This window comes from Calypte anna, chromosome 22 (genome assembly GCF_003957555.1).
Source record: "Calypte anna isolate BGI_N300 chromosome 22, bCalAnn1_v1.p, whole genome shotgun sequence".
NCBI classification, from domain to species: domain Eukaryota; kingdom Metazoa; phylum Chordata; class Aves; order Apodiformes; family Trochilidae; genus Calypte; species Calypte anna.
The window spans coordinates 5092791-5198135 of record NC_044267.1 but is presented as its reverse complement, the minus strand read 5'-3'; the positions used below and the strand labels follow the sequence as shown (position 1 = coordinate 5198135).

At 53.5% G+C, this 105345-nt stretch overlaps 7 protein-coding genes and 1 long non-coding RNA gene across 11 annotated transcripts; 2 read left to right on the top strand and 6 right to left on the bottom strand.

Annotated features, from left to right (window-relative positions):
- Positions 1–15430: 15430 nt before the first annotated feature.
- TET3 (tet methylcytosine dioxygenase 3) lies at positions 15431–40838 on the bottom strand. Its single transcript, XM_030464110.1, is given in 11 exon segments — positions 15431–17279; positions 18079–18415; positions 19462–19599; positions 19699–19788; positions 20201–20351; positions 20480–20688; positions 21044–21137; positions 21646–21736; positions 24751–25148; positions 25150–26954; positions 40639–40838. Coding segments are annotated over 10 exon segments (4983 nt in total). The 5' UTR covers positions 26910–26954; positions 40639–40838; the 3' UTR covers positions 15431–15564.
- Positions 40839–45813: 4975 nt separating this feature from the next.
- On the bottom strand, positions 45814–49842 carry DGUOK (deoxyguanosine kinase). The gene is made up of 7 exons (XM_030464070.1): positions 49766–49842; positions 49395–49507; positions 49133–49314; positions 48051–48198; positions 47039–47154; positions 46827–46926; positions 45814–46324 (listed from the first exon to the last, which is right to left on the bottom strand). The coding sequence occupies exons 1-7, from the start codon at positions 49812–49814 to the stop codon at positions 46262–46264; spliced, it is 771 nt and encodes a 256-aa protein (XP_030319930.1). The 5' UTR covers positions 49815–49842; the 3' UTR covers positions 45814–46261.
- Positions 49843–50564: 722 nt separating this feature from the next.
- Positions 50565–53937, bottom strand: LOC103534745 (actin gamma 2, smooth muscle). Its single transcript, XM_008500731.2, has 9 exons — positions 53874–53937; positions 52959–53126; positions 52581–52709; positions 52384–52494; positions 51816–51900; positions 51554–51715; positions 51259–51450; positions 50848–51029; positions 50565–50725 (listed from the first exon to the last, which is right to left on the bottom strand). Exons 2-9 carry the CDS (start codon positions 53082–53084, stop codon positions 50582–50584), a joined length of 1131 nt encoding a protein of 376 aa, XP_008498953.1. The 5' UTR covers positions 53085–53126; positions 53874–53937; the 3' UTR covers positions 50565–50581.
- A 2336-nt stretch (positions 53938–56273) lies between these two features.
- Positions 56274–72868, bottom strand: STAMBP (STAM binding protein). 4 transcript variants are annotated; one of them, XM_030464085.1, is made up of 10 exons: positions 72706–72868; positions 70805–71045; positions 64979–65054; positions 63711–63806; positions 62690–63059; positions 61857–61981; positions 60510–60605; positions 58221–58333; positions 57843–57942; positions 56274–57425 (listed from the first exon to the last, which is right to left on the bottom strand). In XM_030464085.1, the coding sequence occupies exons 1-10, from the start codon at positions 72851–72853 to the stop codon at positions 57369–57371; spliced, it is 1422 nt and encodes a 473-aa protein (XP_030319945.1). In that variant the 5' UTR covers positions 72854–72868; the 3' UTR covers positions 56274–57368. The 4 variants fall into 4 exon arrangements, with proteins under 4 accessions (XP_030319945.1, XP_030319947.1, XP_008498952.2 ...); XM_030464087.1 differs by having other exon boundaries at positions 60510–60647; positions 62831–63059; XM_008500730.2 differs by having other exon boundaries at positions 56280–57425; positions 60510–60647.
- A 323-nt stretch (positions 72869–73191) lies between these two features.
- DUSP11 (dual specificity phosphatase 11) lies at positions 73192–79222 on the bottom strand. Its single transcript, XM_030464088.1, has 9 exons — positions 79140–79222; positions 78824–78899; positions 77914–78045; positions 77240–77363; positions 76668–76728; positions 75727–75773; positions 75178–75253; positions 74797–74928; positions 73192–73850 (listed from the first exon to the last, which is right to left on the bottom strand). The coding sequence occupies exons 1-9, from the start codon at positions 79169–79171 to the stop codon at positions 73568–73570; spliced, it is 963 nt and encodes a 320-aa protein (XP_030319948.1). The 5' UTR covers positions 79172–79222; the 3' UTR covers positions 73192–73567.
- Positions 79223–81259: 2037 nt separating this feature from the next.
- On the top strand, positions 81260–89010 carry PROM2 (prominin 2). The gene is made up of 23 exons (XM_030464106.1): positions 81260–81647; positions 82013–82062; positions 82157–82359; positions 82459–82579; positions 82777–82840; positions 82926–83015; positions 83122–83321; positions 83401–83475; positions 83563–83626; positions 83743–83902; positions 84029–84181; positions 84539–84662; positions 85569–85660; positions 85746–85830; positions 85955–86101; positions 86550–86621; positions 86696–86788; positions 86887–86940; positions 87330–87410; positions 87657–87725; positions 87866–87955; positions 88144–88250; positions 88338–89010. Exons 1-23 carry the CDS (start codon positions 81431–81433, stop codon positions 88399–88401), a joined length of 2475 nt encoding a protein of 824 aa, XP_030319966.1. The 5' UTR covers positions 81260–81430; the 3' UTR covers positions 88402–89010.
- Positions 89011–93046: 4036 nt separating this feature from the next.
- On the bottom strand, positions 93047–95115 carry LOC115599551. Its single transcript, XR_003988492.1, has 4 exons — positions 95039–95115; positions 94654–94948; positions 93384–93535; positions 93047–93285 (listed from the first exon to the last, which is right to left on the bottom strand). It is a non-coding gene; the product is annotated as an uncharacterized LOC115599551 (long non-coding RNA).
- Positions 95116–98619: 3504 nt separating this feature from the next.
- PRNP (prion protein) lies at positions 98620–104869 on the top strand. Its single transcript, XM_008500738.2, has 2 exons — positions 98620–98669; positions 102016–104869. The coding sequence occupies exon 2, from the start codon at positions 102018–102020 to the stop codon at positions 102813–102815; it is 798 nt and encodes a 265-aa protein (XP_008498960.2). The 5' UTR covers positions 98620–98669; positions 102016–102017; the 3' UTR covers positions 102816–104869.
- Positions 104870–105345: the final 476 nt, after the last annotated feature.

Sequence of the window (105345 nt, the reverse complement as noted above, 5' to 3'; positions counted from 1 at the left end):
AAAGGCACATGCTGAGCTAGTGCCTCTAACAACAGGCAGCCCACTGTCATGTCCACCTCCTGCTCCTTTATCTCAGCCGCTCACCCATCTGCCTGCCATCTCTTTGAGGTGCCAAAAGTAGGTTTGGAGGACACCCGGAAAACAGAAAAAAAAAGGGGATGCCAATGCCTTCAACAGCAATAAACAACTGAGAAATAACTGCTCCATCTGCACGCCAGCCTTTGCTCGCCTTGCCAGACCACCTCCGGAACAGATATTCTACTTAGTTGGCTGCTCTCACCTTCAAAAGGACAAACAAACCATAATGTGGTCAGGTAGCCAAGAGAGGGATCTTCCTTCCAACACCAAACGCTGACTAACCTTTGGATGGCGCTCTTCTCTCCTCCTGCTCTTTCATGTACATCCTTGTCACATGGGATCTGAAAAACGGATGACACAAGTCACTGGATTACTATTCAACAGCGCTGGACTAGTCCTTTAGGCTCTTCCAAAAAACCCTGACCCTACAACTCTGGGAAGAGTAGCTCCAAGACAAACAGACCAATTCAAGACACAGCCCTGCAAATCATGAGACTTGATCTCAAGAGAACACCAAGCAAAAAGAATATCTCTGGGATCCAAGACTGTTGGGCAAGAAGACCTACAGCAATGCAGCTGTGAAGCAAGGGGCTGAAGCAACAAATGCCCACCAACCCAGGCTTCAAGTCCTAAGGATGCAGAGAACAAGTGCTACGCTGCAAAAATCCATGACCAGAGATGCTGATTAAGGATGGAAAAGTGTTTCAGAATACCACCATCAGAAACTTCCCAGATGCAAGAATAATCTATGTGTTTAACTTGTCATGAAAGAAAAAGATGCTGCTGACTAGCACTGTGCTGATGAGAAAAGACCTTCCAGGGATAATGCCCAATATGCGGGACTTGCTCTGTGAGGACAAAGAGGACATTGAAGGATGAAGAAGCTATAAAACACTCAAGACAGACAACACAAAGTACACACCACCACACAAACATCGGAGCTGCCCTGCCTAGGCCAAACCAATGCTATAAACTCATCTGCCCCCTTCACCTACCAAAGCATACTGCTCCCGACAGCCCTCTCCCCGGTACTAACTTCAAAACCACTCCCTGTCATTCCCAGCTTTGTCCCTTCTGCCCATCCCCAGTCCCGCAACTTATATTTGATGGTAGGGGTCTTAAGCCCTGCTCCTCAAGGAAACACAAAACCATCCACAGGGATACTCCTGCTGCCACAAATTTCCTGTTCATCATCTGCTGTAAAAGAAAAAACACAAACAAACCAACCACATCATCATACATAATAATTGTCACCAGAAATTCCAACATGAGCCAGCACCAACCATAATGTGGTCAGGTAGCCAAGAGAGGGACCTTCACTCCAACACCTAACACTGACTAACCTTTGGATGGTGCTCGTCTCCTCCTGCTCTTTCATGTACATTCTTGTCACATGGGATCTGAAAAATAGTGAAACACAAGTCACTGGAACACTGCTCAACAGTGCTGGACTAGTCCTTTAGGGCTCTACAAAAAAAACCCTGAACCTTCAACTCTGGGAAGAGCAGCTCCAAGCCAAATACTCAGACCAACTCCAGACACAGCCCTGCAAATCATGAGACTTGATCTCAAGAGAACACCAAGCAAAAAGAGTATCTCTGGGATCCAAGACTGTTGGGCAAGAAGACCTACAGCAATGCAGCTGTGAAGCAAGGGGCTGAAGCAACAAATGCCCACCAACCCAGGCTTCAAGTCCTAAGGATGCAGAGAACAAGTGCTACGCTGCAAAAATCCATGACCAGAGATGCTGATTAAGGATGGAAAAGTGTTTCAGAATACCACCATCAAGAAACTTCCCAGATGCAAGAATAATCCATGTGTTTAACTTGTCATGAAAGAAAAAGATGCTGCTGACTAGCACTGTGCTGATGAGAGAAGTACTAGTACTGATGAGATAATGGGGATAATGCCCAAGATGAGGGACTTGCTCTGTGAGGACAAAGAGGACATCGAGCGATGAGGAAGTTATAAAACACTCAAGACAGACAACACAAAGTAAACACCACCACACACAAAGGCTGGAGCTGCCCTGCCCACACCAAACCAATGCTGTAAACTCATCTGCCCCCTTCACCTGACCAAAGCAAGCTGCTCCCAGACAGCCCTCCCCCCGATTCTAACTTCAAAACCACTCCCTGCCATTCCCAGCTTTGTCCCTTCTGCCTATCCCCAGTCCCTCCACTTATCTTTGGTGGTAAGGGTCCAAAGCCATGGTCATCAAGGAAAGACAAAACCATCCACAGGGATGTTCCTCCAGCCACAAGTTTCCTGTTCATCATCTGCCGAAAAAGAAAAAAACAAACAAAAAACCCCACATCACCGCACATAATAATTGTCACCAGAAATTCCAACGTGAGCTAGCACCAATCTCTTAGAGAAGACCCAGCTTCTCAAGAGTCCTGTGAGGTCTCACCCACCTGCTCATCACAGAATTAGGCACTGCAGGACTCATCAATGAAGGGCACCTAAAATACACAAAACCACTCTTTGGCTTGAAAGAAGTCACTACCTACATGAACCTCCTAAATTACCACCCCAGCTTACCTCCAACACTCAGCTCCAAAGGTGGCAAAAAAACAAACCAAAACAATCAGAAAACACATCATCTGGATGAGCCAGCCCGCAACCATCTCACCTTCTCCGACTGCTCCTCAACACATGGCTTTGTGTGGCACCTGCAAAAGTCAAAGGGAAAGCCACATGCTGAGGTATGGCCTCAAACAACAGGCAGCCCACTGTGATATCTATCTCCCACTTGCTCCTTTACCTTGGCCCCTTGCCCATCTGCCTGCCAGCCTTGTGGGGTGCCAAAATGAGGTTCAGAGGGCACCCGGAAAACACAAAAAACAGGAGGTGCCAATGCCTTCCATGGCAATATAACACCTGAGAAATAACTGCTCCTGCAGCCCACCAACCTTCGCTCTATGGAATGCTGCTCAAGACATGGACAATTCCACTAAGACTCTTCCAAGGACCTTTGAGTCTACAATGTGGGCAGGGCAGCTCCAAACCAAACTCTCAATGCTGAGGCCAACCCAATACACAATGCTGGAAACCACAAGACTCGACCTCAAGAGGAAACTCTCAGGAAGATGAATGATTTCAGGATCCAAGACAGCTGGGCTGGAAGACAAAAAGGGATGCAACAGTGACACATGGAGGCTCCATTGTGGCCCCAAGAGTGTTGAAGGACACTGCCTTTTAAAAGAAGCTACTTTCTAAGCTTAGATCACAGGTAAATGAGAAGCCTGGATTCAAGACCTAAGGACACAGGGAACAAGTCCCAGTTTAAGAAAATCCATAATTAGAGTTGCTGCCACAGTTAGGAAGAACATGTCAGAAGACAACCTTTGAGAAAGCTACAATACACAAAACTGTTCCATGTTGTGAATCTGTTGTGCAAGACAATGCATCACTGAATGTGTTGATAAGATGTTTCAGAGCCTAGGGATAGTACCCAAGGTGCAAGACCTGCTCTGTGAGCAGAACGAGGACATCAAGGCCGTAGAAATCTCTAAAGCAGCAAAGACAGCAGAAACTACATACCAACACACACAGAGGCTGGAGCTGCCCTGCCCATGTTTGCATGGTGTTGGAATCTAATCTGGTCCCTTCACCTGACCAAAGGGGGCTGTTCCTGGACAGCCCTCTCACCTACACTACCTTCCAAACCCCTCCCTGCAATTCTCAACTTTCCCCCTCCCTGCCCAGCCCTTCCCCACACCTGGTTCCACTTATTTTTCAGAGGGCTGGGCACCTAAAGCCATGGGCAACAAAGAAAGCCACATCAGTGGGCTAGGATGTTCCTGTAGCCACAGGGTTGCTGTCCGTCATCTGACATGAAAAAATTCCAACCAACAGTACCACCAGCAAGTCCCATACCAGTAACACTAACCTCTTTTAGAATGCTGAGCTCTTCTAAAGAGCCCCTGGGTGTTCCACTTACCCTCTCATTCCAGAGTTGAACACTGCAGGCGTTACCACTTGGGGACCCAAAAAATACCAAGACAAAGCAGACAACCACTGGACCAGCCAAAAGCCCCCAGCCCTCCTCCTCTCACCTGGTAGAGCTCCAAGCACAACACAGCTCCTGAGCAGACTGAGCCCCTCACTAGAGGTGGAGGCTTATATACCCTGGGCCCTTCCCCACAGTCCCTTGGGAAAGCCCCCTCATCAACCTGACTGGCCACACCTGGGCTACCCCAGCCCCAGCTGGAGCCCTTCAGAGAACATCATCCCCTGCTCCTGCCACAGCTGGGAGCTCTGTCCCCAGGGACTGCCAACACCATCCAGGACACTCTGAAGGCAGGAAAAGATTAATTAACACTCAGAAATCCCAGCAGTGAGTTGGGAACAAGGCTCAGAGCCTGAACTGTGCCACAGAAAGGGAGAAAAGAGAAAAGCAGAATAAAGTAGAAAGTTGCAGGGTAGATGGGGTGGTGGGAAGAAACCTGGGGGGCTGGAAATAATGGCAAGGCCACACTCATGGGGGAGGAAGAGAAGACAGGGCCACAATGACAAGAAAGGGGCAGGGAAAGGGTCTATGCCACAGTCAGTGCTGCCAATGAGCAGCACACCAGCCACTGCCAAACTCTTCAACACCCAGCTCCTCAAATCCTCCATGGTGGATGTCTCATCTGCTCATTCCAGAATCGGATGATGTAACCATGATTTCTTGAGGCACATAGGATATAGGAAAGACACAAAACGCCCGTTGTGTTCATGAGAAGTCACCCGCCCCCTGACCCTCCTTGGCTACATTCCAGCTCACCCCAAATGCCCCTCCAGTTCCAACAGGGCCTGCACAGCACCTAAAAACCCAAATGGTAAATGCTGCACTGAGTTGCCCTTGGCACGAACCTGGCTGAATAACACCGCATCTGCTCAGCCCACTTGTGGGCACGATGCTTCACCATCCTGGTGCAGAGGGGTGAAAGAGGAGAAAGTGGTGTTGGTAAGAAACTCACTCCTGACTGCACAGACTGTTGATGCTTCTGGATCCCTCAACTTCCAAAAGTATAGGGAAGTTATCAAGGGCTGAAAGAGTTCTAAGCAATGACAACAGAAACTACTTCAGACCCCACAGAAACGCTGGAGCTCCCCTGCCCATGTTAGCAACCAAGTCCCACACTAACTTCCGAACCCTTCCCTGCAATTCCCAACCTTGGCCCCCCAACTTTCCCCACACCTGGTTCCACTTATTTTTCAGAAATAAAGTATCTGAAGCCATGGTCACCAAGGAAAGGCACAGCAGTAGGTGAGGAGGCTTCTATTCAGAACCTGTGAAAAGAAGAAAAAAACAAGAAACAAAAAAATCCAGAATAGTAAAACAAATTATAACTCCAAACCATCCCACACAACACTCCCAAAAGGAGAAAATGGTTTGGGTAAAAAACTTCCTTCTGACTGCCCAGACTGCTGACCTGGAGGCTCTTGCAGAATGCTGCTGCCTCTGGAACCCTCAGCTTCAAAAACAGCAACACAAAGAGCTCAGCTGCTGCAGGAACAACAGAGACCTGAGCCCAGCACAGCCCCAGAGCAGAATGAGCCCCCAGGGCAGAGGTGGGGTGCTTATGTACCCCCAAGCACACCCCCACCCTTACCTCCCAAACCCACCTAGGTGTCAAGAGTCCAGGAGCAAGGGGACCCCTTATTCCACTGAGCTTCTCATTCCAGAGTTGAACACAGCAGCCACGATCACCTGGGGAACCAGAAAAAAAACACCCAGAGAGATTAAAAAAACACAGCAATAGCCCCCTAACCCTCCTTCTCTCACCCAGGAGAGCTCCAAGCAGAAAACAGTCCAAAATCAAAGTGAACCCCTGGGCAGAGTTAGACACTTAAATACCCTGAGCCCCACCACCTGCCCTTCCCAAAAACTCCTGGGAAAGCCCTCTCATCCACCTGAGTGGCCACACCTGGGCTATCCCATCCACATCTGGGAGCCAATCAGAGATAATCAGAGAGCATCATCTCATCCACAGCTGGGAGCCTGTCAGAGAATATCAACCCCTGCCCCTTGCCAGAGTGTGGAGCTCTACAAAAATTGCAGAGTGACCACTGAAAACTTTTGCTGGCCCTAACCCTCACATGGAACCCTACCCACAGCACCACCAAAAATTGGGCTACAGGTTTGCGTTTTACCAAAAACCTCGAATATCACCCCCTGTTGGCCACTCTCCCACTGTTGCTCAATAGGGCTCCCAAAACTCAGAATGAATGAGAATGGCAAAAAAAATGCAAAGAGTGACCACTGGAAACTTTTGCTGGCCCTAACCCTCACATGGTACCCCAACCACAGCACCACCAACAATCGGGCTACGGGTTTGCATTTTACCAAAAACCTTGAATATACCAGCCCTCGGCAGCCACTCTCCACTGTTGCTCAATAGGGCCCCCAAAACTCCGAACTTCACCTCTGGGAGACAACAGTGACATCAGCCACGTGTCACTGTCACTCTGCAGCAGCCTGGAGTGGTTGAAAGCTGCCAGCTGCCTGCTCCAGAACTGCACTGAGAGGATGGGACCAGACTGCATCCCTCACCTGCTCCGAGTTTCCAATGCTGCACAACTGGTTTCTGCTCCTGGAGACCAGGTTCCCTCTGATCCCAGCACCGCAGCCCAGCTGGAACCCAGCCCCGAGTGGTTCAGCTCATTTTTTGGAAGTGCTTGGTTTGGCTGAGGTGCACTCAAGCCCTAAAGCTCCCCTTGGCAGCAGCCTTGATTTGGGACGAGGAAAAGAAGTGCCCATCCCCTTTCCCTGTCTGGCAAGACAATAATAATAAAGTTTCAATAAAGTTTTTCCTTCCAGCTCTTCTTCTTCCCCCATTCCCATACAGCTGCCCAAATTGCAAACCTAGAACTTAGGGGAAAAATTCAGGTACTCTGGGAGGTACAAACTGGCTGGAGCACTCATGGAGCACCTTTATTGAATGCTGAGTGCACAAACACCATCCCGGCAGCAGGCAGCAGCTCCTTAACCAGGCAGCAGCAGCATCCAGGGCAGTGAGAACACCGCGGGAGACCCGAGGACACCCCCACCGCCCCCCCCTCGCCCCAAAGCCTCGTGAGGAGATCTCCAGCCAACAGTCTGGGGTGGGGGGAGCTGTGGGTGGGACACACGACCCCGGGGCAGGCGGGGGAAATGGAGCGGTTCTGGTTCTGAGATGACAGAATCCCAGAGGGTCAGGGGTTGGAAGGGACCTCTGGAGACGATGGAGCCCAACCCCCTGCAAGAGCAAGACCAAGTCTAGGGCAGGGCTCAGAAATGCATCCAGATGGGGATCAAAAGTCTCCAGAGGAGACCCCAGAACCAATGTGGGCAGCCTGTGCCAGGGCTCCCTCACCTTCACAGTCACCTCCTCTGCTCCATCTTGAATCCAATGCCCCTCATCCTGTCCCAGGGCACACATGAGGTTGTCCCACACCTGACAAGGTTGTCCCTTCCCTCCTGACACCCACCCTCAGGTGTTTCATAGAATCATAGAATCATCAGATCCCCCCTCCATCTTCTCCTCTCCAGACTCAGCAGTCCCAGGGCCTCTCAGCAGCTGTTCCGGTCGCTCCATCATCCTCTGTTGGACTTTCTCATAATTCAATTCCCTCTCCCCCTTGAACTGGGGGGTCCAGAACTGGGTGCAGTGCTCAAGGTGGATCTCAACCCGACCTTTGGAGGTTGGAGGATAAAAAATCCTGAGCTCTGGCATGCAGCCAGCAAGGCCACGAGTGTTCACCCCACGGGAGGGCTCCTGTACCATCACCATTCACCCATTGGGGCGGTACCCTTGGTACCGGTACCAGAACCCAAAGCCAGGACTGCCACAGCATGGGGAGAGCAGCGGTGCTGTGGGTGGGACACAGGGCCCAAGGCAGGAGCCAGAGGGTGACATCCGGAACCATCTCAATCCACGGGTACCCAATGCGCACAGCACCACATGTCCCCGCAGCAGGGATGAAGCTCACCCAGAGCTGCACCCCCCGTGCATCTGACACCCACGCCCCTAGGCAGGGATCAACCAGACCCCCTCGTCCCACTCCACACACACAACACGTGGCCACCCCTCCATTCCACAGCCAGGATCCCTGAGAGGGCCCCCTCCAACTGCCCTCCCAAACCCAAGGATCCATCCTGACCCCCCCAGAGGGCCCCTTCTAACTGCCCCCCCATTCTCAAATCCAGCGTCCCATCCTGTCTCCCCCCCTCCCAGAGGACCCCATCCCCCCAAACCCGAAGACCCCACCCTGAGTCCCCCCCTCAAACCCAGGATCCCTGCCTGACACCACCCCTCACAAGAGGGCCCATCCTGACCAACCCAGGGCCCCATCCTGACCCTCTCCCCTCAAACCCAGCACCCCATCCTTCCTCTTCTTCTCCCCATTCCCAAGTATCCAGGACCACCTCCTGCCCCCCATTTCTACAAAGAAAATCCCCCAAAATTCCAGGGTCCCATCCTGTCCTCTGATCCCATCCCATTCCCAGGGCCCCATCCTTTCCACCCCCATCCTCAATTTCCAGCTCCACCCCCCATCCCTCCCCAGCAGGAAAGACAAAGGCAGGGACTGTCTGGTTGAGTGCAAAAAATAAATATAAAATTTATTAAAACACCCACAATATTTTAAAGATATCGGGAATAATACATTTCGTGGCCCGGCTGGCCACGCGTAACTTAGAATAAAATACAAATTAAAAAGAAAAAACCAAAACAAATAAAAAACAAAACAACAAAAAACCAAACAAAAACCAACAATGAAACAAACAGGGGAAGGGAAGAAAAAAAAGAAAAAGAAAAAAAAAGGAAAAAAAAACAAACTAGGGAAGTAATTTGGGGGGTGGGGGAAAGGTCGAAACTTGCAATTTTTAGGCATACTAAAAAATAAATTTACCAAAAAACACTGAGAAGGGGGAAAGTATAAAGGGTGTTAAGGGAAAAAAACCAAACACAAAAACAACACAAAGAGGGGGCAAAAGGGAAAAAAAAAGGGAGGGAAATTATACAAAATAAAATTATCAGCATAAATTTACTGTCCTAGAAGTATCTACAGTTTAATACACATTAATCCTATTGCCTTGAGACAGGTGGGAAAAGAAAAAGAATTCTACCGGTCCTCGATCCCCCCCAAAAACAAAAAAAACAGGAAAAAAAAAAAACCAAAAGAACAACAAACAAACAAACAAAAAAAAAAAAAAACAAAAAACAAAAAACAAAAAACCAAACTTCATTTCAAGTAACCACTGCCCCGAGCCGACCAAGAAAAAAAAATCTTCAAGTGTTGAATTTTTAGGAGCCACCGAGACCCCCACACCCATCCCACCTCCCCTCTTCAGTGAGCCCAAAAAAAGGTTTCAAGAGCAGAAATTTAAAAGAAAATGCAACAATTAAATAATAAAAATACCAAAAAATCATCTCCCCCCTCCCCCCGGCTTTCAAATGAATTTCTGAATCCCAAATGATGATTTTGGGGAAGAAAAAAAAAATATTGGGTTTTATTGTTTCAATTTGTGATGTGACAAAGCCACCAGAGGGAAAATAAAAAATCATTTCATAATTCATCCTGGGATTCAAAACTGAGGCTGAAATGAGGGTGGTTTGGTCAAATCCCTGAAGGATGGGGGGTGGGGGAATAAAATAAGGAAAAACCTCGGAGAAAGAGGAAGAAGGGGAAAGGGGGGGGAGGAGGAGCCCCCCCCGCTGCAAAAGGATCCCTGATTTCGGCACAATTCGCCCCAGTTTTGCTTGCCTGCACGGTGCGGGGGGGCGGGGAAGAGGGGAGTTGGGGTTCTGGGGGGGTCTGAGGGGGTTTGAGGTATTTGCCTTGGTTGAGGGGCGCAGGGGAAGCTGCTGCCCCGGCGGGATGGGAAAGGGGAAAAGTAGCACCAATAAACCCCAAAAAGTGGAGAAACTGAACAAAAAAAGAGGGGGGGAAGAAAAAAGATGGGAGGAGTGGGAGAATGCATGGGAGGAGGGTGGGGGCACCAGGGTGTGCTGGGGGGTGGGGTGCATGTGGGGGGTGCAGGTGGCTGTGCACCCCGCTATGGCTGTGTGGTGGAGCATGGTGGTGGATAACCATGGTGGAGAACTGTGGTGGAGCACCGTGGAGAAGAACCATGGGGGAGCACCATGGAGCACCAGAGTGGAACACCATGGAGAACAACGGTGTAGCACCTAGATGAAGAACCATGGTGTTGCACCACGGTGGAGAACTGTGGTCGAGAGCCATGGTGGAGTACCACAATGTAGCACCATGGTGGCTGCACAGTGCTCAGGAACCACAGCTCTGCCCAGCCCAGTGTCCCTCCATGGGGGGCAAGCACCATGCCCCAGCACCATGTCACCTGTGGAGCAGCCCCCAGCACCATGTCCAAGCACCATGTCCATGCACAGTCCCCGAGCACCACATCCAAGCACCAAGTCTGAGCACCACAATTGTGCCCAGTACCCTCACACCATCTCCACACCCCACACCCTTGCACCACGCTGAGCACCCTGCCCATGCACCATGTCCAAGCACTCCCTTCCTGCACCCTGGCTGAGCACCATGGCCACAATCTGTGTCCAAGCACCACATTCACACATCATGACCATGTCCCAAGTCCGTGGTGTGTGGCCAAGCACTGTGCCTGAGCACCATGGCCACACGCCACAGCCAAGCACCATGATCCCACCCCCTGGCTGAGCACCACATCCATACATCGTGTCTGAGCACCATGTTCACATACTGCAGCTGAGCACCGTGACCATGGAGCATGGCCAAGCACCGTGCCTGAGAACCACGTGCAGGCACCACGTCCATGAACCGTGGTTGAGCACCGTGCTGAAGAACCATGATGCATGGCTGAGCACTGTGCCCAAGCACCACAGCCAAGCACCATGGCCAAGCACCTCAGGCGAGCACCTGTTGAGCACTGTGGCCAAGCACCATGTCCACACCCCCTGACCAAGCACCGTGTCCACACACCATGCCCAAGCACCACGTCCATGATGTGTGACTGACCACCATGCCCAAGCACCATGTCCACACACCATGTCCAAGCACTGTGGTCGAGCACAATGCCCACGGTGCGTGGCTGAGGACCATGCCCATGCACCACACCCACGATGTGTGGCCCAGCACCATCCCCACACACCATGTCTGAGCACCACATCTGAGCACCATGTCTGAGCACCATGTCCATGATGTGTGCCCAGGCACCATGTCCAATCACCGTGGTCAAGCACCACCGGGGGGTTTCCACACACCGATTGAGCACCGTGTCCAAGCACCATGTCCACGATGCATGGACATCACCACAGCTGAGCACCACTCCAAGCACCATGTCCATGACATGTGGATAAGCACCACAGCTGAGTACTACCTCCAAGCATGACATCCACGATGCATAAACAAGCACCAAAAGCTGAACACCACCTCCAAGCACCACATCCATGACATGTGGACAAGCACTGCAGCTGAGCACCATCTTCTAGTATCACATCCACAATGTGTGGACAAGCACCATAACTGAGCACTATCTCCAAGCACCACACCCACAATGTGTGAACAAGAACATCAGGAGACCACCATCTCCAAACACCACATCCATGATGTGGAGACGAGCACCACAGTTGAGCACCACCTCCAAGCACTGCATCCATGATGTGTGGATGAGTACCACAGCTGAGCACCACATCTATGCCTGGCTTGGCTCTCTGGCCATCACCCCGGGGAGGAATAGCTCTACCACCAAGTCCAGTTGGAGTTGGACAGCTCCACCAACAGCCCTGATTTCAAAGTTTGCATAAACCCAACAGGCTCCCGGCACGCTTCCAACTGTCGCTCTGGAAAAGTCAACTTCCTTCTCAAGGGCATTGCTTTTTGATTAATTTTATATATATATATATATATATTTGTTTGTTTTCTTGGTTCCCTAGTTTCTTATATACACGAGTAGCACCTCAGCGAGATGGAATCAGGCAGAAGCGTGATACAGTTTCTGTTAAAACCCCATAGCACCGTTTGGATGAAGAGATTTCAATTCATAAAAATACGCCTTGGAGAGCCCACAAAGCATCATCCAGTATCAAAAAGGAAAACAACAACAAAATAAATCAGCAATTGAGGCACCTCAGGGATTCTGGTTTCCTTCTCCTTCCCATGCCTCAGCCCCAGAGCATCAAGACGGGGGGCGGGGGGAGGGGCGGAGAACCCCAAAAATTCATCCCCTGATCCCTGCCAGAAAAACCAAAGTGGGGTGGCTGCAGGGTTCTTACTGCCAGCATTGTTCAAGCACCACAGTGGCCACCACCTGCTGCCAAATGAAGGTCCTCACCCCCCAGTCCATTAAAAACATTCCCCTTTAACGCCACCACCTCCCCAGTTTTGTCAGGGGGGGAAAAGGGTGAAAAAAAAGGAAAAGATTTTGCTTGGAAAAAGAAAACCAAACCATCCTCTCGGCGGCAGCAGCAGCAACGAGGGGTGAGGAGCTGTGCATAGATTTTGAGTCTTCCTGCGAGTCTGAAGCATGCGAATTTTTTTTATCCAATGAGTGAGATTTTTGAGGTAGGTTAAGACGTTCTGTAGTGTAAAAAGAAAAAAACGTGAGACTGCAGCAGTTCTCGCTCCCCAGGCACGCCGCGCCACCACCTCCCCCACGACGAACCCCTTGGAACCGACACCGGAATCGACGCTGGAACCTATGCCTGACCCCTTCCCTGCACTCAAAACCAACCAAGCTCTGAGGAAGCAGGACTTGGGGTACACCCAACCTTCTCCAAACACTTCTACTCCCCACACTCAGCCCAGCCACGCCAAGGCAACACCACCACCACCGGAACACCAAGCCCAAGGGTGAAGCCAACCGGGACCGGCACCTGAATCCAGCCCCGGAGTCCAAATCTGGTACTGGGACCTGAATCTGGTACCGAGACCTGAATCTGGCACCAGCACACAAATCTGCTTCCAGCACCTGAACCTGATTCCAGCACCTGAATCTGGTGCTGGGACCTGAATCTGGTCCCAGCACCCAAATCTTTTTCCAGCACCCAAATCCGGTTCCAGCACCCAAATCTGATTCCAGCGCCTGAATCTGGTTCCAGTACCCAAATCCGGCCCTGCTGAATGCCCCTGATCCACCGGGTCCTTTTTTCTCCCTCTGAACCCCACCAACGTTGCCCTATACTGCCTTTCCCTTGACTCTGCCAATCCTGATGTGCTGTTGGGTTACTTTAGAAGGAAAGCGGTTAAGAGCTTGTTGAGTTTCCTTGTCAAACACACGCGGACTTTACAGATCATGGTTTTTAAAAACAAAACAACAAAAAGTAAAGAAAGAAAAAAACAAAAGAAAAAACAAAAGAAAAAACAAACAAAAAAATTAATTATGAAGGACGGACAAAGCATGTTAAATATTCTGCCAGTATTTACAGTTCTCCCATAATAACTTTGTTTCAAACATACGGCTTTCAAGTTGCTGGGGAGGGTGGGAAGGAAAGAAGGGAGTTGGTTATTTTTTTTTTCTGGTTTTTTTTGTTTGTTCGTTTTTTTAAGTTTCGTTTTTTTAAATCTAGGTGAAAGTGCTTTTAAAAAAAATTCTTTCCCTATTTACAGGTTTAAAATCAAGACCACGTTAACGTTCAGGCTGGTTTTTTTTAACCGAGCTCCTGCTGAGCTGTGCCAGTGCACGAGGGAGAAGGGTGACAGTAAACACAGGGTGAGTCCTGCACGGGGACGGCGTCGGCTCTGGCTCTCCAAAAGGCACCTCAAAGTGCAAAAGCAATGATCCCAGGGAGGGGGGGAACATGCCAGGGGCACACGGATTGGGCCCCACCACCCTCCCGGAGAGCCCGTCCATCGTCCATCCATTCATCCATCTATCATCCATCCATCCATCCATCCATCCATCATCCATCCATCAATTCATCCATCCCACCCAGCATGGCGTCAGGTGGGAAATCTCGATTGAGATTATTCGAGAAGCACCAGGTGGCTGTTGTTGGGGGTGGGTTTTTTGTTGGGGTTTTTTTGGGTTGGGTTTTTTTTTTTTGTTGGTTTTGTGTTTGTTTTTTTTTTTTTTTTTTTTTTTTTGCGGGAAGAACAGCGATTCCATAGGAAGGAGGGATGGCACCCGGGGGAGAGAAAAAGCACCGAGCTCCGGCGGCGCTTGCCGGCTCACCAGCACCAGCGGGGAAGGCGGACTGGACCAGACCAGACCAGTGGGGTTTTTGATCAGCCAAGTCTTGGGATTTGCTCTTCCCAAAGCCAATCACACGGACAAAGTCCCCCGGAGACGGAAAGCACCAGACTTTAGCAACAGTGATGGTACAGAGAGCAACACCAGCTATTCACAGTTTGGGGTTTTTTTGGGGTTGGGTTTTTTTTTCCTTTTTTTTTTTCCTTTTTTTTTTTTTGTAGATATATTTTCTTCTTTTTTTTTTCTTTCTGTTTTTGTCCTGTCAGCTCCTTGCCAAATGCCACCATTGCCATCGCTCTCCCTGAGGCCACCACCAAAGCAGCCCCCCCAGGTCCAAGCCTGAGCGTGGCACCAGGCAGTGACAATCCCCAGCCCGGACGTGTCCTGAGGTCTCCAGCGCCGAGGAAGATGCCAGCTCACTCCGTCCCGGCAGAGTCAATTCCACCAGCGGTGAGGAGCCGAATGAAGACACACCGTCCCGGGATGTCCTGTCACTGTAAGAAAGGACTCCTTGAGTTGCAAAATAGGTATTTTTAGGTCCTTAGGAAAAAAAAATTATCAGATGTTCAGCGTGTCAATCTGACAGTAAAGCACCCGATCCCTCCTCCCTCCATGCCTGGGAGCTGGAGGGAGTCACCTCTTGCCTTGAAGCTGGTTTGGTGGTTTTTTTTTTCTTTTCCTTTCTGTTTAGGGTTGTTGGCTGCTTTTTTTTCAAGGTTGGCTTCTCTCTCAAAGATCGGCTTCATCGTTGTCGTAAAAAATAAAATAAAATAAAATCCAATAAATAGGCTTTTTTTCTTTTTTTTGAGTGGAATTAAAAACCTCTCCTTCGCCGAAGGACATTAGACACTCCTCTGTCCATTTGCGAGGTGCGTGAGGCTAGATTTAAAAAACACAGAGATATAAATAGATTACCCAAAAGCATCAAACAGCATCATTCCTCTATTTCATTTGGTTGGTTGGTTGGTTTTCATAAAGTTTCGCTTTCTTTGCCAACTCCTCACCAAGCACAGCTCTCCAACGGCGTGCACCCGCACTGGCACCGCTCTTTTCCTAGAGCATTGGGTTTGCTTTCTGTGGGTTGGGTTTGTTGGTGGTTTAATTTTTTTGTTTTGGCTTGTTGTTTGGTTTTTGTTTTTTTGTCATTGCTGTGTTTTGCTTCATTGTTTCTTTTGTTTCTTCTGTCTTTTTCTGTTTTATCCGTTTCTATTTTGTTTTTTTCTTCTCCCCCACTCCTGAGGAGAAAGCACCACGAAGCAACACAAGGGTTGCAGCGCTGCCGAGGGTTGAGGTAAGCAGGGGCCACGGTGGTCACCTCTGTCTCAGATCCAGCGGCTGTAGGGACCCGTCACCTTGGTGTAGGCGTAGGAGGACACAGTGATGGCCGAGTTGGTGGGGATGGCCACCGCCTGCCGCGTGGGGACTGAGTCTCTCCTCTCCTTGCTGGGCGCTTCGGTGGCCAATGCGCCGCCCCACTTGCGTTTCTTGGCGAAGGCTTTGGCATCAGGGGGGAGACCCAGGCGTGCTGCCTCCTCTTGCCGGGCTCGAGCCCGCTCCGCCAACTGCTTCATCTTGGCCTCCCACAGCGCCAGGCCGTGGTTGGGCTGGTTCAAGTTCTTGTGTTGGTAAAAGACCAGGGAGATGCGGGTGGGGTGGCAGCGGTTGGGTTTCTTCAGCGGGGTGGTGGCGTGGAGCTCACGGCGGGCACACTCAATGAGGATGGAGCCATGGGCTGGTGCCACAGCCACCCCGCCGATGTTCTCATCCAGGAAGTTGTGTTCACTGTCTGACCACTCCTCCTCTTCCTCTTCTTCTTCCTCCTCCTCCTCCTCTTCCTCCTTCACCGCCTTCTCTGGCAAATCTTCCTCCAGGCCGAAGGGGTCCCACGGCTTCTCCTGCTGCGGTCCCACTGCCCCTTTCTCACCCACCGCTGCTTCCCACGGCTTCTCTGGCAACCCTGGGCTGGGCGCCGGCGTTCTCTCCTCCGCCTTTACCGAGCCCCATGGCTCCTCAGAGAAGCCAGGCAGCCCCGTCAGGGCCGAGCCAAAGCCCAGCGGCCCCATCAGGCTGGAGGTACCTGTGCCAGCCAGCGCCGTCTCCCCCAGCTTGCAGGGGCTCCATGGTTTGGGAAGCAAGCCCATGCCACGCGCTGGCGCCTCTCCCCCTAGGGAGCTGGGCCACTGCTTTTCTGGAGGTGGCAAGCGCGCAGCGGCATCAAAGGCGCTCGGCTTCTCCCTCCCCCCCGAGCTCGGCACCAAGGAGCTCCACGAGCCCTCCACCGTGCTAGTCCTCTCTGGAGAAGCCAGGCCCCGGGATGCTTTGAAGGGGCTCCACCTCTGCTCCAGCCCCACGCCACGTGCCGGGACGGCCGGCAGGGCTAAACCAGTGCCGTGCATGGCCACCACAGCGGGAAGAGGCTCAATGGTGGGTGGTGGGTCTGGAGGTTCCTGCTTGATGGGTCGGTTGGTGAAACAGTTCTGTGCAAACGGCGTTGCCTCTTCCGAGCCCACGCTAGTCCTGTGCGCCCCAGCTGCCGCTTTCTGCTGGCTGGCGTAGCGGTTGGCCCGCTCGTAGGTACGCTGGTGATGGTTTTTGCTGCGGACACCGTGTGGGATGGGCTCGGGGAAATTGGTGTTGCCGTAGGTGTGGTTGAGGTTCTCCTGCAAGGCCGGGACGTCGGGTTTCTTTTCGTAACTGTTGCTGACCCAGCTGCTCCCGCTCCGCTCGGTGGCCCCGTAGTTGAGGAACTGGGAGGGGAACACGTGGTTGCTGGAAAAACCGTAATAGCCAAAGGAGGGAAGCGCGAACTTGGAGTGAAACCCGTTCACAGAAGGCAGATTGGGCTGTGCATAGTAGGAATGGTAAGAGTAAACACTGTTCATGCTGTAGGGGTCGGAGGGCCGGCAGCTCCCCAGCACCGAGTAGCTCTCCACCACCGCGTTGCCGTTGTACTTGAAGGCGTTGTAATGGCTCTGGGGTTCCACCTTGAGGGAAGGTTTCAGTGGCTGCGGGGGCAGCCCGCTTTTCAATGCCATACCTGTGGGCACAGCACACACACAGCCCCCGTCAACTGAGAGCCCTGGAAGCCACCCGTGGCAAGTGAGGAGCCCAAGAACTCCACCAGAGTCCAAACTGCCATGGTGGTGGGTTCACTGGCCAAGCATGGGGGACAGTGTCACCCAGTATCACCTGCACTGCACCCACGCTCCAGAGTGTGGAGAGAGGTCCCCACCATGCCACAGTATGGGGGAAACCCCAGTGCTATAGAACTCATGGAATCCCAGAACCCCAAACTGGGTTGGGTTGGAAGAGAACTTAAAATCATCCAGTCCCAATCCCCTGCCATGGGCAAGGACACCTCCCACCAGCCCAGGGTGCTCCAAGCTCCATCCAACCTGGGGCCTTCAACACCACCAGGGATGGGGCAGCCACAACTTTGGTCAATCTGAGACAGGGGCTCAGCACCCTCACACCAAAGAATTTCTTCCTCATGTCCAATCTCAATCTCCCCTCTGTCAATTCAAACCCTTCTCCCTCATCCCATACCTCCAGGCCCTTTTCCAAGGTCCCTCCCCAGCTTTCCTGGAAACTCTTCAGGCACTGGAAGGTGCTCCAAGGTCTTCCCATTGCAGTCTTCTCTTCTCCAGCCTGAACAACCCCAACTCTCTCAGGCTGGGTGAGAAGGTGCTTTAAGGTCTCCAAATACCACCCTCCACCCCAACATGCTGCAAACTCAACACCACCAGCCCCCAGAAAAGCCCCAAACACATCCCTGTCCCTTTACACACTTTTCAGATGGCTCAGGGTGGGCAGGAACTCAGCTCTGCCCCCATTACCTGGGTTTTGTTGGAGCGTAGGAAGCTCGAGTGCTTCCTGCTTGATTTTCTCTGGTGTCATCAGCTTCTCTTTCTGCAGCTTCTTCCTCTCTGCAGCAGCTTTCCTGGCTTCCAGCTGCCGCTGCCGGCAGGACTTGGCGGGCTCGGGCAGCTTGCGGACCTCTCTGGGGAAAGATGTGAGCACCTGGATGGCCCCACTGCCCACCTTGGCGTTTTGGTTCTCCTCGCTGCCAAACTCATCTGTGCTGGACATCTTGTAGAGGGGGAGGACATGGAGCTGCTCATCCTCAGGGATCTTCCCCACTACGCGATTGTCTTCCTTGGTCAGTGTGCAGACCTGGAGGAGCACAGGGGGGTATCAGCGGGATGCTGCTGGATGTGGCCCATGGGAGATGGGGGAAAAACCTCCTCCTTGTTAACATCCACGGATGTGATGCCACCCTAGCCTGGCAATCTCCTCAGATGGCATTCAGAAACCTCCTGCAAGGTTTGGGTAGGATAAAAAGAAGTGCATGGCCTCTGTTAGCACCATGCTGGGGAAGCTTCAGCACCCCATGGACCTGACCAGTTCCTTCTGAGGTGTGCAAACACTGAGGACCAGCCACTGGAGTCATGCAGGTAGGGTACAGGTTGGGGCTGACCTGCTGGAGAGCAGCTTTGCAGGAAAAGACCTGAGAGTCCTGGTGGACACCAGGATGTCCCTGAGCCACCAAGGGGCACTGGTGGCCAAGAAGGCCAATGGCATCTTGGGGTGCAACAAGAAAAGCATGGCCAGAAGGTCAAGGGAGGTTCTCCCCCTCTGCTCTGCCCTGGTGAGGCCCCAGCTGGAGAACTGTGTCCAGTTCTGGGCTCCCCAGGGGACAGGGAGCTGCTGGGGAGGGGACAGCAAAGGGGACAGGGACATCCCTGCTGTGAGGAAAGGCTGAGGGACTTTGGGCTGTTTGGTCTGGAGAAGAGGAGCCTGAGGGGGGATCTCACCAAGGGGGGTGTCAGAAGGAGGGGGCACAGTCTAATGTCAGTGGTGCCCAGTGACAGGACAAGAGGTCACGGGCACAAACTGGACCCTGGGCAGCTCCACTTCAACCTGAGGAGGAACTTGTTGCCTTTGAGGGTGGCAGAGCACTGGGCCAGGCTGCCCAGAGAGGTGGTGGAGTCTCCATCTCTGGAGACATACCCAACCCCCCTGGAGTCCCTCCCATGCCACCTGCTCTGGGTGCCTCTGCCCTCGCAGGGGGCTTGGACGGGATGATCTCCAGAGGTTCTTTCCAACTCAGCACTCTGCAGTTCTGTGACAACTGAGGACAGTGAGACCCAGTGCCTCCAAAGGACCCTCCCAAAAGAGGGCAGGAGCCTCCTGAAATGCCTGTCCAGTTGCCTGCTTACCACAGTGCAGCCGTTGTAGAGGTTGTGCTGATCTTTGTGAGCATGAGCACAGAAGTCCATGCACGCTGTCACTCCTGAGAACGGCCTCCCCTCCTTCAAGCCCAGACGGCAGTCGATCGCTACGTCCTCGTTGGTAACCTGAGGAGGAAAAGGATTCAGTTATCCCAAATCTCCTCCATGCTGCCCACACCCCACATTTGTTTCTCGTCCCACAGGGGACAAGCAGGTGGATGATACCTGGTTTTGGTAGGCTTGTGGTGCCAGCCTCTTGTAAAGTGGAGCAACCTCAGTGGCCAAGTCCTGAAAGCTTTTCCGGAGTAGCTCTTCCTGCAGGAGGGAAGAGGAAGGTGTCACCCAGCTGGGAGACAACTGAGAGCAGAGCTCCCAACCTTTCCCAGGATGTCCCTCACGGCACAAAGCCCATGGCTAAAATTCCTATTGAGGTTTTGGCTATTCAGTCCCAACTTCCAGGGTCTGTTGTGCTTTTGCTTGCTCAGCTCATGATCCCTCTTTCATCTTCCCTGGTGTTTCCAGAGAAAAACCAATTATGCCACCCCATACTGCTACTTGCTGTCACACTAAAAGTCCTGCCTTTTGAGACACTTCCATGTCTTTCTTTCTTCCATCCCCCTAATTAATCAAAAATCCCTCAAGAAATTCCATTTCCAGGCTTTTCCTCTGCAAAACCTGGAAGCTAACGAGGCAAAAGAAGATCCAGACCTGCAGCTGTGTGACCCACCTCTTTGGGATTGTCCCCCACCAGCCTGAACTTGCGAGGAGTTTTGCTCCGGGCATATTTGCAGCCATTGAAGTACATACTCCAGGAGCAGCCGAAGGAGAAGGAGGCGCCGCAGGTGTTGGGGTCTTTGCCTTGGCATGCACAGGTCCGGCTGTGGGAGGGACACAGCACAGAGGTGTCAACCACCAGAGGGGTGACAGCAGCCCTAAAAATTGGAGAGAGGGGGAGAGGGAAACCCCCCACACCCCCTTTTCCCACCCTCCATCCTCATGGACTTACTCATCATTCAAGCCGCAGCGGCGGCTGGTGGGGTTGCCGTACTTGGTGAGGGTGTCAGTGAGCTCCTGGTAGAGTGTGTCACCAAGTGTGCGGGGGATTCCCTCCCAGGCCAGGATCAGGATGATGATGACAGCATTCTGGCAGTGGTGGCCAGCCCGATGCCTCACCAGGCACAGCAGCTTCTCCTCTTGGTTGTGTCTTCGGATCACCTGGAAAAAAAAAAAGAGGCCAAGTGGCACCAACACTGGCAATGGGATGGGAGGAGAAGCCCCCCAAAATGGGTTCTGAATCTCTGGGGGAATTTGAGGGGGCTGCCATGGTGGCACCCACCCCCATGGGCTTCGCGGTGCTGCAGGAGGACGTGCCCAGCCCCAGGGCCATGGAGTTCCTCTGGGAGCAGCCGCTGCTCTTGCTCCCTTCTCACCAGCCAGAGATGGAGGATCCCACCCCTGCCCACTGTGGCCACTGCTGGCAGGGGACCTCCTTGTCCCTAGGCAAGGAGGGGACAGGCAGCAGCAGCAGTGTTACCCCAGGGAGGGCTCTGAAGGGGGAGCAGGCACTCACCCACTTGGCTATGGGGCAGCCCCGGGAGCTCTTCCCCTCCTTCCCGGTGTAGATGACCTTCTCGATACGGATGGCCTTGCCCTTCTCACCATACCTGCCAGGGGACAGGTGTCAGCCCCCCTTATCCCCACATATTGCCAATCATCCCCATGAGACCCCACTTGCCCTCAGGTGACCCCTCATGGGCTCCCACTCCCACTCCCTGCACCCCACTTGTCCTCATGGGATCCCTCAGAGGTCCCTGTGAGCCCTCATCGACCCTCACTCACCCTCACAGGACCCCACTCACCCTCATGGGACCCCTCATAGGTCCCCACTTGCCTTCACATGACCCCACTTGCCCTCCCACTCACCCTCACAGGGCATCACTTGTCCTCATGGGACCCCTCACAGACCCTTGTTTGCCCTCACAGACCCTTGTTTGCCCTCTCTAGACCCCAAGTGCCCTCACAAGTTCCTGCTTGCCCTCACAGGACCCCATTCACCTTGATGGGACCCCTCAGACCCCCTACTGTCCTCACAGTACCCCCCTGCCCCCCCACAGATCCCCTAACCCCCTCCTAACCCCTCCTGCATCCCAGCCAGGCAGTGCAGGCCCTTACCTCTCCTCCATGAGCTCCCTGATGGACGCCACGGTGGGCCCCGAGCCCAGGTGGGTGTAGTAGGGACCCTCATCCTTCTCCACGATTTGCTCTGCGGAGACACAGAGATTTGGGGCCTCGCAGGAGGCCCAAAACCCCCTCAGATTCCCTCAAGCCCACCACCCAAAATCAAAGCTTGCAGAAGGGTAGAAGGATAAGGGAAGAGGAGCTGTAATTAAGGCTTCATTAAGCAGCCCAGTGGCTCCTCTTGTTTTCTGCTCCCAGTACTCAAACATGAGGGAAGAAGCGGATGGGTCCTCTAACCCATACCCTTCAGGGACCCAGAAATCCCCAAAAAGGGGCATGAAACCCCCCCCCCTCCCAAAGTGCTGCAGCCCTTCCAAGCATCCCAGCAGACACAGCATATCCCTCCTGGCATGGAGACTTCTGATGAGTTTTGTCAAGGAGAAGCAATGAGCAGCAGTGGGTGATGGGGCACCCAGACCACCCCCTGACCCCCTGCTCCCATGCCAGGCACCCAACTGGCCCTGCTCACCAGGCTTGGCCTGGGTGGATGGTGCCACAACCATCCCATAGTGATTCTGGGGCTGGGAGCTACAGCTGTGGGATGGTCTGGGGGACTGGGGAATGGTCCTGGGATGTCCTGAGATACCTGAGCCCATGCAAGGAAGGGTGCTGGGCTACAGGAGAAGGGTGCTGGGCTACAGGAGAAGGATGCTGGGCTACAGAAGGATGTTGGGCTACAGGAGAAGGGTGCTGGGCTACAGGAGAAGGATGGCAGGCTACAGGAGAAGGGTGCTGGACTACAGGAGAAGGATGTTGGGCTACAGGAGAATGATGCTGGGCTACACCTCCTCAGGTACCAAGCTCCCACTCACACTTCATTGCTTTTTGTCCTTGAGAAAAACAGAAATAGGTGGTGAGGGGGCAGCCAATCCCTAAACCATCCCAGAAAACCCAACACAACCTGAAGCTTTTCCTGGAGGGAATCTCCAAGGTGAGCTCCAGCTTCATTCACTGCGTGCTGTTTGGGCTAATTATTGCCACCATTAACAAGCAAATAAAGAAATAACCCTTAGCCCTGCTACTGAAGTGCAGCTTAGGCTCACCCAAGGGCACCTCTGCCAATGGTGCCAGGGCTCAGTTTCCCAGCTGGATGCCCCAAATCCTCTCCCTGCTTCTCCCAGGAGGACAGCAAAGCTCTCCTCACCATTTGGAGGGAAAAATCCATGTTCCAGCTCTTGGATGGAGTTGGACTGCAGAGTCCAGGGTGGGAAATTTGCTGCCAAGTCTAAGAAATGCCAACAGATCATTGAATCATAGAACTGTCAGGGCTGAAAGGGACCTTAAAGCTCATCCAGTTCCAACCCCTCTGCCATGGGCAGGGACACCTCCCACCAGGTCAGGTTGCTCAGAGCCCCATCCATCCTGGTCTTAAAAACTTCCAGGGATGGGGCTTCCACCACCTCTCTGGGCAACCTGTGCCAATGTTTCACCACCCTCATGGGGAAGAACTTCTTCCTAACTTCCAATCTAAATCTCTCCTCCTCTAATTTGAATCCATCCCCTTATGTTCTATCCCTAACTGGCATCCTAAAAAGTCCCTCCTCAGCTTTCTTGTAGCCCCCTGCAGATACTGGAAGGCCACAATAAGGTCTTCTTGGAGCCTTCTCCTCTCCAGACTGAAGAACCCCAACTCTCTCAGTGTCTTCACAGGAGAGGTGCTCCAGCCCTCTGATCATCCTCGTGGCCCTTCTCTGGACACACTCCAGCACATGCATGTCTTTCTTATAATAAGAATGCCAGCAAAGACACAAAAAACACCCCCAAATCTAAGAGACTGGTGGCTTTTTGATGCGTCCCAGTGGGATCAGCCACTGAACAGCCCAACAGCAAGTAAGGCTCCAGGTGTAAGCATGAATCAGAAGTTTGCGTTACTCTGAGTAACCCAAACTAGCTAACTTAGCTAAAAATAGCCAGGTAACCAGGTAAACTGGGTGTTAGACAGACTTTGGCACAGCCAGGTCAGCATCAGTGACAGGGTTCACCATTCAACCATAAAATTAAAGAGAGGAGAAGTGTGGGCTCCACCGGTGCCACAGCATCATGCTGGTATTTATCCAGCTCCAGTCCCACCCTTGTAAAACAGAACCAATCACTGTTGGAAAACACCTTTAAGATCACCAAGCCCAGCTGTCAACACCTCCTCCTGAATAAAATATATGTATCAGTATCTGTATCACCCACCAGAGCACATCCACAAGTCCCTCATCTACATGGTTTTTAAATCCCTCCAGAAATGGAGACTCCACCACCTCCCTGGGCAGCCTCTTCCAACACCTGACTGATCTCTCAGTGAAGAAATCCTTCCTCATCCCTAGTCTAAACTTCCCCTGGTGCAACTTCAGGCCATTTCCTCTGGTCCTATCATTGTTTACTTGAGAAGAGCCCAGCCACCACCTCCCTACAACCTCCTTTCAGGGAGCTGTAGAGAGCAGTAAGGTCTCCTTTTCTTCAAAGTAAACATTCTGGACCCCTCCTCACAGGACTTGTTCTTCAGAGGCTTCTCCAGCTTGGCTCATAGAATGGGTTGGAAGGGACCTTAAAGCTCACCCATGTGCAGGGACACCTCCCACAGCCCAGGCTGCTCAAAGCCCCATCCAGCCTGGGGCCTCCAACACTGCCAGGGATGGGGCAGCCACAGTTTCCTCGGGCACCTCGGGCCTCACCACCCTCACAGGAAAGAATTTTTTCCTAATGTCCAACCTCAATCTCCCCTCTTCAAGTTTTAAACCATTTCCACTCGTCCTCTCACTACACACCGGTGTCCAAAGCCCTCCCCCAGCTTTCTTGTGGGCCACCTTGGTTGCTCCAGCATCACGTTGTCCTTCTTACAGAAAGGGGCTCAGAACTGAACACAGCACTTGAGTTGAGGCCTCACCAGTGCTCAGTGGCACCATCACTTCACTCCTTCTGCTGGCCACACCATTTCTTACACAAGCCAGGATGACGGTGGCCTTCCTGGCCAAAAAAAAACCCAAAACCAAACCATCTCCTACAAAAGCCACCCCGGTGACCCAGCCCGTGGCACAGTTGCTCACTCACCCACACAGTCGCAGGTGGGGAACTCAGCTTGTGCCCGCTTAGCCGGGGTGTCCAGGAGGCTCTTGGTTGGTGTGTCCAGGTACTTCAGTGGTGACTCCAAGAAGCCACTGAGTGTGGGTGTCAGTGGCACCTCGTCCTTGGTGGGTGTCCCCTCGGCGTCATCTGCCTCCGGGTTTTGGCTTTCTTCAGAGTAAAAGCACGTGGTGGACACCACGGTGATAGCACCAGAAGACTCGATTTTGATCTGTTTCGGGGAGCGGGCGGTGAAAGGGAGGTCTGAAAGCTGCCCCTTCCCTGGGGAGAATGAAAAGCTTTTGGGTCCGGCTTGGGGAGCAATGCTGGATGCTGGGAGGGTGGCGGCGGTGGTCGTGGTGGGTGGGGGCACTTGCGGGGCTGGTGTTGCCCCCCCCCGGTAGCTCAGCAGCCCCAGAGGCAAGCGGGGTGGGGGCCTCGGGGGGCTGCAAGTTGAAATTCTCCCCGAATTCTGCTTCGAACTGCCGGATGAGTTCTTCCAGCTTATCATCCACCACGATGGGGGTGGCTGGCGTTGGAGCAGCTGGGATTTCCTCTGAGCCCACCGGCACCGGGTGAATTTGGGGGCCCCCCCCGGGGGCACCCCTTTCCTGAGAGTCGGGAGCCGGGGGGACACCATCGAGGGGGTTCTGGGGTGGCGGTGGCAGGGGGTGAGCAGTGGGCAGGGGCAGTGCCAGGGGCTGGAGTGGACAGGCAGATGGCGGTTCCATTTGCATCTCTTCAGCTGGGGGCTCGGCAGGTGCCCGGAACCCCTCCAGGCTGATCTGCCAGAGGGGCAGGAAGAGGGGCTGCGAGTCCTTCTGCTTCGCTTTCTTGATTTGCACTTGTTTACGGAGAGGTCTGGCCGGGGGGGGCTTTTCGAGCGGCGTTTTCTTCTTCTTCTCTTTGGCCTGCTTTTCAAAGGGCTTGGGGGGCACGGCCAGGGTGCTGGGAGCCCACCAGCTGCTTGGCCGATCTGGGGGTGCTGCTGCTGCTGCCAGGCTTTGCTCAAGGAAGAGGCTGCGTTTGTGGTGGAGATGCTGCTGCAGGACCAGCTGCGTCTTCTTGTGCAAGTCGGGATCCGGCGTTGCCGATGGCAAGCAGGGGCCACCCGGAGCATCCTTCCTGGGGGGCTCCATTTTGGGTGCTGTCACTTTGCTGGCTGTCGCTTCGGGTCTCTTGAAGGCTGCCTTGATGTAGTCGTCAGCGTTCCCCAGGAGCTGTTCCAGCTCTGCCATGGGGTCTCCAGCCCCCACCGCTCCCTCTGCCTCCAGCCCCCATGCTGCTGTGAAACCCCCCCGGGGAGGTGCCGGACCAAAAAACGGCTCTGGCACCGCTCCAGCTTCTGGTGGATAACGGGGTTCATCTCGTTGCCATGCAGCCACCGGGGGGGCAATGGGGCCAGAGCCAAAGGGGGTGGCAGGGGGTGGTGGCAGGGGTGGAGGTGGGGTCTGGCCATCACTAGCAGGCTGAGGGAGAGCGGCCGAGAGCTGCGTCAGGGCTTCGATGGCTATGGCGGTCTGCAGGCTGATGTTCTTCTCCTTGGCGATGGTCAACGCACTTTGGGAAAAGGGAAGGCCGTCGGGTGGGCACGGGTCGACGGCCTCAGGCACCGGCTGGGGGTCGATAGCACCTTCCTGGGGGGGTGGTGGGGGGTTGGTGGCGGCAGCACGGGGCCGCGGCGATGCCAGCTCTTCACCCAGAGCTGTCTTGATCTTCTGCTCCAGCCATTCCAGGTAGTCAGGGCACTCGGGGCCATCGCAGTTGCAGTTGGGAGGTTTCACACCATGCTTGGCCAAAGCCAGGGCAGCTTTGAGGGCGTGCAGGTCCTCACCCCGGGGCACGCCATCCACCAACCCACCCCGGCTCATCTCCGAGTTGAACTTTTCATACAGCAGTGATGGGGAACCTGGAGGGGGTAACCGGTAGGAGGAAACGGCTTCAGCCACCGCTGAAAAGGCCACCAGGTTCCTGACATCTTCCAGGTGGGCTTTGCTGGCAGGGGTGGGTGGCTGGCCTGGTGACCAGCTGCTCGGCTCCATCAGTGCAGTGCCCCCCGCCTCCGGCCGGCCCCCATTCACCAGGCTGAGCCCACTGCCCTCGTTCAGCCGCCTTTCTTCCACATAATTAATTGGCCCTTCTTCCATTTGGCTTCTGCTGGGTCCATCAACCGGGTCACCCGCCAAACCTGTCTGTTGGGAGGGAGAGAGCAGAGACCTGAGCATCCCCAGGAGCTGCCACCCACCTGCCCTCACTCCCCACACCTGTTTTTCTCCCCCTTTCTTTTTTTCATCCCCTCCCCCCTTTTCCCCATCTCCTTCTCATGCCAATGAGCCACGTCAAAAAAATAAATCGCCGCAGGCAGAACCAGGCGAGTTTTGCCCCAGCAGACACCCACGTCCCCACCCCCTGCTTTCAGAATGGCTCCTGGGACGGGTTGGGATTTCCTTCGTTGGGGTGGGTTCTGGTGACATGGTTTGGTGGTGGGGGGAGGGTGGGGGGTTTTTTTGGACCGATGCCCAAAGCAAACACCCCAGCTGGGAGCTGCTGTCCTTCACCAGGGGCTGTGGCACAGCAGGAGGAAGCCAATGAGTTGGCTACACCAGTGCCAGGGGCAGCACAGGGTTCGGTTCGCCTCAAATGACCCCAGTGTCTGAACCAACATGACGGTGCCAGCATACAGCAAGCCAGCCACGTGAGACCAAAACCATTAGAGCCATCCACACAGCACCCGTGAAGCCCATCACCCTGTCGTCTGAGCTCCACCACCCCAGTTAAGAACCTCCAAGATTTTTTTCCAGGGACTCGCAGGGTCTTTCTGTGCTCTGTAGCCCTCCCCTTCCTCAGATTGCATTGCTGGGTGCTTGCAGTTTTTTCAGCAGTTTGACAATAGGGGTGGGGGGGTAGTTGGGGGAGCTTCCTGTGAGCTAAAAATTCAGCAAAGCTGGCTGGAAAAATTTCTGACAAAGCAAAGCAAAGGCTGTGGGCAGAGCTTCCTGCCTCTGGACCAGCAACTGGCTCATGGGAAGAATCGGTGAGCGAAGCCACACGCTTGAGCGCAGTTGGTTTCTCCTCCAGAGTGAAGCAGGGTGCTGACTGCAGCGAAACCAGAATGGGGGCTTATATACACCCCCATCCCCATCCTCTGGCATGATTCTATTCCAAAAATTCCCCACAGGTTGGAAACCCCTAAGGGAAGCGCCACAACCAGTGCAAATCACCGTGGTTTGGAGCTCCAACGTGGGGCTGTCCCAATGTTGCTGCAGCTTTAGGGGAGCTCTGCAGCTTCCAGCTCCTCGTGGTGTCCCTGGAGGAGCCGGGAGGCACGAGGACCGGTCCATCAGGTCTGGGGAGCAAGTGCTTCAGCACTGGTTTGTGGCAGGGCAGGGTGGGGACACCACACCACCTCCACGCTCTCCTTGGCAAACCAAGGAAGAAATAGAAGAAACAGCCTCGCCTGTCCTTCCGACACCCTCATCTTCATCCTCCCACCCAGACAAAAGGGTTTTTCCCAACTGGGTACAAAAATGCCCTCAGCCCCTTTCCAAATCCTCGAGGGGATGGGATGGGATGGGATGGGATGGGATGGGATGGGATGGGATGGGGGGAGACACGCTTCCCCCCACCCCACCCCCTAGAGCGTCATGACAGTGAAACCAACACCAACGCCAAACCTGTTGTGGAGAGAGCAGATGCTGGACCTGAGGGTTTACCCAGGGGGTGTGGAACCTGCTGGGGAAGGGAAGCCCCAAAAAGCAGCTGCAGTGTTTGGGGGGAGAAGGGGGACGCTCAGGTTGCTCCATCCCATCAACCAAGTTATTGATCCAGGAAAAGAGTTCACAGTGTCAGAGAAGAGAAGGGAGGGAGCATCCCCACAAAGCGTTAATCCCACAGCTCCAACCTTCCCGGAATCCACAGGGGGGAAAGGAATAAATAAAATACATAAAATATAAATCAGTTGTTTTGTTTTGGGTTTTTTCCTGGTGCTCTCATCCAGTTTCTTTTGTCCCCAACCCCATGGGAGATGGAAAGACCTTGTGGTTTCTCCCCAAAAATCAATCCCCTCCCTCTCCTCATTCTGGTTCAATCTGGCAGCAGCAATCCCTCCAGCACCTCGTCTTGTTTAACCCGGAAAAAAAACGCTGCTTGCCCGAACCTCCTTCCATTCACCCCAGGAAAGAATAAAAGCTGAGGAGGAGGGAGGAAAATAAATTAAAATAAGGAGAAAAAAAAAGAGCTTCGGTTTGGGTTAGCTCAGCTCCTGCATCATGGTCCCTTCCACAGAAAAAAAAGTCCCACTTGAGGATGAAAACATTTAATTTTTTTAATTTGTTTTTCCCCTTTGTTTTATTTTATTCCCTCCCCCTTTTGAATGCCTTAAACAGAGAGAGGGGAGGAAAATAAATCAAGATAAAAACAAAACAAACCCAACAAACAAACAAAACAAAACAAAACAAAACACACACACATACAAAAAAAAAAAAAAAAAAAAAAAAAAAAAAAAAAAGAAAGAAAGAAATAACCACACACAGATCTAGGCCGAGCACTTGGAGGGAATCCAGCCTGGGCTGCGCTCCCTGGGAACAGTCCGGAGCCGTTCACATCCCCGCGAGTGCCGGGGAGGGGGGGCCCCGGCGCGGGGTTGGGGTCGGGCTTTGCCCGGGCAGCACTTACGTGTGCGGGACGGGAGGAGAAGCCGAGTGCGGCAGCGGGGCGGTGCGGGGAGGCAAAGCCGAGCGGGGCAATGCGGGGAGAGGTGCTGAGCCCCGGCCCTCCCCGCCCCCCGCACAGCAGCGCCGGAGCCATCAGCACCAGCGCCGCGCGCACGTAGGGACGGACGGAGGGACCGAGGCCTCAGGGCTGCTGCTGGGAACGGGCCGGGACACAGGGGGACACAGGGGAGGACCCTGCACCCGCCGGGGGCGGAGGGGAGGAACGGTGATGGTTGGACAGCAGCCCTACAGATCCGGGAGAATCCCAAGCCCTACAGATCCCCGTGCCCTGGAGAATCCCGAACCCTAGAGATCCCAGTCTCCTACAGATCCCCAGCTCTACAGATCCCAGTGCCCTACAGATCCCAGTGCCCCAAAGATCCCAACTGCAATATAGAGAGAGAGATCCCACTGTGCTACAGATCCTGCTGCCCTACAGATCCCACTGCCCTACAGATCCCATTGCCCTTATAGATCCTTCTGCCTTATAGATCCCAGTGTCCTAGAGGTCTGACTGTTCTACAGATCCCACTGTCCTACAGAGACTGTGACCCAGACAACCACCTCATCATCCTATAGATCCAGCAACCTACAGATCCAGCACCCCTATGTATAATTAATTATATATAGGCCTATTTTTCCAGCCACCTCACACATTCAACAGCCCCAGACATCCAGCAGCCCCATGTCATCATCAGCCTTACACACACCACAGCCCTACAGAGTTAGCAGCCCCACAGCTCCAGCAGTCTGCAGCTCTACATCATCACCAGCACCATATATCCAGCAATCCTACACACAGAGCAACCTGCACAGCCAGTAATCCTATATATCCAGCACCATGTGACAGCCAGCAATGTATACATGCTGCAATCCTACACAGCCAGCAGCCCTAAATACCCAAGTCCCGCATACCCACCAACCCTACAGAGCCAGTGACTTATACACAGCCAGCACCCCTATACAGCCAGCAACCTATACATCAGCACCCCTATAAAATCAGCAGCTGTACAGATCCAGCACCATTATACATCCAGCAACTAATCATTTTCCATCCAGGACCTTACATATTTCACAATCCCACATATCCCAGCAGCCCTACAGATCCAGCAACCTACAAATCCAACAGCCCTATACATCCAGCAGCCCTACAGAGTCTCCAGTCTGTGCATATGGAGCTCCAAATACTACTTTCAGATGGAAGAAAAATTAACTAAACCCCCCCAAAAGCCAAGAGGGGAAGAGGGTTTACAGACAAACCCCTAAAACCCTTCACTGGCAGCTCCCCCCCCAAAGATTACTAATAATATAAATATTATTAAATATTTGTTATAAATAATATAAATATTATTAACATATACATTTTTTATATGAACATTATATATATTGTACATAAACATGGGGGGTATTAAATCCTTTGGCATGGTGCTGGAAGCAGAGAATGGAGCAACTCAGTGCAGGCAAAGCCACTTAGAAGACTCTGCTTGGAGCATCCAAGCTTGGAGCATCCCCTCACAAGAAAAAAAAAAACCAAAAAGCTTCATTTAAAAGACAAAATCCTACAGCCTGTGTATCTGGAGTTCAAATTATTACTTTCAGATGAAAGAAAATAGAACTAAACCCCCCTAAAAGCCAAGAAGGGAAGAGGTTTTACATCCACCCCCTCTAAAAGCCACCATCGGAGGCCCCCAAAACAAGTATTAACAACAATATGAATACTACTAATATTAATATAAATGTTATATATTAATATTACATATATATATATATGTATTGTGGGGTATTCAATCCTTTGACATGGTGCTGGCTGCAGACAACAGATCAACTCAGTGCACACGAAGCTGCTCGGAAGATGCCAAACACTTCCCAGTGGCATCAGGGGACACACACAGCCCCCCAGCAGCATGCCGGGGAGGTCACAGTACCGGTGCCAGCCAGCGGCATGGGACGGCCAAGAGGCAGCTTTGGCTGCCGGCCCTGCACCGGTGGAGCTGGGCCAGCCCTCGGCTTGTGGTTTTCTTCCTCTTGGCGACAGCTCCTGGAAGGATTTTCCACTGGGATAGGGGCTTGGAGGGCAACACACTGGGGGGAATGCCCTAAGTGCTCACCCAGTGAGTGTGGGAGAGCTTACAATAATAAACCACCCCAAAAATAAAAAGGCGCTGGGGCAGTGATGGTGGAAGCCCTCACTCCAAGGACTGATGGGCCTGGGGGCATCCAGGGATTGATGGGCCTGGGATATCTGTGCTCCTGAAGGATCCATGCTCCTGAGGGATCTGTGCTGGACCCCAAGAGATGGAAAAATATTCCTTTCCGATCCCAAACCACTACAGCCGCCCCAGTGCCGATGAGATACCGGAGAGGAGCCAACTGGGGCAGAATCCCTAAATCCATGCTCAATGCCCCCACAAATGGAAAACCAAAGGGAATCTGGGAAGCTTGACCACAGAGCCAGCTCCACAGCAGCCCCTGGCTCCCCCCATCCTGACTCGGCTGACTCTTCCGTTGTGTTTTCCAAGCTGTTTCCATGGCCCCAGCTAACCCTGGCGCTGGGTCTGAACTGCGGGCTCCTGTCCTCATTTAGCCCAGAGAAAAGCCGGGATAATGCGGGTGCTACAGAGGGAGATGAGCTGACTGACAGGGTTGGAAACCTAGCTCTGCTTCCCGTGGGATTCAGGAGCAATCTGGAGGATCCCCAGAGCTGCTACTCCACTGGGAGAAATTATTTCACCAAGATACTGTCCCACTCCCAGCTCCTACACCATCAGCACCAGGAGATTCCAAGAGAGATGGGTATTCCAGGTGGGAAAAAAATGTGTTCCTATCTCCAACAACCCCCTTTCCTTCTGGAAAAGGGATTTGCCACTTGGAGGGGATGAGGCAGGGATAGGAGGAGAAGGAACGGTTGGGAATGGGATGCTTGGGGTGGGTATTGCCAGGGAAGGAATGCTTGGGGTTGGGATAGGAGAGAATGCTCAGGGAAGGAATGTTCAGAGAAGGAATAATCCAGATGCTGGGAGCAGGGATGCTGAGGGAAGGGAGGCTCCAAGTGGAGATGCTTAGAGTAGAAATTCTCATAAGTGGGATGCTTGGAGCAGGAATTCTCAGGATCATAATGCTCAAGGCAGGAATTCTCAATATCAGGATGTTAGGGGCAGGAATTTTAAGGATTGGAATGCTCAGGGCAGGGATTATTAGGATGCTTGGAGGGGGTATGCTCAGGGAATGGGTATTTGGGGAAGGGATGCTCAGGATTTGGATGCTCCAAGCAGGAATGTTTGGAGCAGCAATGTTCAGGTTGAGATGTTTAGAGCAGGGATGCTTGTTTGGAGCAGGGATGTTTAACATTGGGATTAACAGCATTGGAATGTTTGGATCAGGTATGTTTGGGGTTGGGATACTCTAAGCAGGAATGTTTAGAACAGGGATGGGATGTTTGCAGTCAGGGATGTTTGGGGTCGGGACATTTGCAGCAGGGATACTTGGGGCAGGGATGAGCAGGGATGGGATGTTTGGGTTCACGATGCTCCAAGCAGGGATTTCTGGGGTTGGAAAGTTTGGGGTGGGGATGTTTGGGGCAGGGACGCTCAGCCCTGGGCACACACCAGCAATGCTCCAGCAGATGCTTCGATGGGAGCAGTTTTGGGGAAGCAGCAGCAGCCAAACCCCAATGTGGGATCCCAGAGCAGCGTGGAGCCCAGCCAGGAGCCGCTAGCTGGCGCGGGCAGAGGGAAAGGTTTGGCAGAGCCTGGAGGTGAAGGTGAAAGGGGAAGGAGAAGAAGGGGAAAGGGGAAGGAGAAGAAGGGGAAAGGGGAAGGCAAAAGGGGCAGAAGGAAGAAAGGGGGGGAAGGAAGAAAGAAAGGGGGGGAAGGAAGGAAGAAAGAGGGGGAAGGAAGAACGAAAGGGAAGGAAGGAAGGAAGGAAGAACGAGGGGGAAGGAAGAACGAAAGGGAAGGAAGGAAGGAAGGAAGGAAGGAAGGAAGGAAGGAAGGAAGGAAGGAAGGAAGGAAGGAAGGAAGGAAGGAAGGAAGGAAGGAAGAAGGAAGGAAGGAAGGAAGGAAGGAAGGAAGGAAGGAAGGAAGGAAGGAAGGAAGGAAGGAAGGAAGGAAGGAAGGAAGGAAGGAAGAAGGAAGGAAGGAAGGAAGGAAGGAAGGAAGGAAGGAAGGAAGGAAGGAAGGAAGGAAGGAAGGAAGGAAGGAAGGAAGGAAGGAAGGAAGGAAGGAAGGAAGGAAGGAAGGAAAGGAAGGAAGGAAGGAAGGAAGGAAGGAAGGAAGGAAGGAAGGAAGGAAGGAAGGAAGGAAGGAAGGAAGGAAGGAAGGAAGGAAGGAAGGAAGGAAGAAGGAAGGAAGGAAGGAAGGAAGGAAGGAAGGAAGGAAGGAAGGAAGGAAGAGGGAGGGGGGAGGAAAGAAGAAGGGGGGAGGAAGGAAGAAAGGGGGGGAGATGGAGATGAGAAAGCGGATGGTGAGGATGGGGAAGAAGGGGAAAAAGGAGATGGGGAGGAATGTGGAGGAAGAAGGGGAGAAATGGGATGGGGAAGGAGGGAAGAAAAGGGAAGATGGGAAAGAAAAAAAGGGGAAGGGCAAGAAGTGGAAGAAAGGGACAGGGAGGAAGGGGAGAGGTTTGGAAAGGAAGGGGACAGGGTCAGAAGGAAAAGGGACCCAACCTGGGAAGGGAGAGGGGGGAAGAGGGGAAGAGGGGAGCACGTGGGTGGCAGGAGAAGGCCCCTGGCTGTACCTCTCGCCCGGCCCAACCGCCCCCATGGGGCTGTGCCTGATCTTACAGCCCCACTGCCAGTGTCCCCCATGGGACAGGGCTCAGTCCCCTCCCGGCATTATGGGACATTCCCACCCTTGTCAACTGCTTTGCACGGCAAACTGGGGGGGTAAAAGCCATTTTGGGGGGCAGCAAGGAGCGAAGCTGCCCACACCCCCACACTGACCAAACTGCACCCCAGTTCTCAAGGAGGGTGCCCAGGTGCAAGTGGGGGATGTGCTCCCCGCCCTCCCTCAGCACCTATAGGTGCTCAGCTCCCTCCAGCCCAGACCCATCCCATTGTACCTGGGGGGATGTCCCACTGTGTCCCCTAAGACACAGGGGCTCTCCGTGCCACCACTGCCGTGCCGCACAGCCCAACCTTTGGGCAGAGGAGGAGGAGAAGGAGGAGGAGGAGGAGGAGGAGAGCAGTGCACGCCACCACCCTCCTGCCCAGCAAGCTCCGACAAGTCAGCGGCACGATGGCTGGCGGGCAGGAGCCAGGAGATGTGTGGGAGCCCGGCCCTGCCCCGTCTGGGAGCGGGAAAAACGCCACCTCTGCCAAACCCGGAGCTGGTTTCACCGCCACGACCCGTACAGCATCTTCACAGCAGTTTGGAGATGTCACCCCTTGGGATTAAATCCCTTTTTCTGAAAGTCAGAGGAAGATGTGTGGGGTGGAACCCGCGAGCCAGCAGCTTTGGCAAAACCCATTAGGCAGCAAAGAAATCCCCTATTTCTTCCCCCCCAAAAAATGGAAGGCTCCCCCCTCATCTCAGCTGCCTCCCGGTGATGCTGAGTCAGCACCGGACTGCTGAGTCACCACAGCCACCTCAGTCCTGTTGTCATCCTGCGATGAGTTCAGCTGCAGGGGCTTCGGCACCCCCACGCTCAGAAGCAACCGCAGCACCGGCGCTGTCAGGTCCCACAGAGCTGCATGGAGAGGCTTGAGCCACCACCTCTGCCCACATTTTGGGGTCTCACCAAGCTTTTTCTCCCACCCTGAAACCTTACCCATCCCCAAAACCCCACCAACTAGCAGCCAAGGCTACCGAAACACACAAGGGAGCCAGCAGCATCCCAGCTCTCCCAACCTCCAACCACCGCTGCAGTCGCTCTCCAATCACCTCACCATGGACCACCTGCAGGTGGGCCACCATTCACCAAATCATAGGTCACCTGCAAGCCAGGATGGCCACAGTGGTCACCAGCTGCATCCTCCCCATCTCATACACCAAAAGAGGCATGGCGACGATATGAAAAAGGCCTCCAAAAATAATAATAAATAATAATAATCTACTTTTGCTTTTTTTTTCCCTCTCGCTGGGGTCATGGGCGCCACCAGGGATGCTCTGACACCGCCTCTGGCTTCCCCAGCCTCAGTGACGACGTTGATGACTCACAGGGAAGGAGGGGGGGAAGCAGAGTCATGTTTGTAAACCTAAAAACAAGCCATGTGCAGGCAGGCAGCGTGCTCTGGCCAGCAGCCCCAGAAAGGGGCACCCAGGCAGACTGCGGCTACCGCGGCACCAGGTGCCCAACCAGGCCGGTGAGAAGAAACCAGCCCCACTGCAACTGCTGGGTTGAGATGGATTTAATCAGCCTGGCTTGATGGGGCAAGGGCTTGAAGTGCAATGGCTTTAATTGGTATGACTTGAAACACCAGGGCCTCAAATGCAATGGCACTGAGTGCAGCGGCTCAAATGCAGCAGCTCAAACGCATTTAGATTTGGATTTGGATTAAATGCACTTCGACCAAATACAACAGCTTTCCATGCAACAGTTACATGCAACACTGTCAAGTGCAAGGGCTCCAAATGCAACAACTTAGATGCAATGGCTTAAACAAATGCAGAATGTTACATGCAATGGTTTTAAGTGCAACAACATCAATGCAACCACTGCAGATGCAATGGCATAAAGAGTGCAACAGCTGAAATACAACAGGCTCTAAATGCAACAGCATTGACTGCAATTGCATTAAGTGCAATACCTTAAATGCAACACCTCAAAATGCAATGGCTTACAGGCACGACTGTTAAATACAATAGCTTTAAGTGCAACAGCACCATTGCAACAGCATTCAGTGCAACACCATCAAATGCAACAATGGGATGCAAGGGATGAAACAAATGGCTTTAAGTGCACCATGGTGACACGCAAATGGCTTGAACTGCAATGACATCAATGCAACTGCTGCAGATGCCACAGCCTTAATTGCAACAGCTTAACTACAACAGCTCTGAATGCAAGGGCCATAAATGCAACAGATTAAACGCAATGGGGTCAATGCAACAGCATCAAATGCAACCTCTCCAAATGCAGCAGTTCTGAATGCAATTGCTTAAGTGCAAGGGTATTAAATGGCTTTAAGTGCAACAATATTAATGCAACAGCTTCAAGTGCAAGTGTCATGTGCAATGGCTTAAATGCAATGGCTTTTAGGTGCAAAGGCATTACACACAACAGCTTTTAAGAGCACTGCCACCAGATACAACAGCTCGAAATGCCACAGTGTTGGATTAATGCAACATGAAGTGCAATGGCCTGAAGTGCAGTGGCTTTAACTGCACCACCAGCTGGGGCTCCTGGAGGCTCAGGGTCCCCCCAGGCCCTGGCCCTGCCGCTGCTCACTGCTCTCACAGAATCATAGAATGGCTGAGGGCAGAAGGGACCTCAGAGATTATCTACTGCAACCCCCCTGTCATGGGCAGGGACACCTCTCATCCAGCCCAGGTTGCTCAAGGACTCATCCAATCCGGGCTTGAACACCTCCAGGGAAGGGGCAGCCACAGCTTCTCCAGACAACCTGTGCCAGAGTCTCACCACCCTCCTACTGAAGTTCTTCCTAAGATCCAGGCTAAACCTCTTCTCCTTGAGTTTAAAACCATTTCCCCTTCCTTGTCCAATTGCTGGGCATTCACAAGCCTTCCTGTAGGTTTCTTTCAGGTACTGGGAACGCATCTAAAGGTCTCCCAGGAGTCTTCTTCAGGCTGAACAACCCCAGCTTCCTCAGCCTCTCCTCCTACCAGAACTGCCCCAGCTCCTGCTGCCCCAGCTCCTGCACCCCCATCACCTTCCAGCACAGCCACAGCCCCCAGGATGCTCCTCCAACCTTTTTGGCCAGGCCAGGTGGTTGCTCTGACCACCAGCAGCCACCAGCTCTGTGGTGACAAACCCTCCAGCCATTACACAGCATCCCCCAGCCTCCCTGCTGATGACTGCAGCAATTACAACTTGCTCTCATCCATTATTTTTGAATCTTTCCTTTTTTCTTTTTCTTTAATTTTTTTTAAACAGCATTTTCAGAGCTCAGAGTGCCTGGGGTGATGGTTTGTGTGTTGCGGTTTGGGGATTTTTTTTTTCCCAGGTTTTTTTTTTCTTTCCCCTCATATTTGGCTGCGACGGAAATTGCAGGCTCAGTAGCTGGCAGTCCCCAGCTCCCCCGTTCGACAGCGAAATCTCATTTAATCAGAAGATGCAGTGACTGGGTGTGCAGAAGCACTTCTTTTTTTTTTTTTTTCCTCTCTCTTTTTTTTTTTCCCTTCCCCTTAAGAACTGCCATTTTAGGTGTAGCAAACAAACACGCCGCATTATCCCCACAACACAACTCTCCCCGACAAAAAATCTCCCCTGCAAATCCCTGCTGCCAGCCCTGTCCCACTGCCAGATCCCATGGGGGAAAAAGAAAACAACAAAATAATATAATACACACACACACACACACACAAAAAAAAAAGGGGGGGGGGGGGTTTGGCACTGGGAAAAAGGGAGAAAAATGGGGTTGAGCTGGGTCTGTGGGGCTGGCAGCAGCATGGTGGGCAGATGTGGAGCTGGGGCTGATCACAGCTGTTTCACCTCCAGCTCCTTCCCGTTTCATTTCATCTCCCCTTGGATGGCAGCCCGGGTAAGCGGGGTGGAGGGATAAATAAAATAAATAAAATTTTAAAAAAAAGCTCTTTCATCCTCAAAAAAAAACAAACAACAAAAAAAAATTGGTCTGGCACCCTCCTGCACGGAGCTGAAAGGGGCAAGATGAAAGAGCTGGCAGAGGAGGAGAGCAGGGGGTAGAGGTTCCCCAACCAGGGAGGGGTTGGTGTGGGGTGCTTGGGTATCACCCCAGGGGCAGTGGGGACAGCAAGGGGACAGGGGACAGCAGGCCTGGGTGCTGGCCCAGTGGTCGTCCCCGTTAGAAAGGTTCCCCCCGGGCATGTGGGAGCAGGGGACATGGTGGGGACCCCAGCAGGGACCCCAGTGCCACGGGAATGGGGACAGGATGCTGGCACAGGCTGTCAGGACCACAATGCCAGAGGGACAAAATAAGGGAGCCCAGGACACACAAGCAGGGGACCGGGGACACAAATGATTTTGGGATGGGGACCCCCAGACAGGCAAGGAAGGGAGTGGGGACCCTGATGCTGCAGGAAGAAGGAGCAGGGAGCCCAGCATACAGAGGCAGGGGACAAGGGACACCATGGCCACAAGAATGGGGAGACTGATGCACAGGGACTAAGGACCCTGATGGCATGGGGACAGGGGACTCCAGCACACACAGAGAGGGGGCAGGAACCCCAATGCTTATGGGAACAGGGACACACAATGCCATAGGGACACAGGACTGAGGACCCCGATGCCACAGGGGTCGAGACCCCAGTGCACACACAGGCAGGGGACCAGGGACTCCAGCACATGTGGGCAGGAAACAAAGGACACTGATACCACTTCAGGCCCCAAGACATGCAGGCAGGGGACCAAGGACCCTGATGCTATGGGCACAGGGCCTGAGGACACCAACATGTCCAGGCAGAGGACTGAGGACACTGCCACCATGGGGACAAAGCACAGGCAAGCAAGAGGACAGAAGACCCCAGTGGGACATTCAGGTAAAGGCTTTTTGGGCCACCCACAGCAGAACTACACTTCCCAGAGGCATCATGCCTCTTCATTGTCCCTGTCCCTGTCCCCACAGGATCAGCAAAGCCCCACCAGGAAAGGCCAAATGTGTGTGGGGGGGAGAATATGACACATTTTGCTTGGCCAAGGTCTCACCATCTCCTCCTCCCAGCCACCTCTCCCCTTAATTACCTGTGATAAAAGCTCCAGGTCAAAAATCCTAAAAAACAAACCTCGTTGCAGGTAATTAGGTGCCAAAGGCCAAGAGGGGCTGTGCTGGTTTATGGGGCCACCACAACAACTTGCCAGGACTCTGCTCCACCACTGCCCATCCCTCCCCACCATGGGGACCACACCAGCACCCCCAGGCACCCCAGCACCTAAGGAGGTGGAATGTAGTTTTGCAAAGCACCCATGGCTCCAGAGGCGGCTCCAGAGGCATTGCTGTGGGTCGGTGGGTGGGGGTCCCACACCAGCACATCCCCTTCAAACCACATGTGGTGCCAATGCCACCAACTCCCAACTTCGGGGCAGCCATGCATTTCGACACACTCTCCCCTGACATAGGGGACATGTATGTGTCCCTGGCCACCCGCAGTGCCACCAGCAGCCTGTCACCCAATCACACCATCCTCAGTATCCAGATAATCCCAGCCTGGGATGGCAAATGTCACACACATGCACCCCAAGAGGCCAAGCTGCTGGGTTTGTTTTTTTCTCTCTCTCCACCTCCATCCTACCCACGAAAAGCAGGGGAGGGGGGGGACCGACCTCACTGGATCCCATCACAGCGAGGGATGCCAGCTGCCAGCTGCCCCGGGTGACGTCACGGTGACGTCACGCCAGGGGAGCTTCGTCGCCCTTGTTAGCATCATCCACCGTGCCTCTGAGCTCAGCACATTTAAGGGATGGAGGGGAGGGGATTAATCAAAATAAGAATTAAAATATACGTCTATAAAATACAATAAAAACCAACCAAAAAGCAGTGGGGCAATAAAGATGGGGGGGGGTGGGAGGGGGTTGGGGGGGCTTAAGGTTTATCCCCTCCCCAGCCCCCCATCCGGCTTCCACCCTCAACCCCGCCAACTTAATGAAGAATTAAAAAAAAACAAACAACAAAAAAACCAAAAAACCAAAAACCAAATCAGGATATAAGGAAAAGGATAAACGAGGGTAAACTGTTCCCAAAGGGCAACGGGGAGAAGCCAGGGCCCAGCGGGCCGGTTCTCCTCTGTGTCCCCCAACACCCCCTCCCTCCCCCCCCCCCCGGCCCCGCCGCTTTGTCCTCCGGGCCCCGCCGCTCCCCCGCGGAGCCGCAGCACGCGTGCAACCCCCGCGGGGGGGAAGGAGGGGTGCAAGGGGGGGGTACAGAGGGGAGGGTACAGCGGGGGGGGGGGTGTCACCCCCTTATAAACACACACACAGCCCCCACCCGCACCGCCCCTGGGGCCGCCTGTTCGGGGGGTGGTCGGGATGATGGGGGGTCGGGGGCTGTACTGGGGGGTTGGGGGGCACTCACCTCGCCGCTGCCCCCGCCGCTGCCCCCTCGCAGCCCCCGCCGGGCCCCGGCACGGCTCCGGCCCTCAGGAGGAAGCCATCTTGTCTCCCTCTCCTCCTCCGCGCTCCCTCACCGCCGCCCTGCTGCAGCCGGGGGGGGGTTTGACCGCCGCATCTCTTCTTCTTCTTCTTCTAATTCTTCTTCTTCTAATTCTTCTTCTTCTTCTTGTCCCCCCCCCCCTCTTCCTCCGCCCTCCTCTTCCTCCTCCTCCTCCTTCTCCTTCCCTCTCTCGCTCAACTCCCCAGCAACACCCAACCCCCCCTCAAACACCGCCCGACACCGCCCGCCCGTCCCGTCCCGTCCCCCCCCCTCCCTCCCCCGCCGGGGCGATCACGGCCGCTGCGCAGGAACGGGGGTGGCGGGGGGGACACGGAGACACTGAGCCATCTACGCCCCACTCCGCGGTGCCCACACTGCTTCCCCCCTCCCCGCATTCCCTCAAAACGTGGCAACAGACCCCCCACAAAACCCTGTCCTGTGTGGCCCCCCCCAGGGGAAACTGAGGCAGGAGTCCACCCTGGTGAGTGGGAACAGCAACATGCAGGGACAGCAAAAATGCCCCAAAATCATGCTTTGGCCCCTCTGAAGAAAAAAAAAAATAGTTTTTTCCAGCTGTTAAGCCCACCAGCACCACCATTAAGATGAGGGCCTTAATTTGGGGCCCTCATTCATTCCAGGTGTGGTTAATTTGAAGATGTGGGAGCTTTGCAAACCTTTAATTCCATCCACACCCCCTCTGTCTCCCCCAAATTCAGGCCCTGCCAAGAAGAGGGGGTGCATTTTCCCATGGGAAAGGCTGTGGGAATGGGCTGGCAAAAGGGTTAAACAAGGGCTGGAATCCCTAAAAACAGGGATCAACTTTTCCAGCCCCTGTGCAGAGTGGGAATTGGGGGAGGGGGTGGGGAAGAAAAAAGGAGAACCACCCCAAAATCCAGGGGTTTAGAGGCGATGACAGCACGAGGATGTTCCAGGTTTGGAGCTTTCCAACGCTATTCCCAGATGAATCGTCAGCAAAACTTCCAAAAACTCAAAACACCCCAAAGGTTTCCTGGGAACATCCCATCAAAAACTGTTTCCCAAAGGGATCTGCAGCAGAAGGAGCCACCTGAGGAGCCTCGGGACCACACAGCACCCAGCGGGATGGATAAACCAGACACTGAATCCAGGTGGAAAATGCAGCTGCAGCCCTGACATCTTCATCCCTGTGGTATTTCCCTGTTCCTATGATATTTCCCCATCCCTGTGATATTTCCTCAAGCTTCTCTCTTCATAAAAAGACCACGTATGAGCCAAGAGCCCTATGGCCATGTCAAGCCAGATTCCACCAGGATCCAACCTTTGCTCCAAGCAGTGCAATTCCCAGGGGAACAGAGGGGATAAACTGGTGCCAGGAATTGGATTTTTTCTCCCCCCTTCCCTATTTTCCAGCCTTACGTGAAGGCACTGCGGGGTGCAGATCCCTCTTGCTGGGCAAAAAAATAAAATCCACAAGAGGGGATTTAATTTACACAGATGATTCCTTGCCCCCATCCTCCTCCTTCTCCAGCCAGACAGGGCAGCACGGCCACCAACATCCAGCCCCTTGATTTGTTACCGAGGCATTTTTAAGCTGTTAATACCACGGCCAAGATTGGAAGAGGGATGGTGTCACTCTGGATTAACCAAGGACATTGGGATGGTCCATCAGGTAACAGACACTGGGATGCACCAGCCAAAAATGAGCTGAATCCCATCAGGTTCTTCATCCCCTCCACCACCCTATGGCTTTTTTGGAGAGGCCAAATCAGGTGCTTTTCTACTGATGAGAAAAATAAACTTCCCAACCCAGCAGGGAAACTCCTCAAGACAGACAAATGTAGTGATTTTGTTAGTAGTTAATGGATTAAGGAGTCATTCTTAATCTCCAGCACCAAGAGAACTCATCAAATGCATTTCCCAACACAGGGAACACCTTAAGCTTCATCACATCCCACAAGCAAAGGGGCTTGGGGGTATAACCATTCCTACCAGGAATGGGGGTTCCTGGGGAGTTTATAAAAGTTTTTTCCCAAAAAAATGGGGGAGATAGGTCAGAGCATCCTCCCCTGAACCAGCCCTGATCTTTGGTGAGTGGTTTGGGTGGCTCTTAGTGGAAATCACAGCTTTACCATGTATTTTGCCATGGTGGTGATGAGCGGGTTCCCAAGACCTTGATTAGTTATGGAAATAAGCAAAGGCATAATGAGTCACTGGGGGAGGGTGGGAGAGGATCCAGCAGCACCATGGGATGCGGAAAGGAGCAAAACTTCCACCTCCAGCACCTTCCCTCCTCCTCTCCCCAGTTCCTTGTGGATGGAGATGGCACAGGCAGGGGAGATCCCGGCATTCCCAGGCCTGGCAAAGCTGGAGAAACGGGCAGAACCGGTGCTGGGGAAAGGGACTGGCTCCCCGGCTCCTTTTGTCTGCCAAACCACCCCGGGAAAAGCACCGGGACGTGGGAATCAGGGCACACCCCTCGCTTGGCTGCCGGCACCACAGGACCAGCCTGGGTTGGGCAGGGACCTGCCAGCACCTGGGCTCCCCAGGGAATCCCAATCCCACCAGTGCTGACCCTGCTTCCAGCAGCATCTTCATAAATCATATTTGTCGACTATTTCTCTTTTTTTTTGTTGTTTTTTTTTCTTGCACACCCATCCCAGAAAAGCCTCAAATCCTCCCCATCAGGCGTTTTCCCTGGTGCTTTGCCAAGGGCAAAGTCCTTCTCCTTGCCATGCCATGTCCCCATGGCCCCACAGTGTCCTACCAGCTGTCCCAGGGGCAAAACCTGCCAGAGACAATTCAGAGGCACCAAGTAGCCACTCACCCCCCCCCGAAAATACAAATATTTTCAGGCAGCAAAGTCCTAGAAATCAGCCCCCCTCCCCATCTCTCTGCTCCGGAGACCACCCCCAGCTGGAAAGTTTCCCCCACCACTACGAGGTAGAAAACCCCAGTAAAACCAGAAGCACCCAAGAAAGGAATTGTAATTTTTTGGGTGGAGAAAATGTCATGACTTGTTTGCTGGGAAATGTCCCCCCCCTGCCAGCCACAGCTCTACTCTCCCCACACACCCATTTACTCCCCACCCCCTTCTTTTGGGGGACCTACTCCCCCCCCACCCTTGCCTCCCAGGTGGGTTTCATGCAGCTTTTGGTTTGGGTTGTTGTTGGTTTTTTTAACATCAAGAAATTCAAAGGAATTCTATTTAAAGGTGGGTTTTGTCCCATGTGTCCCATTGCCACCCACTCCATGGTGGCAATCTGGGGATGCGCTGAGATTTTGGGAGGGTGGGGGTGGATTTGAAAGCATTGAAGAGGCTTTTGAGGTCCCATTTCCCACAGAAAACCCCTTAAAATTAAAATAAAACCATCGCCAACCAAGCAGGGGGGGTCCCTGCCGACCCCCACAAGCCCCCCAAGTTCTGGTGATGTTACAACTATCCCAAAGAGGCCCCAAATCACCCCAAAAAGATGACTGCGTGACAAGGAGGAGGGGGGATGACACAGAGATGGGGTTGGGGGGGGGCTGGGGACACACACCTCCCAGTGAAGCCCCCCACATCACTCCATCTCCCACACGTTAGATTTTGGGGTTCCCCCCTGCCACGAGGGAGGGGGGGAAACTGGGTGTGTCCAGGGAGAGGGACATAAAGATGTCACTGTCTGTTACCACCCCTCACCTCGGCGACCTCTGCAGTGACAGAGCCAAAGTCACCTCAACTTTTAATTTTCCATCCTGGGGACTCCTCACCCCTCCCTTCCTCCAAGCTCCCCCCAAAACCAGGGTGCTGCCTCCCCCCCCCAAATCCCACCTTTTTTTTTTTTTTTTTTTTTTTCCATTTGGCTTTTCATTTTGCTTTTTATTATTTTTTCCACCCCCTTAAAACCACTCAACTTCTCTCTGAAGCCGCACAACTTCAACCTCACACCAGCAACTTTCCGGAGCCTCCCTTCCCCCCACCCCCAGTTTAGATATAAAAACCCCAAAATGAGTAAAGCATCGGCTTGGAAACAAGGTGGGGAGGGGGGGCCGGATTCGGATCGAATTGCATGCACGGTGGCGTGGAGGGGGGGGAGGAAAATGGGTGCAAATTTGAGGGTCTCGACCCCCAAAGACAAAAATCGGGGTGTTGGGGAGGGGGGGGGAGGGAGGCTTTGCAGCGGAGCTGCACGTTGCTGCATCTGCTCCTCCCTTTGTTCTGCAGGCGCCCGCTCGGGGGGGTTCCACCGGCCCGGGGGTTTCGAGGCCAGCACCCTGTGCCCTCCTCCCAATGCTTTCTAGCAAGGAAAAATGGGTGGGGGGCACCCAAACTCCCCTGGGGTTATGGGGGGGGATTAGGGGGGTGCGCAGCAGTGGTGGTGGAGGGGTTGCGGTGGGGAGGGTGGGGGGGGTGGGAAGGAAAGGCTTGGGGGGGGTTATTGTGAGGTGGTTGGGTGGCCCGGGGTGTTATTAGGCTCGGGGGGGGGGGGCCCGTACCGGGTTGTTATTGTGGGGTCGTCGGCCGCGGGTCGGTGTCGGTGTCCCCGTTCTGTAGGGTCGGCAGTGGGGGCCGTGCGGGTCCTGCTCTGTTGTTATTGTAGGGTCGCGACAGAAAACAGCCTGAGGGGGGGTGGCGACCCGACTCCTGTGCCCCCCCACCCCCCTTATTCCCTGCCCTAGATCCTGCCCACAACCCCCCCAAATGCCCCCTCCCCGCTCTAATCCCTACCCCACAGCCCCCCCTCCCCCCAAACCATGCCCCACCGTTCCCACCACCCCCTTCGGAGCAGGTGCTGGGATCCGCCCCCTCCCCGCTCCCCCTCCCACCCCCCCCCGTGTTCGTGTAGGGTCGCATACTCCACTGCAACCCCCCATAAAACAAGACGGGAGGGGAAGACCACCATCCCCAACCTCTCACGCTAGAAGGGGATCCCCCCTACTCCAAGGGGTCCTTCTAAAGAGCCACCCCCCCCCCAGCAAAACCCACTCAACGGGTACCAAATTCCCAGGTTTATACCCCAAACCCTCCCTCAGGGCTACAAACACCCCAAAATCAGAGGAACAACATCCCCAGCACCCATTGGAGACCCCCGACCCATGTTTCCCCCCCACCCATCCATGGGTCAAGAAGAACAAGAGTTTGATGCCACCTTGGGTTTAATTTAAGGGGAAAAACAATAATTCTATAAATTAAGAGTTTGGGGGTGTTGGGGGTGTGTGTGTTAGTGGAACTTAAACACAAACCACCAAGAATTTTCTGTTGGAACTCAACCAGTGCATGAAATCCACCTTTGGGAGCATCCCTGTCCCTGGAATTCCAGGCTGGGGGGTCTCTGTGGATGGGGAAGGGTGACAGCAGCAAGCAGGACCCCCCCAAAGTGTGCAGGGAGCCCCAGGTGCCTCCAAATCTCTGCCTTAAAACCATCGCTGTGCCAATAGTGCCTTCAATCCACCCCTCGCCCAACAAAAAAGGACTGAGGGGGACAGTTGGGGACTTGTCCTTTGTCCTTGGGATCTTCAGCTGGAGGCAATGGTGATGGCCCTGTCCTGGTTGTGCTGTGGGTCCTGGTGACAGGGATGTCACCACTCAGCAAGGGTCAGGATGTGATGGCAAAGCTTTGGCTCCCAGCCCCGTGGTGAAAGCTTCCACCTGCAAGCAAAAGCTGCTGGAAAACATGGCACTGGGGGGCACTAGGGTGGTGACCAGGTGGGCCTGGGATGGCATCAAGATGGGTATTCAGATGGGACTGAGATGGCACCCGGATGGTGCCAGGATGGCATCAGGATAGCACTGTGATGGTGCTCAGGTGGCATTTGGATGGTGCAAGGATGGCACCAGGATGGTGCTGGAATGGTACCAGAATGGTGCCAGATGGCAGCTGGATGGTGCTGGGATGGCTCCAGGATGGCATTTGAATAGTGCTGGGATAGGAGTCAGATGGCACTAGGGTGGTACTTGGATTGTGTCAGGATGGGACTGGGATGGCCAAAGTTAAAACCAGGGTGTGAAAATTATTATTTTCCATGGAAAAATGAAGAGGAGGGGGAACTCAGAGGTCAATCTGACTCTGAGGGGGGACCTGGTGCTCCCAGTAGTGGGATGCAATGGGACACAGTGAGACACAGCAAGATGCCACCTGTGCCATGCTTACCTGTGCCATGAGGACATCCTGCATGGCCACATCGTTCTCAAAGTCCTTGTCCACATCCAGCACCAGGACAGGCGCCTGCTTCACCTCCTCAAAGTGGACCCTGGAGAAGGGAGGGAGCATCAGGAGGGGTTCAACCACATAACCCTCCCCGACCATCACCCCAAAACCCCACACGGGTGATGTTGGGGTGCTGGGGACAAATCTGGACTCACCAGGTGGTTCTGTCCAGCAGCCACTGCTCATGCTGGGTGTGGAGCTGCTCCAGGTACCCCAGCTGGATGCCCCCCTCTTCATTCCGTGCCCGGCGCCGCAGCCGCTCCAGGCACCTCTGCACCCAGACCAGGCATGAACAGGAGAGAGGGGACATTGGTGAGAGAGGTGGGGGTCAACGGGAAAGGGGGGAACATCAACAGGAGGTTAACAGGAGGACATTACCTGGGGGTTTAATAGGACAGAGGGGAGGATGCTAACGAGGGCGTTGATGGGAGGTTAATGGGAGAGATGGGACATAAGAGGAGGTTAACAGATGAACAGGAGACAGGAAGGGTTAACAGGAGATTAACAGGGAGAGATGGGAGGTTACTGGGATGTGGGGAAGATGGAAAGTTGGAGAAAGAAAGATGGAAGGGTATGGAGAGGAGATTAATGGGGAGAGACAGGAGGTTATCAGAATGTGAGGAAAATGGAAAGTTAACGGGATGGACAGGAGGTTAACAGAAGAGCCAGGTGGATGGGAGGTTAGGGACAGAGCCAGCATGGATGGGATGTTAACAGGATGGGGGGGAGATGCTTATCAGGGGAGATGGAAGGTTAAGGAGGTGATGGGAGGTTAATGGGATGCAGGAGACGGATGGCAGCCGGCATTCCCTGAGCCCACCACATCTCCCCTCTCCCCAAGCCCCACTCTGGGACCCCAAACCCAACTCCCACCACCATTCACATGGGACTGGGAACAGGTCCTGCTACCCCAGACCACCCATTTTGAGTTAAACCCCAGCAATTTGGCAATCCTTGGTGATCACTGGGCTCTGAGCAGAGCTGAACACCTCCATGTTATGTTTTGGGTGGGAAGGGACCTTAAAAATCACCCTGTCCATGGGCAGGGACACCTCCCAGCAGCCCAGATGGCTCCATGCCCCATCCAGCCTGGCCTGAGACACTGCCAGGGATGGGGCAGCCACAGCTTCCCGGGGCAATGTCCCCATCCCTGTCCCCATCAGACACCTGTGGTGTGGCCCGGAGGTAAAGGAAGCCATGGAGGGCAGCACGGGACCCCAGGTGCTGCAGGATGAAGCTGTGCCAGTCCTGGTAGATCGCCCATTCCAGTGGCTGCAGGTGCCCGACCTCAAACAGGTTCTTGGCAAAGACATACCTGGAAAAAGACAAAGAGATGGGACAGGGCACCAGCACCACCAGTACCCAGGCACCTCTAGGACATCCCCAGGTGCCTTCACTGCCTCTTCTATTCACCTTTTTTTGCACCAGCTGGGACCTAGGGGTGTTTAATCAAGGTGGAGAGCCTGAATTTGGGGCTGAGAGATGCTCAGTCACAAAGGGTGATCAGGGTCAGGAAGGGGCTGGATGGATCCAAGGGCTGAGGCCCCTCTGTTCTGGGGCCAGGCTGAGAGTTGGGGGTGTTCAGCCTGGAGAAGAGAAGGCTGCAACGGGGAGACCTTGGAGCACCTTCCAGTGCCTGAAGGGGCTTCAGGAAAGCTGGGGAGGGACTTGGGACAAGGGCCTGGAGGGATGGGATGAGGGGAAAGGGTTTGAACTGGCAGAAGGGAGATTGAGGTTGGACATGAGGAAAAAATTCTTTGGTGTGAGGTGCTGAGCCCCTGTCCCAGGTTGCCCCCAGAAGCTGTGGCTGCCCCATCCCTGGAGGTGTTGGAGGCCCCAGGTTGGATGGGGCTTGGAGCAACCTGGGCTGTGGGAGGTGTCCCTGACAATTGGCAGGGGGTTGGAACTGGATGAGCTTTAAAGTCCCTTCCCGCCCAAACTATTCTGTGACCCTATGATGCTGGGGACACATGGCCACCCAGCTCAGCTCACTGCTGCCAGGCCCAGATGTCACCCAAGGGATTTCCAGCTGCCCCCAGGCCCAGGTGAGGATGGACCCACCACCAAAAATTATTTGGAGTACAACAAAAGCCCCAAATTATCCCACAAGAGCATTTCTATAATTAAGCATCACTCCAGACTTCAGTCCCAGGGGACACAAGCCAGGCTGGATTGACACTCTTTACTCCACCTGACCCCTTCCACTCCATCCCTCTTCTTCCCGGTTGGAATTTGGGGGGGCTGGGTACCTGTCACTGTAGATGGAGCGTTCAAAGACCTGGACGGGATGTGGGGGGGTGAAAGGGCGTTGGGAGGGGGGCTCTAGCATGGCCTTCAGCCGGCTGAGGCAGGAGAAGGTCTGGAAGGTGTAGGACCATCGAGCTGGTTCCTTGTACATCATCTGGAGAAGGTTGGTGGAGCCCACAGGTGCCTGTAGCAGGAAGAGATGAAGGATGAGGTTGTCCCAGAGTGGGTCCGGGGGGGAAGGGGGGTGTTGGTGGTCACCATTACCTCTGCCGTGCCCCCCGCTGGGACCTTTCTCCACTGGGCCACCGGTTCGGTCACCAAGTGCCACTCAGGGAAGGTGACACCCAGCAGCTTCAGGAAGGTGGATTTCCCCACGGCTGGATGTTGGGGGGGGGAGGGGGGCAGCACAGGCTGAGCCGCTCTGTGTCCCCTCCACGGTGCCCCTCCCCACCCCCCATATCCGCGCCACGTGAACAATCACTAATTATCAATGGAATAATTAATTACAACACGCAACCAGACCTTGGGAACCTTCAGGCTGCACCCACCCCCTCCAAATCCCCCTCCCCCATCCAGGTTGATCCCCCCCACCCTCAAGCTGCCACCCCCTCGTTTGTCCCCCCCCTCCCCGGTACCGATGTTCCCCTCCAAAGCCAGGCGCAACCCGGTCCTGCACCGCCCCATCCCGCCACCGCTTCCGCCTTCCCGCGTCATATGCAAATGAGATGGTAATGAGCGCGTGACACGCTGCGCCCTCCCCCCGTGACGTCAACACGCGGGAAGCTGGGGGCGGGAACAGGCGCAGAAGTAGGGGGGGTGGGGACAAGCCCGGTGCTGGGGGCGGGGGGGGGAAAAAGTGGGTTTATGGTGATTTATGCAAATGTGACTCCACCTACGTTATGTCCCGGCAGCGCTGAGGGAGGGCGGGGGGGAGCAACGGGATAGCGAGGGGGGGTGGGCACTAGTGTGGGGAAGGGGGGGTTGGCCTGGGACAGGGGCACCACCGTGGGTGGGCTCAGAGGGGGTCAGGGGGACCTGGCATAGGGTTGGTGTCACCAATATAGGGTCAGGTACATGAAGATAGGGTTGGGGGCACCATCCAGGATATCATCATAGGGGCTAGAGGCACCAGCACAGGGTTGGGATCACCACCATAAGGTCAAGGGCGTCAACGCAGGGGTTGGGGGCATCCAGGCAGAGTCAAGGGCATCAGCATGACATCAGGGCACTTCCATGGGAACACAGGCACCAACCTGACGTTGGGGCTCCCCCATCCCCCCCCCCATTACCCTCAGCCCCTCCCACCCTCCTAACGCCCCAAAATCTCCTGGAAAAGGGGCAGGGCCTGGAGAAAAGGCTTTAATGTGCAGTGGGGAGGAGCAGCGGGGACCGAGGAAGAGCTGGGTGCCCCGTCCCGAGCCAAGGGGGCCGCCAGGGTATTGGGAGGGGGCTTAGAAGCATTTCCGGTGGACAATGGAGGGTCCGGCCTCGTCATACTCGGGTTTGCTGATCCACATCTGCTGGAAGGTGGAGAGGGAGGCCAGGATGGAGCCCCCAATCCACACTGAGTACTTCCGCTCTGGCGGGGCGATGATCTGACAAGAGATGAGCCCTTTAAGATGCACCCCTTGATCTACCTCGCCCTCCCCAAATCCACACCAAGAGAGGAATAAGGGTGTTGGTGACCACGGTTGTGTGTCCTACCACCACCACCTACTTTGATCTTCATGGTGCTGGGAGCCAGTGCTGTGATTTCCTTCTGCATGCGGTCAGCGATGCCAGGGTACATGGTAGTGCCACCAGACAAGACATTGTTGGCGTAGAGGTCCTTGCGGATGTCAATGTCACACTTCATGATGGAGTTGTAGGTTGTCTCATGGATGCCAGCTGACTCCATGCCTGGGGTGGGAAGGGGCTATCAGCACCCTGAGCCCCACCCACACCTCCCCAGAGCTCCTCAGAAAGCCCATGGGGTCATCTGTGGGTTTGTCCCTCCTCATTTGGGGTGCAAAGTGCTTTGGTGAAACCCAAAACCCTTGTGGGACACCTATGTGAACTCATTGCCCAGCAATGGGGATGGGGGGCAACCACTGAAGGGGCAGCCAGAAGAATGGAGGGCAGTGCTCACCGATGAAGGAAGGCTGGAAGAGGGTCTCGGGGCAGCGGAAGCGCTCGTTCCCGATAGTGATCACCTGCCCATCAGGGAGCTCATAGCTCTTCTCCAGCGATGAGGAGGAGGCAGCCGTGGCCATCTCATTCTCAAAGTCAAGGGCCACGTAGCAGAGCTTCTCCTTGATGTCACGCACGATTTCTCGCTCGGCTGCAGGAGATGATGGCCAACAGGCTCAACCCGGTGCCTTGGCCACACCATGAAGGTGTGACAGGGGGAGTTGTCCCCTGTCACCCCCTCCCCATCCCCGTACCCGTGGTGACGAAGGAGTAGCCCCTCTCAGTGAGGATCTTCATGAGGTAGTCGGTGAGGTCCCGGCCAGCTAAGTCAAGGCGCATGATGGCGTGGGGCAGCGCGTAGCCCTCGTAGATGGGCACGTTGTGGGTGACGCCGTCCCCGGAGTCGAGGACGATGCCTGAGAAGGAAGGTGAGGAAGGAAGGGGGTTGGAAGCTGCTTTGGATCCTTCCTCATCATAGGTGGTCCCCAGGTGGTAGATGCCACATGTCCTACTCACCGGTGGTGCGGCCGGAGGCGTAGAGGGAGAGGACAGCTTGGATGGCAACGTACATAGCGGGGACATTGAAGGTTTCAAACATGATCTGGGAGGGGGCATGAGAGGGGCAGGGGGTTATGGGGGAGAAGGGGTGTCCCCAGCACATCATTTTCCCCCCAACCCATGAGGGTCGAGTCCTCCTGGAGAGACAGGAGCAGCACATTGCATGGAAAACCATGCGGATGGTGGCATTGAATGGAAAAAAAAAGGTGGGTCAGTGCCTTGTACAGACACATGGGACAATGTGTTGCATGGTCAAAGTGTTGGGTGGGAAACAAGGTGGTTCAGAGCATGAATACGTGAATGATGGCATGGAAAATCACGTAGGTCCACGCATGTCATGGAAAAACATGGGTCAGTGCATTGTGTGGTGAACCTCGTGGGCGCACAGAAGGACATGGACATGCCACCAAGAGCTTTGCCCTCAAAGCCCTGTGCTTCATCTCACCACCTATGCCAGACCCTCTTGGCTCACTAAACCCACGTTGCCCATCCCATCCCCATCTCCGGGGGTCCCAGGGTGCTTTACCTGTGTCATCTTCTCCCTGTTGGCCTTGGGGTTGAGGGGTGCCTCGGTGAGCAGGGTTGGGTGCTCCTCAGGGGCCACACGCAGCTCGTTGTAGAAGGAGTGGTGCCAGATCTAGGGCAGGCAAAGGAGAATTGGAATCTTATCCCAAAAAGAAGCTGAGGCCAGCACCCACTCCCTATCCTGGTGTAGGATCTTACCTTCTCCATGTCATCCCAGTTGGTGATGATGCCGTGCTCAATGGGGTACTTGAGCGTGAGGATCCCCCTCTTGCTCTGTGCCTCGTCACCCACATAGCTGTCCTTCTGCCCCATGCCCACCATGACACCCTAACACCAAGAGATGGCCTTGTTAGCTGCATTTTATATAATCATAGAATGGTTGGGGTTGGAAGGGACCTCGAAGATCATCGAGTTCCAAACCCACGGGCAACAACACCTCCCACCAGCCCAGGTTGCTCCAAACCCCATCCAACCTGGCTAGAGAGACTTCCAGGGATGGAGCAACCACAAACTCCCTGGGCATTTGGTTGATTCAAGCAGGGCTAAGAGGTGTCTGGTCCCACCTCAGGTACCCACCTGATGCCGTGGACGACCCACGATGGAGGGGAAGACAGCACGGGGGGCATCGTCCCCCGCAAACCCCGCTTTGCAGAGCCCGGAGCCGTTGTCACAGACCAGGGCAGTGGTTTCCTCCTCACACATGCTGGGAGCAGTCGGTGGTCAGGGGGATCTGGGGGGGGAAAGCTGGGGGGAAGAGGAAGAGAAACCAGTGTTAAATGGGATGGGGGAGAAGAAGATTATGGCACATCCTGGCTTTGGGTGGTGGAACATATGGAGTCTTTGGGGCAAAATCCTACAGGGGCTACGGTGAGGGGCAGCCACCAGGTGCCACTCCCACTGGTCTCCCATGGGTGCTGCTCCACACCAATGCTGCTTCTCCAGCCAAAATAGGTGCCAAAGGCTCTGGGCAGTGGACCTTTGCTGTCCCCATCCTCAGCTGGTGGTGGGAAGGAGGGTGGGAAGCAGCGGGAAGGTGGGTGATGCCCTCTTGTCTGCTCTGGTCTCAGCCACCCCTTGCTCTGCCCTCACATCCTTTCCCAAAAATGGGGAAAAAAACACCCCAGCCCTTCCCCAGAGTGGATGGGTTGGAATCCAGAGGGATTCCTGAATCCAGATGTGCTCTGGAATCCAGAGGGAAGCAGGCAAAAACATCATAGAAACCCCCCCCCAAAAAAAAAAAAACCACCAAAAAACCTAAAAAAAGCCCCAAATTGTGGAGATTTCTGGAATCAGCAGGACCCGCCTTGGCCCCAGCCCAGCTCTCCTCACCCCACAGAAGCTGCTGGGGGGTTGTCACACTGCCCTGAGCCAACCGAACCCTGCTGGGGCCACCCCATAAGCAGTGAGGGGCATCCCCAAAACCCCCCTGGATTTTTTTTTCCTTCTGGTTTTCCTAGAAGGAAAAGGGAAGCGGGGCTGGGCAGTACTCACCACCGAGGCGAGAGCTTCTTTCCTCTGGGACCCAGCCCTGAGGAGCCTTTGGAATAAATACCAGAGAGCCCGAGAAACCTCAGAGGCGGATCCCTCTCTAAACAAAGACCCTAAATAGGCTCCGTGATGGTGTGTTGGCCATATGGCCATATAAGGTGTTTTATTTCATTAAATTGACCTTGGGCTGATGGTAGGACCCAAGCTGGTTGATTATTGTAAGAGGGGGGGAAAAAGTGTCCTTGGGGATACTTGGGAGGTAACATCCCATTTTGTGAGGTTTGTTCCTTCTCTGATCCCTTAAACAAGTAAGACTCAAATCCTTCAAAGCAAGAGTCTCAGGGAAAAAGGTGGTGGCAACATCTCCAGTTCCTGGGGACAAGGTGGAGGAAGCCCAGCTGGGTGAGGTGGGTGGTGTGGCTCTGCCTGGGGGACACCCTGGAGCTGGGGTGGGGATTTGGCATCGCCCAGACACTGAGATTGCAGGGGGGTTGGTGCATTGTGTCCTCCCAGCCTCAGTTTCCCCATCTCTACCCGTTCCCCAACCCCTCAGGGATGTCCCTCCCTGAGGTTTCCTCTTCCTGCCCCCTTTTGGTTCCCCAAAGCCTCAGCTCCAGAAGGGACAAGACTCGAGGGGCTGGAGCCCAGCCCTGCACTCAGCTCCCACCCCATGCCAGGGAGGATTTTGGAGGCAGGATGAGCCTGGACCCCCCCGAGGGGCAACGTGGGTGCTGTCCCCTTGTCCTCCCTGCCTGATGCTGCACAGGAGTGGGGGGACAGAGCCATCCCTGGCCCCACAGAACCCATGGCCCTGGCAGAGACCCAACCAGGGGCTGCCAAGCTCCCCACTGCCTTATTAAGGGCAATGGTCCCACAGCCAGGGCTGCCCCCGAGCACCTGGGGCAGGGTGGGAGGCAGGAAAGATGTCCCAAAGCCACCAGAGATACAAGGACTGGAGCTGCAGATGGGGACACTGAGGCACGGGGCTGCTCTCAGCGTCAAGGTCCCTGAGTTGTGTTCAAGGAGGAGACATCAAGACCTCCAGGTGCCACCAGCACCAGGAAGGGGGCCGAGAGTCCTGGTGTCCCCTTCCAGCCCTGAAGGGAGGGAGCAGACTCCAGCCTGTCACCTCACAAGACAGGACAGGTACACGGTATCTCCCTGGCCCACCCACACCTCCAATGTCCCCAGTTGATGGTTCAGGGACCCCATTTGTCCCTTTTCCTCCAGGGAATGCTCAGCAGGCAGGGGTTGGATGTGTCCCCTGGCCCTGCACTTGTTGGTGTCCCCACAGTACGCCCCGAGCCCCTGGGGACCTGCCACCACCTCACATCCCAGCCTGGTCCCCTTGGTCTGCTGCCAAACATGATGTCACTGAGGCAAAAGGTTGCCATATATGACACTCTGAAAAAAAAAAAAAAAGAAAAAGAAAAGAAAATAGATCAAAATTGAAAAGAAATTAAACCCAAACCCAGCAGAGAGAAGGGGAGAAACATCAGAGGGTGGAAGGGAAACAGCTCTGGGAGGGAGAGAGCCCGGTCTGCATGGGGCCAGTGATATGACCCTGTCCCACCCTAGGGTTGAAGGGGACAGTGCCCAAAAGCACAGAGACCCCCAGAGCTGCTGCAAACAGCATCATCCCCAGCCCTGAGCTGCTCCCTTCTCTATCACCTCCCAGCCTGCAGATCCATCCCTGCAGATCCCAAGCCTGGGATGGGAACTTGGGTTTGAAGCTGGGGATGGTGGAGAAGCCCTGGAGCAGGCACTGGGCAGCCTAAAAAGGCAAAGTTTGGCCCTCCCAGCCAATCCAGCTGCTGGCCCTGCCGAGGCTCCAGGGTTCTGGGATACTGGCAGGAACATCCCACAGCCCTGGCTGGGATGTCCGGGGGACAAGGAGGGGGGGGCAAGCCCTGGTTTGTGATGGGATTTCCAAATCCTGGCCCTCCATGCCTCCCTATAAGGGGAATGTTCAGGCTTGAGACTTCTGGGGCTGCTGCTGAGGATGGGCAAATGGATGATGAGAACTCAGCGCAGGGATCTGGGGCTGTTCCCATCCTCGAGGCAGAGGGAACCATTGCTCCTTGCCTGCAGGAAACCCCCCTCAAAACACCCACCCAAACCCAAACCACTCCTGCACCACGTAGGGGTTTAGCTCCGAGCCAATTCCACCCTATTTCGAGGGAGCTGAAGGTGGAACAGACCCAGAGGAGAGAGGGGGTGGGTGGCTGGGTGGGATGCAGTGTCAGGCTGTTGGCATTCATCCTGAAGCACACACTGATGACTCAGGGACTTGAATGTGGGAAAAAAAAAAAAACAAAAACCAAAAAAAAACCCCAACAATAAATTAAAAAAGCCACCAGCGAGGAGAGCAGGGCTGGGCAAGAGGCAGCATCTGGGCTCTGATGTGAAGAACACAGCCCTCATGCAGGGCCAGGCTGAGAGGTATCATAAAATATTCTCCAGGAGGGTTTATTGGTCACTGGGACAGGATAGGAACGAAGCAGGGATCTGGGCATCAGCTCCTCATCCTGGCTGGTGCCCTCTGCTCCACGCTGGGCTTTGAGGAGCCATCAGGGGTGGTGATCTTGGAGTTTCAAGGTGGCCCAAGCTGCTGGAGTCCCATCCCAGAGAGGAGATGACCTTGAAGAGCTTTCACATGACAGTGGTGAAGTCTAGAAGACTGAGAGCCTCCTCTGTGGTAACACCAGCAAGGAGCTGAACCTGAGTCCTCCCAGGGCAGCCCAGGGGCTGGAGCAAATACTCCATCCAGGAAAAGGAAATAAAATCACCAAACACCCCTCACCATTGCCAGAACAAAGGTTTGTGCAAAGCTGTGCCATATCCAGGCACCTGAAATGCTGGAATTTGGGGTTCCCAAAGGAGAAAAGGCCCCTTCTTACCTCACCAGGCACAGAGGATTTGCTCCAGCTCAGCAGCAAGAAGCTCTGGCTTGGGGTGAGAGTGGGTTAGGAAGGTTTAATATTAACCTCTAGCAAAAACAATGAGTCCAGCCACTCTGCTGAGACCAGAGCAACCCAGTGAGAGACAAAACAAAGCATGAATTAATTGGGGCAAGTCCCACTTTGGAAAAGTGCTTTAAGAGGCTTCCACACCTCAAGGTTGCAGCAGTTAACAGGGAAACACCCACCCACCCCGCAGTCCCCAAGAAGCTGCTGGAGCTATAGATTAGAGTTTGAAACAATTGCTTCAGTGTTAAAGTTTCCATCTGTGCATTTCCAGTTAAGTTTTTCCCCCACACCTTGGACCTCAGCACCCCCTTTGCCAGGCACTGAGGTTTCATCTGCTCCCAACTGTGGTCAAGGTACCGGTTTCACCATGATTACTGGGGGAGGAAATGGAAGGATCACTACGTGGTAGAAATCATCTGCTACAAGAGGAGGAAAAAAAACAAAACAAAACAAAAAACCACATTTCCCAAGGTCCAGAAGATCCAGAAGGAAGATGGCTGGGTTTTGGTAAACAGTTGAGGCCAGAGGCCTATCGGAGATCCATCAGGACCACGTCTCTCTCTACTACTGACACATGATTGCAGGTCTGCAAGAGAGGGGAAGAGAAAGAGGGCACAGGGAAGGGGTTATTCAGATGTTCCCACAGCTCAAGTGAGTCTCCTTCCATCTGCTGCACCTTGTGCCCTTCACTGAACAGCTCCCAGAGGAGAAACTGGTGCCCTGGTGCCAGAGAGAGCCCCTGTTAGGACCCAAGCACAAACCTCTCTGTAAAATTCAATCCTTTGCTGCTGCCCTGACCTCTTGCTGCTCAGAAGTGCTTCCCCAGAATGTACTACCAAGTCAAAAAAACTCTGAAACCTCAACTCTAGGAGGAGACAACCCCCTGCTAGGCTGAATCTCCTAGCCTGGATCACAACCCAGCACCTGGACACTGAGGTACAGCCAAGTGAAGAGACCAACTCATGGTCCTACAGCTCCCCCCCATGCCTCCTGGGTTCCTTACTGTAAAGAGAGGAGGTTCTTTGGGGTGGGGGTGGAATCCTTTCTGTCGGCAGGATGAGATCTCCTCCAGGCCATGCTCTGTCAGTTTGAAGAACCCTGTCCTAGAGCAAAGAAACAGAAGCTTAGGGTAGCTCAAGCCTCTGCAAACAGCAGGAGCTCCTTCTGGGGCTGAAGGAGCATGGTTGAGGTGGCTCATCTAGAGAGACATAGTGTCAGCTTGACATTTTATTTCCACATCTGGAAACTGTCAGAAGAGACAGCCCTGCAATACCTTCTGAAGGGGCTAGGCCTCCTGCCCAACCTTTAGGTTGCCCTAATTTTTTTGTCAGGCAGCAAAAAAAAAAGGAAAAAACCTTCCCTGTCCCACATCCATACTTACTCCTGGTATTTGGGAGAACACACAATGGCAATGGACTCTGGCAACATCATCTGGTAGGAGCAGTGTGTGTGCAGGTCAACACTAGAGAGGAAGGCTGTCTGTGTGGGGTGAGTCTGAAAGAGAGGTGGGGGTTACAGCAGGGTTGGAGAATGAGGCCAAGGAGAAGGTTGGGATGGAGACATAACTCCTCAGGTGACACAGAGGATGTGCTTATACCTGTAAGGTCGTTGAGTCCAAACATTCACCCAATTCTGCCAAGGCCACCCCCACCCCATGTCCCTCATCCCCAGGGCTCTGAAACCCCTCCAGGGATGATGGGGACTCCAGCCCTGCCCTGGGCAGCCCGGGCCAGGCCCTGACAACCCTTTCCAGGCAGAAATTCTTCCCCAGCTCCAACCTAAACCTCCCCTGGCACAACTTGAGTTGTGCCAAAAGCTCCTCTTGTCCCATCCCTTGTTCCTTGGGAGCAGAGCCCAACCCCCCCTGGCTCCAACCTCCTCTCAGGGGGTTGCAGAGAGCCACAAGGTCTCCCCTCAGCCTCCTCTGCTCCAGGATCAACACCCCCAGGGCCCTCAGCTGCTCCTCACAACTTCTCCAGACCCTTCTCCTTCTGCTCCACACCCTTCCCCAGCTCCCTTGCCCTTCTCTGGACACCCCCAGCCCCTCAATGTCTCTTTTCTGACCCAAAACTGAGCCCAGGATTGGAGGTGCAGCCTCAGCAGTGCCCAGCACAGGGAAATGATCCCTGCCCTGCTCCTGGTGGCCACCCCAGTGCTGATCCCAGCCAGGATGCTGGTGGCCTTCTTGGCCACCTGGGCACATGCTGGTTTATTTCCAGCTGCTGTGTGACACCTTTCCTACCATGCACTTTCCAGTCACTCTTCCTCAAGCCTGGAGCACTGCCTGTGGGGGTGTGACCCCAGTGCAGGACCCCACAGTTGGCTTTGCTGAACGTCATACAATTGGCTGACATGGATCAGCCCATGGATCCAGCTTGTCCAGGTCCCTCTGCAAAGCCTTCCTAGCATCAGGTAGATCAACACACCCACTCAACTCAGTGTCACCTGCAAACTGACCAAGGATGCACTTGATCCCTTCATGCAGATCATCAGATTAAACAGAACTGTACCCAGCACTGAGCCCAGGAGAGCAGCACTGGTGAACAGTGCTCTCCTAACACTTCAAGAGATCATTTTCCACCAAGACTGCCAAGGGCTGTATGATCACCAGCACCTTTCCCACATCCATATTTCACAGCCTAACTCTTGCTGAAAGCTCTTTCTCCTTTTTCTGGTCAGGTTTTTGTTGCCAAGACCAGCAGGAAGGTCAAAGGGATTCCTGGGGGCTATGCCTGGATGCGCCAGGGCTGTCTCTGAAGGGTTAAACACCAAAAGCAGACACCCTGCACACATCAGGCAGACACACCAGGCATTTGTCAAAGCCCATGAGGCAGCTGCTGCTTTCGAGAGATTATTCAGCAGCACCAAACATTTTGCTTGGCACAGCTCCGGCTGCCAAAGGCTCCATGGGGACAGGCAGCAGGGCAGCATGGAAAACAGCAGAGGAATCTGGAACTGGCACATCCTGCAGATGAAAAGCTGTGCTGCTCCAGGGAGACATCACTCTTTGCTGACAGCAGGAGCTCAGGGTGCCCCAGCACTGCCTCTGGAGTTAGCTTTTAGATGGATGAAACATGAGCTTCATGCCCAGTATCCCACTCTTAAAAGCCTAGAGGTTTTAGGAACGGAAACTTCCCAAACTTCACCCAGGCCTGGTATCTCCAGCAGCATGAGGAGTGACTAAGACTGTCTCAGAGGGGAGAAAGGCAACCAGAGGATGCTGCCTGCTCTGTACCATCTCCATCAATTAATTTGCCCCCTGAAAATTCTCCCCCCAAAGACAGGTCCTCTGAAAGTTCTCCCCTTAAAGATTGGTCCCCTGAAAGTTCTCACCCCTCAAAGTACTCCCCCTCAAGACTGGTCACCTGGAAGTTCTCCCCCCAAACATTGGTCCCCTCAAAGTTCTCCTCCAGAAGCTTGGTCACCTGAAAGTTTTCCCCCTGAAGATTTGTCCCCTCAAAGTTCTCCCTCTCCAAAATTCTCCTGCCTCAAAGTTCTCCCCCTGAAGACTGGTCCCCTCAAAGCACTCCCCCCCCCAAATTGGCTCCTTCAATGTTCTCCCCCTCCAAAGTTGTTCTCCACATCCAAATTTGGTTCTTCCCCCTGCACCCTCCTACCCCCAGCTGAACCCGAGGCTGGTTGGGAAACGAAAGAGGAGCCAGAGACTCACGTGGATCCATCCCAGGGTAACCAGGCTGTGCTGATCCTGGATGACAAAGAGCTCCTCCTCATTCTCCGTGTTGCAATAATCAGGGCCTCCATACTGCTTGGGAATGATGACATGGGTGATGGTGAACTCATTCTGCATCTGGAAGGCAGCACGGGGAGGTTGGCACCCACCAAACCCTCCACCCCAGGCAGGGAACCCCATGGCTGTTCACCAGCACAAAGGTGGTTTCCTAAGTGTTGGGAAAGCAGGAATTCTGGATTCATCACTCGGGGGTCCAGACAATGGAAGAGCAGCTCTGGAAAAGCCCAACAATGGGTCCACCATCCCTCTACAGGTCACAGAAATGAGAACTACAAGTTACTGACAGAGGAGTGCTAGGGTTTTCTGAGTCTCTGCATGACCCACAGGTACAAACTTGGCCATTGCAAGTTCCACCTCAACCCGAGGAGGAACTTGTTGCCTTTGAGGGTGGCAGAGCACTGGGCCAGGCTGCCCAGAGAGGTGGTGGAGTCTCCATCTCTGGAGACATTCCCAACCCCCCTGGAGTCCCTCCTGTGCCACCTGCTCTGGGTGCCTCTGCCCTGGCAGGGGGCTTGGACTGGATGATCTCCAGAGGTTCCTTCCAACCCCTGACTCTGGAACTCTGTGTTTCTTCCCATTCTTCAGGAAGCATTTTGATGCGGTGCTTCAGGATATGGTTCAGTAATTGTGGTAGTTGGATTACAATTGGACTTGATAATCTTGAAGGTGTTTTCCAACCTTAATGATGCTACAGTTCTATGATTGCCTTTTCCCCGCCATGCAGAGCACCCATCATTGCTCAGAGAGTCTTGGACATGCACTGAGGTGAATCTTTCCACTCATTAAAAGACAATGCTTAACAATTAAAGAATCCACAAGTGCCTGGCAGAAGGTTGCTACATCCAACAACTTCATTTTGGAGCAAACTTCTGCGAGCAAAACACCACCAAGTGGCTCAGGAGAGACAGGCTGGAGCTGCCAAGAGAAACCTGGGCACGGAAACTCTTTTGGAGGAAAATGAACCATCTCCATTTGCTGTTCATCTGGGTGAAGGTCCTAGTTCACAGCTGGGACTCCTCAGTTCTGCTGGCACCAAAGGGACAAGTCACAGGAGCTCCCTGTCACCAGGAATGGGGGTGGCAAGTACATTCAAAGCTATTGCACCTCAAGAACTTTGAGAGGACTAATCTTGGGGGAAGAATTTTGGGGGGGAAGAACTTTGAGATAAATCTTCAGGGGGATAATTTTGAGAGGGGAGAGCTTTGAGGGGACCAAAGTGGCCTCCCTGAGCCACTTCCAGGGTCTTCATTAGGATCATCCCCTTACCAGCTTTCCACAGAGGATCCCACATGTCTCCACACCCCGCACTGTGTTGGCATCAGCCAACTGGAGGAATTTCTGGCAGAGCTCCCTGGGGACAATGACCTGGCGAAGGGCATCCACACTGGCATCTGTGGGGAGAAGAGGAGCACAGTGAGAGTCAGGGACACTGAGGAAATGGTCCCTCAGGTCAGGAGCTGAAGGGAGTAAGAGTGAAAAAAAAATTCAGGTTGGAAATAGGAACTGCTCCAATGTCTATCCCTGCAATGGCAGCCACAGGTAAATGAAGTCACTTCCTACAGGACAGTCACCACCTCTTGCAAAACAGGGAAAGGTAGAAAGAGACCCTTAGCAGTGTGTCCAAAACCTAGTATATTTTGTTAACAAAAAATTAAATCACACAGGCTTACAAAATGTCATTTTAAGTAAGATGTGGCACTAGGCAAGAGCCAGTCATTTGGAAATACCCAAATCACTCCTGTGGAATGGTGTTTGGCAGGAGGATACTTAGTCAGAGGAGAATGCAGTCAGAAGATGGTCAACCTAACCAGGAGCTAAACCTCAGTTTCCAACAAATATTGAGATCTAGGAAAGCCAAATGGGCTGTAGAGTCTGGATCAGCAGAGACAGGGATGGAGAAGAATACAGGGGGTGATTCCCAGGAAAGAGTCCTCCCAAACCCTTCAAACCTTTCCTGGACAAGGGGGAGAACATCCAGTGATCTGGAAGACCAAACCCCGAGAAGGGATGGAGCCATGATCAGAAATTCCCAGGAGCCTCCTGGACAAATCAGCTCCTCAACCCCAGGGAGAGAGAAAGGGGCACCAGGAGGTACTAACTGTTTTCTGTGCTCCCCAAAGCACTGGGCTTCAAAGATCTGTCCACAACAGGAGGTTTGGATGAGCCAGTCCCCGCTGATGGGGTTGCAGGGTGAACAGGAGAGGTCTTTGGGGTTAAATTAGTCGGGGGGTTTTCCACACCAGGGATGAGGGGTCCATCCAGAGACTCAGGACTGGGTTCTGGCTTTCCAAATTCCTGCACTATCCTCAGCCGTTCCTTCTCCAGCTCCTGCTGTCGAATCATCTTCTCAAAGGCCTGAAACTGCTCTTGCTCTGCCTGCTGCTGCTTCATCAAGGCTACCCGACTTCTCTCCTCTTCCAGCTGCTGCTGCAATGCCAAACTGCGGGCAAATTCCTCCTCTTGCTCCTTCTGCAAGGAGAAATATCCCAAGGGACATCAGCAGGCAAGGGGAATGCTAGCCCGAGGCAGAATACAAAGAGCTGCAGACCTTCAGCAATCCCAAACTGCTCTGAAAGGGGCTGCAGGAGGTGACCAGCAAACTGTGCTCCCTGCAAGGCAGCTTCAGCTTGCAGAACACAGATCTGCCCTGCCCTCAGGACAGCCAGCAGACCAGGGCAGGAAAACTGCCACCTTACCCTCTTCCACAGATATAAAATTCCAGGTTGTTTTTCATCTATCCCAGCTGTAAGATCACACTTTGGGCAGTTTTCTGCTTTGCCCACAGAACCCCAGATCTTTGCCCAGGCTGCCTGATGAGTTTCTAGATCCTAAGACCCAGACCCCATGATGGGAGGAAGAAAAATCACCAACCAAACTACAGCCCCAGGGCCACCAGGATGCCCAACCAAGAGATGCAGGGAGGCTACAGCAGATACATTGCACAGGGGCAGCAGGACATGGTGGGGACAGGCCTGTGCTGCAGGTGACAAGGCTGGACCCTGCAAACTGGGATGTCACATTTCCAAGCACCCAGGGAGCCCTGAGGACCTTCCCTCTTCCAAACCCTTTGTGACTGAGGGTCTCCTAGGGACCATGGGCCTCCAGTCCCCTCTCACTCACCTTCTGCTCCTGGTACTTAGCATAGTCCTTGGAGTACCTCCTCAGCAGCTCTGCCTTCAGCTCTTCAGCTCGGGGAAAGGCAACTTCTTTCAGTTTCTGAGGGGAGACACATTTTGAAGGATGAGACAATCCCCAGGACAAGAAAAACAAGAACCAACAGACATAGAGCACCTGCAGATCATGAACCACCTGCTTGTTCAGGAGGTAGGAGGGGCCCACCACCACGTGTGGACACAGAATCACAGAATGGGTTGGGTGGGAAGGGACCTTAAAGATCTCATTCAGTTCCAACCCCCTGCATGTGCAGGGACACCTCCCACCAGCCCAGGGTGCTCCAAGCCCCATCCAACCTGGAGCCTCCAACGCTGCCAGGGATGGGGCAGCCACAGCTTCTGGGGACAACCTGGGCCAGGGGCTCAGTACCTCACACCAAAGAATTTCTCCCTCATGTCCAACCTCAATCTCCCCTCTTGCATATTGAAACCCTTCCCCCTCATCCCATCCCTCCAGGCCCTTGTCCCATGACCCTCCCCAGCTTTCCTGAAACCCCTTCAGGCACTGGAAGGTGCTCTAAGGTCTCCTCTCAACCTTCTTTTCTCCAGGCTGAACACCCCCAACTCTCTCAGCCTGGCCCTAGGGCAGAGCAGCTCCAGCCCTGCCAACATCTTTGTGGGCTTCCTTTGGACTTGATCCAACAGTTTTGTGTCCTTCCTGTGTTGGAGATCCCAGAACTGGACACAATTCTCCCAGTGGAGTCTCACAAGAGCAGAGAAGAGGGGGACAATCACCTCCCTTGACCTGCTGACCACTTCTTTTGATACAGCCCAGAACAGTTAGGTTTCTGGGCTGCCAGCACACAGTAGTTGGTGTTACCACACCCTGGAGCTGGGTGACAGAGTCAGAACCCCTGAAAACAAGAGCTCAGGCAGCACTGCCTTTGCTCTCCTGCTCAGTGTGGAGCAGAGCAGTGGTAATTTCTCCAAAGATCCCTTGGCAAATTCTTTGAGGACCAGGACAAGGAAAATCCAGGTGTTGAAAAAGCTGGGAGTTTAACAGGAAAGAAAGGAGGTCCTGATGCTTAACAGAAAGTGAGGGGATAACCACATTTGAGAAGAACCCAAATCCAAACTCCCACGGGGCCAGGACTGCCCAGGCAAGCCAAGGCTTCTCAGTGTTTGTGTGGATCACTCATCCTCTGAAAATCCAAGGTCTGTGACCCCAGAATATTTCTGAGGGGCTGTTAAATGCTCAGCAATGTTCCCACTCACTTTGACTGTCTCCTTCTTCTCGGGAATGACAGCGGTTTTGTAATCCCGGTGGTGGGGCAGCTTCTCAATGAAGAGTCTGGAAACACAGGAGAGAAACTGCAGTTGGGAATCCAAGCAGAAAGGGACAAGCACAGGACACTAAAGGGCATTTTAGAGGCACAGGTCACTCCCCTCCAGCACTGTCCCCTTGCTCTGACACCTCCCTGGGGCCTGTGCTCCCTAAAATCAGGACGTCTGCCTTGCTACAGGAAAACATTCATGGAACTCTGAGCTCTCTGTGGCACACAGGATTTCTTGGCCATTCCCAGGGGAGCACCTCACATTTTTCTTCCATCCGTACTTTGGAGATGGTCCTCAGGGATAAACACATTTGTTTTGAACAGAAACATTAATAAACCAGGTCCAAAACCCCAAGGACACTGGCAGTGATTCAGGAAGGTCCTTGGGCACCTGCCTACACCTCAGGGAGCATCCAAGGGGATTGCAAAGAAGCTCAAGGACTCTGCTGACTCAGTGCTCTCCCTGTCCTTCTCCACCAGGGGAGCAAACAGTTTGTGCAAGAGATGGGAAATTAACTCAGACGTTGAACACAGAAAATTCACAAGCTGAGAAGAAGTTCACAACATCCCTGACTGCTGCACCAGGAGCTTCCAGGCTCTGTGGCCCAAGCAACCCAGGAAGGTCAGGATGACATTTTGGGGTTGTTTCCATGCAGATTTCTGGGAGAGAAATCACAACTGAGCTCAACATCTTCCTGCTCCCATGACTACAACAGGTTCATCCTCAGCTCAGAGCAACCTGGTCTGGTGGAAGGTGTCTGTGCCCATGCAGAAGGGCTGGAACTGGGTCATGTTTAAGGTCCCTTCAAACCCAAACCATCCCATGATGACTCTGCAGTTCTCTAATAACTCCTGAAGGCTCTGAAGGAAGCTCTCCATGGAAGGAGGCCCTTCACTGAATGAAGGGGGTTTTCCTTGGAAAGAAGGGATTTCTCCATGGGAAGAAAGGATTTCTCCATGTAGAGATACTCTCCAGCCCCTTTAGAGAGCAGCCTTGTCCCCAGGCACAAGGAATAAAGGTGGTGAGGCTCAGATTGTGCTCCTGGGAGCAGCACAAACAAACCAAGCAAAGCCCAGCAGGAAAAACTCCAGGGGAACAGTGAGAACACTCCTCATGCTGAGAAGCTTGTGTGTGGGAGCAAAAAATAAACCCAGATGCTTCAAAACCTCCGTCCTCCGGGACAGGAAGGGCTTTTTTGCAACCCCAAACACTCCTGGTTGTCACGGAGCCCTTGGATGCTCAGGATACTCTTGGCAGAGCCTGTGGGATCAGCGTGACCACGTCACAGCCCTGAGCCACAGCTCCATCCCAAACACCCAGTGAGGTCCTGGCTGGTGGTTGTGAAGTAGGTCACTGTGTCGAGGAGACAAAACAAGGCTGTGATCATTGCCAACAGCTAGCAGATTAAAATGGAAGGGATTAATTAAGGAGGATCAAGAGCAGATGCCAGCCTGGAGAGGATGGAAAAGCAGAGACAGCTGGGTTTCCACAAGTCAGGAAGCACAAGGAGGGGGGGAAAAACATGGGGAGCAGGATGAGGGGAGGACTCAGGCAGACAAAGGAAACCTCAGGAGCAAGACCGGACAGCAGCAGAGCAGGGGGGGCAGGAAAGGTTCCTGTTTCCCATCACCACCCATGATGAGGCTTGGCAAGGCTGAAACCTTCTGCTCCCATCATTTTGGGTTTGTTCAAGCCTCTGCCTGCTCCTGAGTCCCCCCTGAGCAGCAGCTGTTTGGCACCCACCAGCCCCAGCTATTTTTAAGCGCTGCTCCGGCATGTGCGCCAAGCCGGCTGCTCCCGAGTCCCTCTGCAACACCCCCAGCAAAAACCTGGAGCCAATCCCGACAGCTCCCAGATGGGTAGAGAAACCAGGAGCTCAAACACCACACAAAACTTATGTCTTCTTTCTGGTTTGGCGCTTTTTTTTTTCTTTTTTTTTTCTTCCTTATTTGCCTCAAGGAAAATCAAACCTCAGCACATCTGATGGAGATCCAAGGAAAACACCTGCTTGGATCAATCCCAAAGCAGCTGGTGGGGAAGACAAGCAAGGAGAGGTCCCACAAGGTGACAAGAAACACATGTGAGAAGTCCAGCCTGGTTATTCTTAAGAGAAAACCATGCTGCCCTCCTGCCTCTTAGGAGAGCTGAGCAACCAGCTTCATTTCCACATGGAAAATGCAAGAGAGATCCTGGCACGGGTCGCCCAGGGAGGCTGTGGCTGCCCTCTTCCTGGAATTGTTGAAGGTCAGGAGGTTAGATGGGGCATCAGGCAGCCTGGGCTGGTGGAAGATGGCCCTGCTCATGCACAGGGTTGGGACTGGGTGATCTTTAAGGTCCCTTCTAACCCAAACCATTCTATGAGAAACACAGAATCCCAGAATGTCAGGTTGGAAGGGACCTCAAGCATCATCTGGTCCAACCCTTCTGATGTTATTGTTTATGTGAGATGTCCCAGCACCCTGCTGAGCTGAGACTTCAAACTTCCCGAAGTGGAGAATCCACCCCTTCCCCTGGGAGACAATTCCAGTGTCTGACTGTCCTCAGAGTGAAAAACTTTCCTTGTGTCCAATGAGAATTTCCCCAGGAGCACCTTGTGCCCATTGCCCCTTGTCCATGGGACTCCTTGTGAACAGGGAGTCTCCATCTGCTTTGTAGCCCCCCCCTTGAAGTACTGAACACTGTCGTGAGGTCTCCCCTGAGCCTTCTCTTCCCAAGGCTGAACAGACTCAGTTCTCTCAGTCCTTCACAACGAAAGAACAAAAAAACCCAGAACACACACATGCACAAAAACCTCAGAAAAAACCCCACCCCAAACCAAACAAAAAAAATCAAAAATCCCATGCAGCCAAATGACCAACATGAGATGGAGCAGAAGGCTGGGGGGGAAGCAGGGATGGGGCTGTCTGAGCAGGAATCTCAGTGTGGATCTCTTGAGGTGATGCTGTGTCTCATCAAGACTGTCTCAGAACCAACAGCTCTACAGACAGGGTGCTGGGCCAGAGATGTCACTGTGTCATTCAGGCCTTGAGAAGTGCTGGATGGGGAAATCAAGATAAATCCAGTTTCCTCTGGCCCACAGACCACACAGAGCCCCAGAGTGTTGGGTTGGAAGGAACCTCTGGAGATCATCCCTGCCAGGGCAGGGGCAACCAGAGCAGGTGGCACAGGAGGGACTCCAGGGGGGTTGGGAATGTCTCCAGAGATGGAGACTCCACCACCTCTCTGGGCAGCCTGGCCCAGTGCTCTGCCACCCTCAAAGGCAACAAGTTCCTCCTCAGGTTGAGGTGGAGCTGCCCAGGGTCCAGTTTGTGTCCGTGACCTCTTGTCCTGTCACTGGGCACCACTGACATTAGACTGTGCCCCCTCCTGACACTCCCCTTGGTGAGATCCCCCTTCAGGCTCCTCTTCTCCAGACCCAGCAGTCCCAAGTCCCTCAGACCCACACCTGGCTTTTGAGGACAACGTGCTCACTGCCAAGCTCAGAGCTTCTCCAGACTGGAGCTCTCCCCTTCCCCAGGGCACATCCTGATGGAGAGAGCAGAGCAAACCCCAGAAGAGACTCACAGATATTCTTTCTTTCTGACTCCCACCCTGGGGGAAGGACACCTACCAAACCTGATGTCAAACCCATCACTTGAGCTACTGCTCCACATCTTGGTTTGAAGGAATGAGAGGGTGACAGGAAGTTGATCTGTTTGGACAACCCATCCCATTCACCATCAATAATCAGCACCCCTGGAGAAATCCCACTGCTGAAGGAAGGTTTTTTGCACCTTCCCAGCAGCCAGGGAACGGAAAGGCCACAAAAGCCACTGGCAGGAACCCAGCCCAGCACCCACTGCTGCTGCAGCAGAAGAGCCAAGGTGCTTTGAGCTCATTTGTTTAGTTTTCTCCTTCAAGCCCCAGCTACGTAACCCCCCTGGAAAGCTGCCTGAGGGTTCTGACGCTCGTCCCACTCGCTACGATGCCCATAAAAGCTCAGGAAGTGCAAGGCAGGAAGAAAAGCTAATCCCAGAAAAATGTGTTGAGATTTAAAGGGCGGGGGGGGAGAATGCCCAAAGAGATGCCAACCACCTCCTGGAGAAGCGGGTGGCATGAGCAGAGCAGAAGCCCCAGCAGAATGACATTGGGTGAAAGGGAGGGACGGGCGTTTGGGCAGAAATCCTACAGGAATGGGATGTTCGGTGCCTGTTGGGATTGTTTCTGAGGTTCAGAACCTCCCTTGACCTGCTGGCCATGCTTTTCTTGTTGCACCCCAAGATGCCATTGGCCTTCTTGGCCGTCAGGTCCCTTTGGTGGCTCAGGAACATCCTGGTATCCATCCAAGGTCTTTTCCCACAGAGCTGCTCTCCAGCAGCTCATCCCCAACATCTGCTCCAAGGGTTATTCCTCCCTGGCTGCAGGACCCTCTATTTGCCCCGGGTGAATTTCATGAGTTTTCTTTCCCTTTGTCCAACACTCCAGCCCATCCAGAACATCCTGGAGAGCAGCACAACTCCCTGGTGTGTCACCCACACCCCCAGTTTGGTGTCATCAAGTAACTCATTGAGGGGACACTGTCCCTTCATCCAAGGTTATTGATGAAAATATTGAACAGGACTGGATCCTAAGCTGACCCCTGGGGAACACCACTTGGTATGGATCTCCAGGGACACTGGGCCACAAAAATCACAGAATGGGTTGGGTGGAAGGGACATTAAAGCTCCCCCAGTCCCACCACCTGCATGGTCAGGGACACCTCCTACAGCCCAGGGTGCTCCAAGCCCCATCCAACCTGGGGCCTTCAACACCTCCAGGGATGGGACAGCCACAGCTTCTGGGGACAACCTGGGACAGGGGCTCAGCACCTCACACCAAAGAATTTTTTTCTCATGTCCAACCTCAATCTCCCCCAAATCTTCAAGTTTTAACCCATTTACCTTCATCCTCTCCCTACCCCCCATGTCCAAAGCCCTCCCCCAGCTTTCTTGGAGCCCCTTCAGATATTGGAAGGTTGCTCTGAGCTCACCTGGGAGCCTCCTCTTCTCCAGGCTGAACAACCCCAATCCCTCAGCCTGGCTTCCCAGGGAGGTGCTCAGCCCTCTGAGCATTTCAGTGGCTCCTCTGGACACCTTCCAGGAGCTCTGTGTCCTCCTTGTGCTGGGGACTCCAGAACTGGGGGGGAGGAATTCTCTCTCTTAACCACTGTCTGTGCTGCTTTTGATGCAGCCCAGGACCTGGTTGGTTTCTGGGCTGCAGACACACACTGATGCCTCATGTTGAGCTTCTGGTCCACCACCAGCCCCAAGTCCTTCTCCTCAGGTCTGCCCTCAACCCTTTCTCCTCCCATGCTCAGTTCCCTCAGCTGTTTCTCCAGTTGTTCTCCAGGCCCCTCCTCAGCTTGCCAGCTCTCCTCTGGACACCTTCCAGTCCCTGTGTCCTCCTGGGAGTACAGGGCCCAGAACTGAACACAGCACCCAAGGTGCAGCCTCAGCAGTGCCAACCAGAGGAGCACCATCACCTCCCTTCTGCTAGCCATGCTCTTCTCCACACAAACCAGGATGCTGGTGGCCTTCTTGGCCACCTGGGCACACTGCAGCCTCACATGGAGCTGCCTTCCCACCCCCAACCCCAGGTTCTTGGCTGCTGAAGGACTTCCCAGCACTTCTCCCCAAACCCGAAGCGCTGCCCGGGGTTGTTGTGACCAAAACTCAGGACCCTGCTGAGCCTTAAAGCACCCAAACCCCCTGAGCCCTGGGTCTGTGGCTGTGCCAGGGCTGCTCTTACGTGATGTATTTGTTGTAGAGGATGAAGGCATGCTCCAGGTTGCCCTCCTCGGAGTAGATGGTGGCCATGCGCAGGATCTCCACCCCTGAGCGGTAGTAGCGGCGCGGTGGGATCTCCTCGTTCACTTCCACAGCACTTCCCACCTGGATCAGCCTCCGGACTCTTTCCTCAGGGGGGAGGCTGATCTGGGCCTGGCCAGACATGGTGACACACATCAAAGCTGCCACGGGGCTGCTGGAGGCTGCGGGAGAGGAAGGGCATCAAAACCAAGCTCAGGAAGCGGTGACCCTCCCCGTCTCCTCGGACCTGGGGGGAACTCATCCCCTCTCCTGAGGAAAAGGATCCAATTCCCTGGCCAAACCAGGTCCTGAGGTAGAAACCTGGGAGAAGCTCAGCTCTCTGCGGGCAGGGTGCTGGGGTATTTACCTCCGAGACCCAAAGGATGGCCAAAAAGTGCCTCCAAAAGCCCCAAATTGCAGCCCAGCCCTCAGGAACTGGTTTCACACCAGGGTTTGACCCCCCCAAACCCAACCACAAGCTCTGCTCCCCCCTCACTTCTCTCTCTCCACACCAAAAGATAGGGAATGTGGCCCAGGTGGTTTATTCAGGCTTGAGGGGAAGGGGGTTCCCACACAGCAGCCAAGATGAGGACAGAGCTGAGGATCCCCCTTCCAGCCACTGCTGCTGCTCAGGGGCCCCAACACCCCACAAGTTCCATCCCAAGCTGCTCCTGCCTGGGCACAGTCCCAATCCTCTCCTGCACTGTGGGAACCACTCCTCTCACCCCCGGAATGCACCTCGACCTGATCCAGGCATCTGTCTCTTCTTTGGCTCACACAAACCCCACAGCACCAGCTGAGGAAGCACTAAGAGTGTCTGAGGGGCAGTGAGCACAGAAACCTTCCACAAGGCTCCTCCCCTGCACCAAAGCCACTTTTCCCCCCCAAAAAAACCAAAACAACCAAAGCAGAGTAAGGATTAAAGCCCCCATGAAATCACTGCTCTGAAGGCAGAGCACCTCTCCAAGGCCTTCAGACTTTACCACAGCCCTGTCCCAAATGGGGGGAGGGTCCTGAGCACTGCTTGAAGATCCCAAGTTGCCGTTCTGGGGGTACCTTGGAGCAGAAGCCCCATTTTAAGGCCTAAATTTCTCAGCCCGCATCCTGGCAGAGCCTCTTGTCCTAGGCAAGGGCCATGGGGTTTGGCAGAGCCACAACTCAGGGTGAGCTTCAGCTTCTCCTCCTCACTGGGGCTTCCACCTGAGCAAGGGGGCTCGGTTCTGTCCCCCTAAACCAGAGCTCCCAGTCACCTGCCCAAGCCCCCCCTTCCAAACTTCCACATTGCTCCCCTTCCAAGAGAGAAAAGACAACACACTCCCCCCCTGCACACCCCCACTGCCCCCAACCCCGAGCTCCCCAATTCCCACAGCACCCCAAAAGAGAAAGCAGCTGCCCGAATCCATTCCCCTTCCCCAAGCTCCCAGCCCCCAGAACTACCGACTGCCCACAGCCGTCGTCCCCCAAGAGAGGAAGAACCCCCCCAAGCCCCCCCAAACCAGAGCTCCTCCCGCCCCTTCCCTGCAAGGGAGAGCCGAGGAGCCCCGCAGGGCTGTCTGCCCCCCCCACACACCCTTTCCCTCTACAAAAGTGCAGAATCCGCCAATGACGGCGCCCATGGGCTCCCAGCACCCCGCACCAGGAACCCCAAACCCCCTCCTCAGGGGTACGTCAGACCCGGGCCCTCGCGTGGAGCCCCACAAGGGGAACCCCAATACAAAACCCGCCGTCCCCAACCGCAGCCCCCCCCAGGAGAGGACGGGAACCCCCCCCCCCCCCCGGGACCCCCGTCTGCCTCCCCCCGGGCCTCTCAGGCAGGGAGGAGCCCCCGGGCCCGGCCCTGACCTGCGGAGCCGCCGCCACCGCCTCCCCTCAGCGCTTCCGGGTTCTGCCCGCCGCCGGCCCGGCCCTTCCCCGGCAGCCAATCAGCAACGGCCCACACATCCGGGCACTCCGGAACCGCCTCCCCCTTCCTCTTCCACCGCGCGACCATGTGCGTCGTGACGTCAGAGCCTTAAAGGGGCCGCTTCCTGGCAGGCGGCAAACCCAAAGCTCTCCTTTTCACCTCAAAACCCTCCCTTTTCACCTCAGAAACCTCCCTTCTTACCATGAGTCTCCCTTTTCACCCAAAAACTTCCTTTTTCACCCCAAAACCCTCCCCTTGTTACCTCAAATCCCCCTTTCCACCCCTCAAAGGAGCCAGAGGCCCAGGCCCATGCCCAGCACAACCCCACCCCCACTCAGTTCCTGCAGACCCAGCCAGAGGAAAAGAACCTCACCCCAACACCAAAATGGGATGAAAAAGGAAAAAAAGAAACTAAAAAGTCTTAATTTCAGGCACTCCTTGTCCTGTCTTGGAATCCCGGAGCAGCCCAGGTTTCCCTGGAGGTTCCCGGGAGGTCCTGAGGGTTCCCAGCTCCACATTTATTCCTTGCACCCCTTCACCTCCCGAACACAAGGGGCTTAAATAAATTGTGAGATTGGTAAAAGTACTGAGAGGGCGGGAAAAAAAAGTCACACAAAAAAGAGGAAAAAAAAGAAGAAAAACTCCCAAGTTAAAAAGCAGAAGCTGAGTTGAGGTGGAGTCCAGCTGCTGGCAGAAGGTCCAGTCTGGCCCAGTCCAGCCCAGTCCCGGCAGTCCAAGCAGCCAGACCCATCCTGGAGCTCCTCCATGATGACATCACGGCTTTGTCACCTCTGATGTCACTCATTGCATCACCAGAGGTTTCTTACGTCGCCGCCGCCGTTTCTTGGCCGCTTGCTCAGGGGGGCAGCGGGGCTGGGGGGAGCAGAGTCCGTGCTGGGAGTCAGGGAGTTGGGGGGACACCCAAGAGTTCCTGGTGGCCAAGCCCCGTGGCCACTGTGGCTCAGTGGCCCTGGCGGTGGCCGTAGCCTTGGGTTTGGTGGCCCTGGGCTGGGTGGCCACCTCCTGGGGTTGTCCCTGTGCCTTGGAGCTTCGCTTCCGGTGCTTCTTGGTGCTGCCAAAGTTTCTGGAAGGAAATTCAGGCATCAGCCCCGGGAGAAGTCCCAGACGTGGTCAGGGCTCTCCTGCCTGGGGTGGTTCTGCTTCACTGGGGCACCTCAGAGTGAGGATCCCCAGGACAGGAGGAAGGGGGGGATGGCCCTGGAGAGGTGTTCCAGGTGCTGACCATCAGGTGTCTGCTTCCAAGATGTGTTTGGAGCTGCCGGAGGTCACCTCCCAACCCAGCTCCCAGGTCAGAACCATGGAATGGTTTGGGTTGGAAAAGCCCTGGGAGATCCTTCAGCCTATTCCCCATTCCCCATCACCCCATGTCCCTCATCCCCACATCCCCAGGGCTCTGAAACCCCTCCAGGGATGATGGGGACTCCAGCCCTGCCCTGGGCAGCCCGGGCCAGGCCCTGACAACCCTTTCCAGGCAGAAATTCTTCCCCAGCTCCAACCTAAACCTCCCCTGGCACAACTTGAGTTGTGCCCAAAGTTCCTCTTGTCCCACCCCTTGTTCCTTGGGAGCAGAGCCCGACCCCCCTGGCTCCAACCTCCTCTCAGGGGGTTGCAGAGAGCCACAAGGTCTCCCCTCAGCCTCCTCTGCTCCAGGATCAACACCCCCAGGGCCCTCAGCTGCTCCTCACAACTTCTCCAGACCCTTCTCCTTCTGCTCCACACCCTTCCCCAGCTCCCTTGCCCTTCTCTGGACACCCCCAGCCCCTCAATGTCTCTTTTCTGACCCAAAACTGAGCCCAGGATTGGAGGTGCAGCCTCAGCAGTGCCCAGCACAGGGAAATGATCCCTGCCCTGCTCCTGGTGGCCACCCCAGTGCTGATCCCAGCCAGGATGCTGGTGGCCTTCTTGGCCACCTGGGCACACCCTGGCTCATATCCAGTTGACCAACACCTCCAGATCTTTTCCTACCAGAAATCTCTCCACTTTCCAGAGGCAAGGAGCAGAGCACATACCTGGGCATGGCCAAGGGGGGTTGCTCCAGGTGTTGCTGTGGGGGACATTTCACCATCTGCTTTCTCGTGCCTGGAGCAGTGCTGGTGTTTCCTCTGAAGGGGCCCAAATCCCAGCTCTGGAGCTTGCAGTTCCTTACAAATCAATTCTCTGTGTCAGCTCTGACCACAAACCATCCCAACAGCTCATTTACCCTTCAAAAACCCAACTCCCCCCCAAAAGAAAAATCACAGGCAGGAGGTGTGTGAAAAGCTTGACACCCAGTCTTGCCAACCACTTGCCTTTCTCCTCACCCACTGGCCCATTCTGCCCACTTCCTAGCCAGGTTTCGGGGCTGTTGCCTGACAGCCCCCTCAGGGTGCAGCCCCCCCTCACACACTCACTTTTTCACAGATCTCTTCCGAAGGTCCTGGATGTAGTTGGGTCTCTCTATTGGATGCCCTCGAGCTCTGTTGAACACTGGAGAGAGAGGGGGCTGAGTCACAAGGACATCTTGCATGAGACCATGGAGGACTTCAACCCTCCCCAAGGATTTTAATTCCTTTTTAAAAAAAATCTTTTAACCAACACTTCAACACTCAAGGTGATTCCACTCAGTGTGATTCCTTCCCACAGTGGCTCACAACACGGCAGACACAAAGCAGAGAAGTACTCAACACCCTCAGGTCCTCTCCACAGTTGGACCATGAACTTCATTCCTTCTTTCCAGTTCCCCCAGGGACCCCCCCAGGACCTCCTCTCCTTCAGTTCCCACTCAACATGACAGGAACTCCAACATAGTTACCTCCCTGAAGCAGCCCAAACCTTTTGGCCACCTAAAACCCCAAGTCCAGGAGAAACATTTCACACTAGGAGGAAGGGGAAAAGGGAAAGGGGAGGAGGGAGAAGGGAGGAGGAGGGAGGGGGGAGCAGCAGCAGCTTCCCATACACACACTCAATTGCTGTGTTTGGCTCCATCCCTTCAACGTCGATCAGGTACCTGAGGAGAGGAGGGAGAAAGCTCTGATTGCACAGGTACAGAAACACTGACAGGTTCACTGAGCAACCAAAAAGAAAAGAGTAACTGGGGATTCTATGAGCGTTTCTGTTCACATGCAGATTGGAATGTCAGCACTGGGTCTGCTGATACAGGGCTAAAAAGTGTCCCCTCACATTGAAGCTGGGGAAGGGTGAGGACAGCATTGATTGCCCCTGTGCTGGGCACTGCTGAGGCTGCACCTCCAGTCCTGGGCTCAGTTTTGGGTCAGAAAAGAGACATTGAGGGGCTGGGGGTGTCCAGAGAAGGGCAAGGGAGCTGGGGAAGGGTGTGGAGCAGAAGGAGAAGGGTCTGGAGAAGTTGTGAGGAGCAGCTGAGGGCCCTGGGGGTGTTGATCTTGGAGCAGAGGAGGCTGAGGGGAGACCTTGTGGCTCTCTGCAACCCCCTGAGAGGAGGTTGGAGCCAGGGGGGGTCGGGCTCTGCTCCCAAGGAACAAGGGGTGGGACAAGAGGAACTTTGGGCATAACTCAAGTTGTGCCAGGGGAGGTTTAGGTTGGAGCTGGGGAAGAATTTCTGCCTGGAAAGGGTTGTCAGGGCCTGGCCCAGGCTGCCCAGGGCAGGGCTGGAGTCCCCATCATCCCTGGAGGGGTTTCAGAGTCCTGGGGATGTGGGGATGAGGGACACGGGGTGATGGGGAATGGGCAGTGCTGGGTTGGACTGGAAGAGCTCCCAGGGCTTTTCCAACCAAGACCATCCCATGATCCTAACCACCACCTTGAGTTCCAAGTCCTTGAAAGTTTGGGATGATGCAGGTCTCCTGACCCGTGATTTACCAGCACAATTCTATTCCCTCCTGGAGCAACAAGAGGGAACCCACCTGAGCCCAGGGCCACTCACCTACACACCAGGTAGCCAGTTCTGTTCAAGCCATGGGTGCAGTGAACCCCTATCAGTTTATCTGCAACAGATAATTCCCAGGTGAGCTCAGAGCAACCTTCCAATATCTGAAGGGGCTACAAGAAAGCTGTGGGTGGGCTTTGGACATGGGGGGGTAGGGAGAGGATGAGGGAAATGGGTTAATACTTGGAGATTTTGGGGAGATTGAGGTTGGACATTAGGAAGAAATTATTTGAGGGTGCTGAGCCCCAGGCCCAGGTTGCCCAAGGAAGCTGTGGCTGCCCCACAGCAGTGTCACTGCCCAGGTTGGATGGGGCTTGGAGCCCCCTGGGCTGTGGGAGGGGTCCCTGCCCAAGCAGGGGGTTGGAACTGGATGAGCTTTGAGGTGCTTCCAACCCAACCCATTCTGTGATTCTGATTCTATAATATTAACCAAAACTGGACCCATCCTGTTCCCTTGAGATCACCCTTGGCCTCCAAACACCAGGAAAAGGAATTCCTGCTGTCCACCACAGCCTCCCAGTCCACAGCCCCCATCCCACCAGAGCCCCCTCAGGGAAACCCACACCCACCATTGTCTTTGTTGTCTCTCAGAAACTTATTGACGACACATTTGAACTGAAGAAAAGTTTGACTGCTGGGGATTTCGTGGCCCATTGTGAAGATCTTGGAGTAGCAGAGAGTGTCTGGGAGCTCCTACAAGAAAGGAAGTCAAGAATTTGCACAAAAACCACACGGATTTGCAGCAATTAAAGCACCAGACACTGTAAGAAGCAGCCAAGCTTTTCAATTAAGCCCAAAAGAGCAGCCCCAGAGTTTTAGACAAGAAAACCTCTTTCATCCCCTTAGCCCCCCTTTTTATTATTCCCATGACATAACAGGAGCAGCCTGGTGGCATTTTTCTCTCTCCTCCCTTTGCTCCTTCCACTCTGGGGAACACAAAGCACAGGCAGAGCCCAGAACCCCTTTCCAAGCTATTAGCTACACATTTCATCCCACAGGTCAAAGCTCTTCACTCAGGAGAGCCAAAAAAAACAACATCCCAGTTGGGAGGTATCCCAAATCATGTGCTGGTTGGTACACAGAGGATCTGCACCACGGGTGCTGAGGACCCCACCCTGAGGCATCTCCCCTTTGCCAGAGGTTTGAAGGTATCACACTCCTTAAATTCATCTTCTTGGAGGAAAAATCTTCCAGTTGGACTCTGGGGGCTCTCCTGGGGCTCTGTTTTCCCAGCAGGACTGACCTCTGGTCCATAGTACCGAGTGGTGTAGGTGAGGTCAATGATCAGCCCCAGCTCTTCCTTCTGCTCTCTGATTTTCTTTATCAGATCACGAGGTGAAAACCTCTCCTCAGGGTGAAGGTTCTTTTCAAAACTCTGAGGGGAAACAAACATTGCAGAGCAGACTTTGAGTAGGGGTGTGTTATGAATGCTAGGAAGAGGTTGATGTTCCAGAACCTCCTGAAAATGATCCCTGCAGAGGGAAAGAAGCAGGCAAAGAAAAAAGGCAGACTCAGAGGTTATATTGAACCAACCCAGACTGCACTCAGGGACTGCTCAGCTGAGGGTTTCCAGGAGTGGCAAATACTGCAGTGAGAGGAACACCAAGAAATCAGAGGCTTTCCTTGCTAAAAGCTACAAAAGAAGCTTTCAGCTACGAGCACACAGCTCCCTGCCACCACCTCCCCAGCCACCCCAGGCATAACCCACAGCATTAGTTTTAGGCACAGCTGCTGCACTCGAAGCACCTCAGAGCAGAGCTCTGCCCCCCAGAACCCAGAGTAGGAACCCCCAGGCAGGACTGGGACCCCAACCCCACCCCCCCTCCCAACCCCTCACGGCCTCTGCTGCCAAAACTCATCTCTGACTCGGGGTTTATCGAGCAGCACGACCCCTGAGCACCCAACAGAGCACCCATCCTGCCCACACCGCACCGCACAGCAACCCGCACCCAGGGGTGCAGCCAGAGCTGCCATCACCCCCGGCTCCTCGAGCGCTCCGCTCCTCCCTCCTCCGGTCACCTCCCACTTCCCAACCACCACACAGCAAACCTCCCCGCTGGCAGCTTCCCCCGGGAATTCACTCAGGAATTCTTCGCAAAGCGACGAATTCCCGCAAACCCCTTCCCGCCCCGGGCTGCGGGCGGGCACTTTACCTTCTTCAGGGGGACCTTGAAGGCGATGAAGCGGGTGCCCGGCAACCTTCTGCCCAGCGGGACGTAGTCGGTCCACCTAAACCCGGCAGCACAGAACCGTCAAAGCGCTGACCCGGGGCCCCTCACGCTCCCCTCCCGCCCCCCTCCCCCGCGCAAAACCCCCGGGCCCCTGGGACTTTCGGCTCCACTTCCCCGGGTCCAGTTAAAGGGCCCGGGCCCGGCGGCGCTGCAGGTGTCAGGGCAGCTTCCGGGAGGCCGCAGGGCCCGGCAGGAATCGCGGAGGTGCGGGAGGAAGCGGCGGGGTCAGGGAACTCACCGCTCCGGGATGCGGCAGCCCTTGCCCACCATGATGGCGACGGCGGCGGCAACTCCCGTACCGATGACGTCACTTCCGCCGCCGCGCCCGCCTGTAACAACGCCCTGAGACCACGCCCCATAGAATAGACCACGCCCCATATAGGACACCACGCCCCTATAGAGGAGACCACGCCCTCATCGACCGTGTCCGAGGCTGTGGCGCCCCCTAGCGGCGAGGGACGGGCACAACAGCTCCGGAACCCTCCGCGCTGTCACCGCCCCGTGCTACGTCACCACTCGGTGCCTACGTCAGCATCCCAGTTCTTGCGTTACCAGCGCCGTGCTTGTGTCACCAGCCCAGTACCAGCAGCACCATCTCAGTCACACCATCACTCCCCCAGTACCAGTTCCAGCATCACATTTCCAGTAACAGAATCATCTTCCCAGTACTGGTACAAGCGTCACTGTCCCGGTACCAGCACCCTGCTTCACCTCAGTACCAGTATCACCATCCCAGTTCCCGCAGCACTGCCCCAGTTCAAGTGTCACCATTCCGGTACCAGTAACAGCAGCACTGCCTCAGTACCAGCACCAGTATCACCACCCCAGTACCAGCAACACTGCCCTCGTTCCAGTATCACCACCCCAATACCAGCATCACCTTCCCAGTAACAGAATCACCTTCCCAGTACCAGAAAGAGCATCACTGTCCTGGTACAAGTCCCAGCACCCTGCTTCACTCCAGCACCAGCATCACCAGCCCAGGACAGGCACCCCCACTCTGCACCAGTACTGGTACTAACATCCCTACCTTGATACCAGTTTCCCCAGTACCGGCATCCCCACCCCACGCTGATTCCAGCATCTCCAGTACCACCATCCCCTCCCCATCCTGGTACCAACACCCCTGGCACAAGCATCTCTACCATTCCTGGTACCTCAGGAATCCCCCCCAGGGGACACCCCAGGACAGTTCCGCCATGGTTGGGAGCCAGTTTCTCCATGGAGAAGACAAAACCACCCCCAAAGTACCCTAAGTCCCTCTGTCCCCCCCTGTCCCCATCCCCGTGGCAGGACACCAAAGCCACCCCCAACCCTTCTCCTTGGACACAAAAATCACCCCCAAAATATCATGGTTGGGATGGGAAATTGTTGGCATGGGAAACCATGATGGGGATGGGGAAACCATCATCACTTGGTGCCACCATCACCACCCTGGTGACACCACAGGTGGCCACAGCACCTCGATCACTTTTCCCACTCCACATTTCCCCATCCCTGGGAGTTTTGTCCCAGAACGGGGACCCAGCCACGCCAGGGCAGGATTTTCCAGTTTCCTCATTCCCAAGAGTGTGATGGGAAACAGCATCCCGTGCCTGGCTTGGAAAGATGATGCCGGCTTGTGACAAAAATTAGGAGGAAAAAACCCCGCAGGGATGAGCAGCAGCGCCGGGAGGAGGGAGGCATGGGCAGGGCCGGCTCGACTGGCCCGGCTCCTGGGGAGCCCCGGGGCCGCCTGGGCAGAGGGGGGGCTGCTCCCATCCCACCCCACGCCGGGGAAATCAGGTTGAACCTCCCTCGTTTCAAGTAAAGCCTGTAATTAAGCGCTGGGTCCATGATGAGGAACAGGATCCCACCCTGGGAAGGAGCCGGGGCTGCCTGGGGGTGTGAGGCAGGGACCGGCTGAGCCCGGAAAACTCATCTCATGATTCCTGCTCCCCAGCCAGGGGTTCCTGTCCATTGCCGTGTCTGTCCCCAAGTTTTCTCTTTACTTTCTCAGCCTCTTGGAGACCCACCTGAGGGTTGCCAGTCCAGCTGTCCCACGGCTCCGGATGCTTTTCCAAAGGGTGATTCAGCCCCGAAGGGATACGGGATCAACCCGCAAAGACCTTTCCACCCCCTGAGCCATGCCCAAACCCCAACTCTCTCCTCCCCAGGTGGCAGCGGTGGGGACAAGCACCCTCCAGCCCGAGGTGAGAGAGTCCTCTCTCTCCAGAAAACCCCGGGAGGTTCTTAGCCATCAATTTTGGGAACAGCCTTGACCGCGGAGCCCCCGTGGGGGTGACTCAGGGATGCTCAGGGGTTGCGAAACAGGCCTGGGATAGTTTGGGAACCGCCTCCACGCCAAGCCCAGCCGCCCCGGGGAGCCCGTGGGGAGAACAAGCCACGGCAGCGTCTGGGCTTTGAGCGGAGCCTGACCCGTCAGGCAGGTTTGCCGGAGCTGGGACAGACCCATTCGGAGCCGAGCATGCCCCTCCGCCCGCTCGCAGCCTGACGGAGCCCCTCGGCTCCCACCTCGCCGCCGAAACCATGCGAGCGGCCGGGTTGCTGCTGGCTTGGGCGCTACTGCGTCCCGCCAGCACTCACCAGTGTCACATCGCCAGCCCCGGGGGTGTCCTCCGCTTCACCGACACGCACGCCGAGATTCGAGTGCCGGCGCTGCACCGGGTGCCTAGCTCGCTCGATCCCCTCTACGGCCTCGTCCGGAGCTGCCTGGACCTCATCCAGCAAAACCCTCTGCCCACAGGTGAGCCCCAAGATGGGATCCGAGCACCACGAGTTCCAGGATCCCACCAGCATGGGTGCTTGGATCTCATCACCACAGGTGCTGGGACCCCACCAGCATGGGTGCTGGGATCCCATTGCTAAGGGTACTGGGAGACCATTCTGCCACAATCCCGCTGCCATGGGTGCCAGGATCCCACCACCACGTGTGCTGGGACCACCAGGGTTTGGCTGGCCGTGTTCCCTGTGTCTGGAGCTGCTCGGGGGCGATCTGTGTCACCTCATGGAGCAGGGTCCTGCCTCCATCCTGCACCCACTCCCCAGGGAAGGTGGGGGGCGGGTGCATCAGTGGGATCCCATTTACTGGTGCCACGGTTTCTTTTGCAGAGCTGCTCAGAGCAGCCCTGAACGATCCCGGCTCCGTGCGGACATCACAGGTGAGCCAGGACGTGGGGATCCCCAGGGTCGGGACACCTGGAGCACCCCAAAAACCGGGTGCATCGGTGCCAGCCAGGCTCTCCCGTCACGTAGGTGGTGCAGTATGAGCTGGGTTACGTTGTCTGCGCCGCGGTGGCCCTGCTCTTCACCGTGGCCATGCCGGTGGCCGGGATGTGCTTCTGCTACTGCCGGAGCCGCCGGCGGTGCGGGGGCCGCCTCCGTGCCCACCGGCGCTCCCTGGGCTGCCGCCGCCACTGCCTGCTGGCCTGCCTGTCCCTCACCTCCCTCCTCATCCTGTGAGTCCCCCTCACCCCAGGGTGGGTGGGAAATGGCGGTCACAGGGGGATGGGTGGCTCTACCAGGGAGCTCCGTCACCTCCCGCTTGTCCCCGGCAGGATCAGCGTCATTTGTGCCTTAGTGACCAGCCAGAGGGTGCAGGCACAGATGGAGCCAGGGCTGGGGGCCGTGCCGGCCACCCTGCGCACCCTGCGGCAGCACATCGCCAACGTCCCTCAGGTGGGTCCACAAGTGACCTCCCCTGCCCCGGGCACGGGGTGTAGCCCTGGGATGGTCGGGTTTGCCTCCTGGAGCAGTTTGGTAGGCGAGGGAAGGTGGAGCTGCTTCACTGAAGATGTATTTTGAATAGCAACGTGGGGCTTCCTCCCCTCCCGGCGGTTGCCAGCCCCGGCCGACCGGCTCCTCTCTCCTCGCAGGGCGTGCAGATGGTGGTAGACCAGTTTGAAGTGCCTCGACAGCAGATCATCTCTGACCTGGGTGGTAAGCACCGTGCCGGGCAGCGGCAGGCATCATCCTGAGCTTCCCAAGGGGACGAGATATCGAGGGAGGGCTCAATGCCTTGCAGGGCTCAGCCGGAGCGTGGGGCTCTCCATCCACACGCAGCTGAAGGCCATGACCTACACGGCGTTGTTGGACCTGCAGGACAGGGCCGGAGGTAGAGCCGAGCGCGGTTCTCCCCCGGGGTGGGTGCTGGAGCCTGGCCGGAGAGCTGGGACAGCCGAATGAAGCAGCGTGAACTAGCCCTGGGCTTTCTCTTTAAGACCTACAGACCTCGCTGCACCATTTACAGATTCTCGACAAGACGGCGCGGGCGCTGGCGTCGGCGCGGGCCGAGCTGGAGCCGGCGTTGCGGGAGCGGCGGCGCCGCGTGGTCGAGCTGCTGGACGACCCGCGCTGCACCTCCTGCGCCAGCGTCCTGGGCAGGGCACAGAGCCTGAAGCTGGGAGCTGACTACGGCAAGGTGGGATGGGGTGCTGGTGGCCCAGCGTCACCCCCTTGGCAGCCCCCGAGGTTCATGGGTCGCTTCTTCCACCCTCAAGGTGCCGTCGGTGGAGAAGGTTTTGAAGGCGTTGGCCGGTCTGCCCCGCAGTGACTTTGCGGAGATGATTCGCCAGGTTGGAGGGGTTGGGGGGGAAGAAGGAGGTGGTGGTGCTGGTGGCAAGCCCTGGCCAAGCCACTCAGCACCTTGTCTTACCTCACAGGGCAATGGCACCTTCAACTCCATCCCAGAGCTGGCTGTGGAGAGGATGGCACAGGTCATCCAAGGTGAGCGGGACAGATGGAGCGAGCAGAAACACCCTCTGTGGGGTGAATCCCAGTGTGGGGACTTGTGGTGGGACGTGGGGACAATCTGCCTCTCCAGCATGCCCTTGGCCTCGCAGATCTTCGGGAGGAGATGGCCCGTGTGACAGAGAAGGTGCAGTCCATTGCTGATGGCTTCCCCCTACCCGAGTACACCCAGCCGGTCAGCCAAGCCCTGCTACGGGCAGAGGACAGGAGTCAGCCCTACCTGCGGGCGGTGAAGCACTTCGAGCACTACAGGTGACACCCGGGAGCACGAAGGGATGCAGGGGGTGCAGCAGAGATGGGTGCTGAGAACTCCCCTGGTCCCCAGCTGGTGCATCCACCCCGTATCTCGAGGCTGTGCCCTGCTGCTCTTTCTTCCAGGTGGATCGCAGGCACCGTGCTGTGCTCCATCATCCTCCTCATCCTCACCTGCAACGTGACAGGGATGGCCCTGGGGGCTTACGGGCTCTCCAAGAGGGAGGACCCAAGTGACTACGAGTGCCGAGGAGAAGCTGGTGCAAAGTTACTCCTGGTGTAAGCATCTCTCTGGTGACCTGGGGCAGGGGGAGCTGCTGCCATCTCCAACTCCCCCAACAAAAAAAAACCAAACCAGAGGGGCAAAGCCAAGGGAGGAACCCAGAGCTGGCTGAGGTGGAAATCTTTTGAAGCCACTGCCTGCGCCGGCGGGTTTGGGAGAAGCTGCTCCTCCCTTGGAGCTGGCAGCTCCCACATCCCAGCCCCGCTGCCCAGCACACCCCGCTCCCTTCCCAGGCGTGCCTGGGCACAGGAAGGAGCCGCAGGGCTGCAGCCAGCCAGGGCAGGTCCTCACAGGCTTTTTCTGCCCATTTGGGTCTGCAAAGCCACCACCAGCACCTCCTCTCCCTCTTTCAGTGGCGTGGGACTGGCTTTCCTGTTCTCCTGGCTCCTCACCCTCTTGGTTTTTGCCACCTTCCTGGTTGGGGGCAATATCCAGACGCTGGTTTGCAGGAATTGGGTCAACCAGGAGATTTATAAGGTAGGTGACCAAGCATCCATGCATGGCCCTACAAATCTCTGCTTGCATGCACCAAAATGCCCCCAAACGCCCTGTGTTCTCACCCTAAACCCCACCTGGAAAAGCCACATCCTAAACAAGATAAAGTTTAAGATTAGGTGTTTGGATTTGCATCATAGAATGGCTTAGGTCTGGAGGGACCTCAGAGATCATCTACTCCAACCAGGGAGATGGCAGGGATGCCTCTTATCTAGACAAGGTTGCTCAAGGTCTCATCCAACCTGGCCTTGAACACTGCCAGTGAGGGGACAGCCACAATTTCATTGGGCAACCTGTTCTAGTGCCTCACCACCCTCAAATTAAGGAATTTTTTCCTTATATCCAACCTCTTTCCTTATATCCTCCCCTCTTCAGGTTTGAAACTATTTCCCCTCATCGTCTCACTATACACCGGTGGCAAAAGCCCTACCCCAACTTTCTTGTGGGCACCCTTCAGATATTGGAAGGTTGCTATAATTGCCCTCATGCAGTTAATTCACTTGAATTGATGAAGTTCCTACTTGAAGGACCCCTGTCCTGCAGTCCTCAGGGATCTCTGGAGTGCTGGGAGCAGTGGCAGGCTGCAGTGGGGCTGGGAGCAGAGTCAGGAATGGGATCAGGGCTTGTCCCATGACACAGGTCCCTGTACAGGGCTGTCTGCTGCTTTTCCTCTGAACCCTGCCCAGGAAGGCTCTGCAATTGGGATTCTAAATTAAAAAAAAACAACAAACAAATCCAAAGAACTCCCAAAAAAACAAAGAGAAGATCAGCTCTGGCTGGGATGGAGAACGCCAGGACACACCTGTGAGGGCAGAGCACCCCCAAAATAATTGCTGGGCATGTCTGTGATTGCCCTTGACCCTCTGTTTTGCCTCTTGTTTGGCCCAGTTCATTGACACCCCTGGGAACCTGCCTCCATCCATGAACCTCACCCACCAGCTCAACCTCAGGAGGGATTCCAACCTCAGCACTGCATACCGGTGGGTGCACCAGGAGCCCACCCCTGTCCCCCCGTGTCACAGGGCTGATTCAGGGGCATCTCACCACCCCCCCTTTGCCTCCCAGGGAGTGCAAGAGCGGCGCAGGGCTGTGGGAGGTGCTGCAGCTCGACAGGTCCTACGACCTGGATGAACACCTGAAAAACCCCAAGGTGAGGGCTGGCTCCAGCCGGAGCTTCTGGGAATGGCGTGAGGATACAGGAGCTTCACTGGGGTTACTGGGATGGAGGTGCCTGGCCCCAGCCTTGCAGCCTGGCCCTCACCTCACCCCTGCAGTACACAGCGGGGTTCCAGAAGCGCCTGGGGGACTTCACGGCCGAGCTGGGTGAGGTGCGGCTCCTGCGCAGCGAGGGCAGACAGGACCTGGAGACCTTCGCCCGCAGTGGCCTGGATGAGGTGGACTATGGGAGCTTCCAGGAGGAGGTGAGGGGGGGATGAGGATCACAGAATGGGTTGGGTTGGAAGGGACCTTAAAGCTCATCCAGTTCCAATCCCCCTGCCATGGTCAGGGACCCCTTCCACCAGCCCTGCGCTCCCTGTGCTCCAAGCCCCATCCAACCTTCAACACTGCCAGGGATGGGGCAGCCACAGCTTCCCTGGGCAACCAGGGGCTCAGCACCCTCACAGGAAAGTATTCCTAATGTCCAATATCAATCTCCCCTCTTCAAGTCTGAAACCATTTCTCCTTGTCCTCCCCTACACACCCATGTAAAAAGCCCTACCCCAGCTTTCTTGTAGGCAAAGGGACACTCTTGTAGGGATGATCATGAGGAGCTGGTTCCCTCTGTCGTGGGCAGCATGTGGCCCAGGCACACTGGGATCAGCTTCCAGGGCTGGATTCTGGGCGGTGACCAACTCTATCTTCCCCCAGATGAAAAACCCCATAGTGCAAACCAGCCTCCCTGGCTTGGCAAGGAACCTTGAGGGACTGCAGAAAATGCAGGTGAGCAGCAGGGCAGGCAGTGGGGGTGTCTGAGCCCCAAGGGGACATTCTCACCCTGCTGTGTCCCCTGGCAGAGGAACAGCACAGTGGCAGGGCGCCTGGCCACTGAGGCCCAGGCCCTGTGGCAGATGCAAAACTCCACAGTCCAATCACAGGAGGCTTTGGTGGTGAGTCTGTGAGGGTCTGGTGGCTCATGGTGGGGGTGGTGTCCCCATGAAAGAGGGGGCGGGGGCTTTTGCACTCTTCTCACCTCCTTGTCCCACAGGCAAAGCTGGGGGAAAGTGTCCAGTTCCTCTCCCGCTTGGCACCACATCTCCAGGTACTTGGTGGTTTCTTCCAGCTCAAAAAAAAAAAAAAAAAAAAAAGGTGCCTCCTGGGTCCCACCTGCCAGAGCCTCCAGAATCCAGTTACAGGGTGATGGGAGAGCCAGGAAAAATGCCACCCAGGGAGGGGGGGGGAAATCAGTCTCCTTTAGTACTTTGATTTGCTGCTGTGAGTCAGAAATCCCCCTGCAGCAACCAGGGCACCTCAGAACCATCCCACAGCATTTGATCTCACCTGCCCTCCCTAACCAGGAGGTTTATCTGCTCAGGGCAGGTCCCTCTTTCCCTGCTCTCCAGCAATTAGACCCAACTCCCAGCACCCCTGGGGTACCCACCCTGCTTCTCGGGGCTCTAAGGATGCTCTGCCCTTCCTGTGCTTCCCCAGGAGCGGGTGAAGACGACGCTGGCCACCACAGCCTCAGTGGAAGCCCGGCTGCCCTTGCAAGCCCAGCAGATCCTCCGGCAGGTGAGGATTAGCTTTTGGGGGCTACAACAAAATTCCCCACAGGCACAAAGAAAGAGCGAGAACAAGGAACTGCAAGAGCACCTGAAGGTTCCAGCCATCATTTCCAAGCCTGACATTTAGCCCAGAGCTGGCTAGAACAGGGCTGGGAAGTGCAGTGTCTGTCACAGGCTGGACTTGACAATCTCAGAGGTCTTTTCCAGCCTCAATAATTCTGTGATTCCCCCATGCCTCCTTCCTTCTGCCCAGGAGATCGGCTGCTTCACGAGGAAGGAGCTGCGCTACTTCACACAGTACCTCAACTGGGTCGGGCAGACGGTAAGTCCTGCCTGTGCCACGCAGGGGATTCTGCAGGGCCAGGAGCCCCTCCAGATGCCACGTGCAAGGCCCCAAGGCAGCCAGATGCATTCCCCTGAGCCAGGAGTGGGGTCATGCCTCATCTCCACTCCTTATTGCAGCTGAGGGAGGATGTGGCCTCGTGCCAGCCGCTCGCCACAGCCCTGGACAACGGGCGGGTGATCCTGTGTGACCGCATCGCTGACCCCTGGGTAAGAATCGCACCCTTCATGGGGGTCCGGTGGGGACCTGTGTGGTGCAGCACTCAACCACCACCCAGCATTCATTCGGGGCGACTGGGACTTCTATCAGCCCTGGACCAGCCACCACAGGACTCCCCAGACTCCTCCAGAGCTCCCTGGTGCAGCTCAGTGGGAATGCCCCTGCTCTTTCCTTGCAGAATGCTTTCTGGTTCAGCCTGGGGTGCTGCACCTTCTTCCTTATCCCCAACATCATCTTCGCCATCAGGCTCACCGAACACTTCCGCCCCATCCGCAACCGGCTCATGTAAGGACGGGCACAGGGGAGGATGCAAGGAAAGGAGATTTGGGCTCCTTCCTAACCCCTTAATGTTTTTCCCCATTCCTTCTGCAGCTCTACAGGGTCAGAGGAGACCTGTCCCTTCCACATCCCCCGTGTCACCGCGCTCAAGCTCTAGGACAGGGGTCTGTGGGGTGAAGCAGCATGCCCTGTGCCCCAAGAGCTCCCATTAAACTTGTGTCCACGTGCTTTAGGGCTCTGGGTCCCTCTGACATCTCTTCCTCCATGTCTGAGCATCCTTCCCAGACATGGGGCACACATCTCCATGCTCGGTGGGGCTCCAGGTCCTTCTGGCATCACTTCCTCAGTGTCCTTCAGGGTCTGAGCATCCTTCCCAGGCATCCCCATGCTCTGTGGGGCTCCAGTGTCCTCCAGTCCCTCCAATGTCTCTTCTTCCACCACCTTTGGGGGCTGAGCACCCATCAGGAATGCTTCCAGAGCCTGGCTGATCCAGGGCACAGGGAAAGAAAGGTTCCTCACAGCTCTTGCCAGCATCCAGTGCTCCCCTCACAGACCCCACAGGGAAGGACACCCACCCGCTGCCCCACAGTGCCTCCCCGCAACCCAGGACCCCCGGCAGGAGCACATTAAAGTCCTCTCCACCCAACCCCACCAGCACCTGTTTTATTTCGCCGCTATCCTTTTTCCTCAGGAAACCCGTTCAGGCCCGGCGGGAGCAGCACGAACCCGGCCCGCTAGCTCCATGGCTTCGGAAGTGCCGGGTCCAGAGCCGGGGTCTGCCCTTTGGTCCGGGCCGTGATCGGCTTTGCCGGGGGGTGAAAAAACCGTGGCCGACGAGTCCCCCGGGCCGGGATTTGTGCGAGAAGACCTGGGGGAGGAGGCTGAGGCGGTGCCGGGGCTGGGCGGGCTCCGGGCCCGCTGGGGCTGAGGGGAGGCCGGGGATGGGGAAGCTCGGAGGCCTTGGGCGGAGCTCCGGACCTTGGGGGATGCTCCGAACACCCCCGTATTAGCAAGGTGCTGTTAATTAGAGCTTAATTAGAGGTCGAGTGTCGGGAGTAGTTCCTGGAGGAAGCCCAGGGGGAATGCCTCGGACTCCCGGTGTGAAATTAAATTCTTAGGATTTTAATCCTTCACATCCCCCCCCCGCTCCCCATCCCCTCCCCGGTTTCAAACCGCATTCTCTGGTCAGCAAATTATTTACAAAATCTGGACAGATGGTTCCAAGCAAAGAAGGGTTTCCCGGTATTTCCCTCACTAAAACACTCCCTGCTGTCTAACCGGCAAGAGAAGATTTTAATGCATTATTAAAAAGCTACTGCTAACCCTCAGCCAGCAATAATGTCTAAAATGCCCGTTTTATGCATTATTTAGGTTATTGCTGCCTCCAGCCAGCTGGTTCCTTGCAGGTTTTACCTGCAGAGGTCAGCACTGCAAATGCTTTCAAAGCAAAGGGGTTTGGGGAGCTGAAGCCCAAAGGTTTTCTGCAGGAACCCCCATGCCCAAGGGGTCTTCAGCCCATCTAGGAACTATTGAGTGGTGTCACCTGCAAAAAACAGCTTTAAAAATGGAGTATTGTGGGGTCAGGGGAGAATTGAGGGTGGTACCTGGGATTCAATCAGAAAATCCATCTGTGACTCCTCTGCTCCCAGCTCAGTGTTGTTTCAAGGATTACAAGCATGGAATTCTGTGATAAACCAAGCTGAAAGCTCTGCCTCATTGATAAAAGCTCCTCTCAACACTATTGCGACGTTTTGAATGATTCCCGCTATGTGGTGCACAAGAGCAAAGGGATTATCTCCCATAAATGCAGTAATACTTGTTTAGCTGATTAAAAAATTATACAAATTTGCAAACTGGCCCAATTCAGCTAGTTCTTCTTCCTAAGTTATTTCTTCTGGCTGAGTCACAATAAATAACAGATAGGCAGACACTAAGCAATAACTAACAGATAAATTCCCCCCCCAAATAAATGTATAGTACAAATCTGTGTTGTCACTGCTGCCAGGTTTGTTTCTTGCCTGGGAGTTGGATTAAAAATATGAGTGGTTGCAGCTCCATGTGAATAGCAAATCACCAACAAACGATCCAGAAAATGGTCCCAAACCAACTAAAGGGCACTTAATTTTTTAGGGGAAAAAAATAAAATAAACCAGGGACAAGCTGGATAATGATTCCTCATGCAAGGCCACAGTTTATAACCCCGATGCCTCCCCAAAGGGTCCCTCTGAGAGGCATAGGCCAGCACACCTTTCCCCCTGCTTATATTGATCAATTAAAGACAAATTAGCCCGTTTCCAGCTCCTGGGTGTTGTATTTTGGGGTGAAAACTGGGTTTTCCTCTCATGGCTTGTCTGGGATCCATGGTCTGTGTAGTTATAGGGACTTCACTGGTGTTGATTAAACCCCATCACATCTCCTCCTCTCTTGAAATTCAACTCCTGCAGCACCTCATCCAGCACATCTCCCTCCTGCTTGACCCAGCGACCCCAAGAGACCTCTATAATTAATAAATATCAGATATTAATAATTCAAAGGCTGGAGGGCAGTGGCATTCTCAGCTCTTTGTGACTCAGAGCCAGTAGCTCTGCTCAGCTCAGGTGTTGTTCCCCACCAACACCTATTTCAAGACATAAATTGCTCTCCTGTATTCCCAGAATTAAGGACAACTACAGGAAAAAGTGTTTGCAGCCAGTTCTGTCAGAACCAGCCTATTTCTGGAATTAAAATAGTGTCCAGGTTTGCTATTGTTGTATCATTTCCTTTTTGTTATTTTCTTCCCATTTTTCAAGAGCTCCATCCTCCTTTTTTTTCTTTGCCAGGAAAAGGACCCATGACCTCCTCCATCTGCTTTTCTCATCATCTGCTGAAAAAACAGCTCAGAAAAACTTCACTATGAAACAGCTGCTGTGAAGAATTGTTCAAAACTTTGTTCCTAACCCAGTCCCCAGATTGTTAATTTTTTTAGATGTTTGGGCAGGAGAACTCCAGCCATTTGTGAGGGAGCAAGAAGACCCCAATTCTCATCTTTATTTAATTTCAGACAAGGAATTGCCATCATTATATCAAATTTTCCTTTCTTTTTTTTTGACCTAATGAATCCTTCTCAGAACAACCCAAGCTCCCAAAGCTTTGGCAGAAATCAAGTCTCAGAAGCTTTGCTTCCTCTTCTTTTATTTTTACCATGACAAACTCCTTGGAGCATCAACACCACAAAAATATTTTGGACCACATAGATACTCCAGGCCAGAACATGGACAAGAAAACAGATTGGGAAAAAGAAACTGTTATATTATGAATGCCAATTATATTTTGCTGTTTAACTGCTGCAGGTGGGGCTTTGCTCTCAGGAAACCTCCTTGCACCAAGCCTGGCGTGAACAATTTGCCCCCCAGCTCAGGATAAGCAGCTGGTCCTGACCCTTTGCTGTAAATACAGAATTAATTTCCTCCAGTTTCTGTCCTTTGATCATTATGCTCTCCCTCTGGGCTTGCTGAGAAATGTGCTGCAAAACAAGCCAGAGGCCAAGGTCACTGGAGCTGCTGGGAAAAGGCTACTTTCGGGTTGGGTTGTTCCACCAGACACAGCTTTAGGGATAACTGGAAAAAAAAAAAAATTCTCTCTTTGGCCCTCACTGGAGCAAAACATCACTGCTCAGGCTGGGGTTTGTCCTCCAGTGCTGCTCCCCCAGGTGGGTTCATAGCAGGGTTTGTTTTCATCATCTTCTAAATCATTTTCTTGTCCTCTCCAAGCATCACTAGATAAAACACTTTGCAGCCTGGGGGTGACACCTCTGGTTTCTTAGCTCTTGGTGGCATGGAGATGGTGGCAAATCCCAAGCCCTGAAAAGCCTGTGGGCTTCTTCCCTTGGAAATCAATCCCTCTGCTCAGGTTTACCAGGATTTTTGTCACCCTGGCTTTCCCCACACAGGCTGCAAGCCACAGCATTGACCATTGGGAGGTGGCTTTGGAGTAGTGGAACATCTCCACTCCAGGCTATATTATAGACCTATTGTGCATCATCTTGGCTGTTTAGCCCCAAAAAATGGCTGGTTGGGGAAAAGACCTCGTAGTAAAATGCTTCCTTTTCCACACCCTGGTCAAAATTCAACTTCCATATCCAGACCCAGCTTGATTTCTGAAGGCAGCCACCCCCATAGCATGATCTCAGGTCAGAAGCAGGAATATTTTCTGGGGCTTTCCATCATGCTGCCGAAGGGTGAGTAAAATAACAACCCCAAGTACATTGTGCTCTTGTAACCTATCCCATCTGCTCTGGAAATACCTCAGGGGAGATGCTACAAATCTTTGCTTTTATTTATGAAAAAAAATAAAAAAATAAAAAAATAATAAAAAAAAAAAAAAAAAAAAAAAAAAATCTCCAGTGCCTTCAAGCTCTGGCTGAAAACCAGCTGTCATCCCTGGAGGGAACCTTCTTAGCAGAGACCAAGCAGCACTTATTTACACCAGAGAGAAAGAATTTGTGGTGCTGAAGCTTTTTCTCTATCCTTTCCATCCCTGAGGTAGCCATGGAGATGGCTACAGAGAGCACTGTGCCCATGACAACTCTACACAAGCAGCTTCCCAGCAGCCTCCTCTCTCCCCAGGCTTTTCCTCATGCCAGACAGGGATTATTGCCTTGGTTTTTGCTCCCACGCAGGCAATGGTAAAGCTTTTCCCCATCAACAGGTCCCCTTCCAAGAGAAAAGGGTGGAAAATGAAATGTATAGAGCAGATTTGACAAATAATGCCTGAATATTTGGTGTATAATCTCTCTTCGGTATAAAATAGCAACTTGATCAGCATAAGCTTCATAAAGAACATTTAATTTGTTGCTTTAGGGGAAAGAAAAGCTTTTGACTGAGTCACACAACATCTTGGGTCACCATCGCAGCTGGAACATGCTCCAAAAAACAGATGGAAAGTGCACATCACCCACAAAAATTTTCAATAGATTAAAACCCCCTTAATGGTGAAAAATCAGGCCCAGTTTCTCCTGTGGGTACACGTTTCCCAAGCCCAGTTGGTCTTACTCTCATTTATGCTTGGGGAAAAAAAAAAAAAAAAAAAAAAAAAAGGGATGAAATCTCAGTCCTGGGAACCCTTTCTAGGAGGAAAAAACTGGGGTGGAAACATACTCACTGGCTGAGCTAAGAGGATTTGCACGAGTGTTTCATAAGTTGGGTTTAATCATCTCATCCTCCTGAGTACATGGGTTAGAAACCAGGTCAGGGGATGTGAAAGCTCCAGTGCTTCTCAGGTGTATAAACAAGGCTAAGACCTGGACCAAAATTCTGTATATAAAAGAAAAATGTGTCACTAAAAATAAAATTTAATACTTCTTTTAAATATTTCTCCACCTCCAACCCAGTCCTCATTTCAGTCTATTGCTTGACTTTTTATTTCCAGGGCTTCAGTTTTTCCCATCTCACTCCCCAGCCCATTTTCCTACTGGGACAACTCATTTCTCCTGCCTTTTTCCCCAGATGGGAAATCCCCAGGGATCCCTCTACCCATCCCACCTCTGAGAGAAGCCGCTTCTTGCCTGCGGAACACGAGGTTTAAACCCATCAGCCAGGATTTCAGCACACTCCTGCAAACTCCTGACACCCAGCTGACACATTCCCAGGTGGGAATAATTCCCTGGAATGAAATCCAAGTCTGGCAGGGATGACTGATGTCAAAACAATGAAAATGGGAGCATTTTTGCCCATCCTGGATGTGCTCAGGTTTATTTTTAAGATGGTGACCTCAGCTCAGCTGTGTTATGTCACCTCCTGATCTCAGAAAGTCTTCTGAAGGGGATTGCAAGTTAAAAATAAGTGTGTGTGGGGGGGAGGGGGGTGGGGGGGAGGAGAGGCAAAGGGAAGCCTAGAGGTGAGTCATGTGTTAAAAACCCTGTGCTGAAGGGGAAAAAAAATACCAATATTCAGCTTTTCCTGTGAAGGAGCCAAGTGGTAACGCTCCAGGCAGGGAATTTCTGGGAAACTGGATTATGCCATGGCTGGGGAAGTTATTTGTTCCCTTGGCTTTATAGAGGAGAAGTGGGGTTTTAGAAGAGTTGTTGATGCCTGTCAGAAAAACAGGAGCTGTATTGAGGAGGAAGGAGATAAGGAGCCCTTTCTGCCTCCTCCCCAGACACAGCAGGGAATTGTTCAGCCCCGAGGCACAGCGTGGCCTGGGACAGAGTTATTCTGAACCCAAATGCTGGGCTAAACCCAAACTCCTTCCTCAGACAAGCAAGACTTCTCCCATTTCCCATCAATTAATCCAGGGAGGCTCAAATACCCAAACTTGATTTTTTCCCTTCTTTTTCTCACCCCAACAAGAAAAATTATTTTCAATAAAGGAGTTTTAAAGTTTTTGGGTTTGTTTTTTTAAATAAAAGCTGTTGTTTTATCTTCCAGCTCACCTGGGTGATGCCCACAAACCTGGGAGGGGTGGACGGCACATTACTGGGAGCTGTTCCTTATCCAGGTTGTCTCCTAAAGTCCCAGAGTATCATCAGGAAGGCATCAGCCTGAAGGCAGGGAGGGTCCCATCCATAAGGAGCTTAGGCTGGGAATAGCAGGAGCAGAGGTATGGATACCCTTAATCCAATTGCAGCAGCTGGATGAGCATTTTTAGCCTTTTTAAGACAATCGTCTAATAATAAAGAGCAGGATGGTCCACGTGGCCTCTAATATTTTTCTCTCAGTTGCCAGTCCCTGCAGAAGAAAAATCAGTATTAAACTAATTTGGTTAATCCACTTCCTCAAGCACCTAGCTTCATCTCTGGAGCAAAAGAAAAAAATTACTTATTTGTTGCTTTCTTCCCCTAAAGCCCCTTTCAAAGGTCTCTTGCTGGAGCCTCCCACCAGCAGGAACCTGTTCCTGTGACTCACATCTCTCCGTGACCTAAAAAAAGACCTCAGTGGTGAGGAAAGAAGATTGGGGGGGGGAGGAATACAAACCCCTCCCTGGCTGCAAGGAGGCTCGCTTACTAGAGCAGTCATAATGGGATTTATATTCATAAACTGATTTATTTTTTCCATGCTAGCTCTGCACAGAACTGTATCTGTCTAAAGAAAAACCCCAAATAAATACCAAAAAACCCACCCAAACCCATCCTAGGAGAAGCATAAGGTGAGAAAACATGGAAAAAACATGGAAAGGTGGAAAGTTTGGGTTGTGTTTTTACTTTTTCCCTCCTCCTTGGTTCCTCTCCTGGCAAGTCCTTCTTGCCCTTACATGCCCTCAGTATTAGAGACTCACCAGGACTTTTTCTCCCCACCTCTGTGGGTGGTGTAACCCTGGATGGGAGGGGATTAAAAGTCCTGTCCCTGCCGATTTTGCCTCCAGGCCCCTTTCAAACCTTTTTTTTCTTATTTATATATTTTTTTCTTTTACAGGTTGCCAAGAGCCCAGGAGAAATGTCACCCCTGAAGCACGCTTTCCTCTCCTGCAATTTAATCCAGAATCATGCTGCAGGAAAATATCACTATGCAACACAAAGAAAAACCTTTTTCTATTAAAAATGGGCCAAAAATGACCTTTCTTTTCCCTCAGAAAAGATTTTCTCCATCTTGAAGTCTGCAGGGCTGCAAGTCCCAGCATAGCTTTACCCCATGCAATGAAGCCCCCACCACTGAAAAAAAGATGCAAAATACCCTAAGAAGACTTCAACTTTTTAATGACACACTAAAGCATTTTCACTTTAGGTTAGGAAGCAAGTGTCCCCCATAGCTGCCATCACCCCACTTATTCCCCAAATTGTCTTTTCCCTGCTCATGTCGAGGCAGGAGTCAAATATTAGGGAGATGTCACGTTCTCAAGAAAAAAACAAGGTGAGGATTTTTTTCTTCTGAGAGACTTCCTTGGGGAGACAGAAAACAAACCAAGTTTTTGCAAAATATATTTCATTAAGTCCCCTGAACACAGAGGGGTTTTTTGTTTTTGTTTTTGTTTTTCCTTTGGAGGATTTAAAGATGTTATTTTAGGAGTGTGAGATGTGGTGTGAGATGGGGTGAGCCTGGATTGTTTTGCCAGCTCCAGGGAGCATGGGGACAGGTTGGAAGACTTCATTTTTACCTCCAAACCCCACCAAATTACCCACAGACCCAGTAAATCTCCCACAAACTCTCTAATTCAGCTAATTCTCCAAGCCAGTCCAGAATTATGTGAATAAAAAAATCATTCTGCATGAATGAAAACCCAAGGAAAAAAAAAATCAATAAGAAGCAATGAAGCAGGGTCAGGTGAACCCAGGTCCTTTCCCAGCTCACCATTACACCAAAGTCATAATTTTAAAAAATGTATTTATTTATTTTTAAATGAGAGAAAAACCTCATCCCATTAAAGCTTTCTAAGATGGCAGGAACCTCCCATTGCATTTATCTCCCCATTATTTCTTTCATTCCCCCATTGCTGCTTGAGCTGTGGCTAAAGAAGGGCCAAACCTCCAGCTCAGATCAATGCAGCTCTTGGCTTGCTGCCCTCAGAAATTTTACCCTGGAGATGCCAAAGGAACCATGTGGCACATGGCTCACTCAAAGAAATACTGCTTGGGGTGGTTTGAGTGATGCTAATTTCCACCAGGAATTAAAAATTAATGAAAAAGTCAACTGGGTGCTCTGCTTTGCAGCTGGGAAGCAAGAGAGTTCCCCAAACAAGACCAGAAATTGATTCCGATGGAAATGCATTGCTCTATGTATTTTGGGTAGATAATATGAAATTTAATCTCATGGATAAATCCTGATTTTTAGAAGCCATGGGTGAATTAATCCCAACCATTCCCTTCCCAGGGCTATATTTCTCTTTTTTAATGTATTTTATGGATTTTTTCATGGATTTTATGTAGCCCACTGAAGAGCTTCAAACACAACTAGGGAAGCAGGAGCCACCTGTGCATGAAATAAATATGCCTGTGTATGGCAGGAGAGCCCTTCAGCAGGCTCTCTGACCTTAATCCTGGCCCTGCTATTTAATTTTCTCTTTCAGAAATTCAGATGGAGATCTCCCTGCTGCAGCCAATGACCCAGCACAGCCCATATCCCTGCTGGACAGAAATTAGTATGCATAAAATTTTTAATATAATCCATCCAAGTGGATAAACAATCAGATGGAGCATCTGGAAGGAAATCCTCTTTACATCCAGATGTGCCATGTGGTCCAGGGGTGGGTCCTGGCCTGGCTATTTCTGGCAGGAAAACCTCAGGAGGGTTTTGGTTCTGCCATGCAGAAATCAGTGCAATTTGTTTTAAGCTTCCTTTTCATCTCCCAACTCCCATCCAAGTACCCAGACCCACACCCAAGTATCCCAGCTTGTCTGGACTATTTATCCATCCTATCCCCAAAGGATGGGAATAACTCCCCTTTCTGGTCTTTAACTCCCCTTCCTGGTCTTTAGGTCTCTGGATCCACACAGCCCCTCCAAAAAAAAGGCCATAAAAGCCCCAGCCCAGCAGGAACATACAATAGAATTTTTAACTGCAGTCCAGGAGGTTTCCTCCTGTTAAATATCAGGGTGCCTCAACATAAAGCTCAGCCACTCTGTGCAGGAGTGAGTTTTACTGCTCTGGAACCAGAGAAACCTTGGAAGACAAATTCATCCTTTCCTCTGGAGCTCTGAGCCTATTTTGTTTTTTATCCATCAACAGAGCAGCGCTTGGTTTCACAGGATAAGGGGTTCAGAGCTGCAGCTGGCAGTTGCTAAAAGCATCACTGCCTTTCCTATAACCCCAATGCCAGGAATTCCAAACCAGCCCCAAACCCCACGAACCCCATCAACATTTCCAGAATAAACCATCCAAGTGCTGCAACATTCCAAAATCTCCACGCCAGCCCCAAGCTCCCCCAATTTCATCAGTATTTCCCAAATAAACCATCCAAGCACTGGGATTTCTCAAAAAATAGCTCCAAACTTACCTGATTTCATCAACATTTCCCAGATAACCCCCCCGCTGCCCCCCAGGGCTTGCAGTCTTCCCACATTTCCAAACCAGCTCCAAACTTCTCCAACCCCATCAATAAATCCCGAACAAACAACCCGAGCGCTGTGATTTTTCCAAACCACCTCCAAACCTCCCCTGGTCTCAACATTTGCCAAATAAACCCTCCAAGTGATGCAAATTCCCCCAAAATCTCCACACCAGCCCTAAACTCCCCCAATCCCATCACCATTCCCCAACTCAACCCCCCAGGTCCTGCCCTTTTCCACCTCCCATCCCCTCGCTGGCGTTGCTCCCGTGCCCCTCTCTGCTGAGGGGAATGCTGGAGGGTGAACCCCGATTTTTTTCAGGATGCCAGGAGGGTGTTTTCCCTGGGAAAGGATGACTGCTGCTTTACAGGGTTGGGCTGTGCAGAAACCAGCTCCTCCCTCTTGCTATTTATTCCTCCACGGCTGAAGCTGAATCACTTCGAGCCGGGCAAGCAGAGAGATTCCAGCTGGTGAGTGTTGGGAAAAAATGGGATTTGCGGGGGGGAATAAATCGGGAGGCGAGGGGGTTTTAACACCAGTGCAGGGGATGGAGGCCTCCTTTCCCTGCCTTCACTGCTTAAAATCAGATTTTCCCAGCTTGGAAGAGCTGAGTCTGCCTTAAAATCACAAGCGCAGCTTCTGGCTGCTGCTTGTTTACTCAGGGCTGAGGCACAGACCTGAATTTTTCACCCCTCCTTGAGCTACCCGGTGGATTTCCTTTCCCAGAAATTTGCTTTCCAATTATTCAGAGGCTAAATAAAAGAAAAAAATGGGAGGCTTTGTCAGAACTAAAGGTGGCATTTTCTACACCCCCTTCCCCACAGCCCCGAGCCTGATTTTTCAACAAGCCGAGACCTGTTCAGAAGGGTCCTGACACTCCCATTCTGAACACCTTCATCTCTCCTTCCCTTCCTTATTCCCCCGGCCTTGGGGGACCTTAAGGCGTTGATTTCCATAATTATTTTGGCAGCAGGGGGTTGGGTTTTTCCCCCCCACCCCCCAAGCCTCAACCCAAGCTCTTGGCAGCGCTGCTGCTGCTGCTGCCGCTGCCGAGTCCTCCTCACATCCTCCATTTTCCGCTTCCGCCGCTGCTCGAAGGATCTTCCCTCTTCCCCAAGAAATTCGATATCAGCCCCCCCCTCCCCTCCTTAGAAATCAATAAATCACCTCAATTAATTTCTAAACGCCTCCATTCACCTGCAGAGAGGAAAACCTGGGGGAGGCAGGTTAAAAAGAAGCACGGAACTACAGACCCGCACCCAACCACCTAACAACATCGTTTAATAATAGGGAAGATGGTGAGGAATATTCTTTCCAAGCAGAGGGAAAACCTGAGGAAAGTCCTGGATGAGCTCACAGGTTGGTCTCAACGACCACCTGGATCCAGGGGGAAGCTGCTCAGGAGCTGGGGAATCAGCAGCACAAGAGCAGCCGAGCTTTGCTCTGCTCATTTGGCAAAGGGAGGAACAGCTCAGTGGTGCTGGGCTGAAAGATCCCCCAGGGCTTTGCCCTGACCTGGTTTTATCCAGGGGTTGAGTTTTTCCTCCATATCTTAAAAAAAAAAAAAAAAAAAAAAAAAAAAAATTAAATTCGCAATTATAACCTCCTTGATTTTTTTCTCCCCTTGTGGGGAGCCACATCTTAATAAAAATATTAAACATTACCAACTTGATGCTTCCCCCCCCCTTTTTTTTACAGCCCCAAGAGCCTTCACGCATCTGAATTTTTGCCACACCTTTTGGCTGCTTTTAACGCCCCCTGATTTTTAACCCTGTGGGGAGCCACATTATTTAAAAAAAAAACAAAGCCAAAACCAAATTGCCAGATTCCCCCCTATTTTTTTATAAGAGCCTAACAAGCATTTGCCCATCTGAATTTTTGCAACTTTTAAACCCCCTGATTTTCCCACCCTCTGGAGAGCTACATCTTAAAAAGAAATAAAATTAAAAATTGCCAATTTGCTGCTTTTTCCACCCTTATTTTATTTTTGAGAGGCCAAGGACCATTCTTCCATCTGAATTTTTGCCACTTTTAACCTCCCTGATTTTTTTCCCCTTTGAGGGGAGCCACATCTAAAAAAAATATATTAAAAAATTTCCAATTTGCTACTTCCCCTCTCCTTTTTTTTTTTGAGTGCCTGAGGAATATGCTTCCACCTGAGTTTTTGCCCTGCCTTTTGACTGTTTTTTTTTCACAAGCAGCCAGCCTGCACCTCTTTTCCGACCCAGCACAAGGAACAAACTCTTGCACCTTCCCCGCTCTTTAATTCCACCTCCATCTGACAAACCCAACCAAAACGCTGACATTAAATTAATTAAGTCCAAATATTTCTGGACCAGATTTTTGTGACAGCAAAGAAAATGAACATCATTATCTGAGCCCAGAGAGAGAATAATTTGCTTTTTAGGGAGCATTAGCGAGGAGCAGATGTATTTCTGGCTTAACCAGGGTTTGTCCTGCCCATTTTCCTGTTCAGGGCTTCTGAGTGACCATCACTTCTTAATTCATTCACCTCCTCTTCACTGCTTGATGCAAAATAAACAAACAAACCAAAACCAAAAAACAAAAACCACCCCAAAACCCCACTCAGGACCCAAGCCTTAATTAGTCCTTGCTGCAAATTGAGCCAGAAAATGCTTCCAGAGCATCTGAAGAGATTGCACAATGCCCACCTACGCTTTGCTGGGAATGTTTTGTGCTCTCTCCAGCATCCCAGGGGATCTGGGAGGGATCTCAGCCTCAGGAAGGATGGAAAAAGCCTTTTGCTGGGGTGGGAGTCACGTCAAATGTGAGGGGAACAACAATTCGATGCTCCTTGGGGTGGCGTGGTCATCCAAAGGGATTGTTGCAGCTTGGGAGATGGTTTCCAATAGTCTTTGTGAAGGATTTGCAGATCTGGAGGGTGTTATACAGGCTGGGTTATGGACAGGGAGGGAAACGGGGGGGTTAAAATGAGATTTCATCCTCAGCAGCCACGGAAGGAGGAGGCTGGCGTGGGCTGGGATGCCAAGAGCAAAACGCTGACTCAGCAGATGTTGTTAAAAACATTCAACCCGAAAACTGCTGGGCTTTGGTCAAGGCCTGTTGCACATTAACTTGGGCAAAAAATGGGGGATTTAATTCTTTTGTGGAAGGAAAAATAATCCTCCAGGACAATATTGGTACCCAAAAGCTTTGAGACTGGCACAGATCTTTGTCTTCCCATCAATCCTTGCCCATCAAAAAACCTCATTTATAGCAGGTTGGAGGAAGGTTTTTTTTTTTTCCAACCAAGTGCAGCATTTTTCCTAAAGGCTTTTTGTTTTTTTCCCCCACTTATTTTTGTTCATTTGTTTCTTTTTTTTCCTACTTTACATTGCTATCACCAGCAGAGGACCTTTAAGGGAAGAGTAGAAACACAGATATATTTTAAAATATATTTATAAAAATATACGTATCTCTATAAAAGTATAAATATCTCTATAAAATATAAGTATATTTAAAAATATAAATATATGTACAAATTATAAACCTATCTATATATAAAATATATTTTAAAAATATTCATATCTCTATAAAAGTATAAGTATCTCTATAAAAATACAAATCTATCTATAAAAATATAAATCTATCTACAAATTATAAACATACCTATAAAAACAAAAATATATGTCTCTATATATAATATTTAAAATAAGCCCTTCACTCCAAACCTATTCATCCCACCACCAGACTCAAGCCTTGGCAGGTGTTTCCCACGGCGCAGGACCCAGGGCAGAGTTCCTGGTGCTGCCCCTGCTTCCTGCCCCTAACTCTGCCTCTCCTTGTGTCCCCCAGCCATGGCCCGGCTCCTTGTCACCTCCTGCCTGCTGGCCCTGCTCCTCAGCACCTGGACCACCGGCGCCTTCTCCAAGAAAGGCAAAGGCAAACCCGGCGGCGGTGGTTGGGGCACCGGCAGCAGTCGCCAGCCCAGTTACCCCCGCCAGCCCGGTTATCCCCAAAACCCCGGCTACCCCCACAACCCCAGCTACCCCCACAACCCCGGCTACCCCCACAACCCTGGCTACCCTCACAACCCTGGCTACCCCCACAACCCAGGTTGGGGCCAAGGCTACAACCCATCGAGCGGAGGGAGCTACAACCAAAAACCTTGGAAACCTCCGAAACCCAAGACCAACTTCAAGCACGTGGCTGGGGCGGCAGCGGCCGGGGCGGTGGTGGGAGGGCTGGGGGGTTATGCCATGGGGCGGGTGATGTCAGGGATGCAGCCCCGCTTCGACAGCCCCGATGAGTACCGTTGGTGGAACCAGAACGCAGCCCGCTACCCCAACCAGGTTTATTACCGCCAAGATTACGGCGGCCCCGTCCCTCAGGATGTCTTTGTTGCTGATTGTTTCAACATCACCGTCACTGAATACAACATCGGCCCCGCCGCCAAGAAGAACACCTCAGAGGCCTCCCTGGGGGGCAACCAAACGGAGACAGAGATGGAGACCAAGGTGGTGAGCAAAGTGATCCGAGAGATGTGCATCCAGCAGTACCGCGAGTACCGTCTGGCCTCGGGCATCAGGCTCCACCTCGCCAACACCTCCCTTGCCGCCCTCCTCCTCCTCCTCCCCCTCTTCGCCATGCCCTGATGCTTCCCCGGGACACACACGGCCTCCCCCTCCATGGTCTTGCTCGAGGTAATTTTTGGCGAGGAGCCTTTGCGGCGCCCGCACTCCCCAGTGCCGCTGGTTTAGGAAACCAGCTGAAAATTTCCTTCTCCACCCCGAGCGTGGCTGGAAAGTGATGGAGCTGGGTGTCCCCCACCCCCAAATAATGGTTTTCATCAACTCCTCCTCGGGGCTACCCTGAGAGGGCCCAAGCAGAGAGGAAGGAGCTCAGCTGGCCCATGGCATCCCTGCAAGAGTTTCCAAAAAAAATGCTCTTTGCTCACAAGGAAGGGTTTTCCTTACCCTTTTTTTTTCTCCCCAAAGCCCCTTTCCCTGGGGCACTCTGTGGATACCTGGATTCCCCAGCAGGGATTTTAGGATGCTCACAGTTGGGCTTTTCAAGCACCAAGCTGCCAAGTTGCCATTTTCAACCCTTTCCTCCTAAAATCCACCTTCCCACCTGTATATATGGACCTGCCTGCTCTGCACCTCGCAAGCTACAAACACCCCCGGCAGCAAGGCACAAAAGGAAAATGAATTGTTTTGGTTCGGGTTTTTTTGGTTTTGTTTTTGTTTTTTTGTGCCAAACCCCCTGCCTGGGTTTTGGTTGAAACACCCCCTCACCCCAACAATGCTTTGCTGTCTCTTGAGCCTCGCTGTCTTTCTGTCTAAAAGCAAAAAGTGATGCTGAATGCTCAAAAAAACCCCAAAAATCGTAACTCTTGGGGTGTCATAGCCAAGAAAAAGCTCTTTAGGAGGCCGCAGTGGGGACACATCGCACTCAGACTTCACCACCCTGACCTAAGGATGTTAAAACACAACAAAAAGGATGTTCAAGGGGGTCAAACACATACCAAGAGGCTTAAATCAGCTAAATCAGATGGTTTGGGGAAAACAGCATGGGGGGAACCAAGCCTGGGGGATGGGAGATGCTTCCAAACCCATTTGGTTTCATCAGGAATTTGTGGAAATCTTGCTTGTGGTGTTCAGGACGTCGCTGCAGCATCTGTGGAACTGGGCTTGTTGAAGAGAACACCTTGAATTGTAGTTGTTCTACCTGGTGTCTTTTAGTTCACTTTCTTATTTTGCAAGACACTGAATGACACCGTCAGAAGGATTTTGTGCGTCGGTGGGAGCTAAGTGGAAAAAATATATAAATAAATAAATATATGAAAATATTTAAAAAAAAAGAGAGAAATGAAATTTTTCAGGATATCCACCCAAAAAGCAGGGCTTTGAGGTAACCTGGCCTTTGTGATACGTGACTGTTTTGTAAAAGCTGTCACTCTGCACGCCCCAAAGTTCTCATTCTGATCTGGTACCCAAGTGTTCAACATCTGGTACAAAATTAAAACGGCTGCAGCCAAGCTGTCCCTCAGCCTCCTTCATTCCAACAGCTCCTGTTTGTCCCCACAACAGCTCAGACAGATGTGGCCTTTGTCTCCCTGCCTCTCCCTGCATTTTTCCCATACAGAATTTGGCACAAATCCCACAATTTCTAGTAACTTTTTCTACACCCACTCCTCCGTTCCACTCCCAGCCAACAAATAATTGTTAATCAAGTGGCTGAGCTGCTTGGGGATGGGGATTTCTTCCACTCCAAGGAGTCAACACACATTTATATTTCCATTTACTCCCCATCTTAAAAATTAAAAAAAAAAAAATTTAAAAAAATCCAGTGGCATTAAGCCCCACTGCGAACCCCAAATCTCTCTAAGCCAGCATCATCGTTAGATGACTATAATAAGGGTTGAAAATCGCAATTAACAGATTGGAGATTATGGATGGTGCTTTAATTTGAAGCTGAAGACCAAGCCTGGAACCAGTTTGGTTTGTGCAGCCTCAGAGTGTGATTTATTGCCCTGCAAAACCACAAGGATGCTCAGAAGTTTGGTCTTCCAGTGATGCTGCAAGGAAATCCCAGCTGACTTTCTTTCATACTTTTGGCAGGAAAATAGAGAAAAAATATCCACTATTCTAACAAAATAAAATTAATAATTAAGAGAATTAATAAATAATAATGGAAATAATGATTATAACTGAGTGCAAGCAGCTTGCTCCCAGAGGGGTTCATAACAGATCCAGAGCTTCTGTCGGTGCTTGGAAAAAGAAAAAAGAAAAAAAAAAATTTCTCGGAAATAGCAAAATATAAAAAGATTTTTTGCTTGAAATTGGCTCCCAGGCATCACCACATTAGGGCTGACTATTGGGAAGTGGGGCAGCAACTGGAGAGGGGGGCAAAAAACTAAAAGAGGCCCTTGGATACTGCTGGAAGGTAGTGTCCAAAACAAGGAAAAGAAAAAGTCAGGATTCCACTATTTTTATATTCCTTCTGCAAAAAGAAATTTCAAACAATGGGGGTGGAAAGGAGGATTTGAGGGAGGTCATTGGGCTTGGCCTAAGCACCCCCATGGCTGCTGCTCATCCTCCACCAACTCCTGAAAGCATCCCCAAAGTTCCAGTGTCAAATTTTACTGGGACATTTGATTTCTGGTGTTATTTTGCCCTAAAA

Excerpts from the sequence above, each read along its gene's own strand:
- DGUOK (XM_030464070.1), bottom strand. The coding sequence starts at position 49,814 with ATGGGGCGGTGCAGGACCGGGTTGCGCCTGGCTTTGGAGGGGAACATC. Across the intron at positions 49,508-49,765 it reads GGCTTTGGAGGGGAACATCG|CCGTGGGGAAATCCACCTTC; the intron begins GTACCGGGGAGG and ends CCCAACATCCAG. Across the intron at positions 46,325-46,826 it reads AGGATGTCCTCATGGCACAG|GTGGAAGCTTTCACCACGGG; the intron begins GTAAGCATGGCA and ends TTTTGCTTGCAG.
- LOC103534745 (XM_008500731.2), bottom strand. The coding sequence starts at position 53,084 with ATGTGTGAGGAGGAAACCACTGCCCTGGTCTGTGACAACGGCTCCGGG. Across the intron at positions 51,451-51,553 it reads CTACTCCTTCGTCACCACGG|CCGAGCGAGAAATCGTGCGT; the intron begins GTACGGGGATGG and ends CATCTCCTGCAG. Across the intron at positions 51,030-51,258 it reads CTTCCAGCCTTCCTTCATCG|GCATGGAGTCAGCTGGCATC; the intron begins GTGAGCACTGCC and ends TTCCCACCCCAG.
- STAMBP (XM_008500730.2), bottom strand. The coding sequence starts at position 72,853 with ATGGTCGCGCGGTGGAAGAGGAAGGGGGAGGCGGTTCCGGAGTGCCCG. Across the intron at positions 65,055-70,804 it reads CTCTACAACAAATACATCAC|ACTCTTCATTGAGAAGCTGC; the intron begins GTAAGAGCAGCC and ends CTGTGTTTCCAG. Across the intron at positions 63,060-63,710 it reads CTAAGTACCAGGAGCAGAAG|AAGGAGCAAGAGGAGGAATT; the intron begins GTGAGTGAGAGG and ends TTCTCCTTGCAG.
- DUSP11 (XM_030464088.1), bottom strand. The coding sequence starts at position 79,171 with ATGGTGGGCAAGGGCTGCCGCATCCCGGAGCG. Across the intron at positions 78,900-79,139 it reads GGCTGCCGCATCCCGGAGCG|GTGGACCGACTACGTCCCGC; the intron begins GTGAGTTCCCTG and ends TGCCGGGTTTAG. Across the intron at positions 75,254-75,726 it reads GCCAAACACAGCAATTGAGT|TGTTCAACAGAGCTCGAGGG; the intron begins GTGTGTATGGGA and ends CTCTCTCTCCAG.
- PROM2 (XM_030464106.1), top strand. The coding sequence starts at position 81,431 with ATGCGAGCGGCCGGGTTGCTGCTGGCTTGGGCGCTACTGCGTCCCGCC. Across the intron at positions 83,476-83,562 it reads TTGCGGAGATGATTCGCCAG|GGCAATGGCACCTTCAACTC; the intron begins GTTGGAGGGGTT and ends CTTACCTCACAG. Across the intron at positions 86,941-87,329 it reads GCTTGGCACCACATCTCCAG|GAGCGGGTGAAGACGACGCT; the intron begins GTACTTGGTGGT and ends GTGCTTCCCCAG.
- PRNP (XM_008500738.2), top strand. The coding sequence starts at position 102,018 with ATGGCCCGGCTCCTTGTCACCTCCTGCCTGCTGGCCCTGCTCCTCAGC.